Here is a 144,179-nt window from a genome sequence, read left to right as displayed (position 1 = left end):
CCACATGCTTGCCACATATGTAAGTAATAAACATATTCTGGCCCTCTGTCCCCAATTACAGCCGTCACACAACACAAGCGTAGATAATAGCAATGATGACTGCCCAAAACACATTTATTGCATGTAATTATTCAGCAGGGCTTTGTAGCCCAAGGTTATAAGAGTGAGAAGAGTCAGGTGGGTTCAAACGCATTGAAGACTTCATTCAAATCATATGCAAACCTTCAATGTAATACTAGTCATATTTAATAATAGATTTTTATATGACCCAACTGTCAAAAGTTGCAATGAGATTGTTACATTGCCATATAATAACAATAAAGTAGAATTAGATATGCCCTAGCAAGTCTGATATCCCAGAAGTAGCCTATCATATCAGGGAAACACCAGCATTGACATTGACACTACTGGTCTCCTTATTCAATGTAGTCAACTGCATGATCCCTATTAGAAGTTGGGTTGCTCTTCAAACGGGTTGGTTGTCACTCCTATCTGAAAATGTGGACTGTGCTAATGACTTCATTTGGACACTAAAATGTGTGAGAGTGAATTAGATTAGATCAGATTAGAAAATACAATAACTGACAACAGTTCAGTCTGTCATCAGCATCTCATTCCCACTGGGCACAGACATCAATTCAACGTCTAGTTAGATTTACATTTGGTTGAGTTGTCAACTAATGTGAATTCAAGGTGAAATCAACAAAAAATGTCACCATATCATTGGATTTAGGTTAAAAGTTGGGTGAAAAAAATATGAAATTCCTTTACGTTGATTACTTTTTTCAAATCCAATAATTTTTTGCCACGTTGATTCAACGTCATCACATTGAATTGATTCAACCAGTTTTTGTCCAGGGACTTCACATGTTAATCCACAGGCCATGGATCTTCAGCTAAATAAAAAGGTTAATGATAAATGTTGATAGAGATGAAGAACAACCGTCAACATAAACGCTAACGCTAACAATGCTAATTTAGCGCAATAGGTTTGTGAAAGGCACGCTATATAAACGGGTGTGTTAAACAACATTTACATGTGTTTGCGCTCCACTACATCTCAAGCTAAATCCACGTGAACAACAGCTATCCATGCTTCAGACAGTGTCCTTAGGCCTTAGACAGGCTCCTTAGATGGTGGTTTTCACAGTCGGCTGTATTATTGCACAGTACTTCAACAATTAAAGTGTTAGAACAAAAACAAAGATGGAAATGTTTCAGTAGACTTTGAGTTGCACTTGATTGCCATTGTGATGTTCTTCTAATGGAAACCAAAGATTGCTGGAAAATTCATTGGCAGTGCCTGATCCTGGCAACTCTCAACTTCCCAACTAGAGAAAAGCACTGGTTCAGAGAGATGGAAACAAGGTTAGCTGACCACAGTGTCAGTCATGTCTTTCCCTAGACTGGACTGGGCCCGAAAACCGCTCAAAGTCTGTATTATACAAAGGCAAGGACGACAATAGCGGTTAAGGCAGATATTTTTGGTTCTTCACAACACACATTCCAAGCCGAATCTGACACCACTTGTTGTCACCCACGACTTCTCCAGTGTAGAGTACTTGGGTCTACACAAAGACCTACCAGTATCATCTGGAGTTTTCAACAGCAATTCACCTCTACTGAAGTAGAAACAAAATCCTAATTGAATCGTTTGAATCTCTGTCATCAGCAGAGGTCAACAGACAGTCACTCCACTCTATCAAACATTATTTATAAAAACAAATCAGTTTCAAATTAGTGTCCTATAGAGCTATCCTAATTGACAGTACATTTATTTCTATTTTTTATTCACTTGTATTTATTCAGGGGAGCGGGGTTTCATTTTCAATGGTGCCATAAGACCACAAAGCAAAAGATAAAAAATATAACAAGATACAATAACATGTACATTACACCAGAACAACACCAACATCATAGCCATCATAAGCAAGTTATTAAATCAATTAATCCAAACAATTGCACACCTCGGTGAACTCATTTATCATCAGCATTTTAAAATACCCTAGTGGCACCATGGGGATGACCTTAGCAGTCCAACCACAACCTTCGAGCCATTTGTCAGGTTACTCTAAATTCTTCTTCATGTGCTCTTTCATACAAGGGAGTTTTCCCTTGCCATATGCAGCCATGGTGTGTATGTCAATGTCTGGTGATTTAAATAGCATCCCGTGACAATTGTTTTTATGTGAAGCATACAGGTAGAGTTTAGAATTGCCTGTTGTTGGCACAGATCATAATCCAACATGTTTTAAGCAGACAGTGCCGTGTGGCGACAAACACTGACACGGAAACAAACACCCACAAACCAAAAGTGAAATCCAGGCTACCTAAGTATGATTCTCAATCAGGGACAACAATTGACAGCTGCCTCTGATTGAGAACCATACGAGGCCAAACTCAAAAACCAACATAGAAAAACAAACATAGACTGCCCACCCCAACTCATGCCCTGACCATACTAAAACAAAGACAAAAACAAAGGAACTAAGGTCAGAACGTGACAATCATCCCAGAAACCCCAGATTCACTCCAATTTGCATACCGCCCCAACAGATCCACAGATGATGCAATCTCTATTGCACTTCACATTGCCCTGTCCCACCTGGACAAAAGGAACACCTATGTGAGAATGCCATTCATTGACTACAGCTCAGCGTTCAACACCATAGTGCCCTCAAAGCTCATCAATAAGCTAAGGACCCTGGGATTAAACAGCTCTCTCTGCAACTGGATCCTGTTCTGTGCATGTTGGTCTGTCCTCCTCTCTAACAGTTGATGTTTTATGGATCTGCAGGTTCGTCCGTCCTCCTCTCTAACAGTTGATGTTTTGTGGATGTGCACGTTGGTCTGTCCTCCTCTCTAACAGTTGATGTTTTTGTGGATGTGCACGTTGTTCTGTCCTCCTCTCTAACAGTTGATGTTTGTGTGGATGTGCACATTGGTCTGTCCTCCTCTCTAACAGTTGATGTTTTGTGGATCTGCAGGTTCGTCCGTCCTCCTCTCTAACAGTTGCTGTTTTTGTGGATCTGCAGTTTCGTCCATCCTCTTCTCTAACAGTTGATGTTTTTGTGGATCTGCAGTTTGGTCTGTCCTCCTCTCTAACAGTTGATATTTCTGTGGATCTGCAGGTTGGTCTGTCCTCCTCTCTAACAGTTGATGTTTTTGTGGATCTGCAGTTTGGTCTGTCCTCCTCTCTAACAGTTGATGTTTCTGTGGATCTGCAGGTTGGTCTGTCCTCCTCTCTAACAGTTGATGTTTTTGTGGATGTGCACGTTGGTCTGTCCTCCTCTCTAACAGTTGATGTTTTGTGGATCTGCAGGTTCGTCCATCCTCTTCTCTAACAGTTGATGTTTTTGTGGATCTGCAGTTTGGTCTGTCCTCCTCTCTAACAGTTGATATTTCTGTGGATCTGCAGGTTGGTCTGTCCTCCTCTCTAACAGTTGATGTTTTTGTGGATCTGCAGTTTGGTCTGTCCTCCTCTCTAACAGTTGATGTTTCTGTGGATCTGCAGGTTGGTCTGTCCTCCTCTCTAACAGTTGATGTTTTTGTGGATGTGCACGTTGGTCTGTCCTCCTCTCTAACAGTTGATGTTTTGTGGATCTGCAGGTTCGTCCGTCCTCCTCTCTAATAGTTGATGTTTATGTGGATGTGCACGTTGGTCTGTCCTCCTCTCTAACAGTTGATGTTTTTGTGGATGTGGATGTTGGTCTGTCCTCCTCTCTAACAGTTGATGTTTTTGTGGATCTGCAGGTTGGTCTGTCCTCCTCTCTTACAGTTGATGATTTTGTGGTTTGATAAGATCTCTCAAGCTGGGACGACAATGCTTCATCATGCTGTCTCAGCGCTCCAGGTCCGTCTCCTGTACCAAAAGCACTCTCAGCCAGATGTAAACAACACAAATGAAGTTTATCTTACTTTCGCCAGTCTGGCTTTAAAGGACTTATCCTCGACCAAGATTTTTAAAAAGAGTAAATGACTCACGGTGGAGTGTCTAACATCAAAAGCAAAAGACGTCTGAATAGAGTCAAAACGGAGAGAGACAGAGGTTGAGGCCAAGGCCTTTGACATACACAATCATTTGCTTTTGAAATCACAGGTAAAGGTTTTCATTCCAGGGTAGAATGTTTGTAATTCTACCCAGAGCAAATCCTATCAAAATGTATATTATGTATCCTGGCACAGACATTCTAGATGTATTAAGCTTGGCATATGCTTAATCGAGTTTGTTTATCTGTGGTCCCCTGTGCCCTGGCAGTAACCTGGTGTGAGTATGCACAAGTTTGTCATATGGGTTTGCATAGGCAGGGGATTGCTGATTGGGCGAGCACATGAGTAGACCTAAGCCTCATTCATTACTGTCTAAACACTCTGATTCCAGGAGTTGATTGAATTACCCCATAGTTGTCAAATACATTTAACAAGATGGTACAGCAGTAACCAGCGCTAAAGGTTTTTATAAATACACATTGATAGGCCTAGGCCATTATCAGTTCATTTAACAGGAAATTAACAGTTGTTTTCTCAATAGGCCAATATGAGCCTCAACACATTCAACGAGGTTTCACATTTACTGTATTAAGTAATTGTGGTTTTACACCAAAGCACTAAAGAGGGCCAAAAGACTCATTTGAGATCCAGCAGTCAAGATCAACGTCTCCTCTAATACTTTATGGCAGCATATGGCAAAACACTGTATCATAAGTAGAACAGAAAGATATTGCCTGGCAGCATATCAGAATGTAATTTAGATATATAGATGCATAAGAGGGCTTGGCTAACGTCATGGTTAATGATAAATTGTATGTATCAGTGAGCCAAACACTAGTCATGATTTAAGCCCAAAGTTTTCTTCAGTAATATCAAGTAATACAGTACAGAGAAAAATTATTTTAAATAAAAGGTTTGGAAAATGCTGTAGCAATATGTAATGTACAGTATATTCAAATAATATTCCCAGCGAGATACCATGGGGCAAGCATGGTATTCAGTCTATTTCACGTACACTCAGTCTATTTCAAACACACAATACTCAGTAATTGCTATCTCTGCAGCATTATGCAACCTTTTTCATTTCAAATTGTCCACTGCATCCCATGAGCATTCTTCGAAATGTCACTCAAGGCCATATTCTAATGGCATTTTTATAACTAGTGGTTTATTGTTACCCTTTTAAGTGATGGACATGCAAAATGTGCAAAATTTGTTTCTAATAGTTCATTTCATTGCACATTTCCAGGTTGGTGGTGAATGCCAGCAGCTATTCAACACATATACTGTACCACACTAGTCTAGCTCAGGGTGAGGAATTCATACAAACATTCGGCACATTCCTCTGTTTTAAAAACACATAAAATTGTGTGGTTTAGTAAAGTTCTCAATTATTTCCAACCATTATCTGGGTCCAAGCCAAGATGAAATTCCTATTGTGCTCATGAAAAGAGAGAGAGAAACCTCTGTCAGTGGATGATGCTAAATCCATTGTCCCTTAAAAAAGGTTCCGGCTACGCTTTCCACATTTGCAGTCTTACATGTCTGCATGCAAATATTGCTCGATGACTGCCAATTTCTGCATACCGTCGATGTCATTTTGTGTGGTTGAAATGTGATCTTATAAACATGTTTGGTGGTAAAGACGTGTGTTAAAATACCATTTTAAACAGAAGGAATCAGGAATCTTACAGGTAGGCAGCGATTACAGATGCTGACAGTGTAGCTTTGTGCTGACAGACTAGTGGAAAACAACAACACCTATAAAACACCTACTCTTAATGACTCACATGTGGAAATCACTTGCTTAGTGACCAAGTCAGTACATGAGAGGGAAGAAGAGGGGACACATGCCTTTTCTGTCTGGGCAGACAGGACATGGCATAGTACAACTGGGGAGAACCTGTTAGCAGTTACATGACTTTGTTGTGCTTTGTGTTTTGTAGGTCATCATGTCCTCCTCCTCCTCCCAATTATTTGGTGTCTTGGTCTGTCACGCAAGGAGAGGACGAGGAGCAGCCTAGCACAGCTGGTTCTGATTAGAGCTGGGCCAGGGGGACTCAGACAGAGAGGAGAGGGAGTGGGTAAGGGCAAGGGTATTTCCTGTTGGAACAGGTTATTTGGGCCAGGGTACAGTTGACCAGGGGCACCGTTCTGTTATCTTACTACAAATTATATTAGGATGGTAGTCTACTGTACATTTTTTAATATTTCACAATCAACCATCAAACAGCTCAAAAGGCTTTGGTTGTCCAACCTGGGAGGTAACGTCTCATCGGATAAAGTCAATTGTACCACGGTGTTATTGAATAATTGTTTCTGATTGGCTAGAAGGGCATTCTAGAATGGACAGTAAACCCCTAAGGTTGATGTCTGTGCCCCCACGGAAATCGAATTAGTATAGTAACCAAATACCCATAAAAATCCATCAGTTTAACCTAGAGATACAATATCTCTCAGATATAGTGCAGACACTTTAGAACAAACTTCCTTTTGATATTTTTTTTGGGGGGGGACTAACTATCTGTTCTTCCATGTAGTGAATGTGTTATTCAATTAGTTAGTATGGGCTAACAGCAGTATGGCCAAAAATACTTTTCATCAAATACTTTTTAAAATAGATTTTCTTTTTACTTCAACAGGTCTTAAAATTCTAAATCAAATAGCGAAATGACCTTGGAATGACCCCCTTTTTCTCCACAATTTCGTGATATCCAATTAGGATCTTCGTTGCAACTCCCCAACGGGCTCGGGAGAGGTGAAGGTAAAGTCAGGTAAAGTCATGCATCCTCTGAAACATGCGCCAAACAGCGCTTCTTAACACCTTAACCTGGAAGCTAGCCGCACCAATGTTTTGGAGGAAACACTGTTTAACTGATGACTGAATTCAGCCTGCAGGCGCCCAGCCCGCCACAAGGAGTCGCTAGAGCACGATGAGCCAAGTAAAAAAAACGGTCAAACCCTCCCCTAACCGGACAATGCTAGGCCAATTGTGCGCCGTCCCTATGGAACTTCCGGTCACGGATGGTTGTGACATAGCCTGGGATCGAACCCGGGTCCATAGTGATGCCTCAAGCACTGTGATGCAGTGCCTTAGACCGCTGCCCGACTCGGGAGGCCCGGTATGACCATCTTAAAACAATTCCACAGTGCCTTTCGGAAAGTATTCAGACCCCTTGACATTTTCCACATCTTGTTAGGTTACAGTCTTATTATAAAATTCATTAAATTGTTATTTTTCCTTCATCAATCTACACACAATACCCCATAATGACACAGCAAAAACTAATTCATGTAGAGTATAAAACCTGAAATATCACATTTACATAAGTATTCAGACCTTTTACTCAGTACTTTGTTGAAGCACCTTTGGCAGTGATTACAGCATCACATATTCTTGGGTATGATGCTACAAGCTTGGCACATCTGTATTTGGGGAGTTTCTCCCATTCTTCTCTGCAGATCCTCTCAAGCTTTGTCAGGTTGGATGGGGGGGGCATTGCTGCACAGCTATTTTCAGGTCTCTCCAGAGATGTTTGATCAGGTTCAAGTCCGGGCTCTGGCTGGGCCACTCAAGGACATTCAGAGACCTGCTCCGAAGCCACTCCTGCGTTGTCTTGGCTGTGTGCTTAGGGTTGTTGTCCTGTTGGAAGGTGAACCTTCACCCCAATTTGAGCTCAGGACCTCAGATTGGGACGAAGGTTCACCTTCCAACAGGACAACGACCCTGCAGGTTTTCATTAAAGATCTATCTGTACTTTGCTCTGTTCATCTTTCCCTCGATTCTGACTAGTCTCCAAGTCCCTGCCACTGAAAAACATCCCCACGGCATGATGCTGCCACCACCATGCTTCACCGTAGTGATGGTGCCATGTTTCCTGCAGACGTGATGCTTGGCATTCATGCCAAAGAGTTCAATCTTGGTTTTCTTAGACCAGAGAATCTTGTTTCTCATGGTCTGGGAGTCTTTAGGTGCCTTTTGGCAAACTCCAAGCGGGCTGTCATATGCCTTTTACTGAAGAGTGGCTTCCGTCTGGTCACTCTAAGATAAAGGCCTGATTGGTGGAGTGCTATAGAAATGGTTGTCCTTCTGGAAGTTCTCCCATCTCCATAGAGGAACTCCAGAGCTCTGTCAGAGTGACCATCAGGTTCATGGTCACGTCTCTAACCAAGGCCCATATACGTTGATTGCTCAGTTTGGCCGGGCGTCCAACTCTAGGAAGCGTCTTGGTGGTTCCAAACTTCTTCCATTTAAGAATGATGGAGGCAACTGTATTCTTGGAGACCTTCAATGCTGGAGACATTTTCTTTCACATTTATCACAGGTGGACTTCAATGAAGTTGTAGAAACAGCTGAAGGATCAATGGAAACAGGATGCACCTGAGCTCAATTTCGAGTCTCATAACAAAGTCTGAATACTTATGTAAATAAGGTATTTCTGGTTTTAATTTTGAATAAATGTTTAAAAATGTCTTAAATTCGTATTTTGTTTTTTAAATTATTTAATCCATTTTAGAATAAGGCTGTAACGTAACAAAACGTGTAACAATTCAATTCTGAATACTTTCCAAAGGCACTGTAGCTTAGTAGTACGATGACATTGCTAAAGTAGACAAATAATTCATTGGAAACAACGTTGGCATTATTATGAATGTCGTCAAATTGACTTTAGAGTGATGCCATTACCTAGAAAAGTTTGTTAAAAAAATGCTAGCTAGCTAAAGTTAAACTGCATCTAAAGTCAATCTGGCGACATCCCAACGATGACAAAAGATTTTCCTACTAATTATTTGCCTCCTTTTGAAAATGTCTCTGTGTTTCTAAGCCACTGTAGTGTACTTTAGACAAAATATTCATCAGTGCCAATTGAGAATGCATTAAGCAGAACATTCAGTCAGTCGGGTGCATTGCCTAAAGAGAATCTTCATTACAATATTATGACGCAACGTGCAATTTAGGAATACAGATAAATAATTAAAATGTTCAATGTGTAAGTGCGCAAATGCAAGTGTATCACATTATGACACCGACCCTATATGTAACTACTTAAAGTACACAGTTTTGGTACCACCTGATATAAAGGGGCATACAGCAGGGTAAACAGATTGCTGTTGATGTTGAAATCATTTCTTATTTGTTTTAGATTCATTTTATTGAATTGTGTTGTAACAGATAGCAGATTAGTGTATATAGGCCTATATGTAACTTAACAGTACACATTGTCTTCATTTGTTGTGGTCTTGTGTCTTCTCTATGTTGTTATTATCTGGTTGCTGCAGTAAAGAGGTGAAAACATGTGTGATTAACATTTGGCAGTGCAGAACTGGACCCGCGGGTTATGGAAATCCTGGGATAGCTGGCACCAACACCCAAGCGTGTAAAGCACCTGCTAGTTTATGTTTCACAAAACCCAGACTGTGTAAAACAGGGGGAGGGGAGGCTGCAGTGGAGCAGGTCAAGAGCTTCAAGTTCCTCTGTGTCCAAATCACTAGACTTAAAATGGTCCAAACACAGTCGTGAAAAAGGCGCGACAGCACCTCTTCCCGGTTGGCTGCACCACTGCCTGGTATGGCAAAAGCACCGCCCTCGACCACATGGCGCTACAGAGGGTGGTGCGGACAGACCAGTACATCACTAGAGCTGAGCTGCCAACCATCCACGACATCTATATCAGTGGGTGTGGTAGAAAGGCCCGGAAAATCGTCAAAGACTACAACCACCCAAGCCATAGACTATTCTCTCTGCTTCCGTAAGGCAAGCAGTACCGGTACATCAGGTGTGGCACCAACAGGCTCTTGAACAGCTTCTATCCCCAAGCAATAAGAGTGATAAATAGCTCACAAAATAGATACACAGACTATCTGAGTTTACCTTGTATCTTTATTGACCTTTTATTTGTACTTTTGCACTCTATGCACACTCAAAGCCCCCCCCCACACACACACACACACTCCATCATCTGCTCACTAACACATAATATGCACTTACTGACTCTACACACACAATCACCGACTCACATACAAGCTGCTGCTACTCTGTTTATCTTATATCCTTATGCCTAGTCACCTTACCCCTATACATATCTACCTCCATCACCCCAGTATCCCTGCACATTGTAAATATGGTATTGGAACTCACCTTGTATATAGTATGCTTACTTTCTTACTTTATTGTGTTTTTCATATTTCTTTCTCTTAAATCTTGTGTGTTTTTTCTAGTAATACATTGTTATTGATTATTGCATTGTTGGGTTTTAAGTTTGTAAGAAAGGCATTTCACTGTCGTTGTGCATGTGACATTAAAACTTGAAACTTGGCTAAAGAGTAAAAACAAACAAAAAAACAAGACAGGGTTGGGCTGTATGTAACACAGAACTCACGTTCTGTCAAGCTGTAAACAGATTGTTAAAATAGTTATAGAAATGTATCAATAATTAACAATAATAATAATCATTGTCATGATCATTACTGTAATAATCATCATCATAATCATAATAATAATAATTGATGGCTCATCTCTGGAATAAATCAAGTTGATCTTTATTTCTGTAAAACTACATTTTAGAAGAGTAATTGTGACCTGAGTAGAGAATAGGTTCATGCAGAGAGAGCACCCCAACCTCAAAGCTCCACCCATGGGTAGACTGGCCAGCTGGTCCATTTTTAGCTTAGTGGGCCTCTCCAAATTTGTTGTTTTTGGCTAACATTTATGTTTTAAAAGGGGCCTGAGTGGGGGCTTTTAGGGAAAAAAATGCATGTTTTGGAGGCCTCAAGAAAAGAAATTGCCCGGTGTGTTAGAAATGCCAGAACCGATTTCTGGTCCCAGTCCGTCCCTGGCTTCACCCACCTGTCTCTTCATTTAGCCAGCCTACAAAAGAAAGTAGGACCGAATATCTCAACAGAAGACTTCTGGCTAAGTAGCTTCCATCTGTTTCTTGAGGAGCTAATCATTTTATGTTACTAGATTAAAGACCACATTGACTGCCATTAAGAGCATTAATCATGTCAGATTAATACTTTTATAGGAAATATCCCAAAATAAAAAAAATTATAAAAAATTAAAAAATCTCATAAAAGCTGACTTAAACTGATACCTTATTTTGTGTAAAATCTTAAATGATTGGCTGTCTAGTAGGCTTTCCATCCAATTGTAAACAGATTGTCATGCAAATATTCAAAAATTTGCACATTTTCCCACCAGTGGTGTTTCCACCAAATGGACATGTTGCAGATAAGAATCTGCGCGTGATGACGTAGTGCACACAAAATGTACTTTTTCGCTTAAGTTCCATGTACCGAATAAAAATGTAAAGTTCCATGCATCAACTCTACTGACTCTGCTGCATTCAACTCTACTGACTCTGTTGCATTAAATACTCTGGTCTTCGCACGTGTGCTCTAGCCAACAGCTTGGGGGTAGGCTGTGCGGCTAGGCTAGTCTACATTATGAGATTATTGTGGATAAGAGCGAGAATATTTATATTTGTCAAACAGCAGTCAGGCATCGACCATCATGTCACCAGAATAGGACCCTCTGTATGTATTGGAAAGGAGCATCATGTTCACCGTGCACTTTCACCACCCTATGAAGTTCGTCATGAGTTATTTCATCTGAGGCCTCATAAACAGCATGGTTTCCTGAGTTGTAGTGGGAGGACCACACACCATATCATCGCTTGGCTCCAGGTTTACTTCGATATGATGGTTAATATATCAATATTTGCGCATAAAGGTGTTTCCACCCGCTATTTCTTGCATAATTAATTATACAGACACAAAAAGATCCCACCATGTCAAACAAACAAATGATCTGTCGGCATTTATAAAATTGTACTGAAACTTCCTGTTGGCACCACAGCTGTCGGGATTTTTTTATATACGGTACGACTTTACTCACATAAAAAACTGTGGATGTAAACATGGTTAGTGACAACAACCTGCATCTACTCTGTTTGGCAAAGTGTGAGGCATCATCGTGTCATACTTAACAAGTTTATGCAAGAAGTCACACCAGTGATGAACCATGAGTGGCCAAAAACTGCTATAACATTTTATGTCAAGCTCTAAGTCATCTTTATGATAACTGTGTTGACTCAGGACAAAACATTGATATCAAATGTTACAGATATGGTCTTGGTGGAAATTACCAAAAGATAACAGTCAAACATGCAACCATCATGTTGAAGTGTTCAGCTTAAAATTTGATAAACTCACATCTCCTGTTTGAGTTGGATTGGATTTTTTTGTTGAAATTTAAAAAGTTCCCTCCCACATGGCTGGATCACTTTTCACCACAAATTGGTGGCATGCTATGAAGAGGAAAATCACAAAGGTGTTCAACATCTCCTCAGAGAGAAAGCTGAAATAAGCTGAAATAATGTTCACACAGAGAGAAAAAAACACAATCGACTTCCAAAGAATGAGCAGCAAAAACATGCTAGCTTTATAATAAGTGAACTGGAAAGTATTATTCACACAAAGGGCTTTTACAAAAGGCCAGGCAATGAAAGGCAATGGCAATGGAATGGCAATGGAAGATGTTTTAAACACGTAGCTACGTTTCCATCTCAACAACCACACGATAATACCAATTGTAGATTTTTTGAGGCAAGAAAAAACATAATGCATTTAATACTGAGTAGTAAAATTTGAATGTGTCTAGAAATACCCTTGGCCCTTTCCTAATCCCAGAAAATAGCCAACGGTAATACCTCTTACACCTCAAGCCACCGTAAACCATGTTATTTCATATGGGTATTTATTGAGGGGAGGGAAAGGGTATTACATCAAGTTCGAGTCACAACAGAAACAAAGCAAGCCAAGAAAAACCACACACAATGGAATCTCGAGTATGTTTGTTTTGTTTCATTCCAGGCCCTCAGGAACAGAACTGATGGAACATTGTGGAACAGGAGCTAAGCGCAGCCTAGAAAAAAGACATGACTGCGGTCTCTGGAGGTAGATCAGAAATAAGATGTGGCTCCCCGCATCAAAATAGACAGTGTGGTAATTTTAGACTTTGGGCAAAAAATGGGCTCTTTATCCCACTCTTCTCTATTCAGCAGAAAGAGGGAGGTACTGGTGGGCCCTGGTCTCTTTCGTTAGGATGTTTAATTATCGTGACTTGAGCTGTAGGAGTAAGAGCAAACTCCCAAATAGCAATTGACTAGTTATTAGAATATTATTACCAACCTCAGGAGCAGGCGAAGGAGCTGATTATTGGCTCATGTGGGAGATACAATTTACCAGGAATGTAGAGAGCCGGAATTGGAATGAACTTCTTGGTAATGGAAGTAGCGTGGCACGTTGGGTAATTACCTGGTCCAAAAGGAACTGAATGGAGCGTTCTCAGAACATATCCACATTTTCTTGTTTAGATTTCTGTCCCCATTAAGGTCGGGAGAAATTAGCCAAATCTTTGCCATTATTTATTCCAAGATTTGCTTTGGTCCTTTGAAATTATCACTGGCTTCCACCTGGTGTGGTCCTGCACCCCCCACAGTGACAGGAGAGGGAGGACATTGAGACCAAGCAGACCACAAGGATTGTCTAATATGGAGTCATTTAAAGAGCAAAGTAAACATTTACAAATAAAATATTGCTTCTTTCCTTTATGCTGTATAATTCTACTGGGAAATGGATTCAACTTGAGTCAGTATGTCTCGCTCTCTTTCAAACGCCCCCCACCCGACACACACACACACACACACACACCAAGCCTTGAGTCAAGGCTGCTGGGCTCTGTTAATTTGCTATTGTTTGTACGTCTGCGAGACGTGTAAATGATGAAGGAAGCAGGTGGCCCTGATCATCTGGTCTGCAGCTGTGGCTTTATGACACACATATACCTTGACCAAGCTCTAGCTACATCACACACACACACACACACACACTATATTCACGCACACACAACACACATATATAACGTTCTCCCCCTTTTGTTATCTCAAACACCCACACAATCTTGCACACTCATACATTCTCTCATACACACATGTTAAATTGACAGCTGCCTGCTCAGCTCTGTCTGTAATAACCTCTCAGGGAGAGAGAGAGAGAGTGAGAGATGAAGAGAGAGAGACCTTGCTCACACCCCATATAGGCCCCCTCAGATCAGACCTATGCCCCTCCTGCCCACCCCATGCCCCCCACTCCCGCAAATAATTGTTTAACTTGAGGCAAACATTTCGGGTAGCCTTCCACAAGCTTCCCACAATAAGTTGGGTGAATTTAGTCCCATTCCTCCTGACAGAGCTGGTGTAACTGAGTCAGGTTTGTAGGCCTCCTTGCTCGCACACGCTTTTTCAGTTCTGCCCACACATTTTCTACAAGACTGAGGCAGGGCTTTGTGATGGCCACTCCAATACCTTGACTTTGTTGTCCTTAAGCCATTTTTCCACAACTTTGGAAGTATGCTTGGGGTCATTGTTCATTTGGAAGACCCATTTGCAACCAAGCTTTAACTTCCTGACTGATGTCTTGAGATGTTTCTTCAATATATCCTCATAATTTTCCTCCTCATGATGCCATCCATTTTGTGAAGTGCACCAGTCCCTCTTGCAGCAAAGCACCACCACAACATGATGCTGCCACCCCCGTGCTTCACGGGTTGGGATGTTGTTCTTCGGCTTGCAAGTCTCCCCCTTCTTCCGCCAAACATAACGATGGTCATTATGGCCAAACAGTTCTATTTTTGTTTCATCAGACCAGAGGACATTTCTCCATAAAGTACGATCTTTGTCCCCCATGTGCAGTTGCAAACTGTAGTCTGGCTTTTTTATGGCGGTTTTGGAGCAGTGGCTTCTTCCTTGCTGAGTGGCCTTTCAGGTTATGTCAATATAGGGCTCGTTTTACTGTGGATATAGATACTTTTGTACTGGTTTCCTCCAGCATCTTCACAAGCTCCTTTGCTGTTGTTCTGGGATAGATTTGCACTTTTTCGCAACAAAGTACATTCATCTCTAGGAGACAGAACGTGTCTCTTTCCTGAGCGGTATGACGGCTGCATTGTCCCATGGTGTTTATACTTGCGTACTATTATTTGTACAGATGAATGTGGTACCTTCAGGCATTTGGAAATTGCTCCCAAGGATGAACCACCTTGTGGAGGTCTACAATTAATTTTTCTGAGGTCTTGGCTTATTTATTTTGATTTTCCCATGATGTCAAGCAAAGAGGCACTGAGTTTGAAGGTAGGCCTTGAAATACATCCACGGGTACACCTCCAATTGACTCAAATGATGTCAATTACCCTATCAGAAGCTTCTAAAGCCATGACATAATTTTGGGGAATTTTCCAAGCTGTTTAAAGGCACAGTCAACTTAGTGTATGTAAACTTCTGACCCACTGGAATTGTGATACAATGAATTATAAGTGAAATAATCTGTCTTTAAACAATTGTTGGAAAAAATGATTGTGTCATGCACAAGGTAGATGTCCTGACCGACTTGCCAAAACTATAGTTTTGTGGAGTGGTTGAATACCGCGTTTTAATGACTCCAACCTAAGTGTATGTAAGCTTCTGACTTCAACTGTACGCCTAGGCTGTGAGCAGGCAAACACACCCAACCCCCACTCTTACACTAGCTCAAGCCAATGGCATGTACCAGATACTCAGCAGGCTCTGCTCACACTTACTGGTCTGAGGCCAAACCACACGACTAACAACGTTGGACAATTTATGGAACACAAAGTCTTCACTATCTCATCCTGGAATATCCAAGGCCTGAGGTCATCTGCCTTTGGCCTAAAGAGCTGGAACCTGGAATTCACCAAATAAATCAGAAATACATACATTTTGTCATGCTACAAGAAACATAGTACAGAGGAAAAGAACCCACTGGTTGCAGAGAGATTGTAAACTCCATCCACAAAACTACCAGGTGTGAAACAGGGAAGGGGCTCAGGGGGTATGCTAATTTGGTAAAGAGCAGACCTAACTTACTCTATCTATTAAATTAATCAAAACAGGAACATTTTACATTTGGCTAGAAATGCAAAGGAAATTATTTTAACAGAGACAAATGTCCTCCTATGTGCTACCTATATCCGCCCACTAGAATCCCCATACTTTAATGAAGACAGCTTCTCCATCCTGGAGGGGGAAATCAATCATTTCCAGGCCCAGGGATATGTACTAGTCTGTGGCGACCTAAATGCCAGAATTGAACAAGAACCTGACACCCTCAGCACACAGGGGGGCTAACACCTACCTGGAGGTGACAGCATTCTCTCCCCCATATGCCCCCTTAGGCAGAACTACGACCACATAAACAACAAAAACAGGTCACAACTCCTGCAGCTCTGTCGGGTTGGGTATGTACATAGTCAATGGTAGGCTTTGAGGGGATTCGTACAGTAGGTACACCTATAGCACATCTCTTGGGGATCCGAGTGGCGCAGCGGTCTAAGGCATTGCATCTCAGTTCAAGAGGCGTCACTACAGTCTCTGGTCCAAATTCAGACTGTATCACAACTGGCTGCGATTGGGAGTCCCATAGGGCTGCGCACAATTGGCTCAACGTCGTCCGGGTTTGGCCGGAGTAGGCCATCATTGTAAAAAATTATTTGTTCTTAACTGACTTGCCTAGTTAAATAAAGGATACATTTAAAAATGTTATAATAACAATTGGAGGGTAGTACTGTAGACTACTTTATCACTGACCTAAACCCAGTCTCTCAGAGCGTTCACAGTCAGCCCACTGACACCCCTATCAGATCACAGCCTATTGAACAGAGCAATACTCAATCATGAGGTATCAAAGCCAAATTAACTGAATAACATTAAGAAATTCTATAAATTGAAGGAAAGTAGTGTGGAAACCTACCAAAAAACAATTAGCCAACATCAAATTCAATTCCGTTTAGACAACTTCTTAGACAAAATGTTTCACTGTAATAGGGATGGTGCAAGATTGACAGTAGAAAACCTAACAGTATATTTGACATCTCAGCTTCCCTATCAAAAAAAACCAAAGAAATTAAAAAACCTATCCAACCAAAAACATAGAGATCCAGAAAACCTGAGCCTACACCTTCACTATGGTGAATCACTAAAACAATACAGAAATACACTACAGAAAAAGAAGAAACAGCACGTCGGAAATCAGCCCAATGTAAATTAATCATCCGTAGAATCTAACCACTTCTGGGAAAATTGGAAAACACAAACAACACAAAGAGTTATCTGTCCAAAACAGAGATTTTTGGATAAACCACTTACCCAATCTTTTTGGCCCGGTAACAAAGAACAAACAGCAAAAACATATACAGTACCAGTCCAAAAATGTGGACACACCTGCTCATTCAAGGGTTTGTCTTAAGTTTGACTATTTTCTACATTGAAGAATAATAGTGAAGACATCTAAACTATGAAATAACACATATAGAATCATGTAGTAACCAAAAAGAGTTAAACAAATCAAAATATATATTATATTTGAGATTCTTCAAAGTAGCCACACTTTGCCTTGATGGCAACTTTGCACACTCTTGGCATTCTCTCAACCAGCTCATGAAGTAGTCACCTGGAAATGATTTCAATTAACAGGTTCATTTGTGGAATGTATTTTCTTCTTAATGCGACTGAGCCAATCAGTTGTGTTGTGACAAGGTATTTATATTAAAAAATATATATTTAAACCTTTATTTAACTAGGCAAGTCAGTTAAGAACAAATTTGTATTTATAATGACGGCCTACCAAAAGGCAACAGGCCTCCTGTGGGGACGGGGGCTGGGATAAAAAAAAAATGTATTAAATAAAAATATAGGTCAAACAATTACAGACTTACAAAGGCAAACACAGCCGAGAGCTGCCCAGTGACGTGAGCCTACCGGACGAGCTAAACTACTTATTTTTTTAACGAGCTAAACTACTTCAATGCTCGCTTCGAGGCAAATAACACTGAAACATGCATGAGAGCATCAGCTGTTCCGGACGACTGTGTGATCCTGCTCTCCGCAGCCAATGTGAGTAAGACCTTTAAACAGGTCAAAATTCACAATGCTGCAGGGCCAGACAGATTACCAGGACGTGGACTGTGGCAGGGTAGCCTAGTGGTTAGAGTGTTGAACTAGTAACCGGAAGGTTGCAAGTTCAAACCCCCGAGCTGACAAGGTACAAATCTGTCATTCTGCCCCTGAACCCACTGTTCCTAGGCTGTCATTGAAAGTAAGAATTTGTTCTTAACCAACTTGCCTAGTTAAATAAAGGTAAAATAAATCAAAATAAATGCGCTGACCAACTGGCAAGTGTCTTCACTGATATTTTCAACCTCTCCCTGTTTGAGTCTGTAATACCAACATGTTTTAAGCAGACCACCATAGTCCCTGTGCCGAAGAACACTAAGGTAACTTGCCTAAAAGACCACTGACCCGTAGCACTCACGTCTGTAGCCATGAAGTGCTTTGAAAGGCAGGTCATGGCTCACATCAACACTATTATCCCAGAAACCCTAGACCCACTTCAATTTGCATACTGCCCCAACAGATCCACACATGGTGCAATTTCTATTGCACTCCACATTGCCACTTCCCACCTGGACAAAAGGAAAACCTATGTGAAAATGCTATTCATTGACTACAGCTCAGCGTTCAACACCATAGTGCCCTCAAAGCTCATCAATAACTTAAGGACCCTGGGACTAAACACCTCCCTCTGCAACTGGATCCTCTTCTTCCTGACAGGCCACCCCTAGGTGGTAAGGGTAGGTAACAACACATCCGCCACACTAATCCTCAACCCAGGGGCCCCTCAGGGGTACGTGCTCAGTCCCCTCTTGTACTCCCTCTTGTACTCCCTCCCCTCTTGTACTCCCTGTTCGCTCATGGCCAGGCATGACTCCAACACCATCATTAAATTTGCCGATGACACTACAGTGGTAGGCCTGATCACAATGACGAGACACCTTATAGGGAGGAGGTCAGAGACCTGGCTATGCGGTGCCAGGACAACAACCACTCCCTCAACGTGATCAAGACAAATTATTGTGGACTAGAGGAAAAGGAGGACTGAGCACGTCCGCATTCTCAACGACGAGACTGTGGCGTAGCATGGCAACTGCTCGGCCTCCGACCGCAAGGCACTACAGAGGATAGTGCGAACGGCCAGTACATCACTGGGGCCAAGCCCCCTGCAATCCAGGATTTCCATACCAGGCGTTGTCAGAGGAAGGACCTAAACATTGTCAATGACTCCAGCCACCCTAGTCATAGACTGTTCTCTCTGCAAGCGGTACCGGACTGCCAAGTCTAGGTCAAGAGGCTTCTAAACAGCTTCTACCCCCAAGCCATAAGAATCCTGAACATCTAATCAAATGGCCACCCACACTATTTTCATTGCTCCCCCTCCCTTTTACCCCGCTGCTACTCTCTGTTATTATCTATGCATAGTCACTTTAATAACTCTACATACGTGTACATATTACCTCAATTACCTCAACCTACCGGTGCCCCCGCACATTGACTCTGTACCTGTACCCCCTGTATATAGTCTCTCAATTGTTATTTTAATGCTGCTCTTTAACTACTTGTTACTTTTATTTCTTATTTGTATTTTTTCAACTACATTGTTGGTTAGGGGCTTGTAAGTAAGCATTTTACTGTAACGTCTACACATGTTGTATTCGGCACATGTGACTAATACAATTTTATTTTTATTTGATTCCATATTTGTTATTTCGTAGTTTTGATGTCTTCACTATTATTCTACAATGTGGAAAAAATTAAGAAAACCCCTGGAATGAGTAGGTGTGTCCAAACATTTGGTTGGTACTGTACATGATCAAATATTCATCTTAGAACCCACTGGATTCTTCAATTACATTGAATGAACTACAGGACAAAATACAAACCCTCCAACCCAAAAAGGCCTATGGTGTTAATGGTATCCTAAATTAATGATCAAATATGCAGGCCACTAAATTTCGGATGTCTATACTTAAACTCTTTAACATCATCCTTGGCTTTGGCATCTTCCACTATATTTGGAACCAATGAAGGATCCCCCCCAATCCACAAAAGTGGAGACAAATTTGACCCCAATAATTCCCGGGGGATTTGCGTCAACAGTAACCTTAGGAAAATCCTCTGCATTATCATTAACAACAGAGTCGTACATTTCCTCTGGGAAAACAATGTACTGAGAAAATTGGCTTTTTTCCAAATGACCATTCGACAGACCACGTATTCACCCTGCACACCCCAATTGACAAACAAACAAACCAAAACAAAGACAAAGTCTTCTCATGCTTTGTTGATTGCAAAAAAAGCTTTAGACTCAATTTGGCTTGAGGTTCTGCTATACAAATGGATGGGAAGTGGTATGGAGGAAAAGCATACGACATTATAAAATCCATGTACACAAACACAAATGGTTAAAATAAATACAAATTCCATCGAGACACAGTTGCCCTTGAGCACACAAAAAACTATACAGACCTTTGCCTAAACATCAGCGCCACAGGTAACTTCAACAAAGCTGTGAACGATCTGAGAGACAAGGCAAGAAGGGCCTTCTATGCAATCAAAAGGAACATAGAATTCGACATACCAATTAGGATCTGGCTAAAAGTATTTGAATAAGTTATAGAACCCATTGACGTCTATGGTTGTGAGGTCTAGGGTCCGCTCACCAACTAAGAATTCAGAAAATTGAAAAAAACACCAAATTGAGACTCTGATAGGCTGACACTCGCTAATTATTCAAATCCAGAAAAGAGACGTTAAATTCGAGAACCACCTAAAAGGAAGTGATTCTTTAACCTTCCATAACGAAGCAATCACCCACAGAGAGAAGAACCAGGAGAAGGGTCCCCTAAGCAAGCTGGTCCTGGGGCTCTGTTCACAAACACGAAAAGACCCCACAGAGCGCCAGGATACCAAATCATGAGATAACAAGAAGATAATTACTTGACATAATGGAAAGAATACAAAAAAAGCTTTGTAAAGCTTTGACTATGTACAGACTCAGTAAGCATTGCCTTGCTATTGAGAAAATGCCGCTGTAGGCAGACCTGGCTCTCAAGGAAAGACAGGCTATATGTCACGACTTCCGCCAAAGTCGGTCCCTCTCCTTGTTCGGGCGGCGTTCGACGTCACCGGCCTTCTAGCCATCGCCGATCCACTTTTCATTTTCCATTTGTTTTGTCTTTGTCTTACACACCTGGTTTCAATTCCCCAATTACTTGTTCATTATTTAACCCTCTGCTCCCCCATGTTTGTTTGTGAGTCTGTATTTGTGGCCTTGAATTTATACAACATGTATTGTTATATTATTGAGTAAAATTGCTTTCATTACTCATATCTGCTGTCCTGCGCCTGACTCATCTCACCAGCTACACACAGACGCATTACACTATGTGCAAATTGCCCACAAAATGAGGTGGAAACTGAGCTGCACTTCCTAACCTCCTGCCAAATGTCTGACCAAATAAGATACATATATTTCCTTCAGATTACACAGACCCACAAAGAATTTGAAAACAAATCCAATTTTGATAAAATCCCATATCCAATGGGTGAAATACCACACTGTGCATTCACAGCAGCAAGAATTGTGACCTGTTGCCAAAAGAAAAGGGCACCCAGTGAATACAACCGATATTTATGTTTATTTATTTTCCCTTTTGTACTTAAACTATTTACGCATTGTTACAAAACTGTATATAGACATAATATGACATTTGAAATGTCTTTATTTTTTTGAAACTTTGGTGAGTGTAACGTTTACTGTAAATTTTTTATTGTTTATTTCACTTTTGTTTATTATCTATTTCACTTGCTTTGGCAATGTAAACATATGTTTCCTATGCCAATTGAAATTGAATTGAGAGATCGATAGAGAGAGAGAGAGAGAGAGAGAGAGAGAGAGAGAGAGAGAGAGAGAGAGAGAGAGAGAGAGAGAGAGAGAGAGAGAGAGAGAGAGAGAGAGAGAGAGAGAGAGAGAGAGAAAGAGTGTGTGAGAGACAGATGGAAGGGTACTTCTCTGGGGCAAGGTCTCTGGAGCTAAAGCACTATTTTCTTTCATTTCACTTTGATTTCTGGAACCCTGGAGATCTTTGCATTCCTGGATTTGAGTCAGATTTTGATAAGATAAAATCAAAGATTGTTCTGGAGATCAAAAATGTTTATCAATACCTATGCCATATGCCAAAGTAAGTAAAGTAATGGAAGCATGCGGAACTTTGCAATGGCCGAACACATGCCAAATGATTGTGTTAATATAACAAATCTATTACATTTACAGCTGGTTACAGCAACCTAAGTGACAGGACAGTTGACCAATCACAGGACTTCCTGGGTCTCTCTTAACACTTCAAACATAATTTGTAGCACCAGACCAAAGCCAGTTTGCCGTGTCAGATGTTTTATGGGAAATAAGGCCTGAGTGCTTCATTAAAACAGGCCTCTTACCCTCCTGTGAAGGTTTTTATTTATTTTTCCTTTCTTCATGGCTTATTGGAATTCCTTCGTTGGCATTTGTGTTTTGGCTGTACCGTTATGGCAATTTGTTCTTAACTGCTCATGAATTAACTTGATACTGTATATTCTATTATATACCTACTTCTCATTTTAGTTGTATTTATTTTAAAATTTGTATTACTTCTTGTTATTTTGGGACTTTTGTATTTGGCATTTTATTCTCGATCTGTTATTGTTATTGTACTGCATAGTTGTTACCAAATGTATTTTTCCAGAGTGAGCTAACTGGGTGAATAAAAGTTGTTATGTTTGCCATCATAGCCGCGGGAAAATATTTGGGGGTATGGGTGAGATGAGCTATAAACGGCTATATCGGTCCACTAATACAGGATTAGTAAAAGCCCGGTGAAGTACTTTTGTAAGATTCATATATATACACACTACATGACCAAAAGTAGGTGGAAACATGCTTGTCGAACATCTCATTCCTAAATCATGGGCATTAATATTGAGTTGGTACCCCCTTTGCTGCTATAACAGCTTGCACTCTTCTGGGAAGTCTTTCCACTAGATGTTGGAGCATTTCTGCGGGAACTTGCTTCCATTCAGCCACAAGAACATTAGTGAGATTGGGCACTGATGTTGGGTGATTAGGCCTGGCTCACAGTTGGTGTTGCAATTAATACCAAAGGTATTCGATGGGGTTGAGGTGAGGGCTCTGTGGACTGCTGTGCTGGAACAGGAAAGGGCCTTCCCCAAACTGTTGCCACAAAGTTGGAAGCACAGAATCATCTAGAATGGCATTGTATGCTGTAGCATTAAGATTTCCCTTCTCTGGACCATGTAAAACAGCCCCAGAACATTATTCCTCCTCCACCAAACTTTACAGTTGGCACTATGCATTCGGGCAGATAGCGTTCTCCTGGCATCCGCCAAACACAGATTCGTCCGTCGGACTGCCAGATGGTGAAGTGTGATTCATCACTCCAGAGTTCAATAGTGGTGAGCTTTAAACCACAGAAATTGAAATATCACATTTACATAAGTATTCAGACCCTTACTCTTACTTTGTTGAAGCACGTTTGTAAGCGATTACAGCATTTACAGTCTTTTTGGTATGACGCTACTAGCTTCGCACACCTGTATTTGGAGAGTTTTTCCCCAATCTTCTCTGCAGATCCTCTCAAGCTCCGTCAGGTTGGATGGGGAGCATCGTTGCACAGCTATTTTCAGGTCTCTCCAGAGATGTTCAATCGGGTTCAAGTCCGGGCTCTGGCTGGGCCACTCAAGGACATTCAGAGACTTGTCTCGAAGCCATTCCTGCATTCTCTTGGCTGTGTGCTTAGGGTCGTTGTCCTGTTGGAAGGTCAACCTTTGCCCCAGTCTGAGGTCCTGAGTGCTCTGGACAGAGATGGGACCAAGTCAATGTTTTACAAGTCACAAGTTAGTCTCAAGTCTTGGCACTCAAGTCCCAAGTCAAGTCCCAATTCAAGACAGGCAAGTCCGAGTCAAGTCTCAAGTCAAGTCTCAACTCCTAGACTTTGAGTTTCGAGTCCTAAACATGTCATAATATGCTCTTCACCAAATGTAAAACCATTTCATATTTTTAACAAGAGTAATAGTTAGTGTATTACATTTACGCAAATCATGAATGCTTTTAAAAACATCTATATATTTATTACTTTCCAAATAAACGTTATATTTCCATGAAAATACATGGGAAGCCATGAGAAAGACCCCCCCCCCCAATAGTGATAGATTATCGAGGATCGCAATGGGGCACAATCAGGCGATGTAGGCTTGTACACAATCACCCAACCTTAACACACACACTCTGTGTGGTTACAGTAGGCTAACATATGCCAATAGTTTTAGGAACAGCAGTAACATCAGGCAGGATTTAGGCTACCAACTGCCTAGCCAGTTGCAGCTCAGTCTTGGGTGCAATGATCACATTCCCGCACTGACTGACTGTGTGGAGGCTCATTTATTTAACGTTACGTTAGCATACATGCTACACTAGTAAAGTTATAAATTGTATAGCTGTCAGCTACTGTATAGAAAGGTGTGAGCCTTTCCAAATCATGTCCAATCAACTGAATTTACCACAGGTGGAATCAAGTTGTAGAAACATCTCAAGGACGATCAATGGAAACAGGATGCACCTGAGCTCAATTTCGGGTCTCATATCAAAGGGTCTGAGTACTTAAGGTATTTCTGTTTTTTATTTTAAATAGATTAGAAAAAAATTATAAAAAACTGTTTATTATTTTTCTTTATGGGAAATATCCATTGTAGAATAAGGCTTTAACGTAACAAAATGTGGAAAAAGTAAAGTGGTTTGCATACTTTCCGAATGCACTGTATGGAGACATTAGCATACAACTGGCCTAATATGAAATCATTTCTAACACCCACTGACCAGTGCACTGCCAAATGACCTTAAATGACCCTAACAATGAGCTCACAGTATGTTTCCCATTTTCCATCATGGGGATGACATGGAGGACTCAACGCACTGTAACCTTTGGCCAGTTCCACTCTGGGTGACAGATACAGTTCAGCTGCTATTGGAGGTTTGGAGAGAAAATCAAATCAAACCTTACAGTGAAATGCTTACTTACTAGCCCTTAACCAACTACGTCGTTTTAACCATCCTGTTGTGTTCATTTTCATGTTAATTAATTCTGTGTTCCCGGTCCAAAATGACCACCCCATTATAACTGATTATAAAACCATATAATACATATATTATCACCTAATGTTGTGTTGGATATTTTTTATCAACTTAAGTTCTTGTGAACATTACAAGTTTTGAACTTCTATTTGCTATTTGTGGCCTGTAGGCCTCATTGACCTGAGCTCATACAACTTGTTTTTAAGTTTAAAAAAATCCTAATGTATGGATTATTTTGACAACAACAAATACTCAGATGAAACATATTGTTCTATTTATCACAGACTACTTTTGTGTCAACGTTTAACAAGGACTCTCTGCTCCTCACCAGTGTCATGATCAAAGATATGATTAAGAGCCTCACATACAGTATATCGTTTGGTCATTGTGGTGCCACAGAATGAATTGTGAGCAAAGGCCTCAAAACACTTCATATACAGTTGAAGCCTGACGTTTACATACACTTAGGTTGGAGTCACCTACTTCGTGCATGACATACAGTGCCTTGCGAAAGTATTCCGCCCCCTTGAACTTTCGACCTTTTGCCACATTTCAGGCTTCAAACATAAAGATATAAAACTGTATTTTTTGTGAAGAATCAACAACAAGTGGGACACAATCATGAAGTGGAACGACATTTATTGGATATTTCAAACTTTTTTAACAAACCAAAACGGAAAAATTGGGCGTGCAAAATTATTCAGCCCCTTTACTTTCAGTGCAGCAAACTCTCTCCAGAAGTTCAGTGAGGATCTCTGAATGATCCAATGTTGACCTAAATGACTAATGATGATAAATACAATCCACCTGTGTGTAATCAAGTCTCCGTATAAATGCACCTGCACTGTGATAGTCTCAGAGGTCAGTTAAAAGCGCAGAGAGCATCATGAAGAACAAGGAACACACCAGGCAGGTCCGAGATACTGTTGTGAAGAAGTTTAAAGCCGGATTTGGATACAAAAAGATTTCCCAAGCTTTAAACATCCCAAGGAGCACTGTGCAAGCGATAATATTGAAATGGAAGGAGTATCAGACCACTGCAAATCTACCAAGACCTGGCCGTCCCTCTAAACTTTCAGCTCATACAAGGAGAAGACTGATCAGAGATGCAGCCAAGAGGCCCATGATCACTCTGGATGAACTGCAGAGATCTACAGCTGAGGTGGGAGACTCTGTCCATAGGACAACAATCAGTCGTATATTGCACAAATCTGGCCTTTATGGAAGAGTGGCAAGAAGAAAGCCATTTCTTAAAGATATCCATAAAAAGTGTTGTTTACTGTTTGCCACAAGCCACCTGGGAGACACACCAAACATGTGGAAGAAGGTGCTCTGGTCAGATGAAACCAAAATTGAACTTTTTGGCAACAATGCAAAACGTTATGTTTGGTGTAAAAGCAACACAGCTCATCACCCTGAACACACCATCCCCACTGTCAAACATGGTGGTGGCAGCATCATGGTTTGGGCCTGCTTTTCTTCAGCAGGGACAGGGAAGATGGTTAAAATTGATGGGAAGATGGATGGAGCCAAATACAGGACCATTCTGGAAGAAAACCTGATGTTGTCTGCAAAAGACCTGAGACTGGGACGGAGATTTGTCTTCCAACAAGACAATGATCCAAAACATAAAGCAAAATCTACAATGGAATGGTTCAAAAATAAACATATCCAGGTGTTAGAATTGCCATGTCAAAGTCCAGACCTGAATCCAATCGAGAATCTGTGGAAAGAACTGAAAACTGCTGTTCACAAATGCTCTCCATCCAACCTCACTGAGCTCGAGCTGTTTTGCAAGGAGGAATGGGAAAAAATGTCAGTCTCTCGATGTGCAAAACTGATAGAGACATACCCCAAGCGACTTACAGCTGTAATCGCAGCAAAAGGTGGCGCTACAAAGTATTAACTTAAGGGGTCTGAATAATTTTGCACGTCCAATTTTTCAGTTTTTGATTTGTTAAAAAAGTTTGAAATATCCAATAAATGTCGTTCCACTTCATGATTGTGTCCCACTTGTTGTTGATTCTTCACAAAAAAATACAGTTTTATATCTTTATGTTTGAAGCCTGAAATGTGGCAAAAGGTCGCAAAGTTCAAGGGGGCCGAATACTTTCGCAAGGCACTGTAAGTAATTTTTCCAACAATTGTTTGCAGACAGATTATTTCACTTATAATTCATCGTATCAAAATTCCAGTGGGTCAGAAGTTTACATACACAAAGTTCTGTGCCTTTAAACAGCTTGGAAATTCCCAAAAATTCTGTCATGGCTTTAGAAACTTCTGATAGGTTAATTGACATCATTTGAGTCAATTGGAGGTGTACCTGTGGATGTATTTCAAGGCCTACCTTCAAACTCAGTGCCTCTTTGCTTGACATCATGGGAAAATCAAAAGAAATCAGCCAAGACCTCAGAAAAAAAATGGTGGACCTCCACAAGTCAGCAATTTCCAAACGCCTGAAGGTACCAAGTGAATCTGTACAAACAATAGTCTGCAAGTATAAACACCATGGGACCACACAGCCGTCATTCCGCTCATGAAGGAGACCCGTTCTGTCTCCTATAGATGAACGAACTTTGGTGTGAAAAGTGCAAATCAATCCCAGAACAACAACAAAGGAGCTTGTGAAGATGCTGGAGGAAACAGGTACAAAATAATCTATATCCACAGTAAAAACGAGTCCTATATCGATATAACCTGAAAGGCCACTCATCAAGGAAGAAGCCACTGCTCCAAAACCACCATAAAAAAGCTAGACTACGGTTTGCAACTGCACATGGGGACAAAGATTGTACTTTATGGAGAAATGTTGTCTGGTCTGATGAAACAAAAATAGAACTGTTTGGCCATAATGACCATCGTTATGTTTGGAGGAAGAAGGGGGAGACTTGCAAGCCGAAGAACACCATCCCAACCGTTAAGCACAGAGGTGGCAACATCATGTTGTGGGGGGACTTTGCTGCAGGAGGGACTGGTGCACTTCACAAAATAGATGGCTTCATGAGGAGGAAAATGATGAGGATATTTTGAAGCAACCTCTCAAGACATCAGTCAGGAAGTTAAAGCTTGGTCGCAAATGGGTCTTCCAAATGGGCAATGACTCCAAGCATTCTTCGAAAGTTGTGGCAAAACGGCTTAAGGACAACATAGTCAAGGTATTGGAGGACAATCACAAAGCCCTGACCTCAATCCTACAGGGAATTTTTGCTTGTCATGACTTCCGCCGATGTCGGTTCCTCTCCTGTTTCGGGCGGCGTTCGGCGGTCTTCCGGTCTTCTAGCCATCGCTGATCCACCTTTCATTTCCATTTGTTTTGTCTTGTTTTCCCACACACCTGGTTTACATTCCCTCATTACTTGTCGTGTATTTAACCCTCTGTTCCCCCCATGTCTGTGTATGAAATTGTTTGTTGTAAAGTGTTTGTGCACTCTGACTGGTTCACGCCGGGTTATTTTTGAACCCATATTTTGTTGTTCTGGGTGCCGTTGGTTTTGCTTATTAAACTGCTCTGGTTATTACCCAGTTCTGCTCTCCTGAGCCTGACTTCCCTGCAACCAGTCACGCACCTCTTACATTACTAGGATTAAATGCCAGGAATTGTGAAAAACTGAGTTTAAATGTATTTGGCTAAAGTCTATGTAAACTTCCGACTTCAACTGTATATATTATTGAAACAATGTTGCTATTGTTTGTGAGAATGCCACCAGGTGTGGTTCCCCTGGGGGAAAGATTCTATTGGGGAAAGCTTGCCATGGATTCCAAGAAGGGGAGTGAGGTGTGTGTGTGCTCAAACACACATGCATGTGGGGGCCTGGGAGAGGAAGTGTGTCCATCTGATGAATGATGAATGTAGTCACTCATTAATTTCTAATGACTGGTCATTTTTCACTGGGAACACTACAGGTGTACAAATGTTAAATAATACACCCGAAATGTAATGAAAATCATCCAAATGTAATTTGTGTGTTCAGATGACCTGTGTGGAGAAAGTCATGGAACCTTATGACAATCAGATTAAATTAACTACATTTTTCAGAGCGAAAACTTGTAAATCGGTCCAATTTGACTGGAACACAGCAGGAGGGTTAAGAAAAATACAAAAAATAAATAAATAAAAGTAACAAATAATTAGAGAGCAGCAGTAAAATAACAGTAGTGATGCTATATACATGGATTACCTGTACAGAGTCAATGTGTGGGGGCACTGGTTAGTCAAGGTAACTGAGGTAATATGTACATGTAGGTAGAGTTATTAAAATGACCATGCATATATAATAACAGAGAGTAGCAGCGTAAAGGAGGGGGGGGGGGCAGTGGAAATAGTCTGGGTAGCCATTTGAGGTGTAGAAGCTGTTTAGAAGCCTCTTGGACATAGACTTGGGGCTCCGGTACCGCATGCCGTGCGGTAGCAGAGAGGACAGTCTATGACTAGGATGACTGGAGCCTTGCCAATTTGTAGGGCCTTCCTCTGACACCACCTGGTATAGATGTCCTGGATGGCATGAAGCTTGGCCCCAGTGAAGTACTGGGCCGTACCCGCTACCCTCTGTAGTGCATTGCAGTCAGAGGCCGAGCAGTTGCCATACCAGGTAGTGATGCAACCCATCAGGATGCTCTTCATGGTGCAGCTGTGGAACCTTTTTAGGATCGGAGGATCCATGCCAAATCTTTTCAGTCTGCTGAGGGGGAATAGGTTTTGTCGTGCCCTCTTCACGACTGTCTTGGTGTGCTTGGACCATGTTAGTTTGTTGGTGATGTGGACGCCAAGGAACTTGATGCTCTCAACCTGCTCCACTACTGCCTTGTCGATGAGAGTGGGGGCGTGCTCGGTCCTCCTTTTCCTGTAGTCCACAATAATTTCCTATGTCTTGATCACATTGAGGGAGAGGTTGTTGTCCTTGCATCACACAGTCAGGTCTCTGACCTCCTCCCTATAGGCTGTCTCGTCGTTGTCGGTGATCAGGCCTACCACTGTTGTGTCATCGGCAAGCTCACAGAACGCTGTAATCTTGCATCTTTGGCTTTCCCCAATTGATCTGCATTCCCTGCATAGACTGATGGACATGTGACTGATGAGAGTACAAACAAAGACTCACCGACTCAGAGAATAAAAGAATGCAGCCTGTTTGGATTCCTGATATCAAATCAAACAATGGTTACTGTATAAAAAGAAACACAGCTGCTTAATTATTCAAATATTATTGCATTGAAATAGGATTCTGTTCATGGCACATGCCTGGAACTCAGTTTCCACTATTTATTGAATGAATAGAGCTTTATATTGGGACTCAAAACCACAACTAATGACACTCCAACCGGACAATGATGACCTTTGTAATTATCGAAATACTTGCTGAAATGTGACGTCAGTGGGTGGTAGAAATACTTTAAAGGCTCTGGAAATTGTACAAATATTGCAAAATAGCTCAAATATGACATTGATCACATTTATAATTAACACAATTCAAGTTATCTGTTAAAGTTGGGACTAGAGGGAGATTTGATATCACCCCATACCAAGCACCTCAGGATGGGACAAGACTGAACATGTTCCTGCTGCTGAGACCTGTGGTGCGGTTCAGGCCCTCACACCCTCACGCCCCCGCACATAAGCACTAATCTATGACCAAAATGTTAACTCAATTTGTCAGTGTTATCTTCATGTCAACAGTTCCCCTCAAATATTTATAATAGGCTCTGCGCTCAGACGACCAGTGAGAGCAGGATGAATCTGAGAATGTTAACATGTAGGGCCCAGTGTTTCCACAGGCTGCTAGACTGTTACTGGGAAATGGTACTCACGCCCAAACAACATGTTTTGTAAGACACATGTCTTCAGGAGAGAATGAGTCATGAGTCATTTTCTAAAGTACCATATCATAAATCTATTACTACAACCCTATGTAGTTATAATAATTAATAAAAATCAGAACCATGCACAGCTGCACTGAATTTGGGAGATAAGACAAATGCATGAATGAGATGAGCAGTGAGTTGGAGCTAGCTCTCACACAGAATGTCCCACTCTTCCACTGACGTACAGTATCCATAGGGTTGGTGACCCTGTAATCTATGGAGCACAGCAGCTATGGTCCTAATGCAGTCCTAATGCATCACAAATGTATCCTTAATCATCCAGAGACCTGCAGCAGTAGCAAACCCAGGGAAACCACAAATCTAAACAGAGCAGCACTTCCTGCTTTACACAGCACAGCCACACAGTGGTTAACTGCCTGTTCAGGGGCAGAACGACAGATTTGTACCTTGTCAGCTCTGGGGTTTGAACTCGCAACCTTCTGGTTACTAGTCCAACGCTCTAACCACTAGGCTACCCTGCCGCCCCTACAACCATACAGTTGAAGTCAGAAGTTTACATACACCTAAGCCAACTACATTTAAACTCAGTTTTTCACAATTCCTGTCATTTAATCCTAGTAAAAATTTGCTGTCTTAGATCACCACTTTATTTTAAGAATGTGAAATGCCAGAATAATAGTAGAGAGAATTGTTTCTTTCAGCTTTTATTTCTTTCATCACATTCCCAGTGCGTCAGACATTTACATACACTCAATTAGTATTTGGTAGCATTGCATTCAAATTGTTTAACTTGGGTCAAACGTTTCAGGTAGCCTTCCACAAGCTTTGGCCCATTCCTCCTGACAGAGCTGGTGTAACGGAGTCAGGTTTGTAGGCCTCCTTGCTCGCACACACTTTTTCAGTTCTGCACACAAATTTTCTATAGACCCCTTGTGAGACCATATGCTGGTGCGGTTGGCCCTGGGTTCCTCCTAATGCAAGACAATGCTAGACCTCATGGGGCTGGAGTGTGTCAGCAGTTCCTGCAAGAGGAAGGCATTGATGCTATGGACTGGCCCGCCCGTTCCCCAGACCTGAATCCAATTGAGCACATCTGGGACATCATGTCTCGCCAACACCACGTTGCACCACAGACTGCCCAGGAGTTGGCGGATGCTTTAGTCCAGGTCTGGGAGGAGATCCCTCAGGAGACCATCCGCCACCTCATCAGGAGCATGCCCAGGCGTTGTAGGGAGGTCATACAGGCACGTGGAGGCCACACACACTACTGAGCCTCATTTTGACTTGTTTTAAGGACATTACATCAAAGTTGGATCAGCCTGTAGTGTGGTTTTCCACTTTAATTTTGAGTGTGACTCCAAATCCAGACCTCCATGGGTTGATAAATTTGATTTCCATTGATCATTTTTGTGTGATTTTGTTGTCAGCACATTCAACTATGTAAAGAAAAAAGTATTTAATAAGAATATTTCATTCAGATCTAGGATGTGTTATTTTAGTGTTCCCTTTATTTTTTTGAGCAGTGTACATTCACAGGTACACCTCCAATTGATTCAAATTATGTCAATTAGCCTTTCAGAAGCATCTAAAGCCATGACATAATTTTCTGGAATTTTCCAAGCTCTTTAAAGGCACAGTCAACTTAGTGTATGTAAACTTCTGACCCACTGGAAATGTAATACCAAAACACTCAAAGATCTTGTCTGACATTTTCCAACAGTCTGACTGTGAACATCTGTATGAAAACCAAATGAAGGGAGACATAGATATGATTAAAAAACAACTGTTGATGCAATATGAAAAAAATGGGTGGAGGAGATCCATCATAAACCCAAATTGAGAACCTTTTGTTCGGTTAAGGGTGAATTTGTGTGTGAGGGATACAGTTGAAGTCGGAAGTTAACATACACTTAGGTTGGAGTCATTAAAACTTGTGTTTTAACCACTATTTTGTAAATGACATTGCTGAAGTCAAGGATCGGTAGGATAGTCAGTTTAACGAGGGTATGTATGGCAGCATGAGTGAAGGAGGCTTGGTTGCGAAATAGGAAGCCGATTCTATAATTAATTTTGGATTGGAGATGCTAAATGTGAGTCTGGAAGGAGAGTTTACAGTCTAACCAGACACCTAGGTATTTGTAGTTGTCCACATATTCTAAGTCAGATCTGTCCAGAGTAGTGATGCTAGACGGGCGGGCGTTATTTATCCAATAGAACACAGAGAGTGTTTTCTTCAATGGAAGCTTCTCTATGTACAGTGCAGTGTCCCTCAGGGCAGTTACGTCGGGCCCTTACTCTACTCTATTTTTACAAATGATTTTCCATGGCCTTGGACGAAGCTAGAATGACTATGTATGGACATTACATCAAAGGTTCTCAAACCCAAATTGAGAACCTTTTGTTCGATTAAGGGTGAATTTGTGTGTGAGAGATACAGTTGAAGTCGGAAGTTAACATACACTTAGGTTGGAGTCATTAAAACTTGTGTTTTAACCACTATTTTGTAAATGACATTGCTGAAGTCAAGGATCGGTAGGATAGTCAGTTTAACGAGGGTATGTATGGCAGCATGAGTGAAGGAGGCTTGGTTGCGAAATAGGAAGCCGATTCTATAATTAATTTTGGATTGGAGATGCTAAATGTGAGTCTGGAAGGAGAGTTTACAGTCTAACCAGACACCTAGGTATTTGTAGTTGTCCACATATTCTAAGTCAGATCTGTCCAGAGTAGTGATGCTAGACGGGCGGGCGTTATTTATCCAATAGAACACAGAGAGTGTTTTCTTCAATGGAAGCTTCTCTATGTACAGTGCAGTGTCCCTCAGGGCAGTTACGTCGGGCCCTTACTCTACTCTATTTTTACAAATGATTTTCCATGGCCTTGGACGAAGCTAGAATGACTATGTATGGACATTACATCAAAGGTTCTCAAACCCAAATTGAGAACCTTTTGTTCGATTAAGGGTGAATTTGTGTGTGAGAGATACAGTTGAAGTCGGAAGTTAACATACACTTAGGTTGGAGTCATTAAAACTTGTGTTTTAACCACTATTTTGTAAATGACATTGCTGAAGTCAAGGATCGGTAGGATAGTCAGTTTAACGAGGGTATGTATGGCAGCATGAGTGAAGGAGGCTTGGTTGCGAAATAGGAAGCCGATTCTATAATTAATTTTGGATTGGAGATGCTAAATGTGAGTCTGGAAGGAGAGTTTACAGTCTAACCAGACACCTAGGTATTTGTAGTTGTCCACATATTCTAAGTCAGATCTGTCCAGAGTAGTGATGCTAGACGGGCGGGCGTTATTTATCCAATAGAACACAGAGAGTGTTTTCTTCAATGGAAGCTTCTCTATGTACAGTGCAGTGTCCCTCAGGGCAGTTACGTCGGGCCCTTACTCTACTCTATTTTTACAAATGATTTTCCATGGCCTTGGACGAAGCTAGAATGACTATGTATGGACATTACATCAAAGGTTCTCAAACCCAAATTGAGAACCTTTTGTTCGATTAAGGGTGAATTTGTGTGTGAGAGATACAGTTGAAGTCGGAAGTTAACATACACTTAGGTTGGAGTCATTAAAACTTGTGTTTTAACCACTATTTTGTAAATGACATTGCTGAAGTCAAGGATCGGTAGGATAGTCAGTTTAACGAGGGTATGTATGGCAGCATGAGTGAAGGAGGCTTGGTTGCGAAATAGGAAGCCGATTCTATAATTAATTAAAGCTAGAATGACTATGTATGACGATGATTCAATTATGTTCCATTATTCCACCTATGTATGAGGATGATTCCACACTCTCCATGTCAGCACCCAAAGTCAGTGAGCTGACTGAAATTATAAATAAGGAGTTACAGTCCGTATCAGAATGGGTGATTAATAATAAACTGGTGTTAAATACATCTGACACGAAAAGCATTGTATTTGGTTCAAAACATTCTCTAAGACCTTAACCTTAACTGGAGTTGTGCATAAAGGTTGTGACCACTGAACAAATTGAGGAAGCTAATCTCGTAGGTATAACATTGAATAGTCTATTAACATGGTCAAGTCACATTGACAAAGTTGCTGTGAAGATGGGAGGGGTATATTTGTTATAAATATATCTTCTGCATATTTTACACAAAAATGAACTGTACTAGTTGTTTAGAGTATGGTCTTGTCCCATCTTGATTATTGTCCGGTAATATGGTCAAGTGCAGCAAAGAAACACCTAACAAAGCTGCAGATGGTTCAAAACAGAGCAGCACACCTTGCTCTTAAATGCACATACAGAACTAACATCAACAACATGCATGCCAGTCTTTCCTGGTTGAGGGTTGATGAGAGACTTACTGCTTCTCCTAGTTTTTATGAGAAATATTATTATCATGAAAATTGCAGATTGTCTGCCTAATCAAATAACATTCAGCTCAGACACCCATACATACCCCACAATACATGCCACCGGGGGTCTCTTCACAGTTCCCAAGTCTAAAACAAAATTCAAATCAAATCAAATTGGTCACATGCGCCAAATACAACAGGTTCAACATTCAAGAAAATGAGTTAATAAAATATTTACTAATAAACTAAAGTAAAACAATCAAATCAATGAAAATGCAACACAATAGATTTACATAACAATAATGAGTCTATATACAGTGGTTACCAGTACCGAGTCAATGTGCAGGGGTACAGGTTAATCAAAGTAATTTGTAAAGTGACTATGCATATGCATAGATAATAAACAGTGATTATCGTGAAATGCTTAATTACAAGCCCTTAAACAACAGTGCAGTTCAAGAAAGAGTTAAGAAAATTGTATCAAATAAAATAAAGTAAAAAATAATAAAAAGAAACACAATAAAATAACGAGGCTATATACAGGGGGTACCGGTACCGAGTCAATGTGGAGGCTATATACAGGGGGTACCGGTACCGAGTCAATGTGGAGGCTATATACAGGGGGTACCGGTACCGAGTCAATGTGCGGGGGTACAGGTTAGTCGAGGTCACTTGTACATGTAGGTAGGGGTGAAGTGACTATGCATAGATAATAAACAGCGAGTAGCAGCAGTGTAAAAAACAAATGGAGGGGTGGTCAATGTAAATAATCCGGTGGCCATTTGATGAATTGTTCAGCAGTCTTATGTCTTGGGGGTAGAAACTGTTGACACATCACTGGTGGAAAAATATGCATATTATTTCATGCCTATTTTTGAGTATTTGCATGAAAATCTGTCACAAAATGGATGCAAACCTATCTACTGTATCAGTATTTTGTTACTTGTCATGTTTTGTGTTTTTTTGTGGACCCCAGAAAGAGTAACCACTGCTTCTGCAAAAGCTAATGGGGATCCAAATAAACAAACAGACACTGGTGGGAGATGTCTTATATAGATATAGAGAATGCCTAACATAGAGCAAAACATAAAAAGCAAGAACCTATGTTTCAAGTCCAAACTCATGGTTTAATCTGTCTTTGCCCCCTGAGAGAGATCTTTACCAATAAAATTGTATTGGATTTTAAACTTTGGATAAACAAACATGAACTTTACTTACTGCTATATTAGAGAGCGGTTTGAATCACAGCCAGCGAGGCCTGGAGAGAGATAGCAACATTGGTAACTTAATACCCTGAAGCATAATTACAACAACCTGGAACTAGAGTTACTCTTAGGTTAATTTACCTTTCCTTGACTGCCCATGATCTGGTCACAGAGCTCTAGGAGGGGTGCAAATGGATTACATTTCAAAACAGACACAGCTGAGGTCAGAGCCAGGGGATAAGGTAGCCTTATATGGGCCACACGCTACAGGCTAGACAGGAGGGGAAAACACACATCTTTAGTCACCTGACAAAGGATAGAATCAACATAAGAGGAAAATGGTAATTTGGCATTAGACTGTAATGAGTCTTGTCCATAAAGGGGAGGAATCCCATTCTGCTAAGATTGAGATTAATGCATGTATGATTGCCAATGTATGACTTAGATATCCACTTACTATTTTTGTTTGCTAAAATAAGCATTTAATAATGAGGTTCACACGGTATATAGCCCCGCTATTGTTATTTACTGATGCTCCTGAATTATTTGTTTCTCTTATCTCTTACTTTTGTGTGTGTGTGGGGGGGGGGGGATTCTTAAAATTGCATTGTTGGTTAATAACCTGTTTGGGATAGGGGGCAGAATTTTCACATTTGCTCAGAGTAAACTGCCTGCTACCCAGTTCCAGCTACTAATATATGCATATAATGATTATGTTAGGTCACCACCAAGCCACAGAAAAACACAGCCATTTTTTCCAGCCAAAGAGAGGAGTCACAAAAAGCAGAAAGAGAAAAAATGAATCACTAACCTTTGATGATCTTCATCAGATGACACTCATAGGACTTCATGTTACCAAATACATGTATGATTTGCTTGATAAAGTTCATATTTATATAAAAAAATCTGAGTTTACATTGGCGCTTTATGTTCAGTAGTTCTAAAACATGCGGTGATATTGCAGAGAGCCACATCTATTTACAGAAATACTCATAATAAACATTGATAAAGATACGACTATTATACATGGAACTTTAGATACACTTCACCTTAATGCAACCGCTGTGGCAGATTTTTTTTAAAATGTTACAGAGAAAGCAAACCATGCAATAATCTGAGTATAGCCTTTAGACAACAAAGCAGCCAAAAAGATACCCACCCCGCCATATTGGGTAGTCAACATTACTCAAAAATAGCATTTTAAATTTTCACTTACCTTAGATGATCTTCATCAGAATGCACACCCAGGAATCCCAGTTCCACCATAAATGTTTTGATTTGTTCCATAATGTCCATCAGTTATGTCCAAATATCTTCTTTTGTTAGGGCGTTTGGTAAACAAATACAAAAGCACATTCAGGTCGCGCCTAACGTCGGACGAAAAGTTCAAAAAGTTACGTTACAGCCCGTAGAAACATGCCAACCTAAGTATGGAATCAATCTTTAGGATGTTTTTAACATAAAACTTCATTAATGTTCAAACGGGACAATTCCTTTGTCTGTACAAATTAAGTGGAACGTAGCTACCTTTCACGTGAGCGCGCCAGACAGAGGCTGTGGCACTCTGCCAGACCACTCACTCAAAGAGCCCTTATGAGCCCCTCCTTTAGAGTAGAATCCTCAAAACAGGTTCTAAATACTGTTGACATCTAGTGGAAGCCTTGGGAAGTGAAACATAACTTATATCCTGTATAACCCTGTACCTTCAATGGGAGCCGAGTTGAAAAACTACAAAAACCACTTCCTGGTTAGATTTTTCTCAGGTTTTCGCCTGCCATATGAGTTCTCTTATACTCACAGACATCATTCAAACTGTTTTAAAAACTTCAGAGTGTTTTCTATCCAATACTAATAATAATATGCATATATTAGCATCTGGGACAGAGTAGGAGGCAGTTCACTCTGGGCACGCTATTCATCCAAAAGTGAAAATGCTGCCCCCCTATCCCAAAAAGGTTAACAAGAAGTTTATCTTTCATTCAATGTATTGCACTTCTTAATGTATGAACGTTACATATTTCAAAAAAATATGCTTGAATTTCGCGCGCTGCCTTTTCAGTGGAACCCCTAGCCATAAGAAGTTTAAGGGCTTGTAGTAAGTAAGCATTTCACTGTAAGGTCTACACCGGTTGTATTCAGTGCATGTGACAAATACAATTTGGTTTGATATGATTTTGACTTCATGTCAAATGGGCTCAATGGCCCATCCAATAACTCTAGATTAGACCTATCATACTCCCTGATGAGAGCTGGAGTCTATCACAAAGTAATTTAATCATTTTACATCCATATTACATAAATAGTCAGTGCAATGCTTTATATCTTATAACTTTATATCAAGCTAAGGCTATGGAGGATTTATAAAGAGTTTAAAACTGTTATTTGGTTCATAAATACCTCAAAATGGCTACTAAGGCCTACAAATGCTTTGTAATACCACGATTCTCACAAGCAAAAAAATGAGATATAACAAAGATAATTGTACAGAAAACAGATTGTTCTACACTTACATTTCTATGTCAGGACAGTTTTCATTCATAAAATATCCAGATATAATAAATATTGTGGTAATGAAGGATATGGTCATTGTGGTATATCTTGTGAGTGCATACTCTGCTTGTAACTTCTCTAGAGGGGTAATATACCACACTCAAACTATTGCTATGTAATATATTCCAAATCTTTACACATTATATTGGCATCAGAAAGGCCCCAGAGTTGGTTGGTTTTTGGAGATTGCTGTGTTGATCCAATTTTATGTGACTGTTCCATCTTGGCTAGTTTCTGAGCCAACTGTTTATTTTTTGCTCTTGTTTCTTGTTGCTGTTATGGCTACCTTTGTGAGGTTGTGTGCCATTTTTATAATTGAACATACTAGAATATGCATACTTTGATTAAATATATGTACCAATTAGTGTTTGACATAAAAATCCTAATACATCATGACACATTTTCTTCCCGACAGTGAACTATGTATTGAATGATTGACAGAGCGATTTAAGGCTGATTTGTGTTCTCTCTGCAAGTTTCTATTTCTCTGCAAGTTTCCATCCTCCTACTCAACTATATTTTGGAAATTGTGACCTCTACAACAACAACCAAGACAAAATGTGGCTCTGGCTGTAATCCCTTGTAAAGTTCTCCATTGCAAATAAACACAGTTCCCATACTCCAGTAACTCCACCAAACAGCTGAGTTGCATCTAGGCCTGGCTGGGAATGACAGGAACGAATCAGGTCATGACCTGTAATTAATTAGATTTTCAATCTGGATTGGGCTCTTGGCATTGCCTTCTCTAGTGTATGAGCTGGACATATGCTATGTTTTTCTCAAACCACTAAATTGGGTTTACACTGCAGTTCCAGCAGGGGTAAGCCATTAGTTAATCACACTAATGAGGATTTCCCTTTTCTTGAGCTGTCTTTTCCTGTAGATAGACAGATTGTGTTTTTAGGGCTGGTCTGTTATACTAAGATGGAGAAGGATCTCTCTCATTTGTCCAATATGATGTTAGGTTTTTATAATACTTTGGCGGCTTTGGGTATGCAGTCAATAAAAATGGTCTCATGCAACTCAATGTTTACAGTTGAAATGTACAGTATTTTTGTTGGAGTGCTCAACCTATCCTAAGGTCCCGGAAATGGAAATGCCTTTTGAATCCAGTGCAAGACAGAGACAGATGGACAGAATTTATTTCATTAACACTATGGTCACTAGGCCTACAGAAAAGAACATCCATTCTAAGGGATTCATTTTTAAGAAATTCCAGAGATAAACTCAATTTCCAAATCAAACAAAATGTATTTCAAAAGCCTTTTTTACACCAGCAGATGTCACAAAGTGCTATACAGAAACTCAGCCTAAAACCCCAAATAGCAAGCAATACATATTTAGAAGAACAGTGGCTAGGGAAAACTCCTTAGAAAGGCAGGAACCTAGGATAAAACCTAGAGAAGAACCAGGCTCTGAGGGGTGGCCAGTCCTCTTCTGGCTGTGCCTTCTCTAACCGTAAAGTGGGAAGATAAGTCATCAAGTGGGGAATGAGATTAGACTGGGCTGTATTTGTATCATAGGCCTTCATCACCTTGGTTGCATCAGACCATCGTCCCTTTCCCTGATAGCTCAGTAGTTAGATGCTATATTCAACACAACCATGTTAAGATGCTCAGATAAAGGTAAAACATTTCAACTTTTTTTATGAGAGAACTGATAAAGCAGCCACAGAAATCAAACAACAGAGTGTGCCTCTTCTGCAGTGTAAAAAGCTGATTGGCATTTGTGTTTTGGTTGTGGTTTGGGTCCAGGGACGGCGGAGGGTATTTTCTTCCCCTGGTAACATGGGAAAACACATAATAAACAAACACAGTCTGTATGAGTCTCTGTCTGACTGTGAGTGTTAATCCTGTTTGCAGGAGTTGGAGAATCTGTCTCTTTGTCCCGTGTTCCTGAACCCATCGTCGCACGCTCAGGGAGTACTGTAGAACCCTACACCCTCTCCCCATGGCACGAAAAGGTATTGTCTGTCCCCCACCTTTGAAACGCCCCGACAGATAACCTCATTGGGCACAAAGACGATGAGGGCAACACAAGACCGGCATGATTTCAAGCAGGCCTTGAGGATTCCTCCACTGTACACGAATCACAAAGGGAATACCACCACGATAAGAGCAGGACAGGTGTTTTTATTTGAATTTTTACTAATCTCTCTTCATTTACTCAGCTTTGACCCCCGTGCTTCATCGAATCCCCACTTCTATGATCAAAAGCTGCTTCGCAAGAGCATCTAATCACTGAATGAGCCATTCTAGGAGGAGAAAAGTGTTCAAAGAAATGTACAGCAAAGGTATGCTGCTCCTGTGAATCTTCAGAAGTTAAAATTCCTTCAGCGGTGACACAATTGTTGCCCACATGAGTGGCTGAGTTGTTTTTGCAACTTTCAAACACAAAGGAGAAAGAAAGTGAGTGAAATAATATGTTTTCCTTTTCATGCCCAGGCTCTGAAACCGCATCCCTCTTTCATGGTGTCAGTCGCTCTTTTGTGTATGGCAGTGGCGGGACCCTTTGACACTGTGGTGGTTATCCTCTTGATACCCGACTCCCATTGAAGCTGTGCTCTCTCACTCCTTTGTTCGCTCATCACCAATGTGCTACCTACCCTGACGGAGACAGAGAGAGGAGAGAGCAAACTGGTAACACCATGCAAAGTCCCAGGCCCCCTCCACAGCAAAACAAGCTCTCAGGTAGAATTTTCTTAAAGGCCATACGGCATTCTGGACAGGTACAACTGTGGATAGTCTGATCATAGTGTGTGTTCTTAACACTTACTCTCAGATTTTTTTATGAATAGTCTCCCTGTGTGTCTCTGTCTCTCTCAAACACACAGACACACACGCACATACCCACACTCTAGACAGACAGACACACACACACACATACCTCAGTGGGCAACACAAAGGCCTCTTCAGATACAGGATACCACTGTCAAATCATTCCTGTGGGATTTCAACTCCATTCCAAAGCTTCCTTTGAGAAAGTTCTTAGCGGATTATCACGAAAATCGTCAGAACTCCCAGATAAGAGGCACCTCTTCTGACAACTCAAAGTGGCTGCAATGTCATGGGGGAGATAACGGCCGGGGGGAGGGGGGGATAGTTAAGCAACATTATGGTAAGACCTAAACAGATCACAGATGTTTTACACCACTACAACTTCTCACTTTTTTAATGGAGTCTAATAAATGTCACTAAAATGGAATTTGCAGTGTTATATATTGACCTGGAGTAACATTCTCTCCCTTATTTAAAAGGTCAAAGATTCAAAGTAGTGTAAGACTTTGTAATATTATTTAATGTTTTACGGTAATGGTTGCAGGTATTTTCCATCATTATTTTATGAGTCGAGTCTCACAAGAGATTAGACTATTAAATATAACTGCGAGCAGCAATGAACGGGGTTCACAGGATGACAGAAAGGACCCAAGATCGGTTGGATAACAAAACAAGCACACTATCATGTAGGAACTATCTTCCTGTGTGTAATCAGTGAAAGCATTACCATGTTTAACTCTCAATAACACGATGACGCAAGTTAAGTTTTGTCTAGTCCTGTAGTTTTGTTGTCTTTGAATGCAGCAGGTAATCATTCTTAAATTCATTACTTAACGTATTGAGTTTAGATACTAATTCTGAGGTGAATTTGACTACTGATTTGTTAAGATTTGTGAAATATTTTCAGCATTCATATTTTTTATCCCTTTGAGCATGACCATTATGTAGTTAGTAATCTGTGTTATAGTGTGAATTTGGTAAGGTTTAGAGCATTACATGCTGACCAGACCAGACACATGCGCAAGCATTGCAAAATAAATGTACACATACATGTTATTCAACCATTGCACGCGTCAAAGAGTGTCTGCCTGGCCAGGCACTAAAATAGAAATTGGTTATATTTGTGACACTCAACACGCTACCCATCCAGCCTCTCCCATCTCCTCATTGGTTTTTAGGAGCATATACACAGGTGGGTGATTGAAAGATGAACTTAGGTCCACACTCCAGTGAGTTGGGTTAATGCACCTAAAGTTGGTTGCCAATGGCCATATAAAGTCCAAAATAATAATAAGAAGGCTGAAGGAAGGCGTACAGATGACTAGAAATGAATTTGGTTTACTGTTTTATCTGTCGATTAATTGTTGGAGTAGAGGACCTTGTGCATTTCAGGTAAAATAACAACCCAATGTTTATATCCGAGGACAAATGAACTGGCAACAGCAAGCTAGCTAGCTAAATTGCCATAAATGTTTAATGCTGTTCGACCTGTCCCCAAATTAATAGAATTGGTTCAGAGTTTGTTTTGATATTTCAACATGTGTGTCCTGATCGCGTCTAGTGTGGGTGGACAAAATCAATGTGCACGCGATGGCGCATGTGGATGCAACTGTGCGTGCGGTCTGATCAGCATGTTAGCATTATATACGCAAATAATTTGTTATTAATAGTTTCCTGATTTTTTGAGATATCAATACAAAATTCAATGCTGTTCATCTCAGGGATGTCAGTGATAGCAATGCCAAGTTTCAAGTTGATAAGCCACTGTGGAGTGGATTTACATGGGTTTAAATGGACATGTAAAATCCCTTACCAAACCCTTAGTTTGAGAAAATTTTAATAAAAACAATTTATAAAGTATTTTTTGCATCTTTTGGCATATTAGCATGTATAAACACCACCATATGTGTTAATATGCATCTACTGGTAGAGGGTACTATCTTTGAATGCATCATTGTTACTTTCTCAAACTCTTTAGGGACTATTGTGATGAGTGCACAGACCAAATTTAGAGTGAAATTGACTTTGAGTAATTTATGTTATGATTATTTTAAGCATTAATATTAGTAAAAAAAGTGAATTGTTCATAGTTTCCTTATTTGTATATCAATGGGAATGTGTTTGATGACCCCAAAAAGTTAAGTTGATAGGCCAATATGAAGTGAATTTACAAAGGATTTAAAGGGACACGTAAAATCTGATTTCCTAATTTATCAATACTTCAGCCAATCCCTTAACTTTTCTCAAACGAAGTTAAGAGATGTACCATGGGCCTACATACTGAATGGTGTTATTTGGACATGTTGTTCATGAGAATATGTTTTTCCAAAATGTCCAAGATGGAGGAAAATCTATCCTGATGATCCTTAAGTCAAATGTGTTCAGCATTAGGAAAGACACCTACATCCAAATGTGAGGGTTTAAGTAAGACTGCTTATAACAGTGCCCCCTATAGGCCAATTGGGGCCATTCTTTTTTGATCAAGTTACTCATGGCCTCTAGTTTCTGTGTGCCGAATTAGAAAAATAGTTGCCGATCTATGCTTGAGTTATTTGACCATGTCAGGGGGGAGAAAATGTACACAAGTTCAGAGAATGAAAATAGGTGGTGTTCAAATAATGTATTATCTTAATCTAAATATTAATGTTTAAAGAATATGCAGCAGAAGCTGTCATGCCCCTCACATATCATCCCAGCATTAATTGATAAAAGTTTGCACTGTCAGTAAATTCTGTCATCTGCAATGTAAATACAGTTGTGAAGACACAGAGTAAGTGTAAAAATACAGTCGGGCAAAAAAGTATTTCGTCAGCCACCAATTGAGTCTTCAAAAGTTATCCGACTTAAAAAGATGAGAGAGGCCTGTAATTTTCATCATAGGTACACTTCAACTATGACAGACAAAATGGAGAAAAGAAAATCCAGAAAATCACATTGTAGGATTTTTTATGAATTTATTTGCAAATTATGGTGGAAAATAAGTATTTGGTCACCTACAAACAAGCAAAATTTCTGGCTCTCATAGACCTGTAACAACTTCTTTAAGAGGCTCCTCTGTCCTCCACTCGTTACCTGTATTAATGGCACCTGTTTGAACTTGTTATTAGTATAAAAGACACCTGTCCACAACCTCAAACAATCACACTCCAAACTCCACTATGGCCAAGACCAAAGAGCTGTCAAAGGACACCAGAAACAAAATTGTAGACCTGCACCAGGCTGGGAAGACTGCATCTGCAATAGGTGCGCAGCTTCGTTTGAAGAAATCAACTGTGGGAGCAATTATTAGGAAATGGAAGACATACAAGACCACTGATAATCTCCCTCGATCTGGGGCTCCACGCAAGATCTCACCCCATGGGGTCAAAATGATCACAAAATCCCAGAACCACACGGGGGGACCTAGTGAATGACCTGCAGAGAGCTGGGACCAAAGTAACAAAGCCTACCATCAGCAAGGGCATTGAAGATGAAAGATGAAACAGCATGACAATGATCCCAAACACACCGCCCGGGCAACAAAGGAGTGGCTTCGTAAGAAGCATTTCAAGGTCCTGGAGTGGCCTAGCCAGTCTCCAGATCTCAACCCCATAGAAAATCTTTGGAGGGAGTTGAAAGTCTGTGTTGCCCAGCAACAGCCCCAAAACACCATTGCTCTAGAGGAGATCTGCATGGAGGAATGGGCCAAAATACCAGCAGTGTGTGAATACCTTGTGAAGACTTACAGAAAACGTTTGACCTCTGTCATTGCCAACAAAGGGTATATAACAAAGTATTGAGATAAACTTTTGTTATTGACTAAATACTTATTTTCCACCATAATTTGCAAATAAATTCATAAAAAATTCTACAGTGATTTTCTCATTTTGTCTGTCATAGTTGAAGTGTACCTATGATGAAAATTACAGGCCTCTCTCATCTTTTTAAGTGGGAGAACTTGCACAATTGGTGGCTGACTAAATACTTTTTTGCCCCACTGTACTTGTCATACAGTAGTTTCAATATTTCTCACAGGAGATCAACCACAATAATATATATGGATTTTCTTTTAATGAAGTCAACAATCCTGACATGTGTAAACGTTCTCAACTGTGACTAGCTGTGTAGGCAATTCATCTGATTATACTTTATTCTTACCTACTGAATAGATAACTAAGGATGACCTCAATATGGACAATAGGCCTAGAGCATGCAAAAAATCTGCAAACGATCCACATTCAGAACAACCAGGCTTCTTGCCATGGTCCAGCAATGCAATAATACCACAGGCAGCTAAGAATGTTATCGTTTCCACTATGGAGGAACAGAGCGACGTCAGACTATTCAGCATCATTAATTCTCTAAACGTGTTTTGAGATTAGGCATTTTACTCCTCCTGGAGCTCGCTCAGAATGCTGGGGGCTTGGTTCTGAGATCGATGCTAAACCCTTGACCTCTGTGGCCGTGCAATGCTAGTCAACAGTCAGGCATGAACTCTGCCTCAGTACTGTCCAGTACAGGTCTAAATCCCTCTGTCTGAGGAGAATCCTCATGTCATCAGTTCCATCCACACCCAGAAGAGACACACATAGGCAGTCCAAGGGAGGGGAGAGATCTGGACATGAGCCTAGCTATCCTATAGTTAATGACTCATCATATCTACCACCTCACAGAGAGCTGAGCACTGTTGAACACTTACAATTCATCAAGCCTGAGGTTTCTCTACCATTGAGTCATGTGTTAGTTTGCAGGGAGCAAGTAAATTGTGTCGAAAAATGACCACTCTGGCCATTCACACTGAGATGTGGAATCTAATTAGTAATTTTAGGATATTATTAGGATAAAAACGCTGTAACGCTAGCTAATATTCCAACACCAATTAACAACATATTACAAACAACCACAATCAAGACTTCACAAACATTCAACAAGTAGACAATACAGATAATGAAAATACCTGACAGGAAGCACATTTAACATTCGGTTGATGCTTTCTATTTGCTGTCCAGTCACATATTTGAAGGGCTTATCATATTTGACGTTGGTCAAATATGAGGGGTTGATGGGAAAGCTTAGGCCTTAATATAGGGTCCGGGTTAACACTGGGTTGAGGACACCAGTTTTTAGTTGACGACAGCAGCCTTTAGTTGAGTACACCAGCCTTCTCACTTCCTAGAAAGCAAGTCCTCCTCCATGTTCAGACTATGAATCAGACTCAATGTACTGAACTGAGTCATTCATTTGGTTGCTGCAGGGGTCCACATCTTCAGCTGTATATCTGATGCATGACCCATAAACTGTGGCTTAGGGTTATGCACCTGTGTTCCTGCCTGGGTCAACCTCAAAGAATGCAACAGCTAAGAGTGGTTGGGAATGCTTAACATGAAAAGCCAGGCCACCACTCATGGCATTACCCCTTTAATCCTAAATTATAAATGCCAATAAATGATCCAGATGCTTATTTTGTTGTCTTTATTAGTTTAAATATACCCGTAAAGCACTGCCATTTCTTCTTTGGTATTAAAGAAACCATTAAAGCTATACCACCTACAGTGCATTCGGAAAGGAATATTTTCCGAATGCACTGTATACTGAGCCATTCGGGCATGGTAAGGATTGTGTTTGTCAGACCATTCCTTAGCCACATCACCGTTCACCCGTCTCTCTTAGCTGGAGACATTCTGCCACAAGCCAATAATCTGCCAGTCTTTTGAAACTCATAAAAGGTGGTATCTGTTCTCTCACAGGGGAAGGAGACAGATCAATTATGGTGTGTTTTATGTATCTCATTCACTCAGCTCTGTGATCCCACTGCCTTGATTCTAACATGACTAAAGGCAGCCTCTTTCCTGAGGCATCTATGCAGCAACTACAGCCATTAAGACTCAAGAGATGTAGGATCTTCATTTGAGCCAGTTTTCTGCAGCAACATGAAATGTGAATTATTGGATTATAATTAAATGGACAGTTTTGTAGTGCTTAATACATTTATGAGGAAAAATCAAGTGGAAATTAAACTTCAGAAGCACACTCAAATACACTTCAAGTTTTGCATTGCAGGAAAGTTTGTCTGCAACAGCGTGATCAAATTAAGATCCTACATCTGTATGCAGCCACTACATCCTGCAATACTTTAGAGAGAACCGCCTCTTATCTCATACATTAACCACCCTTAATTCCCCCAGCACAACATTTACATTCAGAGCAGCTGGTCAATAAAAGTATCTTAAAAAGGACACTCAAACATTTTTGTTACTAAACTTCAAGCTTAAGGAATTTGAACAGTAAAAGCAGGGGTCTACAGACGTAGAATCTTAATTTGAGCACTTTTGTTGCTCAGAATTTGAAATGGAAACTTGTAGTGTTCAAAATTAGAAAGGCTTCTAAAGTTTGTAATTTCCACTTTAAAATGTCAGACTTGATTTGCCCTAACAAAAAATACATCAACCCCTACAAAAAAATGCCCATTGATTATAATCTGCATAATTCACAGTTCCTGTTGCTGCAGCATTATTTTCCTGCTAGTAAACTGGCTCAAATTAAAATCCTACATCTGTAGCGTGCCTTCATTTATCTTCACAGTGAAACCGCTTTGGCTGGGGCTTTTTAGAGAGTCCTGAATACACAGATTCTTTAAACAAGCCGTTTTCAGATCAGATACTGTCCAAGATCATTATAGCTGGGCATCAAGAGGAGGAGGAAAATAAGAACAATTATGAAAGGAATATCTCCAGCGGTAGAGTATTACATGCTTACGTTGGCTCAATAATATCATTTTAAAGTACGTCCAGGAGAGGAGGTATAGTGCGACCAATACACAGATTAAATACTTTAGTACAATTTACCTTGGTAGAAGTAGCATTTTAGGTCAAATGTATACAAGTAGGCCAATTTATTTAAATTCATCCTTTGGCCTGAAGGGATGATTTTATGATATGCTGAAGTAAAACTAGCTTTGAGGCAGTAGCATTTAAGGCCAAATGAATACAAATACCTATTCTATGTATCCTTTGGACTAATGGCAGATTGTATGATATGAAAAGAGCTGTTCTAAGGATGATGATGCACCCACAGTTTGATGGTTGGTTGCAAGGGCATTTCTAGCAAATGCCAGATGGGCTGTTCCATTTTTTGCCTATTGGGCCTAACTACTATTGTTTTAGCTAAATTATATTTTTCTGACAAAAATTGGGGGCTACAAGGAATAAAATGGGCTGGTGTGTGGGGGCCTCAATGAAAAACATGGTCCAGTATGTTAGAAATGTCAGAGACCATTTCTGGTCCCAGTCCGCCCCTGGTTGGTCGAGGAACATGGTCCAACAGAGAGAAGTCACATCCTTTGTGTCCACGGAGACAAACCACAGTGCAATCTAGTCCCATTTGTGGTGAGGGAACCATGTACGCTTCACTCCAATCGCACATAGTTTCATCTGGTGTTGTCTCATTCTTTTACAAGGAACTATGCAAGGCTGGGGGCTGTTACAGATGCAGGATCTTAATTTGAGCCAATTTATAAGAGCAGCAACAGGAAATTTGAATTATGTGGATTATAATGAAAATTTTTGTAGGGGCTGATACAACAAAATGTAAGGGAAAATCCAGTCTGAAATGTCAAAGTGGAAATAACTAACTTCAGAAACTTTTTTAACCCTCAAATACACTGCATTGCAGGACAGTTCTTCGCAACAGGCTGATCAAATTAAGATCCTACATCTTTCAGTGGAATCAAATGCATATGAGAGAAGTAATTTAGGTAGACTGCTGGCAATAGTCATTGCAGAATGAACCAGAGAGCTACTTTGTGCTGATAAAGGAATCCTTGGCTTTGGGGAGAAGGAGAGAAATCATGCCATAACTGAGTGTGACTTATAGTGTGTGCGCATGTTGGGGAGAAAGGGGTATCATTGAACTGGACTTGAAATTGAAGGTCCCAAATAGCAATTCACATATGCAGATAAAAAAAAAAATATATATTATATAAATAAACATTTGCTTATCATACAGTGAAAACATACTAACGCAGCAATACCCTCTGGAGAAATTGCATGCAAGGCCAAGGAAAACAAATCAATTGGCTTTCAATGAAACAGAAACGAAAGGCAATCCCAAGTGGATTTTGAGGATAAGGGTTGATTGTCACTACAGAAAATGTTAATGTTGGCTATCCTCCTATCCTTAGGCCCTGGAAAATGCTGCTGGCCGAACAAAAGACTGCTTTAAGTAGAAGGTACAGTACGCCCGCCACCTAACCCTTATTTCAGTTACGTCACCTCTCCCCAAACAAGAGGCGGTTTCCCTCGAACGCCCTCACATGCCTGTCAAGAGGATCAGCAGAGAGAGCAGGGTGTCTGAGTGCTACTTGTTACATGATGAAGTAACCCTCATGGCAAACGCATGCAATCCTAGTCATGTGAAATGTTCACTTACATGCCAGAAACTACACCCCATGTATTGGTCACACACTCTCAGCACAACACATATACTCTCAGCCACACCACTGCCACCATCCATTTCTCTAAGTGTCTATTACAGCTTTAAGAACTTGTTACTCCATACATTAGAAACTAGCTATACAATTTGTAAAAATCAACAAAAATGTAGACTTGACTTTCCAAGTGCCATTAAATCAAGGTTTATTTAGGGATGATAAACCAGAGAGAAAAACATTCACAGTATTTCATTCATCTCCCCAACATTAGAAAATTAGAAAAAGGTTGTGCAGCAAAGCCTGCGTAAGCCTTAACAATTATACAAATAGGTTCTTCTCTATACAAAAATACTTGTGAGAATTTTTTTTGCCATTTCTTCACAACTATTATTTTCTAAAATAATTGTTTCCCTCGAGTTGTTCTTTACCTCATAACTGAAAACTGGACAGAAATAGGGAAAATTACAATTTAACACCAACTAGCTCTGCTATGGCACCACGTGTAAGTGAATAACAACCCTTCATATGTTAACCTTTCTACGCAAAGCTAAATATAGCAAGACAGATACAAGTCTGGAAAGACGGTATTAGTGGAAGAAGAGAATGGTTTACGAAGAAGAGAATGGAAGGTGAATTTGGTCACTTTAGGAAGCTATGCAGAGGTAGGGATGTTGTCATGGTCAGTTTCTCTATAGAGTTGCATTGTATAAGGTCCCGGTAAGGAAACATCAGACAGTGATTCTGTTTAGATGAAGGCATAAGGAAAGAGCTTGACATGGCAGGACTCTAACTAACCATTTGACAAATCAGCAATTCATGAATGTATCCATGCTAAATTAAGCCATAATCTCACAATTTATGATAAATTCTAACAGTCATATTATGATAGTCATCTTTTATTAAACTTAAATCTACATGGTTCCTTCAACATCTCTGTAGTGTTAAAAGGGGAAACTTAGCTGCGTGGCAGAGGGCCAACTGAAGCTACATTCACTAAATCCTTCTTCTTGAAGCTTCTAATCACATGTAACACATTACCACTACATCACAAAGCTGGTCATTACACTAAGCACAGTCCACCAAACGCATTCAAGAAGAAAAAAAAAAACATACAGTTAGTGATTAGAGTAACTATTACTGACAATGGCTTTACATTGAAGTTAACAGTTGCTGCTAGGCCAAGGTGCTAAATGCAAATCAATTTGACACTTGTGGTACGATTCGGTCAGGTCAAATACAAAAAACCTAACTACAGTATAAAACTGGAAAATGAACGAACATTGAAAAATCTAAAAATAAAATGTACAAAAAGGTGACACTTTTGCTTTTTTCCTTGCTTTGAAAAAGAGGGTGAGAAGAAAATGCTCCTGGTGAGAAAGAAGAGAACACCTACTCATCACCATTGCAAAAAACTGTTCAGAAAAAAAGGGAGGAAAACTTGTTGCCAGGAGAGGAAACGACAACATTAATACTACGTCTAACTATTAGCTTGTTTGTGCCCACTCCTCTCCCCCTCTGGACGTGTGATGCCCTGGACCTCGGTCTGACGGGCTCGGGTCCTACTGCACCGGCCACGGCTCACTGGCTGGCCTCGCGGACTTTAGCCTGCAGTGCGTCACAGGTCTTCTTGGCATCTCCAAGCAACATGGCTGTGTTGGGCTTGTAGAAGATGGGGTTGTCCACGGCAGCATAGCCCACTCCCAGAGAACGCTTCATTACAACCACCTAAGAGACAGGGACACACACACACGGCCTCAGCTAAGACATTTACACAACTGAGAAAAAAAACACCTGATACGTTGTTCTATCCTACATTTACAAATAATCAAAAGCAATGCAATCACCCAGTTGTTTTCCCTCTTCAAACTCAAAATCATATGATGTGGCAAATTAGCTAGAGCTCCAAATGTCATTACTGCTATACCACCTCTTGTCTAGTTTGGTAAAGACTTCAGATGTTAAACACTTATCTAAGAACAAACCCTCAACAGGGGTACAAATGTTGCACCTGCATGTCCTGTAAGTTGGAGGTGGATGGGGAAGGGTTCCATTTGGAGGAGAACGGGGAGAAGAGTGTTTGTCTCACAACTAAGGGGTACTTAAGTTGAGGCCATTTACAAAATGAAGCATCATTAGTGTCTGAAGTTGCAGTCTAGGCAGAGAGAGAGAGCAGGTCTTGGGAAATGGATTGGAGCATCCCGTGATTGTGAGCATGTGTTTTGGTGCCTGGAGGCACATAAACGCAGCATTATAATTGAATAAGTAAAACCAGAGCAACACTCTCAGCCTTTTACTCCCTGCTATCTGACACGCTGAATGATACTTGGAACAGAAGCGCTGCATATCAAGACACAAAAATCAACAGGAGGAACATCGGAAACCCCTCAGAGGCAGGGGAGGATCAGTAGTGGCCAGGTGACTCAAGACACAGTGAAGTGTTCCCATGCCACAGTCCCACCCACAAAACCTACTCTAAAACAAACACTTACACATTCTAAGTTACACACACATTCATACAAAAACACAAGTAAGCATGTACTGAATCACAAACACCCACTCTAACACCCTCCTGTGAGAGAGGACTGTAAAAATGGATCCCACTATGGTAGTGGTTCAGGCCAGGATTACAGTAAGGATCTGGGACACCCAGGCAGGCCTACCCTAGCCAGCCTCTAGGCAGGGCCTCCCAGTCCTAACTCCCAGGCCAGCGAGGGTACAGTACCAAAGGAATGCCCTCTGCCTGCTCTGCCAAGCTTGGCTATGGTGGCATAGAGGAGCCCCGCCCAGTTTGTTTACATCTACAGCCAGACTGCACATAGAGCCCAGACCAGCACACCCACCCACTCGACAGTCTGACCGACCCCACACAGTATCACATAAACATGAGCCACAAGTGGAAGGTTATTAATTCAAGTGTCTGAGTCACTGAAGAACAATGAAAATAACATTTTCAACAGTAGTGCAGTGAGTCCAGGGGATGTAAACACACAGGTCACTCCAGCTCAGAGTAGAGGGGTGGGATGCTGGTAGTCTTAAAGCTCTATGATTTCCCAAGGGAACCTTTGGAAATGAAGGGGTTTTAAAGTAGGGTGGTGAGGCATCACTTTTAGGGAAGGTTTCACTCGGACGCCCTAAAAATGTCATAATTCCAGAGGGAGCGAGTCACCACTAATGGAAGCCGTGTGAGATCTGCGCCTGCTTGAGCTACACCTAGGTAGGGGCCTATTGCCTCTGTGACAAAGAGTATGAGATGCATGTGTGTGTTTGCATGTGAAAAGAGGCCTGTCTTTCTCTCTAAGGGTGCATCCAAGTCTGGGACAGACTGGAACAGAAAATAAGAACAGCCTCTTTCTGAACCAATGTTAGTCGCTCCAGGAGAAGTTAGTGAACCTCCAAAACTAAACTTTCACCATGGAGAGAGCCAGATTAAATCCACTCAAGCCATTCTGTAACAGTCAGAATATGACGGGGCTGCAGTACCAATCTCTACCCCTTTTTCATTTTGAAGCGTGTACACTTTGAAGTGTGAAACCAATGGACTAGTGTAGGAAATATGGTAGATCTTCTTTCTAGACCATGCAGGCCCCTCCCTCTCACCTGTTTGGACTTCCACACTTCCAGGACAGGCATGCCAGCAATGATGGAGTTGGGATCCTCCAGGGCTGCAGAGTTCACTGTGTCGTTGGCGCCGATCACCAGAACCAGGTCCGTTTCTGAGACACAGGGAAAGAGAATCATATTAGTTCACAGCAAACCACAGAGACAATGGGGTCATTTCAAACATGAACACGTGAAGAGAGAGATGAGGGTGAAAGCAAATATACCAGCAAAGTCCTCGTTGATCTCCTCCATCTCCAGCACGATGTCATAGGGTACACCCGCCTCAGCCAATAGCACGTTGAGCTGCCCAGGCATACGACCAGCCACGGGGTGGATACCAAACCTGCGAGAGAAGGATCACCATCTTATTCACCTCCACGGCTTGTGGCAATGCAAGGACAAGGGTTAGGAAACCCTTGTAGCTGAAAGTATTATAATAGTTTGGCTATTGACCAAAGTTTGAGATACTTCGGGATTTTGGCAATGAAGCCAGATTAATTTTTATGTCTCTGCATCCAGTATGAAAGATGTTAGAGGCAGTTCCGCGAGCCATTGCTACGTAGCGTTAGCACACTGGCTGGAAGTCTATGGTAACATCTAGCATGCTTCCAGTCACTGTGCTAACAGTAGTTAGCAACTTCCTTCAAACTGCACCCAGACACATAAAAATGGAATCCACGATGTCATCTGACTTTGGAGAAGTAGATAAAGGGCTTCAGTGCCAAAATCCCAAAGTACAGGATGGAGGGGCCATGATGTTAGTGGAGGGGTGGTTTGAGTTTGAGGGCCTGTTTTAATGTCAGAGGTCATTAAGGGCCTGAGAAGCAGGAGAAATGGGTTGAGGATGGAGGATAAGAGGGCCCTACGGATAGACACTGGAGCAGCAGGTTTATGACCAGAGATTAAAAGCAGAGATCAGAGCAGCTGCACTCCACTCACTCAAATCAAATCAAATTTTAGTAGTCACATGCACCGAATACAACAGAACTTACAGTGAAACGCTTACTTACGACCCCCTAACTAACAATGCAGTTTTAAAAAATAAATATGAATAAGAACTAAAAAGTCACAAGTAATTAAAGAGCAGCAGTAAAATAACAATAGCGAGACTATATACAGGGGGGTACTGGTACAGAGTCAATGTAGCGGGTAGCGGTTAGTCGAGGTAATATGTACATGTAGGTAGAGTTATTCAAGAGACTATGCATAGAAGATGACAACAGAGTAGCAGCGGTGTAAAAGAGGGGGGAGGGATGGTCTGGGTAGCCATTTCATTAGATGTTCAGGAGTCTTATGGCTTGGAGGTAGAAGCTGTTTAGGAGCCTCTTGAACCTATATTTGGTGCCCCGGTACCGCTTGCCATGCGGTAGGAAAGAACAGTCAACGACTAGGGTGGCTGGAGTCTGACAATTTTAGGGCCTATTGCCTGAGTCGTCTCGTTCCCCCTCTCCTGCTCTATCCAGACACTCATCTCCAGCCATTATCAATGGGTCCCCGATTTACACACACACACACACACACACGGAACTTTGCTACACACAAGGGTATTCAGTGTGCGGTGTTAAGTAACCGGTTAGCTACATCATGTAATGCAATGCACATGTTACAGTGTTGAAATGGGAAGGGGCTTGGCTTTCACAAGAAATGCTAATCAGAGCAACATCAGACTGTGTGAATTACATTATATTACTGATACATTAGGAACAATATCCATCTCTGGAGCTCCAAACAGTGGCAGCCCCATGTCCCGCCCTCATAGCAGCCCAACATCCCCACCCAATTATCCAGCCGAGAGGGAAGGGGAGGAGGAACGGGACTACAAAATCTGGCCACTCTGGCCACCCACTTCCTCCTCTAATCAACTGCAAATGCTCTAAGTAGCAGCAGCTGCTGGAACCTCAGATCAAACGAATGAAAGAAAATTACAAAAGCTTCCGGTGTGCCTTTCCCCTTCCCTCCTCTCCTCTCTCCGGTGTACACATTCCTCCTTTTGCGCTGCTCTCCTTCTCTCTCCTCCCTTTCACCTTCCTCTCCTCTCTACAGTAAGCCTCAACCCTGTCCTTTCCTCTCCTGAGGAATTGTTTTTATTTAATCAATTTTAGAATAAGTCTAACGTAACAAAATGTGGAAAAAGTCAAGGGGTCTGAATACTTTCCGAAGGCACTGTACACACAAAATATCTAATGAAGGGGTTAAGGCGATAGCTTTGGTTACAGTGCATTCTGAAATTATTCAGACACCTAACATTTTGCGCATTTTCTAAAATGAATAATATTATTTGTTTTCCTCATCAATCTACACACAATTTCCCATAATGACAAAGTGAACAGGTTTAGACATTTTTGCAGATGTATTAAAAATAAACAAAACCCCATTATTTACATAAGTATTCAGACCCTTTGCTATGAGACTCGATATAAAGCTCAGGAGAATCCTGTTGATTGATCATCCATGAGATGTTTCTACAACCTGTGGTAAATCCAATTGATTGGACATGATTTGGAAATGCACACACCTGTCTATATAAAGGTCCCACAGATGACAGTGCACGTCAGAGCAAAAACCAAGCCAGTAGGTCAAATTAATTGTCTGTAGAGCTACGAGACAGGATTGAGTCGAGGCAGAGGTCTGGGGTAGGGTACCAAAACATTTCTGAAGCAATGAAGGTTCACAAGAACACAGTGGCTTTCATCATTATTAAAATGGAAGAAGTTTGGAACCACCAAGAGCTTTCACCTGGCCAGAATGAGCAAACAGGGGAGAAGAGCCTAGGTCAGGGAGGTGACCAAGAACCAGATGGTCACTCTGACAGAGCTCCAGAATTCTTCTGTGGGGATGGGAGAACCTTCCAGAAGGACAACCATCTCTGCAGCACTCCACCAATCAGGCCTTTATAGTAGAGTGGCCAGACGGAAGACACTCCTCAGTAAAAGGCACATGAAGGCCCGCTTAGAGGTTGCCAAAATGCACCTACAAGAAACAATATTCTCTGGTCTGATGAACCCAAGATTGAACTCTTTGGCCTGAATGCCAAGAGTCAGGTCTGGAGGAAACCTGGCACCATCCCTACGGTGAACCACGGTGGTGGCAGCATCAAGCTGTGGGGATGCTTTTCAGCAGCAGGAACTGTGAGACTAGTCAGTATCGAGGAAAGATGAACGGAGAAAAGTACAGAGAGATCCTTGATAAAAACCTGTTCCAGAGAACTCAGGACCTCAGACTGAGGTGAAGGTTCACCTTCCAACAGGACAACGACCCTAAGCACACAGCCAAGAGAACACAGAAGTGGCTCTGGGGCAAGTCTCTGAACGTACATGAGTGGCCCAGCCAGAGCCCGGACTTGAACCCGATGGAAGAGACCTAAAAATAGCTGTGCAGCGACACTTCCCATCCAACCTGACAGAGCTAGAGAGGATCTGCAGAGAATAGGAGAAACTCCCCAAATACAGGTGTGCCAAGCTTGTAGCGTCATACGAAAGACTCATGGCTGTAATCTATGCTAAAGGTGCTTCAACAAAGTACTGAGTAAAGGGTCTGAATACATATGTATAAATGTGATATTTCCAAAACTGTTTTTGCTTCATCATGGGGTATTGTGTGTAGATTGATGAGAAAAAAACAAATCCATTTTAGAATACGGTTGTAACATAAAATGTAGAAAAAGTCAAAGGGTCTCAATACTTTCACCAGGGTAATGAAGGTGTTTAGGGCCAATTTCCCTCTATTTTTTTCCACCACTGAGCACTTTTCAGGTCTGCTGAGCGTAAACTTGAATGTTGTGAAAATTCTTTGCATTTACTGTGTACACTGAGGCTGTACCCGCTTTAAGTTTACAGTTTTAACAGTGGCTCATAATGTATGCCTACCAGAGTGGCCTATCATCCAAAACAATGGAGAAAGTTGTTACATCATTCAGCCTACAGTAGCAGCCAATGTGTGGTGTTCAATGCTTACATTCCATGAGACTTAAAAAGAAGAAGAATAATACATGCAGGGCTTGACATTAACCTGCTAATCTACTTGTCTTTCAGACAAGGTGACTGAAAATGTTTGATGCAAGTAACCACTTTACAAAATAAAAGTAGTTATTATTCCCATACCATTATTACAGAGAATCAGACAAATTATGCTATGCTCTGCCTATTGGCTACTTAGCTTATTCAAGACAGTCTCAAAATACAACACTTTACCTGACTCGCTTTTCAAAGATGCACACATTTTGTGCTCTTGTTGGAAGCAGTCACTCCCCCACTGTTGACTAGAAATTAGTTATAACTGTGCTAATAATGCACTAACTAGCAAAGGATATGAACAAATGTGCACAGGTGGCTAAATGCAGCTCTCACTTAGATCTCAAAACAAGCGTAGGGTTGGTTATCTGTTTACCAGGGTACTGAAGGGGTTAGGGCCATAGCTTTGATTATCCTTTTACCTGGACCCTCACCTGACTTTCTTGCCCTGCTCCTGCAGCATCTTGACCAGTTCAGCGATGGGGTACTGGGCCTTGGCAGCACACAGACCATAACCTGAAGGACAGGAACACAGACAGTGAGGGAACCCATTCTTCCGTAAAAACTAGCAGCTTTCAAAATAACATTTTCACATTTGCTTTGAAAACCTGTGAACTGCTGTTAGAAAAACAGAAGGAACACAATAAAAACCTTTGGGAAAAACTGTCTACATTGACTGACTGGCACGTCTTAATCCAAATGAAAAACTGACTTCCACCTCTGAATTGTGATTTAAAAAATGCTTGTAGAAATATCAAACATATTCAGGCAATCCCAGAGACTCTGACCCGGACATTGATATCGTAGATGATTAAAACACACTGGCATAAATCCTTATCGAACTTGCTTCAAAAGAATCCTAATATAAACAGTTTGAACATTTCGGAAATAAATGTTATTTCTCCGTTTTTGGTTTTGACAACAGGTATTTGGGCACCGTGAAACTGATCAAACCAGAACAGTGATAACAACAAAGTTATTCAAACCAACATATCCCAGCAATAGGGAATTAGGGAGTTTTTCTGTTGAGTATAATTTTAGAGGACCAGCGGATACCCAGAGGAACAGAGGATGTCTGAGGGCTCAGGCATAAACAAGTCTACTAACCTACTTTATCTGCATGGTTGGGTTTAAATTGCAGAATATGGTTTTGATAATAATCCTGCATACAAGGGGAGCTCTTTCCTCTCATTTCAACAAGACCGGAGGTAAAATAACAGAGCCTTTTATTTTATAAAACAATAAACAAACGCTGTAAAATAAACAGAATGGACATCAAGGCTGAAAATAAAAATGAGTTGTGAAATGATTTCAAATCCCTTTATCTGAAGAAGTTCAGTGGGAGCATCTGAAGGATTCTGGAGGAGTGCAAACAGAAATCAATTATGTTACTTTTAAAGGAGCAATCTGTGATTGCTATGTCCATTTTGGACTTTAAAATTGATGATACATGGCCATTGATTCTTCAAGAATATAATTTATAAAATGCCACATGAGTCTCCAACTGCAGATTGCCCATGTAAGGATGATGGTATCAAAGTACTGATGGAAAATTACTTATTTTGCAAAACAAAGATAGTGGGATTTTCATAGAGGTACAGTGCGTTCACAAAGTATTAATACCCCTGCACTTATTCCACATTTTGTTGTGCTACAGCCTGCAGTCAAAATAGATTTAATAAAAACAAATGATCACCTATCTACACACAATACCCCATTATGAAAAAGTGAAAATGTATTTTCTGGGCAAATTTATCGAAAATTAAATACCGAAATATTTCATTTACATACAGTGTTCACCTCCCTTGGCATTTTTCCTATTTTGTTGCCTTACAACCTGGAATTAAAATGGACAATTTGGTGGTTTGTATCATTTGATTTACACAACATGCCTACCACTTTGAAGATGCAAAATATTTATTTATTTATTGTGAAACAAACAAGAAATAAGACAAAAAAACTGAAAACTTGAGTGCATTACTGTTCACCCCCTTCAAGAATTTCCCTGTATTTAGCATCCTCCATCAATGAAAAACATCCCCACAGCATGATGCTGCCACCACCATGCTTCCCCTGTGGGGATGGTGTTCTCGGGGTGATGAGAGGTGTTGGATTTGCGCCAGACATAGCATTTTCCTTGTTTTTTGTCTCACCTGACCTGAGTACCTTCTTCAATATGTTTGGGGTGTCTCCCACATGCCTTTAGGCGAAGAACAAATGTGTTTGCTTATTTTTTTCTTTGAGCAATGCTTTTTTCTGGCCACTCTTCCATAAAGCCCAGTTCTGTGGAGTGTACGGCTTAAAGTGGTCCTATGGGCAGATATTCCAATCTCCGCTGTGGAGCTTTGCAGCTCCTTCAGGGTTATCTTTGGTCTCTTTGTTGGATCTCTGATTAATTCCCTCCTTGCCTGGTCCATGAGTTTTGGTGGATGGCCCTCTCGTGGCAGGTTTGTTGTGGTGCCATATTCTTTCCATTTTTTAATAATGGATTTAAGTGGTGCTCAGTGGGATGTTCAAAGTTTCTGATATTTTTTATAACCCAACCCTGATCTGTAAATCTCCACAACTTTGTCCCTGACCTGTTTGAAGAGCTCCTTGGTCTTCATGGTACCGCTTGCTTGGTGGTGCCCCTTGCTTTGTGGTGTTGCAGACTCTGGGGCCTTTCGGAACAGGTGTATATATACACTGAGATCATATGACACTTAAATCAAGCCCACCTTTGTGCAATCTAACTAATTATGTGACTTCTGACGGTAATTGGTTGCACCAGATCTTATTTATGGGCTTCATAGCAAAGGGAGTGAATACATATGCACGCACCACTTTCCCATTACATTTGTTTGTTTTTTTTAGTTTAGTTTTTTTTCCATTTCCCTTCACCAATTTGGACTATTTTATGTATGTCCATTACATGAAATCCAAATAAAAATCAATTTAAATTACAGGTTGTAATGCAACAAAATAGGAAAAACGGCAAGGGGAATGAATACTTTTGCAAGGCACTAAGTATTCACACACCGGAGTCAATACATGTTAGAATCATCTTTGGCAGCGATTACAGCTGTGAGTGTTTCCCTTAAGTCTAGAAGACCTGGATTGTACAATATTTGTCCATTATAGTTTTTAAAATTCTTCAAGCTTTGTCAAGTTGGTTGCTGATCATTGCTTGACAGCCATTTTCAAGTCTTGCAATATATTTTCTAGACGATTTAAGTTAAAACTAACTAGGCCACTCAGGAACATTCAATGTCGTCTTGGTAACCAACTCCTAGTGTTTTAGGTTATTGTCCTGCTGAAAGGTGTATTTGCTCCCAATGTCTGGTCCAAAGCAGACTGACCCAGGTTTTCCTCTAGGATTTTGCCTGTACTTAGCTCTATTTTAGTTTTTATCCCACAAAAACTTATTTGCGGATGACAAGCATACATATACCATGATGCAGCCACCACATACTTGAAAATATGAAAAGTGGTGGTCAGTGATGTGGTGTGTTGGATTCTTCCCAAACACTGTATTCTGGACAAGTTAATTATGGTGAAACCCCTGAGCGGTATCCTTCATCTCCGGCAACTGAGTTAAAAAGGACACCTGTATCTTTGTAGTGACTGGGTGTATCGATACATCATTCACAGAGTAATTAATAACTTCACCATTCTCAAATGGATATTTCATGTTTGCATTTTTCTATTTTTACACATCTACCAATAGGTGGCGGTCTTTGCAAGGCATTGGAAACACTGAATCAGTGTTTGAGATGAGGTAGTCAAGACATATTAAGAGTCTCATTTTTAATGAATTTGTAAAAATGTCAATAAAAATTATTCCACTTTGACATTGAGGTGTGTGTAAGCCAGTGACACAAAATCTCAATTTAATCCATTTTAAATTCAGGCTGTAACAACAAAATGTGGAAAAAGTAAAGGGGTGTGAATACCTTCGGAAGGCACTGTATATTGTCAGAATGTGTACATTATAAGCTGTAAGAGCACATGCATTGCTCCAGTAAGTGTGGTTGGCTGAACATTTCTAACTTACCAAGTAAGTCTTTACTCACTGTTCTTCACCATTCCAAAGCCAACCTAGGCCTGTCAAACATGATACGGACCATCAACACTCATCTGTCATATGGCCCGTGCAGAGTTCAGAAACCTCTCACTGAAATTAGCACCATCCAAGAGAGAAACAATAATTCAAAGCAAATGGACAATTTAAAGCCTCAATTGCTGTTAACAATGTTTGATTGGCCTGTCACAACAGCTGTCAAATACTCGGCTTTAAACACAGCATGTTGCACTGAACATGTCTGTCTACGGTCTATTCTGGCTTCTTAATGATATATATATATTTTTTTTATAATAATACGGACTCAAACACAAGGCTTTCTCCTAACGAAAACAAGCCCGTCCAGACAAGACCCATGTTTATAAAAAAAATGTAAAAGTCTTAAACGTTTCCACAGATGTCAATCAAGAAAAGTAACTGCGACTGGTCCAATTATAGGAAATGTGAACAGGAAAACAAGACTGCCCCAGTTCCAGCTCGGGCCTGGTGTAGTTTTGAGCACTGGAGTCAGATGGAGAACCTGGGACCCACTGACAGACCACAACACAGCGAGCAACAGTGGAACAGTGCACCATAACACCAGGCCTCAGAAGCTGAGGATCACCTTTCAGTCTGGCAGGACTAGCTGGCACATAAACACCAGGTAAATTGATGAAATTAGGAGAAGATGCTTGAAAATATTGTTCAGGTACAAAAAAAGTCTGGGTTTGCAGTAGTCAGTTAGACCACTGTGTACTTTGAGGATTCAGACTATCCTCCACAATAGATACATAGATCCTAAGTCTCCACCACTGTCTACAGATGCCCGTGGTTTAGATCAATGTTAGCTAGACAGGGTCTAACGTCTGGGTCAGGACACCCTACGGTTGAGCCTTGCTGGACGGCTGGAAGACCAGGGGTATTGTGTTGTGCTTGGCCCCACATGCTTGTTTACTCTGGAGTGGCCACATGTTTATATTTACTTTCTCTACATTTATCCTCCCACATCAACTGTCCTGGAGGTGATGAATAAAACGAGTGAAAATCTGTCACTCATTGAAAGTAAGTCTGGTAGATATGTTCTATGTGCACTAGTTCTATGCTTCCCATTCTTAAGTTTAGTTTTTGCGTCTTTAAATTTCAGTTTCCCACTTCAAACAGCTGAAAATACAATATTCTTGGATATGACTCTCTACACTATACATTGTATTGTTACATACACTGATTCTCTACACTACAATAACTTTGTTACACACAGTGGAATTAGGCTAACTATTACACATTTTGCAACCTGGAAATGGCAAGGCGATTTCTGCATATTAAGTGAGAAGTAGGCATTGGTCTGAAGCTTAAAAATAAAGGAAATTCACAAGTACCACAATGCAAGTACCACAGATTCCTGGCAATTTCTCACATGGAATAGCCTTCATTTATCAGAACAAGAATAGACTGACGAGTTACAGAAGAAAGGTATTTGTTTCTGGACATTTTGAGCCTGTAATCGAACCAGCAAATGCAGATATTCAACTAGTCTAAAGGAGGACATTTATTGCTTTAAATAATTTCTGATGTCTTCATTCTACAATGTAGAAAATAGTGAAAAACCCTTGAATGCGTAGGTCTGTCAACTTTTGACTGGAACTGTGTGTGTGTGTGGAAGTAGGAAGTTAACAAACACTTAGGTTGGAGTCATTAAAACTCGTTGTTCAACCACTCCACAAATTTCTTCTTAACAAACTATAGTTTTGGCAAGTCGGTTAGGACATCTACTGTGTGCATGACAAGTAATTTTTCCAACAATTGTTTACAGACATATTATTTCACTTATAATTCACTGTATCACAATTCCAGTTGGTCTGAAGTTTACATAAAACAAGTTGGCTCTGCCTTTAAACAGCTTGGAAAATTCCAGAAAATTATGTCATGGCTTTAGAAGCTTCCGATTGGCTAATTGACATAATTCGAGTCAATTGGAGGTGTCCCTGTGGATGCATATCAAGGCCCATCTTCAAACTCAGTGCCTCTTTGCTAGACATGGGAAAATAAATCAGCATAGACCATTTTTGGTAGACCACCACAAGTCTGGTTCATCCTTGGGAGCAATTTCCAAACGCCTGAAGGTACCACGTTCTGTACAAACAATAGTATGCAAGTATAAACACCACGGGACTACGCAGCCGTCATACCGCTCAGGAAGGAGACGTGTTCTGTCTCCTAGAGATGAGCGTACTTTGGTACGAAAAGTGCAAATCAATCCCAGAACAACAGCAAAGGAACTTAAGATGCTAGAGGAAACAGGTACAAAAGTATCTACATCCACAGTAAAACGAGTCCTATGTCGACATAACCTGAAAGGCCACTCAGCAAGGAAGAAGCCACTGCTCCAAAACCATCATTAAAAAGCCAGACTACGGTTTGCAACTGCACATGGGAACAAAGATCGTATATTTTTTGGTCTGATGAAACAAAAATAGAACTGTTTGGCCATAATGACCATCATTATGTTTGGAGGAAAAAGGGGGAGGCTTGCAAACCGAAGAACACCATCCCAACCGCGAAGCACGCGGGTGGCAGCATCATGTTGTGGGGGTGCTTTGCTGCAGGAGGGACTGGTGCACTTCACAAAATATTTTTGTGGATATTTTGAAGCAACATCTCAAGACATCAGTCAGAAAGTTAAAGCTTGGTCGCAAACAGGTCTTCTAAATAGACAATGATCCCAAGCATACTTCCAAAGTTGTGGCAAAATGTCAAGGTATTGGAGAGGCCATCACAAAGCCCTGACCTCAGTCCCATAGAAAATGTGTGGGCAGAACTGAAAAGGCGCGTGCGAGCAAGGAGGCCTACAAACCTGACTCCGTTACACCAGCTCTGTCAGAAGGAATGGGCCAAAATTCACTCAACTTATTGTGGGAACGTTTGACCCAAGTTAAACAATTTAAAGGCAATGCTACCAAATACCAACTGAGTGCATGTAAACTTCTGACCCAATGGGAATGTGATGAAAGAAATAAAAGCTGAAATAATTCTCTACTATTATTCTGACATTTCACATTCTTAAAAATAAAGTGGTGATCCTAACTGACGTAAAACAGGCCATTTCTACACAGATTAAATGTCAGAAATAGTGAAAAATGTATGTATAAAAAAATAAATGTATTTGGCTAAGGTGTATGTAAACTTCCGACTTCCAACCGTGTGCGTGCGTGCGTGCGTACGCGCACACACACACACACAAAAGGAACTGGTAGTACCTTTCAACATGAGTCTTCAATATTCCCAGGTAAGAGGTTTTAGGTTGTAGTTATTATAGGAATTATAGGATTATTTCTCTCTATACCATTTGTATTTCATTAACCTTTGACTATTGGATGTTCTTATAGGCACTTTAGTATTGCCAGTGTAACAGTATAGCTTCCGTCCCTGACCTCGCTCCTACCTGGGCTCGAACCAGGAACACGAAGACAACAGCCACCCTCGAAGCAGCGTTACCCATGCAGAGCAAGGGAAACAACCACTCCACGTCTCAGAGTGAGTGACGTTTGAAATGCTATTAGCGCGCACCCTGCTAACTAGCTAGCCATTTCACTTTGGTTACACCAGCCTCGTCTCGGGAGTTGAAAGGCTTGAAGTCATAAACAGCTGTTTGCAAACGCAAGAGAGTGATGTTTGAATGAATGCTTATGAGCCTGCTGCTGCCTACCATCGCTCAGACTGCTCTATCAAATCATAGACATAGTTATAACATGATAACACAAAGAAATACGAGCCTTAGGTCATTAATATGGCCGAATCCGAAAACTATCATCTCGAAAACAAGACGTTTATTCTTTCAGTGAAATACGGAACCGTTCAGTATTTTATCTAACAGGGGTGGCATCTATAAGTCTAAATATTCCTGTCACATTGCACAACATTGTGTCATAATTACGTAAAATTCAGGCAAATTAGGCGGCCCAAACTGTTGCATATACACTGACTCTACGTGCAATGAACGCAAGAGAAGTGACAATTTCAGCTGGTTAATATTGCCTGCTAACCAGGATTTCTATTGGCTAAAGGTTTAAAAATATATACTTATGTTTATTGATTTTAAGAAAGGCATTGATGTTTATGGTTAGGTACACATTGGAGCAATGATACGCACCGCATCGATTAAATGCAACGCAGGACACGCTAGATAAACTAGTAATATCATCAACCATGTGTAGTTAACTAGTGATTATGATTGATTGTTTTTTTATAAGATAAGTTTAATGCTAGCTAGAAACTTACCTTGGCTTACTGCATTCTCGTAACAGGCAGTCTCCTCGTGGAGTGCAACGTAATCAGGTGGTTAGAGCGTTGGACTAGTTAACTGTAAGGTTGCAAGATTGAATCCCCCGAGCTGACAAGGTAAAAATCTGTCGTGCTGCCCCTGAACTAGGCAGTTAACCCACCATTCCTAGGCCGTCATTGAAAATAAGAATGTGTTCTTAACTGACTTGCCAAGGTAAATAAAGATTAAATAAAGGTGTAAAAAAATAAAATTGTATTTTTTTCAAATTGGCCAAATCGTGGTACAAAAATACCGATTTCAAGTTTTCATAACATCGGCCCTAATTAAATCGGCCATTCCGATTGATCGGTCGACCTCTACTTTGAGCGTTTCTTGAATTGCACTCGCAAAAACCATCAAGCGCTATGATGAAACTGGCTCTCATGAGGACCGCCACAGGAAATGAAGACCCAGAGTTGCCTCTGCTGCAGAGCATAAGTTAATTAGAGAGTTACCAGCCTCAGAAATTGCAGCCCAATAAATGCTTCACAGAGATTAAGTAACAGACACAACTGAACAGCAACTGTTCAGAGGACACAGTGAATCAGGCCTTCAATTGCTGCAAAGGACACCAATAATTAGAAAATAATTGCTTGGGCCAAGGAACACGAGAAATGGACATTACAACGGTGGAAATCTGTCCTTTGGTTCAATGAGTCCAAATTTGAGATTTTTGTTATCATCCGCCAAGTCTTTGAGAAACGCAGAGTAGGTGAACGGATGATCTCCACATGTGTGGTTCCCACCGTGAAGCATGAAGGTGGTGGTGTGATGGTGCTTTGCTGGTGATACTGTCAGTGATTTATTTAACCAGCATGGCCTCCACAGCATTCTGCAGCGATATGCCAATCCATCTGGTTTTACGCTTAGCGGGACTATCATTTGATTTTTCAACAGGATAATGACCCAACACACACATCCAGGGTGTGTAAGGGCTATTTGACCAAGAAGGAGAGTGATAGAGTGCTGCATCAGATGACCTGGCCTCCACAATCACCCGACCTCAACCCAATTGAGATGGTTTGGGATCAGTAGGACTGCAGAGTGAAGGAAAAATAGCCAACAAGTGCTCAGCATATGTGGGAACTCCTTCGAGACTGTTGGAAAATAATTCTAGGTGAAGCTGGTTGAGAGAATGACAAGAATGTGCAAAGCTGTCAAGGCAAATGGTGGCTACTTTGAGGAATCTAAAATATTTATATTTGTTTAACACTTTTTTGAAGAATCTCAAATATAATTTTGTTTGTTTAATACTTTTTTGGTTACTACATGATTCCATATGTGTTATTTCATAGTTTTGATGCCTTCACGATTTTTATACAATGTAGAAAATATATGTATATTTTTTAAAACTTGAATGAGTAGGTGTCCAAACTTTTGACTGGTACTAATATATATATAAAAAACTTTTTTTCTTTACATAGTTGAATGTGCTAACATCAATGGAAATCAAATTTATCAACCCGTGGAGGTCTGGATTTGGAGTCACTCAAAATTAAAGTGGAAAACCACACTACAGGCTGATCAACTTTGATGCAATGTCCTTAAAACAAGTCAAAATTAGGCTCAGTAGTGTGTGTGGCCTCCATGTGCCTGTATGACCTCCCTACAACGCCTGGGCATGCTCCTGATGAGTCTGTGGTGCAACGTGGCGTTGGTGGATGGAGCGAGACATGATGTCTGACCGTGCTTCTACACCTGCATTGCTTGCTGTTTGGGGTTTTAGGCTGGGTTTCTGTACAGCACTTTGAGATATCAGCTGATGTACGAAGGGCTATATAAATAAATTTGATTTGATGTCGCAGATGTGCTCAATTGGATTCAGGTCTGGGGAACGGGCGGGCCAGTCCATAGCATCAATGCCTTCCTCTTGCAGGAACTGCTGACACACTCCAGCCAAATGAGGTCTAGCATAGTCTTGCATTAGGAGGAACCCAGGGCCAACCGCATCAGCATATGATCTCACAAGGGGTCTGAGGATCTCATCTCGGTACCTAATGGCAGTCAGGCTACCTCTGGCGAGCACATGGAGGGCTGTGCGGCCCCCCAAAGAAATGCCACCCCACACCATGACTGACCCACCGCCAAACCGGTCATGCTGGAGGATGTTGCAGGCAGCAGAACGTTCTCCACGGCGTCTCCAGACTCTGTCACATGTGCTCAGTGTGAACCTGCTTTCATCTGTGAAGAGCACAGGGCGCCAGTGGCGAATTTGCCAATCTTGGTGTTCTCTGGCAAATGCCAAACGTCCTGCACGGTGTTGGGCTGTAAGCACAACCCCCACCTGTGGATGTCGGGCCCTCATACCACCCTCATGGAGTCGGTTTCTGACTGTTTGAGCAGACGCATGCACATTTGTGGCCTGCTGGAGGTAATTTTGCAGGGCTCTGGCAGTGCTCCTCCTGCTCCTCCTTGCACAAAGGCGGAGGTAGCGGTCCTGCTGCTGGGTTGTTGCCCTCCTACGGCCTCCTCCACGTCTCCTGATGTACTGGCCTGTCTCCTGGTAGCGCCTCCATGCTCTGGACACTACGCTGACAGACACAGCAAACCTTCTTGCCACAGCTCGCATTGATGTCCCATCCTGGATGATCTGCACTACCTGAGCCACTTGTTTGGGTTGTAGACTCCGTCTCATGCTACCACTAGAGTGAAAGCACCGCCAGCATTCAAAAGTGACCAAAACATCAGCCAGGAAGCATAGGAACTGAGAAGTGGTCTGTGGTCACCACCTGCAGAACCACTCCTTTATTGGGGGTGTCTTGCTAATTGCCTATAATTTCCACCTGTTGTCTATTCCATTTGCACAACAGCATGTGAAATGTATTGTCAATCAGTGTTGCTTCCTAAGTGGACAGTTTGATTTCACAGAAGTGTGATTGACTTGGAGTTATATTGTGTTGTTTAAGTGTTCCCTTTATTTTTTTTGAGCAGTGTATATGTATATATACAAATAAATAAATAAAAGGATCCTAAGCAACCTGCCGACACATTGTTTATAGTACAATAGACCAACACAGCCATTGTAGAAGGTCAAAGCTGTGTGCTGGAAAAACTTTGTTGAAGTAGGTATTGTGGTGCTCATGTGAATTTCCGTTATTTTTCAGCTTCAGACCATTGCCTACTTCTCACTTTTAAAAAAAGTTTACAGGTGATTTTTGTTAAAGGTCCATTATACATTTCCACATTATTTGACTAACCAAATGACTGTCATTTGCAGTGCTATTGTAACCTACAATCCAGCCTCTGAGAAAAGGTCTGGGCCTTAATGGCACAGGTGGTGTGCTTGCATAACTGCAAGGGTTGCTGGTTTAAACCCTGGTAAGCTCCCTCTAAATAAACTAGACTGCAACAGAGTCTTACATTGTAAAGTAGGACTTCCATTCATATTAAAGTTTTAACTCAAAGCAAAACTGTTTTTTAACTGATTGACTTCTGAAAGTCTTAGCTCAGACTCTGATGGTCAGACTTTTACAGTTTGTTTCTAGCCTAAAGTGTTGCAGAGTAATGCATCTTTAAACACTGGTTATCAGGGTTTGGGAGAGGTTGCCAACCACTGCACCTCCCCTTCCCCCCCTCCAACAAGGGGAAACAAGAAGTGTGCAAAAACTGCAAGAAGTGTGTGCGTGCCACTGACGATGTACTTCGCTGGACATGCTAGCTGTTCTCGGCGCCGCATCATCACTTCATATGCATTCTGTCGTGGTGTTACCAGTTGGCCCACTACTACCTGGTAGTACTGGTAAAATGTCAGTTATGAATCGCAAATCACCATACAGCTGACACACTTCGATTTCAATCATTTTGACTTCAATTTGGTTTTGCAAAAATACTATCAGCTTGCACAGCGTCTTTGCTGATGAATGCCCTGATCTCTGGCCAGTAAATTTTTTAAATTACATTGTTTTTCCGTCTATTAAATCGCTTTTAATACATCAGAAAATCACTTCTAATACATCAGAAAATGATGCAATAACCATGGATTTAACTGACTTTGTTTATAATGAGGGACATCCCACGTTTAACATGGACACATAAATAGTAGGAATTTACGGTGGTTTCAGCCATGACCGTATGAGCGAGAAATTAATTATCTACACGTCGCCTGCAGGTGCTAGCGTGTTTCACTGTCCAATCCGAAGCTCGAAAATGATCTGAGCGCGTGGCCTGAGGCTGTTTGGTCTCTTGGGGATCAACTTGGGAAAGCCTCAAGGGAGAGCGGACAGCACTTTATAAACAAAGAGCCGCATATATTGGCAAAAAAATATCTGATCTTTAAAATATTTTTGGGATGTCTGGAGAAAAGTGAGTCGGGCATCAGTTAAACAGTAATTCAACTTTGTCTGGCCTCATCTTGAATTATTTCATATATTTTACATGTGATAAGGCCAGAGATAATTAAAGACAGCAAAATTCTGGTAGTTTACTGGTAAACTTTGAAAGTTTCCAGTAATATACCCTCCATTTGCAACCCTAATTGGGACCAGGGTTGGGTAGGTTAATTTATTAATATAATCCGTTAGTTACCTGTCCAAAATGTAATCAGTAACTTAACCCTTGAATAACACAAATGTAATCGGATTATCTCCTTAAGAGGTGCAGGTTAGTAGTTGGCACTGCCACGAAGTCATGAAATGAGATTTTAAGCCTAACGATCACCTTAACCACACTGCTAACCCTAAGGCCTAACCTTAAATTAAGAACAAAAAGCTCATTTTTACAATAGACTTTAGCCAATTTTGACTTTGTAGCTAGCCCATCTAGCGGAAATCACTAATTGGGATGAACATTGAGAGTGAGTCACCCACTACATTCAGGGTGATTCAAGTCCCATTCCAAAACATGACCCAGGCTCTTGGACCACCTTGGGATGGGGTGGGCCTGCATGGATGATGGGCCCTACAGGAGAGGTGCCCCAGTGAAGGTTAGCAAATTAGCTGGTGATGTAACAAGGTCAACAGAGGTAAGATAAATAAAGAAAAAAGTTCTGTAATATCTGAAAAATGTGGATGGCAAAGGACATGTTTTATACTTTCTGCACAAGACCTTTGGCCACAACCCACTTACTCTCTAGGTCTTAAAAATGTTTGCAAGTTGAACCCTGTGTACGCGAGTGGTTTAGTTTACATTAACCTACTGTCAGTGTCCCAGAGTGTGTAAGTACACTACATGGCCAAAAGTGCTCGCAAGTATCTCATTCCAAAATCATGGTCATTAAAAATGGAGCTTCCCCCCCTTTTACTGCTATAACAGCCTCCACTATTCTGGGAAGGCTTTCCCACTAGATGTAAAATTGCTGCAGTGACTTGCTTCCATTTCATGAAGCTCCCGACGAACAGTTCTTGTGCTGACGTTGCTTCCAAGAGGCAGCTTGGAACTCGATAGTGAGTGTTGCAACTGAGGACAGACTATCTCTACACGCTACGCGCTTCAGCCCTTACTGTGAGCTTGTGTGGCCTACCACTTCACGGCTGAGCCATTGTTGCTCCTAGACATTTCCTCTTCACAACAACAGTTGACCGGGCAGCTCTACCAGGGCAGAAATGTGACAAATTGACTTGTTGTAAAGGTGGCATCCTATAACGGTGCCACATTGAAAGTCATGGAGCTCTTCAGTACGTGCAATTCTACTGCAAATGTTTGTCAATGGAGATTATATGGCTGTGTGCTCAATTGTGTACACCTGTCAGCAACGGGTGTGGCTGAAATAGCCGAATCCACTAATTTGTCCACATATTTTTGTGTATCACCGTGTTCATGCTGTGTGTACGTGTACATGTGTGTGGTGCTTAGGTTTTGACTACCTGGAGTAGAGGTCGACCGAATAATCGGAATGGCCGATTAATTAGGGCCGATTTCAAGTTTTCATAACAATCGGAAATCTGTATTTTTGGGCGCCGATTTGCCTTTTTTTCACCTTTATTTAACTAGGCAAGTCAGTTAAGAACACATTCTTATTTTCAATGACGGCCTAGGAACGGTGGGTTAACTGCCTTGTTCAGGGGCAAAATGACAGATTTTCACCTTGTCAGCTCGCGGGATCCAGTCTTGCAACCTTACAGTTAACTAGTCCAATGCAATACCGACCTGCCTCTCTCTCGTTGCACTCCACAAGGAGTGAATGCAGTAAGCGCCAAGGTAAGTTGCTAGCTAGCATTAAACTTACCTTATAAAAAACAATCAATCATAATCACTAGTTAACTACACATGGTTGATGATATTACTAGATATTATCTAGCATGTCCTGCGTTGCATATAATCTGACTGAGCATACAAGTATCTGACTGAGCGGTGGTAGGCAGAAGCAGGCGTGTTCATTCAAACAGCACTTTCGTGCATTTTTCCAGCAGCTCTTCGTTGTGTGTCAAGCATTGCGCTGTTTATGACTTCAAGCCTATCAACTCCCGAGATGAGGCTGGTGTAACCGAAGTGAAATGGCTAGCTAGTTAGCGTGCTCCAACACTTTGTTTTTGAATTATTTAAACCAAATTGAACATGTTTCATTATTTACTTGAGGCCAAATTGATTTTATTGATGTATTATATTAAGTTAAAATAAGTGTTCATTCAGTATTGTTGTAATTGTCATTATTACAAATATATATATATATATTTTTTTTAAACATTTTTTTTATTGGCCGATTAAATCGTTATTGGCTTTTTTGGTCCTCCAATAATCAGGATCAGCGTTTAAAAATTATAAATTGGTCGCCCTCTAACCTGGAGTGATGATGATGTTTTGGGCGTCTTTGATCATTTCAACAGTTTGGTCCACGTTGACCTCTGTGTGTGTTCCTACGATCTCCATGGGCTTTCCTGACCCAGTGGATGACGTACCGTACCCACCCAGGATCACATTGGCCAGGGAACGGTTCATGGCCTAGCCAGTGGGAGAGAGGAGAAGAGGGGGTGGAAAGAATAAAAAACTGCTAATTTCTTTTGAGTCAACTGCAGTTTCAATGAACCCAGTTTCCTTCAGGCAGTCAATGCAGCCAGGAAGGCATTTAAGTACAGTTAGAGTTCCTCCTAGTGGAAAACGGTGGAAGCACAGAAATTGCCACTTGTATATTTCAGCATTTTCAAGGTTTACCTGTATAGTCATGGCCTGATGCTCCCTATTCACCTCATACTATCTGATGTGTGACACATCCTACATACAGACAGAAGGCTGATATCCTATAGAATGATGAAAGTATAGAGTCTGTGTGATACTTCTAAAATACAGAAGAACTTACAGAGGATGCTTACTTACCACACACATTATGTATGAGAGAATGGCCCCTGAGGAGCCGATGAGGGCGCCTACGATGGTGAGCAGGTTGTTGTTGAGCAGGAAGCCCTCGGCACATAGAGCCCAGCCGGAGTAGCTGTTAAGCACTGTGATGACCACCGGCATGTCTGCACCCCCGATGGCTGCTGTCAGAGTCAGGCCCTATGAGAACAAGACCACCGTTAGACTAAAGGTTCATATGGCATTGGGGTTAATAAAGCAAGACATCAATTCGTACGTTCCTTCATATGTTGCTAAATTGAATATATTGCCCATTCAAAAGAAGGTATACAAAGATAATGTTCCACATGTGAGTAGTAGGCCTGGCCATATATAAACGCACATGTAAGCATTTTCCTGAATCATTTTGGCATAAACAGACAACACCCTGTATTATTGAACGGAAAATAGCGAAATCTGATCAGGTAGTAGAAATGTTGTGTTTAACCCCTATCAGATTGCAGTGGGCCTCAGTCTACTCATAAGGCATTTGTCAAAACATGGAGTTTTCATTTCAAGGGCTCTCTATGATATCATCCTAGTGTTACTCTCCAAGATACAGACCTCAGGGAACAGTTATAACCAGAGCCAGCTACCTAACATTATGTAATGATCCACTCCATCAAAAAAAGAGACTTGAACAGTATCAGATTTCCTTTTAAAGACATTCATGGTCAGGCACAGGTGATTGTTTAGCCACACCTTATTATCAGTCAGAGTGATGCGATATTGTATACGTAAAAATGAATATCCACTGATTTACTCAACATCAAAATGTCCTTGTTACTGACAAACCACATGGAGGACTGAGCAGCCAACATTCACAACAGTTTTAACCAGAACCACCTTCTCGCAGCGCTGCTTCAAAACCTAATCATCTTAGTTAGCCTTCCATCTATCATCATATTATGGATTGATCCTATGTGTAATGCTTCCAATGAACTCTCTTTCAGGGCCAACAGTTGAGCAGGATCGAGAGGAGAGCACGTTTTATTGAAGGATAGCTGAATTAACCTAAGCCTACCTTAAAATGGGCTAAAGCACAGGATCCCAATAGCACAAATAGGTAAGACTTCCATCCTATTTCTAAAGGTTCAGTTCAAAGGCCTTTGTTTAGCACTGGTCAATCCAGGTTGGTGGATATTAGCTGGGCCATAGATATAGAATTAGTAGAACAGGAAATGCCCTCACACCACAACAATTTCACTGTACCATCATGACTTCAAACATTGATTTGAATGGGGGATGTCCATTCCAGTCGTTCTATTTCTATGTTTAGAGCAGAGAAGGCGTGTAGATCATACCATGATGGCAGAGAGTGCGGACACAGAGCCCAGACAGGTGATGCCTGTGGTGTAGCTGGGGTCCAGCATGTAGGGGATCATCAGACCCACACTGGAGGCCATAAGCCCAGCATTCATAGCATGGCGCCCGGGAAGATGGAGGGGGGCGGAGCTCAGCACACCTGGAGAGAGGAACACAGTAGGCATGGAGATAGAGCTAAATGCATGTCAGGATTTCACTATGTGCTGTCCATTTAATTTATGATGTACTTTGTTTACAAGTATTCAGCCCCCAACCACAAGACACATACTGTATGGACTAAAAAGGGAGTTGCTTTTTTTTTATCCCTGATATGATTCAGCCCTGGGCAGGCAGGTACAAATATAGCAGAGAAATAAAGTTACCGTTTTTAAATAGATTTTCAGAGACTAAAATGTGTGCAGCTGAGGCTGTTTCATGCTAATTCAAAACAATGCATGTTGACAATCAAATTAACAAAGCTTGCACCTGGATTCCGCCATCTGTGATACAGGCCACATTTTAATGTTTCATTTACTTCTTGTTTTGAATGCCTTTCAAAAGTACCCCCCAGAAAAAAAGGAAAAAAAGTATAGCATGAAATGGCCACTTTTAATCTTATCAGAGCAGGTTTTCCAGGTTCCAGTGAGACTGGAGTGGGAACGCTCCCTGGGATAATGCGTTCCAGCTTTCGGGAACAAGTGGAAAATGACTGTGGGTGGAGGGGCTAATTAGTGCCAAACAGAGAGGTTCCACCTGGCCTAGCTTTGAGCAAGAGGGCCTGGGTGGCACAACTGGGCCAGGGGACTGATGCAGAGTGGGTTACAGGCCCTCAGGTATCAACCAGAAGGACCCAGACCACTATTGGTCTAATACTAGTAGTACTGGATCAAACCCCAGCTGCCTGGGATAAGATGTGGTGCCCAAGAGCAGCAAATTCCTAAAACTTCAGGAAAATGTCTGTGTGTGATATATATGAATATTAACATTATGGACAAATGAATCAAACCAATGAACCATGATGTTGAATATGTATGAGAAATATAAGTATGATTTTAAGTGCCTCATTTGCTGACAGGAAACTTAGGTAAAATTGGAACCTTAACTCAGGGCGTGCTTGGCCTAGGACTGCCTAAATTCCTACCCTTTTTCACTAGCAGCTCCCAACAAAAACACCATCCCGCTTCCACCACCCCAGTAGCATAGAATTTTAAATGTAATGCATCTTCCCAAATCGCCCTTACTCACCTTGCAGTTTCCCATAAGCTACCAGGGATCCACTAAATGTGACCCCTCCGATGAAGGTGCCCAGGTAGGCGATGATCTTGGTGAGGTTGGCAGACGGGTCGGTAGCAAAGTGAGGGTACTCGATCATGTACTCTGCCACGCAGGTGAGCACTGCAGCCAGACCCACCAGGCTGTGGAAGGCAGCTACCAGTTGGGGGAGGTCGGTGATCTGGATCTTCCTAGCAATACCCAACCCTGGGGGGCAGAGAGGATGACAACCAGTCAACACACGCACGCAGCAGGGTTTCCACTAGGAACATTTGGCAGTGGACAATGTGAATTTACCAGATATTCATAATCATTGGGTGCGTAACACATTAGGGCGGTCCAACCACAGTGCTCAAAATCACATATAGATTATTGTAATTCATTCATAGAAATTAGCCTGTAAAGTTGTAATAAAATAAAGTAGAACGATGTTCTTATACCAACATGACAGGATTTATTGAAAAGCACAACATTGCCCGTTGCGTCTTCATCCCTGAAATAAAAGTTATATAGAAGGGAAGAACAGAAGGAATCCAACTTTTGTCAGATTTAACTTTTCGTAGCAGGTTAGGAGAATTAGGTTAAGGTTAGGAAAAGGGTTAACTAAAATGCAAAATGTTTTTACTTTTGACATAAATTTGACAAAAGCTGGATCCCTTCTAGTCATGACTGGGCCCGGCTCGCTTCACTCCCCATTCCTGCTGTGATCGAAATCACAGCAGTGGAAGGGGACACTTGGCAACCACAAAATTAAGAAATTATAAAACTGATGTTGGACAATCAAATTCGATATGTAAATAAACAAAATTAGTTAAGGCTGGTTCATTGAGCGAAAGCTTATTTTACAATGCTCCTGTGAAACGAGGCCCGCCACCATGCATTTATGAAAGCACGTTTCCAAAGCTCAAATTATAGCTCATTCTTTTTACAGTTCTACTGGATGATATTAATAAATGTGATGTTTATTTTGATAGCAATTTGAACTATCGTGGGGTCGTGGCTCATGTCATGTCTGATTTAGGTGGCTTATTGAGAACTTTCCTACTAATAGGCAGTTGGCTGCCGAGTGATTACAACATTGTAACTTTCCGATTTGAATAGTTAACAACAATGTTTCATTTCCAAGAACAACTGAATAAGCTCAACTGATATGAACCAATTGCACATGATACCAGTGGCGACCCGTCATTCAAGGCTGGTGGGTCAGAGCCCCATCTGTTTTGAGCCCCACCTGTTTAGCTAAAATAAATAAATATAAATAGCTTTTTTGCCTGTTATTTTGGCATTAATACCTGTCACATATCAGTTTGCAAACAATGTAAAAAAAATAAAAATAATAATTGTTGAGTTAATAAATCCACACACAAACATGGTCTCTTTGTTACTTTCTAAGGCAGGTCCATGCAGATTTATTTTGTGATTCACAAAAAAAAAAATTTGCATCTTCAAAAGTGGTAGGCATGTTGTGTAAATCAAATGATACAAACCCCCCCAAAAAATCCATTTTAATTCCAGGTTGTAAGGCAACATAATAGGAAAAATGCCAAAGGGGGTGAATACTTCGCAGCCACTGTATATGCCACCTTTATTTATCCTATAGTTCTGACTTGGTGTGCATGGAGAATACTGTAGTAGTTCATTTCAAAAGTGCTGACTAAATAGTTATATTGACTACGTCCGTCTTAACTCACTCATTGTCTTCATCGAAAGTACGGATTGCCTCTTATCCGCTCATTGTTCCCTTATGCCAAAAGGTTTGTACAGGTATATCTCAATTGTCAGTAGAAACCACATTTGTTTAAGCAAGTCAGCCATATCAGCTATGTTTTTTTTTAAGGCAGTAAATTAGGCTGAATGAAGTGTTTCGCTGCCAGACAAGGCTCTGCTGATAGCCAGGACTACTAGTGGTAAGGATTCACTCCAAGGTGCTGAAAAGAAAGCTCTGCTGTTGGGACAGATTTATGTAGGCCCTAACAGTTTGTGGGCACAATTTGTCACAGTTCAAATGCAATTAATGTATTGTTGAGTTTGCCCAACCAAGATTTACATGCTAAAATCACCACTGCAAGATACACATCATTACTCTACTCTATCAATCCATTACAAATCTTTATACTATATTTGACACGGGGGCAGCTTATGTTGATCTTGCCTCAGGCAGCAGCAAATCATTAGGACCGGGCCTGATGAACACAATAATTTGCCTCTAATTTACTTGCATTTGCGGCAGACCTTGCTAGGCCTGCTCAAATTTAAGTCAAAACTGTCCAACTCCCTGGATCAACATGTGATGCACATCAGCCTCATTACGTTGTCCCTCAATAAGGCGCAATCTGGAGGTCATCTTTACTCTGTTTTAGAGAAAGAATCCCCTCTCAGCAGGCACATTAGAAATGTGGATAATCAACTCAATCTTTGCTGTCCTTTATGGGTAGTAAAAATAGAAACACCCAAACCTAAGCATCTTGAGGATTTATTATCCTATGAAGCATATTTGCCTTTGAAGTTGGAGAAAATCGACTGGTATTTCCATCAATGAATAAAAAGCATTATTTTGCAATGCATTTTTCTTCTCCCGGACAATTTGGCCGGCAACAATTTTATTTATCGGCTAAAGGAAACCCTGAACACATGCAATCACACGAGCCAACACACACTAAAGGATTGCTGGGAAATGGGTCATCCTGTGGCACAGGTGTTGCTGATGAGGGTTGTTTGGGGGAAATTCCTTGTTTGTGAGTGCACCTCAGTGTGTGTGTGTGTGTGTTCTTCTTAAAGCCCTGTAGACATGGGAGAGGTTAACAAGAGCATCTGGAACAGGGCTAGGGTCTGAATCGATGGTTTAGTCTAGGTTCCAGCTTGATTCCAGGAAAAATGTACCATGAAGATGGACGCAGAGCTCCAGAGGTCTGCTGGGTAATACTGGTGATTCAGACATAATGGTGACCATTATCTTGGCACCACTGTAGTACAGCAGTTGGAAGCAGACCACCACATGAGGACTACAGACCGCCACCTGCTGTTAGACAATATGTTCAGACAGAACATACAAATGGCAGACAAATTTAATTTACTGCCACACACTTACCAGCGGTGCCACCCACAGCCATGGCGGCACTCATCTGTGCCAGGAGTTCCGGGGTGGGCTTCAGGAAGCCCAGGGTGGCAGCGATGCCCCCCGCCACCCCCATCATACCCAGGGCATTACCCAGACGGGCAGTGGACTGGTTAGACAGACCAGCCAGGGCTCCCACACAGCACATACCAGAGCCCAGGTACATCATCTACAGAGAAAGGGATAAACACACAGCTGCATGTTCAGGAGGGCACACTATACTATAGCAAAAAGTATTTTGCAATTCTAAATTGGACAAGTCTAGGTAATGCATGCCTGTTTAACTCTAGTTTTCTGCCTACTTAAAGGTGTACTATGCAGAAATGTTAGAACCGGAAGCTTAGAAATAGCGCACAAAGAACAGATATACTGCTTCTTAGACTTGCTTTCAATAAAAATGACAGATCTATAACACACATTTCTATGTTTATTTGGTCAGGTCACCCAGAAAGTTACATATTGCAGCTTTAACAACCTACTGAACACAACTACTAAACCCGCCACTGGTTTGGGGGTTAGGTGATGCTCACCTGTTCAATGTTGTAGCCAGCATGCATGGCAACTCCATAACCCCCAACGAACACCCCGGTGGGCAGTAAGTAGAGATAGTTGTATTCTGGAGGGTCAGTGGGACGCTTGAACATGTCCAACATCTTCTTGGTGACCAGGAAACCACCTGAGAGAGAAAGAGAACAAACCCCGTCAAACTCAACCTGGTAGACAACGGTCTGCACATGCGCTCTTTGCAACCGCTTGGCATCTGACCACAAGGCATTACAGCGGGTAGTGGGTACGAACTCCCTGCCATCCAGGACCTCTATACCACGCAATGTTCAAAGACTCCAGCTACCAAAGTCATAGACTGTAATCTGCTGCCGCACGGCACCGATGCACCAAGTCTAGAACAGGACCCTTAACAGCACTACCCCAAGCCATAAGACTTCTAAATGGTTAGTTAACCAAATAGCTACCTGGACTATCTGCATTGACTCTTTTCTATTGACTTATCACATATGCTGCTGCTCCAGTTTATTATCGGTTATTATATTCCTAACTATACACAGTGTACAAAATATTAAGAACACCCTTCCTAATATTAAGTTGCGCACCCTCCTTTTGCCCTCAGAACAGCCTCAATTAATCGGGGCATGGACTCTACAAGGTGTCGAAAGTGTTCCACAGGGATGCTGGCCCATGTTGACTCCCAATGCTTCCCACAGTCGTGTCAAGTTAGCTGGATGTCGATTGGATGGTGGACCGTTCTTGATTCACACAGAAAACTTGTGTGAAAAACCCAGCAGCGTTGCAGTACTTGACAAATTCAAACCGGTGCACCTGGAACCCACTACCATACCCCGTTCAAAAGGTAGTTAAATATTTTGTCTTGCCCATTCACCCTCTGGCACACACACAATCCATGCGTCAATTGTCTCAAGGCTTGAAAATACTTAATTAACTTGTCTCCTCCCCTTCATCTACATTGATTGAAGTGGATTTAACAATAGACATCAATAAGGGATCATATCTTTAATCTGGTCAGTCTCATGGAAAGAGCAGGTGTTCATGTTTTGTCCACTCAGTGAACATACATATCTACCTCAAATACCTGGTACCCCTGCACAATAACCTGTGTATATAACCAAGTTATGGGTACTCATTGTGTATTTACTACTACGTGTTCTACTTTTTTATTATTTCTCTATTTTTTTCTCTCTATTTTTGGGAAGGGCTCGTTAATAAGCATTTCACTGTTAGTCGACACCTGCTGTTTACGAAGAACGTGACAAATACAATTTGACTTGAATGCTTTAGGCATAACAGGGTGAAGACCGTAATATTTCAAATATTATTTATTGCACTCTTATTTGAGTAAGTCATTAAAACTGCACACACAAGGTTAATATAGTGGTCAGGGGTTTTCTTGGTGGGGTCTCTCCCGATATAAACGACCAGACGGAACACTTCATTCTGTTGGGGCGGATCACGTTACGTTCCTCTGAGTTCTCTTCAACCCCACTACACCCAGACAGGTTATACACTGGCTAACATCTGTCCACTTCAGCTGTATGGGCTAATTTTAGCCCAGCCCAGACCTCAATCACTTAAACACACAAATAATAAAATAAAATAAATTCAGACTAAGGCTTAGAGTCAATACATTCAGATTCAAGAATGAAAAGGGCAGGTATTTAAGAAAAGCAAGCGCAGGATTTTTCCATGCTCCCACTATAAAAACACATGGAAATACAAAAGACTCTGGCTAGAGCCAGAGGAAGAAAAAACTATTCCTCGACCCCTGTCGTATAAGGAGCAGGTAGTCTATAAATTTCAGAGCTAGTTTATGGAAACTAATATTGGAGGGTCATTTTTTGTGTATTCACTTGACAATATAAAACTTGTAGAAGAAGGGGTAGGAAAACAGACGGTGGAATGTCAGTTTTGATGTTTGTTAGGGTTTATGGGTGGCGCGGTAGACCACTAAGAAATGTTGCGTGTGGAATGGAAACCGACTGGACCATTAAACTGAAATTAAACATCTGCTCTTTAAATAAAATAAAATACATACATACATACATACATACATACATACATACAGAGGTGGACTTCAAGCACGGTGGAACACATGCACAAAAGAGATCTGAGAGTTATTAACTGGTTATTACAGCAAATGGCAAAAATCTGCCATAATGCCCCAGTAACAGGGCTTTAAATCCCTGCCATGACCTTTGACCCTGCTAAGTAATCTGACCTATCAGAGGGCCCTCGCACACACAGACCTTTGGACCTCTGCAGCTTTTGTCTTAGTGGCTGTCTAGAATCATGCGACTTTTCTGAAACTACCGTTAGTGACATTCCCTCATTTCTTCTCAGCAGAGCCAGACTAAGCCTGGTTTATAGCATGTACGGTGCTCTTTTGAAGATAACTCCGTAATTTCCAGTTCAGGTGTGTGGAATTCCTTATTTCCCACCTGAAGTGAGTCAGGGAACGTGTGCTCTCACCTAAACCATGGACTAATTAACTTCTTGGTGACAGGGGGGCAGTATTGAGCAGCTTGGATGAATAAGGTGCCCAGAGTAAACTGCCTGCTACTCTATCCCATATGTATTAGATAGAAAACACTCTGAAGTTTCTAAAACAGTTTGAATGATGTCTGTGAGTATAACAGAACTCATATGGCAGGTGAAAACCTGAGACAAATCCAACCAGGAAGTTGGAAATCTGCGGTTTGTACTTTCATTTAAGTGATTGCCTATCCAATATGCTGTGTCTATGGGGGCAGATTGCACTTCCCAAGGCTTCTAGCAAATGTCAACAGTCTTTAGAAAGTTGTTCGAGGCTTCTATTGTGGAAGGTTGTCGAATAAGAGCGGGCGTCCTGTTCCTTCTTTTTCCTCTGTAATGAATACGCTTATTGAAGATTTACTACAAAAATACCCTAAGGATTGATTGTTAACATCGTTTGACATGTTTCTACAAACTGTAATGGAACTCTTGAATTTTCGTCTGGATTTTGCGCTCGCGCATTGTGTCTTTGGAAAACTAAACTAAACGCACAAACAAAACAGAGGTATTTGGACATAATCGAACAAAAACATTTCTTGTGGGAGTCCTGGGAGTGCATTCCGACGAAGATCAGCAAAGGTAAGTGAAGATTTATAATGCTATTTATGACTTTTGTTGACTCCACATTTGGCGGGTAACTGTATGGCTTGCTTTTGTGGCTGAACCGGTTCTCAGATTATTGAATATTGTGCTTTTGCCATAAAGCTTTTTTGAAATCTGACACAGCGGTTGCATTAAGAACAAGTTCATCTTTAATTCTATGTTAAAACATGTATCTTTCATCAAAGTTTATGATGATTATTTCTGTTATTTGATGTGGCTCTGCAATTTCTCCGGATGTTTTGTAGGCATTTCTGAACATGGCGGTTTTTGGATATAAATATGAACTTGATCGAACAAAACATACATGTATTGTGTAACATTGAGTCCTGGGAGTGTCATCTGATGAAGATCGTCAAAGGTTAGTGATTCATTTTATCTATAGATCTGCTTTTTGTGACCTCTCTTTGGTTGGAAAATGGCTGAATGCTTTCTGTGAATAGTTGCTGACCTAACATAATGATATGTTCTGCTTTCGCCAAAAAGCCTTTTTGAAATCGGACACTGTGGTTGGATTAACGAGAAGTGTATCTTTACTTGTAAAATACTTGTATGGTTGAGGAATTTTAATTATGAATTAAAAAAATTGAATTTGGCGTCCTGCAATTTCACTGGCTGTTGGCGAGGTGGGACGCTAGCGTCCCGAACGATCCCAGAGAGGTTAACTGTCACAAGTTAGGAAGAGGGCACAGTGGAGAAATAGCCTTACTTCACCTGCCACGATGCTCTACCAGTTTTTTTAATAGCTAGTCAAATGAAATAAAATGTCCCTAAAGGGTCTGATATCCTTGGCTCTAACATATTCGAAGATCTTATATATGGGGGGCGAAGGGGATACAATGTTGAGGTAATTGAAGCTCAGTTTGTCTGCTCCATTCACTGTCTTTTTTCACAGTTACTGTCTGGTTTAGTCCAAAGAGTCACTCACCAGCGATGTTGACTGAGGAGATGAAGGCAGCCGCGACAGCCAGGGTCTCGGCAGAGGAGGAGGGGGCGTAGCCACCCCCCATGAGAGACAGACCGCCCACAGCCGTCAGACCTGGGGAAAAAAAATAAGAAAAAAAGCTTAGATCACATGGCAACCCTTTCCATTCTGATCTTTTGCACAATTGGCAAAAAAAAGGAGGATCAGAATTGGGCTATCTGTGTAAACAGCCTTAGACCCACATGTGTTGAACTGATGACAAAATAACAGTACAAAACAAACAATTATTGATTACAGTTTACATAGACAAATACATTTAAACAATTAGAGTTTCACAATTCCTGACATTTAATTCGAGTAAAAATTCCCTGTCTTAGGCCAGTTAGGATCACCACTTTATTTTATGAATGTGAAAATGTCAGAATAATAGTAAACGATTCATTTAAGCTTTTATTTATTTCATCACATTCCCAGTGGGTCAGACATTTACATGCTACCAAATACTAATTGAGTGTATTGCCTTCAAATTGTTTAACTTGGGTCAAACTTTTCAGGTAACCTTCCACATGCTTCCCACAATAAGTTGGATGAATTATGGCCCATTCCTCCTGACAGAGCTGGTGTAACCGAGTCAGGTTTGTAGGCCTCCTTGCTCGCACACGCGTTTTCAGTTATACCCACAAATTGTCTATAGGATTGAGATCAGGGCTTTGTGATGGCCACACTAATACCTCGACTTTGTTGTCCTTAAGCCATTTTGCCATAACTTTGGAAGTATGCTTGGGGACATTGTCCATTTGGAAGACCCATTTACAACCAAGCTTTAACTTCCTGACTGATGTCTTGAGATGTTGCTTCAATATATCCACATAATTTTCCTCCTCATGATGCCATTTATTTTGTGAAGTGCACCATTCCCTACTGCAGCAAAGCACCCCCACAACATCATGCTGCCACCCCCGTGCTTCACGGTTGGGATGGTGTTCTTTGGCTTGCAAGCCTCCCCCTTTTCCTCCAAATATAACGATGGCCATTATGACCAAACAGTTCTATTTTTGTTTCATCAGACCAGAGGACATTTCTCCAAAAAGTACAATATTTGTCCCCATGTGCAGTTGCAAATTGTAGTCTGGCTTTTTTATGGCGGTTTTGGAGCAGTGACTTCTTCCTTGCTGAGCGGCCTCAGGTTTTCAAATCAAATCCAATTTTATTTGTCACATACACATGGTTAGCAGATGTTAATGCGAGTGTAGCGAAATGCTTGTGCTTCTAGTTCCGACAATGCAGTAATAACCAACAAGTAATCTAGCTAACAATTCCAAAACTACTACCTTATAGACACAAGTGTAAGGGGATAAAGAATATGTACATAAAGATATATGAATGAGTGATGGTACAGAGCGGCATAGGCAAGATACAGTAGATGGTATTGAGTGCAGTATATACATATGAGATGAGTATGTAAACAAAGTGGCATAGTTAAAGTGGCTAGTGATACATGTATTATATAAGGATGCAGTAGATGATATAGAGTACAGTATATACGTATACATATGAGATTAATAATGTAGGGTATGTAAACATATTAGGTAGCATTGTTTAAAGTGGCTAGTGATATATTTTACATCAATTCCCATTATTAAAGTGGCTGGAGTTGAGTCAGTGTGTTGGCAGCAGCCACTCAATGTTAGTGGTGGCTGTTTAACAGTCTGATGGCCTTGAGATATAAGCTGTTTTTCAGTCTCTCGGTCCCAGCTTTGATGCACCTGTACTGACCTCGCCTTCTGGATGATAGCGGGGTGAACAGGCAGTGGCTCGGGTGGTTGCTGTCCTTGATCATCTTTATGGCCTTCCTGTGACATCGGGTGGTGTAGGTGTCCTGGAGGGCAGGTAGTTTGCCCCCGGTGATGCGTTGTGCAGACCTCACTACCCTCTGGAGAGCCTTACGGTTGTGGGCGGAGCAGTTGCCGTACCAGGCGGTGATACAGCCCGACAGGATGCTCTCGATTGTGCATCTGTAGACGTTTGTGAGTGCTTTTGGTGACAAGCTGAATTTCTTCAGCCTCCTGAGGTTGAAGAGGCGCTGCTGCGCCTTCTTCACGATGCTGTCTGTGTGGGTGGACCAATTCAGTTTGTCTGCGATGTGTACGCCGAGGAACTTAAAACTTACTACCCTCTCCACTACTGTTCCATCGATGTGGATAGGGGGGTGTTCCCTCTGCTGTTTCCTGAAGTCCACAATCATCTCCTTAGTTTTTTTGTAGTTAAGTGTGAGGTTATTTTCCTGACACCACACTCCGAGGGCCCTCACCTCCTCCCTGTAGGCCGTCTCGTCGTTGTTGGTAATCAAGCCTACAATTGTTGTGTCGTCCACAAACTTGATGATTGAGTTGGAGGCGTGCGTGGCCACGCAGTCGTGGGTGAACAGGGAGTACAGGAGAGGGCTCAGAACGCACCCTTGTGGGGCCCCAGTGTTGAGGATCAGCGGGGTGGAGATGTTGTTGCCTACCCTCACCACCTGGGGGCGGCCCGTCAGGAAGTCCAGTACCCAGTTGCACAGGGCGGGGTCGAGACCCAGGGTCTCGAGCTTGATGACGAGCTTGGAGGGCACTATGGTGTTAAATGCCGAGCTGTAGTCGATGAACAGCATTCTCACATAGGTATTCCTCTTGTCCAGATGGGTTAGGGCAGTGTGCAGTGTGGTTGAGATTGCATCGTCTGTGGACCTATTTGGGCGGTAAGCAAATTGGAGTGGGTCTAGGGTGTCAGGTAGGGTGGAGGTGATATGGTCCTTGACTAGTCTCTCAAAGCACTTCATGACGGAGGTAGTCGTTTAGCTCAGTTACCTTAGCTTTCTTGGGAACAGGAACAATGGTGGCCCTCTTGAAGCATGTGGGAGCAACAGACTGGGATAGGGATTGATTGAATATGTCCGTAAACACACCAGCCAGCTGGTCTGCGCATGCTCTGAGGGCGCGGCTGGGGATGCCGTCTGGGCCTGCAGCCTTGCGAGGGTTGACACGTTTAAATGTTTTCCTCACGTCGGCTGCAGTGAAGGAGAGTCCGCATGTTTTAGTTGCGGGCAGTGTCAGTGGCACTGTATTGTCCTCAAAGCGGGCAATAAAGTTATTTAGTCTGCCTGGGAGCAAGACATCCTGGTCTGTGACAGTGCTGGTTTTCTTTTTGTAATCCGTGATTGACTGTAGACCCTGCCACATACCTTGTGTCTGAGCCGTTGAATTGAGATTCTACTTTGTCTCTATACTGACGCTTAGCTTGTTTGATTGCCTTGCGGAGGGAATAGTTACACTGTTTGTATTCGGTCATGTTTCCAGTCACCTTGCCCTGATTAAAAGCAGTGGTTCGCGCTTTCAGTTTCACGCGAATGCTGCCATCAATCCACGGTTTCTGGTTTGGGAATGTTTTAATCGTTGCTATGGAAACGACATCTTCAACACACGTTCTAATGAACTCGCACACCGAATCAGCGTATTCGTCAATGTTGTCGTCTGACGCAATACAGAACATATCCCAGAACATATTCCACGTGATGGAAGCAGTCTTGGAGTGTGGAAACAGATTGGTCGGACCAGCGTTGAACAGACCTCAGCGCGGGAGCTTCTTGTTTTAGTTTCTGTCTGTAGGCAGGGATCAACAAAATGGAGTCGTGGTCAGCTTTTCCGAAAGGAGGGCGGGGCAGGGCCTTATATGCATCACGGAAGTTGGAATAGCAATGATCCAAGGTTTTTCCCGCCCTGGTTGCGCAATCGATATGCTGATAGAATGTAGGGAGTCTTGTTTTCAGATTAGCCTTGTTAAAATCCCCAGCTACAATGAATGCAGCCTCTGGATATATGGATTCCAGTTTGCAAAGAGTCAAATAAAGTTCGTTCAGAGCCATCGATGTGTCTGCTTGGGGGGGAATATATACGGCTGTGATTATAATCGAAGAGAATTCCCTTGGTAGATAATGCGGTCTACATTTGATTGTGAGGAATTCTAAATCAGGTGAACAGAAGGACTTGAGTACCTGTATGTTGTTATGATCACACCACATCACGTTAACCATGAAGCATACGCCCCCGCCCCTCTTCTTACCAGAAAGATGTTTGTTTCTGTCTGCGCGATGCGTGGAGAAACCAGCTGGCTGCACCAATTCCGATAGCGTCTCTCCAGTGAGCCATGTTTCCGTGAAGCAAAGAACGTTACAGTCTCTGATGTCCCTCTGGAATGCTACCCTTGCTCGGATTTCATCAACCTTGTTGTCAAGAGACTGGACATTGGCGAGAAGAATGCTAGGGAGTGGTGCACGATGTGCCCGTCTCCGGAGTCTGACCAGAAGACCGCTCCGTTTCCCCCATTTACGAAGTCGTTTTTTGGGGTCGCCGGCTGGGATCCATTCCGTTGTCCTGGGTGAAAGGCAGAACACAGGATCCGCTTCGCGAAAGTCATATTCTTGGTCGTACTGATGGTGAGTTGACGCTGCTCAGTAGTAGTTCAGTAGTTCTTCTCGACTGTATGTAATGAAACCTAAGATGACCTGGGGTACTAATGTAAGAAATAACACATAAAAAAAACAAAAAACTGCATAGTTTCCTAGGAACGCGAAGCGAGGTGGCCATCTCTGTCGGCGCCGGAAGTCAAGATATAGTCGATATAGGACTTGTTTTACTGTGGATATAGATACTTTTGTACCCGTTTCCTCTAGCATCTTCACAAGGTCCTTCGTTGTTCTGGGACTGATTTGCACTTTTCGTACCAAAGTATGCTCATCTCTAGGAGACAGAAAGCGTCTCCTTCCTGAGCAGTATGACGGCTGCGTGGTCCCATGGTGTTTATACTTGCATACTATTATTTGTACAGATGAACGTGGTACCTTCAGGCATTTGGAAATGGCTCCCAAGGATGAACAAGACTTGTGGACGTCTACAAAAAAATGTCTGGGGTCTTGGCTGAAATTTTTTATTTTCCCATGATGTCAAGCAAAGAGGCACTGAGTTTGAAGGTAGGCCTTGAAATACATCCACAGGTACACCTCCAATTGACTCAAATTATGTCAATTAGCCTATCAGAAGCTTCTAAAGCCATGACATAATTTGATGGATTTTTCAAAGCTGTTTAAAGGCACAGTCAACTTAGTGTATGTAAACTTCTGACCCACTGGAATTGTGATAGATTATTTCACTTATAATTCACTGTCTGTAAACAATTGTTGGAAAATGTACTTGTGTCATGCACAAAGTAGATGTCCTAACTGACTTGCCAAAACTATAGATTGTTGAACAAGAAATTTGTGGCATGGTTGAAAAACGAGTTAATGATTCCAACCTAAGTGTATGTAAACTTCCGACTTCAACTGTATGTACCAAATTGCCTTGTCAGACAAAAACAGCTTAATTACATTTGAAGTGCTGTGAAGACAGGTATGTTTTACACATTAGAGCACAGCTGTACAGCTTAATGTGGAAATTGTCAGAGCACAGAGGGAATCCTGATCACTATCAGCCCTATATTGACTTACAAATGCTGCCTGCTATACTGTAGTGAACACCACAGCAGGCTCGTCAGAGACCGAGCCAGCAGGCTCGTCAGAGACCGAGCCAGCAGGCTCGTCAGAGACCGAGCCAGCAGGCTCGTCAGAGACCGAGCCAGCAGGCTCGTCAGAGACCGAGCCAGCAGGCTCGTCAGAGACCGAGCCAGCAGGCTCGTCAGAGACCGAGCCAGCAGGCTCGTCAGAGACCGAGCCAGCAGGCTCGTCAGAGACCGAGCCAGCAGGCTCACAGTCATGCGTTTGTTTCTGAATGACTGGGTGAGATTTTCCTGGCTGTCCCTTTCTGGAACTACACAGTAACAATTAGTCACAGACAGACAGACCAGGGGTTGAATTAAAAGGTGCATTGCACACTACCTCAGTGTCACAGGAAATGCATACAGCAGGCAATTAGGTTAGAAAATTCTATTTACACACTCAAAAAGCAAGACATGCTGTTCACTCACACTATCCTAGACACGTCGCCTACAAGGTGAACTTTGAAACCTTTATGCCATCAGATACCCACCTAAAGTTTCCCTCCCTTGAAAAAGAGGGTGATTTACTCCACCCTCAATGTGAGGTTACATTTGGAAGGGGCGTCATAATCAGGCCATTGAGATCACAGACATAGGCTACCTAACCAAATAGACACCAATACTACCTACCTCCTGCTGACTTATCAAGACAGCTCTTAGATAGTCAGCCAGTGATATCTATGTTGATCACATAAACCCACACACAATAGAGATGAGGTCCCATGAGAGGTGCATAACATCTCACCTAGAGCAGACTTCAGAAAGGACAGACTTTTTCCAATTGTGAGTCAATAGTTTCAGGTAGATTAAAGAGACTGTCAAGAGACTGGAGGATGGCGCCATAACTGCCATTGGGCAAAACCAAAGGTTCCCTATCAAAAGTAACCCAATGCTCTAGACGGAGTGACACCCACTTCTCTTTCCCTCATGAGAATACGAAATTCTAAATTCCATTATGCTTCACTAACGTCTCGGGCTCTTTTAACTTTTTTACATTTGGCACAACAGTAAGAATTCCAATGGCTTCAAAGTTTCCACTTCTTTGAATGACCAAAATAAAAGGCATTGTTTAGGTAATGCCAAATATGCGGGGAACACACCCAAGAGTGTGTTAGGATAGAGACTGACTAGGGTGGGGAGGGTGTGTGTGTAGTAGTGATGGGAGGAAGAAAAAAATCATAGCTACATATTGCAATATTCTTTTTCGACAATATAGCGTATTTGACTCCTTTTAGTCATCCCTAATGTAGGTAGCTTACCTAGCGGTAGTTGGTTGTGCCAAAACGCTGATATTTTTCATCGTATAGCTTGTTCTCCTTTTTAAAATAGTTAGCCAACATGTTTTCGGCACTTTTATTTCCCTGACTTATCAAAACTAGTTCTCATGCTCTCTCGTCTCTCTGCAGCAGACATCAGTGTTGTGTTCGAGACCACCTAAAGCAAAACCGATTCAAGACCAAGACCGAATCGAGTCAGAGTCAAGACCGAGAGGGGGACGAGGAGTCTGAGACAGAGTCAAGACCAGAAAATTGCGAGTCCAATTCAAGACCATTATTGTAATTTTGTCAAGTCACCACTATAAGAGTTCAAAATGTCCAGTATTTCTGTGTTCATATTTCAGGAGAACATATGGATTCTTTAGACATTCAGAATGGTGAAAAAAATGCATGCTGAGGGCAAATAGAGCCACTTTACAAGTTGTTACTAACCCAAACACAGTGGGGAACAACAAGGGCCTTCTAGCCCATCAGGGAAGAGCTAAGGATTTATAAAATAATACAATAATAATTTCAATGATGTTCTGCTTTATTAATCCCTTCAGTTTTTGTTGGAAAGGGTTAACTAACACTGGAGAAAAAAAGATCCAAATCAGGATTTGTTTTGGTGGTCTCTGGGGAGATAAATCAAGCTAGCTAAATCAGCCATTGACTAGGCCATCTGCCATTGAACTGTATTTGGGCCAAATTTTGGAGTGACAGCAGAATCAACCAATCCCATTTTGACTTGTAATGGGTGGCACCGTTTTTACAAAAACCTTCTGCCTTCTCCAAGGCCAACAGGTCACTGCACAATAGTGAGCAGTAGTTCTCACGGTCTAGCTAGCTTTTGTTTTAGCTTAGTTTGCAGTTTCAAATTATCATCATCTGATGAGGAAAACTGTGTTTATTGCAGCTTGGTTGCTATTGTTAGCCATCTCTTTGAAAATAACTTGTGTGTGAAACATTGTTGCATTTAAATTAAACTTTAGATCACCGGTTACTTTGCGTGCTGAACATTAATATGTTTTTTGCAAGGGGAAGTAATAGTTGTCCATTTTGATTGGGAAATGCTTAGCCTAATGGTTGTGTTTTTGTATTCTTAGGACTGGGACCTACTGGCCTTTTATGTGAGTGAATGACTGCTTATCCTTAAACCTCATGCTGTGTGTGACTGATTTCTTTCTAGCAGCCCTATGTGTCTCACTAAAAGTGCACTCTCCTACATTGAGAACACTGGTATTAAGGTCACTGTTGGTGATAGTGAGGGCGTTAGGCTACCATAAGTTGCGTAAGCAGTACAATTGTAGTTGTTGGCAGCATTATCTGTGTGGGTGTTCTCTCTGTGTGAGTGGCAGCCTGATGCTCGAATCCGCCTCAGGGCTGTTTGATTCAGTTGGGGGCATTAAGTGATGCTATGTTTCTGTTTGCTACAACGTGTTGGACAAATTGTTTTCCCCACTGAAGGCCTAAGTCCAATAGCCACAGTTCGCCACTGCACAAAACATGTCTATAATAAATATAAAGACTGTTACAATTCCTCCCCGTCTCCCCTTACTAATAGTGAGCATGCAACTTTCAAACAATTCCCCCCACTCTTCCCTACCAGGGAATCAAGGAAATGCTATAGTAATGTTACGAGTAAAGTAGGAGGCCCAAGATTCAATAGGCGATAAGATGTTTCATGAAAGGAGTGTATATATTTGGCCTGGCGCAGCAGTTTTATGCACTGACTGAATGGAAGCTGATAATTACTGTATGATTTTTTTACTCCGCTGGTATCGGGAAGAAATTACGAGTTCTCACTGACCAGTTTAGAGCAATACAACACTGGCAGACACCGTGAGCAATATCTTTGGAACATCAAATCGCAATACAATTGCAGTAATACATATAGCATTGTGAGAATCACAATACTACCATACCAGCATCTAATTACCGTGAACACCTCTACAACACCATTCTGTATACATCTGGCCCTTCCTTGGACACTGTGCTAACAAACCTCCAAATGAGCTTCAATGCCATACAACACTTCTTCTGTGGCCTCCAACTGCTAGTAAAACTAAGTGCATGCTCTTCAACCGATTGCTGCCCGCACCCTCCCGCCCGACCAGCATCACTACTCTGGATGGTTCTGACTTAGAATATGTGGACAACTACAAATACCTAGGTGTCTGGTTAGACTGTAATCTCCCCTTCCAGACTCACATTAAGCATCTCCAATCCAAAATTAAATCTAGAATCGGCTTCCTATTTCGAAACAAAGCCTCATTCACTCATGCCAAACATAGTCAGATTTACGAGGGTATCCTACAGATCCTTAACTTCGACAATGTCATTTACAAAGTAGCCTCCAACACTCTACTCAGCAAACTGGATGTAGTCTATCACAGTGCCATCCATTTTGTCACCAAAGCCCCATATACTACCCACCACTGCGACCTGTAGGCTCTCGTTGGCTGGCCCTCGCTTCATATTCATCACCAAGCCCATTGGCTCCAGCTCATCTATAAGTCTTTGCTAGGTAAAGCCCCTCCTTATCTCAGCTCACTAGTGACCATAGCAACACGCACCCATAGCACGCGCTCCAGCAGGTATATTTCACTGGTCATCCCCAAAGCCAAAACTTCCTTTGGCCGCATTTCCTTCCAGTTCTCTACTGCCATTGACTGGAACGAATTGCATAAATCACTGAAGCCTTATCTCCCTCTAACTTTAAGCATCAGCTGTCAGAGCAGCTTACCGATCACTGTACCTGTACACAGCCCATCTGTAAATAGCACACCCAACTACCTCACCCCCATATTGTTACTTAACCTCTTGCTCTTTTGCACCCCAGTATCTCTATTTACACATCATCTCCACATCACTCCAGTGTTAAAGCTAAATTGTAATTATTTTGCCTCTATGGACTATTTATTGCCTACCTCCCTACATTTGCACACACTGTACATAGATTTTTCTATTGTGTTATTGACTGTACATTTGTTTGTGTAATTCTGTTGTTGTTTTTGGTCGCACTGCTTTGCATCATCTTGGCCAGGTCGCAGTTGTAAATGAGAACTTGTTCTCAACTGGACTACCTGGTTAAATAAAGGTGAAATAAAATTTAAACAATACTATCTTATCGTGAGATCCCTGGTAATTCCCAGCAATAACATGCAGAGTGTGGCGTAATAAAGCAGTCGACAGGAACTGTGCAGTAGGTCCAGGGAGATAATTGCTACATTGGATGCCGCCATCACGCCTTCTCTGAAGTTGGCATCTGTGGCGACATGAAGGGGGCTTTAATGTTGGGCCACCATGGGCTCATTAACAACCAAGTCTTTCCTGGTTCCTGGACCCAGACCCTGGTCGTGACCGACTGTCCTACCGCCGAAGGGAAGAACGAGGAAATGCTTAACAGAGTACCAGATACCACAGCCAGCTTGTCACTTCCGCCCTTGTCAAGAATAATCAACATGCTGCAAACGGACACACACCCTCTCATGTTAATGAAGTAGTTGTGGAGGGTGAGAAAGAGGTTAAGGGGCAACTCATAACCAGGGATGCAAACTGGGGAAGGCCCAAAAAGGTGACACTTATTTTTTGGTTTGCACTGAAATTCCTGCTAGGGGGATTAAACTAATTAAACAAAGAATAGGATCTACAGGATCAGTCTCTGTGTAAAATAAGTGCTTCATGTGAACCTAACTCACAGCTAAAAATTATAAAGAAAGCAATCCAATGTTATTTGTAGCCTAGACTTTACTGCAAAATGACACTCAAGTCTTGAGTAAAAACAATACACTAATATTGCAGTTAGCCATGATAGCCTTTATAATAGAAAGCTTGTGACCACACACATAAATATTGCACTTGGGGGAAAAACATCTTAAAGTAGAAATAGAATGAAACAAACAGGCATTCTATTTTTGCACTATTATATAGTGGCCACTACAGACATCGAACAAGTGCACAAAAATAACTTTCACTGAGTAAAAAAAACATGTGTTACTGTCAAGTTCAAGTTCAACAATTTGCTATAGTATTAACTGGTATACGACTCCTTACTGTTCCTCAAGTTATAACGCATTAGTTTCTTACTGGACCCTGGCAATGTGTGTGAAATGTTAACTAGCTTACAAACTAATGTTTTTCCGCTACCGTATGTGGTTCATTTTCAGAATGAGAGAATTAGGTGAAAATGAGGCGTTGCTTGTTAAAAAAGTGGATTCAGGGATCAAGTGTGGCTGGAGCTGGGCCTGGCTGAACTGAATGCCACTATAGAGGTGTAAGGAACACAACACACTTCCCTCTTTCTCACTTTTGCTGGCACATTGTAGAACCGATGTTCACAGGCAGAAAGTGTACAATGTAATAATGTGCAGTGTAGCCCAAAGATTTTGTTTTTGTTGTGGTTAGGTTACTAATGTTAGCTCATCTGATGTTGTAACGTTAGCTGTCTAACATTAGCTAGCTAACATTAGCTGTCTGACTAATTTTCACATCATTAACTCAATTATTTGATCAGATTTGGCTAATGTTGCTCAACATTTCTCTGGCTAGCTACGGAGAATTCGATCCAGCTAGCAAGATAACGTTACTTCTTAAGGATCGGCGTACTCAAGATCGCAAATTTTAGAGAAACAACAAATGTCGGTAGATATAAGTGTCTTATATCAGCTGAAAGCTTAAATTCTTGTTAATATAACTGCACTGTCTAATTTACAGTAGTTATTACTTTGAAAATGCCATGCTATGGTTTGAAAGCTACTAACAACAAAACACTTTCTTTGTGATAGGTTTCATAAATCCACCTCTGAAGGTCAAATGTGTACTTACATTCTGAAATCTTGCTCTGATTTATCATCCAAAGGGTTCCAGAGATAACATGAAGTGTTAGATGCATGTTTTGTTAGATAAAATCATTTTTTCCATATCCTAAAAAGATCCAGAGAGCATGCATGACTGATTTTGTACTCAATTTGCAAAGAAAGGAATCTGAAAATCTCACCCTAAACGTGGTTTCAACGAGTCAAATCATGTTCATATATATTCCTCAGAGAACCTAGAAGGTAACAAGACTTATTTGGTCAGAGAGCTACGCCTCCATGGCACGCCAATGACGCGGGCGGTCATCACCCAAACGACTGTATCTTTGTCAAATAAGCACCAAATCGGGGTCAAACAACAATAGCTAGATGAGCTGGGCCTTACGGGAGTAGTCATATGTAGCTACTAACCTTGTACAACAGCATGCCTTTTCATTTTGGAAAAAATAAGGATATTCAGAGTTATGAAGTTATGATGACTGGTTGTTTTGCAAATGTTGAACTTATACGGTAACTAATACTTGGAAAGCTAAATCAACGTCCAAGTATACAGATTTGACGATATTCTTGCAGAAAAACAGAATATGAATGTCTCCTTCTTGATTTGCACAAATACACCTGGGGACTTCATACTAAAAATCTTGTTGTTCACTCATTTTTCAACTTATCCATCTGAAACTTTGCACATACACTCCTGCCATCTTGTGTACACTATCATAATTACTTCCATAGTGATGGCTAGAACTGGGACCTTTCTCTTACATTTCAAAGATGGTGGTAGAAAAAGACAGGTTGGTATTTTCTTCTATCAAATCTATTGTGTTATATTCTCCTACATTCAATTCACATTTCCACAAACCTCAGTGTTTCCTTTCAAATGGTACCAAGAATATGCATATCCATGCTTCAGAGCCTAAGCTACAGGCAGTTAGATTTTGGGAATGTCATTCAGGCGAAATTTAAAAGTGTTAAAAAATTAAAAAGGAGACTATCCTTAAGAAGTTTAACAATGCTAATATTTGTTCCACCACACTTTCTCCATCACCTCAAACTTTACAAATGCCAGGAGTTTTTCCGTTACAGCTCATGAAGTATTCTTCATCACCTTCTCACCCCCGTCTCCGTGGTCAGGCTTCTCACCTAACGCTAGCTCTTCGTTAACTGGCAAGCTGCCTTTCCAGAGTGTGCGCTGATGCTGTAACTAGTAAGTTGGTTGTCTCTTCTTCAATCGTGTGCTGCGCTGCATTCTGTTATGTAAACAATTGGCTGAGCCTTGGATACAGCAGTTAGTATTGCGCCAAACGCACATCACTCATTTGCTCACAAAAAATGTTCTCATCCGATCTACAGGAATCACGTAGGTCACCCATTTTGGATTCAAAACGGCGAATATCGCCGAAAGGTGACTAGTTTGCGTCCCTGAATAACGCCACAGACATCAGTGCACAAATGAATGTCTTCTTCATCTAGGACAGAGTAATGATCAAATGTCTTGTCAGCATTATCAAAGCATTGAGTTACCATTTTATCAGCCTAATAATCAGTTTCTATTTTATTTACAGACAAAGAAATATTCAATTACAGATTAATCTACTATAATCTATTAGCCTATATTCAGAGTGGAACCTGAGACCTATGCTTTTAGTTGCTTGAAGCGGATCTCAACTCTGGAGTAGAAGCGTTTTAAATCATCCAGACTACAAGGATCATGAATCATTTCCTGTTCCCTCCAGGTCTACCTCATCACCGAGAAGAGAGGACCTGCAGGTGTGGAGGTAGAGGGAGATTTAACCTCCACGTCTGCAAGAGAATCTCCTCTGGACAGCATGCTTTTTATGTACTAGTAAATCAAATTAAAAACATCAGAGTTTAAAAACTGGATTTATTCTCATTTGAAGCCAAATCCCAAGTGATGTAATGTAGGCATATATGCATTTTTATCAGTTGGTTTACCTCCCTTCATGTCTATAAATACATCACTAAATATACTAAAATAATGACTTGCCTATGTTTAGTCTTGCCTTTCGTGAACTAACACTCACACCCAACTTTCATATTTATTTATACTTTTTTTCTACTAGCACTGACTTTGCTGATAGCTACTTGGAGGAAAAATGTGTTCTATGACAGATGTGTTGTTGTCCCACCTAGCCATCTTAAGATGAATGCCCTAACTGTAAGTCGCTCTGGCTAAATGACTAAAATTTAAATATAAAATGTAGTCTTCTTTGCACTGTGTCCATTTCATTAATAGAAGTCTTCATAAACACTCACCAGAGATGGCGTTGGTGACGGACATGAGTGGGGAGTGAAGGGCTGGGCTCACCCCCCACACCGTGTGGTAGCCCACAATGGTAGCCAGGCCGAAGATGGTCACCATCTGAGTGAAGGCTGCATTGGGCGCAGCTAGGCCCAGGCCTAACATGGTGCCAAGACCTGAGAGGGGCAAAGGGTTCATAAATAACTTTACACTAGCTCATGCTACATATCTAATGTCCATATGTAATATAGATAAGGGCTTTTTAACAACTCAAATGCAAGCAAAACAAATAAAATTATAATCATTGATCGTCATAAGGTGTTGAATTGAATTAGGCCATGTCCTATGAGGCACACTAGACATTATAGAGTAGAAATGCTGACTCTTTTTTTTTCTTAAGTGAGGACAAGAGACAGACGTTGCCGTTAGCAATTTATCTAGGCTCAATTAGACAGCAACCCAAGTATGGTGGTGGTACATGACGCGCCGACCACAGCCTGCTGTCTCCAGTCGCCACTACCAGAGCAAGTGTCTGTGGGAAACAGCTACAGCACTACTTCAGACAGACACAGCAGGCGGAGGGAGGGCTCGACATCCCACATTTTATTAGTCCCAGTTTCCTGGCACTAAGGGGCTGCTGGTGGTGGTTTGGACTGAGAGACAGGGAGGGAGGGGGCATGTTAGGTTAGGTTGAGCTCTAATTAGGTGACCAATCCTAATTTCAAAGGGGATCTCCTCCTCTCTGGATTCTCGCATGTCTGATCCGGTGGTCAGGACATCACGATGGTCCAGCAGCACCTTCCTTGGCTTCAGCAGGGAGATACGGAGCAAACTCACTCAAGAAAGAACAGGAAGATGAATGTGCCCGTTTGTTAATCTCAGGGTGTTTATTTACGTGTAAACCCAGTTTGTGGCTCATTTATCTGACTGTTGGGGAAGGAGGACGTGTTCTCTGGATCTCTTTGATGTGATTCCAGAACAGAACAGAGACGACAGTTCCTGCCTGCCTCGTCTGTAACCAATAGAAATAATCTGCAGGGATTTCTGTTCAGAGTAGCTTTTATGTCTGATCACGACTGTTGCTGCTCTCAGAATGGGGTCACAGCTCACCTTTCTCACATAAGTCAGATATGCAGAAAGACTTGTGCGTGTGTTAGTAGAGAACGTAACAAAGTAATGAATGTGGTAATAAAACATTAATGGGCTGCTTTTAACCCCCCCGCCATAGTCCTGTTAACCCAGGTCGTTGTGAGGAGAGCGAGACCACCATAGGAGCTCAGAGAGACTCGTGACACCGCTCAGTTTAGGGGCCATTATCCTGACAGCCAGGGTTGTTCTGCATCCTCTGCTTTCTGCGATGTCAGCCATTTTAATCCCCTTACATTATAATTAAGTAAACAACTGACTTAATTTATGTAAGTATTCACATCCCTGAGTCAATACATCGTTGGCAGCTGTGAGTCTTTCTGGGTAAGTCTGTAAGAGCTTTGCACCCTTGGATTGTACAATATTTTCCCATTATTATTTTCAAAATTCTTCAAGCTCTGTCAAATTGGTTGTTGATCAATGCTAGACAACCATTTTCAAGTTTTGCCATAGATGTTCAAGCAGATTTAAGTCAAATCTGTAATGTGGCCACTAAGGAACATTCACTGTCATCTTGGTAAGCAATTCCAGTGTAGAATTGGCCTTGTGCTACGGTTATTGTCCTGCTTTAAAGGTGAATTAATCTCCCGGTGTCTGGTGGAAAGCAGACAACCAGGTTTTCCTCTAGCATCTTGCCTGTTCTTTGCTCCATTACATTTATTTTTATCCTGAAAAACTCCCCAGTCCTTAATGATTACAAGCGGTCCTTATCCATAACATGATGCAGCCACCACTATGCTTAAATATGGAGTGTGGAACTCAGTAAATGTGTTGTATTGGATTTGCCCCAAACCTAAAACGTTGTATTCAGGATAAAAAGTTAAATTGCTTTGACAAATTTTTTGCAGTATTACTTTAGTGGCTTTAGTGCCAAACAGGATGCATGTTTTAGAATATAGTTGTATTCTGTACAGGCTTCCTTCTTTTCACTCTGTCAGTTAGTAAACTGTAGTTACTCCACAATACTAAGCTATCACAGCCATTAAACTAACGGCTTTAAAGTCACCATTGCATTGGCCTAATGGTTAAATCCCTAAACTGTTTCCTTCCTCTCCAGTAACCGAGTTAGTAAGGATGCTTGCATCTTTGTAGTGACTGGGTGTATTGATACACCATCCATAATTTAATTAATAACTTCAAGATGCTCAAACAGATATTCAATGTCTGCTTTTTATTAGTATCCATCTACCAATAGGTGCCCTTTGCGAGGCATTAGTAAACCTCCCTGATGTTCGTGGTTGAATCTGTGTTTGAAATTCACTGCACGACAGAGACCTTACAGATAATTGTATGTGTGGGGTACAGAGGATAGGTAGTCATTCTAAAATGTGTTCAACACTATTATTGCGTCCATGTAACTTATTGTGTGACTTGTTAAGCAAATGTTAACTCCTGAACTTATTTAGGCTTGCCCTAACAAAGGTATTGAATCCTTACTGACTCAGCCTTTCATTTGTAAACATCTTGAAAAACATAATCCCACTTTGACATTATTGGGTAGTGTGTGTAGGCCAGTGACCAAAACATCTAAATGTAATCCATTTTAAATGCAGGCTGTAACACAACAAAATGTGGAACAATTCAAGGGGTGTGAATACTTTCTAAAGGCACCGTAAGTATAAATGAATGAAGCGTCTAGGCAGTCAGTAATGGTGTGTCTCACCTCCAGTGTACATGCCAGTGGTGGTTAGGGTAGCCTTGAAGGGGGACACGGCAGCAGCCTTCTCCTTAGCCAGCTCCTGCTTGCTCTTGGGTTTGGGAGGGGCTGCCACTGGGATGTTATCGGGCAGAGGAGCTGGGAAGAGGTTGGTTCCATTCTGCACCAGATAGAAAGGTGGAAATCATAGAGAACACCAACCAAACAAAAGTCAACCATGGATGGATGTCAAAGTTTCATTTTCACCAAACACTATCAAAACACTTCATTATCACCAAACAAACCAATCAACAAAGACTATTTTAATTTGTCATCTGTAGAACTAGAGAGTATAGCGTCACCATTATCTAATTAACCAGTCTTATCTAAAAACAGATAACCAAGGAAACCAAACCCATTTAACCCAGATGATTCACCTGCATGACAACAGATCCTCTGATGACATGGTCCATGGTTCCGTAGTTAAACTTCTCCTTGACCTCATAGTTGAAGTTCTCAGTAGATGGGCTGATGGCACGGATGAGTTTGGTCAGGTTGTTTGAGTACAGGGTGCTGGACTGGGTGGGCAGGCGGCTGGGAAGGTCGGTGAAGCCAATGTGGGTCACACCCTAAGAACAAATCACATAAGCCATTATTTTATTGAAGACCAAAATTGTGCACTCTCACTTTGACCGGTTAAAATGGGACTGAATTACAATACTGCAACAAGGTGACCTGGTGCTATGATTTCAGTGCTAGGGAAACCAAACACAGAAGCTAACAAAATGACTAACAATAAGGAGCCGGTTCACCACAACATCACAAGGGAAAACAGTGATAATGAAATTGAAGGTAATAATGATAAGCGACTGTGGACAGGCCCATCTGACCTTGTGTACAGACAGTTCTCCAGGCACCGTGGTCTCAATGTTTCCTCCAGCCTCAGCAGCCAGGTCCACCACCACAGAGCCATCCTTCATGCTCTCCACCATATCCTTGGTGATCAGGATGGGAGCCTTGCGACCTGGCGACAGGACACATCACCATGGTGACAAAGGGGTCTTGTCTGCAGTACCAACAGGGTGCTCTATCAGCAGCTGACCTCTATTCAGCCTTCTGTACAATAAAGTCTTCAAATATGGATTTAAATGATAATGAATCTAACCCTGGAAAATAAACAAATTGCAGTTTGTTGTTCTCGGTTTACGCTAGGCAATGTTTTCAGGTCTCTTCTGATGTTTACACTAGCTTTCAAGTCAACAGATCTCATGAGAACAGAGAGAAACTCTTTCAAAATCATGTCGAACTGGTCAGAACAGAAGACATCAGTACTGATCAGGCTAGGGTAGGCTGGTGTCAACCAGACAAAAGGAGTCGGTCTCTCCAACCAACAGGACAGTAGCATTAGTATAGGGGACAGGACAACATGCCCTAGGGCACATGAAGTCAGTGGAGAGGAGAATGTCATTCATAACTATAGTATTCACCCCTCTTGGCATTTTTCCTATTTTGTTGCCTTACAACCTGGAATTAAAATGGATTTGGGGGGGGGGTTGTATCATTTGATTTACACAATATGCCTACCACTTTGAAGATGCAAAAATATTTTTTCTTATGAAACAAAGAAAATAAACTGAAAACTTGAGCATGCATAACTATTCACTTCCCCCAAAGCCAACACTTTGTAGAGCCACATTTTGCAACTACAGCTGCAAGTCTCTTGGGGTATGTCTCTATAAGCTTGGCACATCTAGCCACTGGGATTTTTGCCCATTCTTCAAGGCAAAACTGCTCCAGCTCCTTCAAGTTGGATGGCTTCCGCTGGTATACATCAATATTTAAGTCATACCACAGATTCTCAATTGGATTGAGGTCCGGGCTCTGACTAGACCATTCCGTGTCATTTAAATGTTTCCCCTTAAACCACTCGAGTGATGATTTAGCAGTATGCTTAGGGTCATTGTCCTGCTGGAAGGTGAACCTCCGTCCCAGTCTCAAATCTCTAGAATACTTTTTTTCTGGCCACAGCTCTGTGGCCAAAGCCCAGCTGTGGAGTGTACGGCTTAAAGTGGTCCTATGGACAGATACTCCAATCTCCACTGTGGAGCTTTGCAGCTCCTTCATGGTTATCGTTGGTCTCTTTGTTGCCTCTGATTAATGTCCTCCTTGCCTGGTCTGTGAGTTTTGGTGGGCGGCCATCTCTTGGCAGGTTTGTTGTGATGCCATATTCTTTCCATTTTTTAAATAATGGATTTAAGTGGTGCTCAGTGGGATGTTAAAAGTTTCAGATATTTTTTATAACCCAACCCTGATCTATACTTCTCCACAACTTTGTCTCTGACCTGTTTGGAGAGCTCCTTGGTCTTCATGGTGCCACTTGCTTGGTGGCGCCCCTTGCTTAGTGGTGTTGCAGACTCTGGGGCCTTTTGTAACAGGTGTATATATACTGAGATCATGTGACAAATAAAGTCCACCTGTGAGCAATCTAACTAATGTGACTTCTGAAGGTAATTGGTTGCACCAGATCTTATTTAGAGCTTCATAGCAAAGGGTTGAATAGATATACACACACCACTTTTTTAGATTTTTTTTGAAAAGTCATTTTTTTTAGTTTCACTTCAACAATTAGGACTATTTTGTATATGTCCATCACATGAAATCCAAATAATAATCCATTTAAATTACAGGTTGTAATGCAACAAAAATAGGAAAAACGCCAAGGGGGTTGAATACTTTTGCAAGTCACTGTACGGCTGCATATCTTATCACAGCCGTCAACCAATGTAAACAAGGGATGAGAATGTAGAGTTTTGCTTTTTCTTGTGTGCTTTTTAGTCGTTCAGTTTTTATTGCTATTCTTTTGTATCATGTTTTTTTTATCACATTGAGTTGCATTCCATGTCTGAAATGAGCTGTTTACAAAGCTTGATTTGATCATAGCAATATCTCTATGGTGTCTCTGTGGTCTGTTATAGGCTGCTACAGGAACGGAATAATATCAACTCAGCCTTGAGGGGCAGAGTTAACCAGATGAATAGGACCTAAACACTACCTTAACTACACTAGGTAACTGAGCTGATGGAGCCTTAAAGCAGCTTAGTGTCTGAGAGGATTGGACAGATGAGAGCTGACCATAGCAATACATGCATTTCATACATGATTGAGCTAGAACAAAACAAATGGGTGAAATCAGGGGTGACAATAGCCTGGTTGCCAGATCTCCTGCTCTGAAGCCAAACTGTTTGATGACAATGGTGTGAGAAGGCCAGAACACAAACAGATCAGACCAGGAGGACTGCAGTGCAGCTTAAGATATAAAGGGAAAGTAAAGCCAGTAGATTAAGAGGACAAAGAGATAGGGGTAGTGAGGGGCGTCTCCCTGCGGGAGAACAGATGTAGCCCTTGGTTCACTTCAGACCTGACTGCCCTCGACTAGCACAAAAACATCCTGTGGCGGACTGCAATAGCATCGAATAGTCCCCGCGATATGCAACTGTTCAGGGAAGTCAGGAACCAATACACGCAGTCAGTCAGGAAAGCAAAGGCTAACTTTTTCAAACAGAAATTTGCATCCTGTAGCTCAAACTCCAAAAAGTTTTGGGACTCTAAAGTCCATGGAAAACAAGAGCACCTCCTAGCAGCTCCCACTGCACTGAGGCTAGGTAACACTGTCACCACCGATAAATCCACAATAAGCATTTCTCTACGGCTGGCCATGCTTTCCTCCTGGCTACCCCAACTGGGGCGGCAGGGTAGCCTAGTGGTTAGAGTGTTGGACTAGTAACCGGAAGGTTGCAAGTTCAAATCTGTCGTTCTGCCCCTGATCAGGCAGTTAACCCACTGTTCCTAGGCAGTCATTGAAAATAAGAATTTGTTCTTAACTGACTTGCCTGGTTAAATAAAGGTTCAAAAAAATAATAAATCCAGCCAAAAGCTCCGCACCCCCCACAGCTACTTGCCCAAGCCTCCCCAGCTTCTCCTTCACCCTAATCCAGATGTTCTGAAAGAGCTGCAAAACCTAGACCCGTACAAATAAGCTGGGCTAGACAACCTGGCTTTCTAAAATTATCCGCCACCATTGTTAAAACCCCTATTACCAGTCTGTTCAACCTCTCCTTCGTATCGTCCGAGAGCCCTAAAGATTGGAAAGCTGACGCGGTCATCCCCCTCTTCAAAGGGGGTGACATTCTAGACCCAAACTGTTATAGACCTATATCTATCCTGCCTTTCTAAAGTCTTCGAAAGCCAAGTTAATAAACAGATCACTGACAATTTTGAATCCCACCGTACCTTCTCCGCTGTGCAATCAGGTTTCCGAGCTGGTCAATGGTGCACCTCAGCCACGCTCAAGGTACTAAACGATATCATAACCGCCATCGATAAAAGATTGTACTATGTAGCCGTCTTCATCAACCTGGCCAAGGCTTTCGACTGTCAATCACCGTATTCTTATCGGCAGACTCAACAGCCTTGGTTTCTCAAATGACTGCCTCGACTGGTTCACCAACTACTTCTCAGACAGAGTTCAGTGAGTCAAATCGGCAGCGGGCCTGTTGTCCGGACCTCTGGCAGCCTCTATGGGGGTATCACAGGGTTAAATTCTCAGGCCGACTCTTTTCTCTGTATATATCAACGATGTCGCTCTTGCTGATTGTGATTCCCTGATCCACCTCTACACAGATGACACCATTCTGTATACATCTGGCCCTTCTTTGGAGACGGTGTTAAACCTCCAAACGAGATTCAATGCCATACAACACTCCTTCCGTGGCTTCCAACTGCTCTTAAATGCTAGTAAAACTAAATGCATGCTTTTCAACCGTTCGCTGCCCGCACCCGCCCGCCCGACCAGCATCACTACTCTGGACGGTTCTGACTTAGAATATGTGGACAAAAACAAACACCTAGGTGTCTGGCTAGGCTGTAAACTCTCCTTCCAGGCTCACAGAAAGCATCTCCAATCCAAAATTAAATCTAGAGTTGGATTACTATTTCGCAACAAAGCCTCATTCACTCACGCCGCCAAACATACCCTCGTAAAACTGACTATCCTACAGATCCTCGATTTCGGCGATGTCATTTACAAATTTGCCTCTAAAACTCTACTCTGCACATTGAATGCAGTCTATCACAGTGCCATCCGTTTTGTCACCAAAGCCCCATATACCACCCACCACTGCGACCTGTATGCTCTAGTTGGCAGGCCCTCGCTACATATTCGTTGCCAGACCCACTGGCTCCAGGTAATCTATAAGTCTTTGCTAGGTAAAGCTCACTATCTCAACTCACAATAACAACACCCACCCGTAGCACGCGTTCCAGCAGGTATATCTCACTGGACATCCCCAAAGCCAACACCTCCTTTGGTCGCCTTTCCTTCCAGTTCTCTGCTCCCAACGACTGGAACGAATTGCAAAAATCGCTGAAGCTGGAGACTTATATTTCCCTCACTAACTTTAAACATCAGCTATCTGAGCAGCTAACAGATCACTGCAGCTGTACATAGCCCATCTGTAAATAGCCCATCGACCTACCTCATGCCCATATTGTTTGTATTTACATTTCTGCTCTTTTGCACACCAGTATTTCTACTTGATCATCATCATCTGCACATCTATCACTCCAGTGTTAATTTGCTAAACTGTAGTTACTTTGCTACTATGGCCTATTTATTGCCTTACATCCTCACGCCATTTGCACACACTGTATATAGACTTTCCTTATTCTATTGTGTTATTGACTGTACGCTTGTTTATTCCATGTGTAACTACACTGTTGTTGTTTGTGTCGCACTGCTTTGCTTTATCTTGGCCAGGTCGCAGTTGTAAATGAGAACTTGTTCTCAACTAGCTTACCTGGTTAAATAAAGGTAAAATAAAATAATACATAAAAATGGGGGTAGTGAGGGGCATCTCCCTGTGGGAGGGGATAGATGGGGGTAGTGAGGGGCATCTCCCTGTGGGAGGGGATAGATGGGGGTAGTGAGGGGTATCTCCCTGTGGGAGGGGATAGATGGGGGTAGTGAGGGGCATCTCCCTGTGGGAGGGGATAGATGGGGGTAGTGAGGGGCATCTCCCTGTGGGAGGGGATAGATGGGGGTAGTGAGGGGCATCTCCCTGTGGGAGGGGATAGATGGGGGTAGTGAGGGGCATCTCCCTGTGGGAGGGGATAGATGGGGGTAGTGAGGGGCATCTCCCTGTGGGAGGGGATAGATGGGGGTAGTGAGGGGCATCTCCCTGTGGGAGGGGATAGATGGGGGTAGTGAGGGGCATCTCCCTGTGGGAGGGGATAGATGGGGGTAGTGAGGGGCATCTCCCTGTGGGAGGGGATAGATGGGGGTAGTGAGGGGCATCTCCCTGTGGGAGGGGATAGATGGGGGTAGTGAGGGGCATCTCCCTGTGGGAGGGGATAGATGGGGGTAGTGAGGTGTGGTTGCTTAGATCACTGTACAAACCGGGGATGAGTGCCGTGCTGATGAGGATGTCTACTTCCAGACACTGCTTAGCAAACAGCTTCATCTCAGCCTCGATAAACTCCTTGGACATCTCCTTGGCGTAGCCGCCCTGACCGTCGCCGGCCTCCTTAATGTCCACCTCCAGAGTCTCAGCTCCCAGAGACTTGAACTGCTCTAAAGCTGCCGCTCTGGGGAGGGAACACAGGGAATGTCATGGAAGGCACTGGCAAGAGGGACGGGGTGCTTAATGAAAGCCCCGGATACATTCAAAAGCATCACTGCAGGAGCTTAGGTTATGTCTATGATTGTTGTAAAATCTCCAAGTAGTAAACAATGTTACACAATGGTCAGGGTGGGGAGATTCAAATCTTGAATCTGGAGAGTAAAAACAGTAAAGAACAGCGTTTTATCCCATTATTCCACCCTTTAAAGTAAGTGGAAGCAATCTGCAGTTTTCTAGAGACAATGAGCTGCAAGTTGTCATATGTAATGCAGCTACTACCACCAACTGGAGAATTAGCAACATCACACTTTCAAATCCACTAAAGAGACTTAGACAGCAGCCAATCTGGGGTGAGTTAGTTGAAATAAAAGCAAAGGTGAAGGAATCTGGTCACAAATCATTTGTAACATTTTATCCGTTTTTTTTTTTTTTTTTTTTAAACAGCTTGTACCCCCAAACCATAAATAGTTAACCAAATAGCTACCCGGACTGTTACTGTTTATCATCGATCCTGTTGCCTAGTCACTTTATCCCTACATGTACCCCTGCACTCGGTCCTGGTACCACGTGTATATAACCAAGTTATCGTGACTCATTGTGGATTTATTTTTCCTGTTATTGTTTTCCTATGATTTCTTTCTTTTTCTCTGTGCTTTATTGGGATGGACCCGTCAGTAAGCATTTCACTGTTAGTCCACACCTGTTGTTTACGAAGCATGTGACAAATAAAATTGGATTAGATTTTTTTTTAAATCTCAAAACAAATATGGGGGCAGCTCTATAATGTGATAATGAACCAACCAATGAGTCCCAGTGATTTCATTGGTAAAGTAATAACTGAATATCCAGGGTTGGGTGGTCCCACTCACCGAGTGTCAAAGCCCCTGACGATAGCACCCATGGATCTGGCAGTACCAGCAGCAGCCAGGCCTGCTACTCCTCCTCCAATGATCAGCACCTTAGCAGGTGGGACCTTCCCAGCAGCAGTGATCTGTCCAGTGAAGAAGCGCCCGAAGCTGTTGGCTGCCAGCACCACAGCTTTGTATCTGGAAGCACAGGGACAGAAAAATGGCCAATTACAAATACTGTCAGAGCACGTCTACCCAGCCTCAAAATACATCACAAGCAATTTACTCTGCCAAGTGGACCACACACAGCGAGACACACACACAAGATGATGCAGCTGGACAGACACAGTAGTGAGCTGACCAAGAGAAGTGCATTCAACACAAATGTTTTCCATTTATTGACATGACAACCTCCCTCATTAAAACAAACTGCCTCAGACACAGGCTCGTTCATTCTAGTTGCATTTCAAAATACTTGTCTTGGACATAAATTAGTCTTCCAGCATCGTCTCACCATTTAGCCATTTGTAATTGTAAGCTACACAAATAAAGCACATTGGCAAGAAAAAGGACAGTGGCACAGCTTTGGGAGTCCACCCTCCCCTCCCTCACACCACCCATGCCGTCTTCACCCTGCAATGTTAGCCATGGAGCTGAGAGCGTCGTAGCCCTGTGCGATGGTGACGCGGGGCACCTGGTCCATGGCCAGCACAGTGGACTTCCTCTGGGACAGCATGTCCATCAGCTCAGGGTTCTGGGCCGGGTAGATGAAGCTGAACAGAGTGGCTGCCTCCTTCATCAGCTCCACCTCATGGGCTCCCAGCTCAGGGTTGAAGACGGGAGCACGCACCTGAGAGAGACAGACAAACACAGACAGAGACAAGCAATAGAGACGTTTGATGTAAAATCCCTTGCGCGATACAATAGTTACCATGGCAGCAAATTAGGGTTGAATGACTATCCACCCTATTTTCATCACTTACACAGCCTCTTCCCTTACCTTGACCAGCACATCAGAGGCCAGGACATCTTTGACATCTTTGATGGTGGCTCCAGCCTGGATGTAGTGTTGATCAGGGAACTTGGAGGGCTCTCCTGCCCCAGACTCCACCACCACGTTGAAGCCCTGTTTGATAAGGGCCTGCACTCCGGCCGGGGACAGAGCCACACGACGCTCATTCTGGAAGATCTCCTTCGGTACACCCACTGTCAGCTGCTTATAGGGAATACCTGGAAGAACAGTAACACAATTCTAAGGTAAGTTTTATTCATTCAGCAAAGAGTAATCTGCAAAGATATGTTGAAGAAAACTAGGTAAATCTTAAAAACATCCACATTCAGAAAACTAGAAATACCATATTAAGAAGCTGTGTTGCCATTTTCATATGTTGACATGTATTGTAATACATTTACCAATTTGCTGAAGATGATATCAAGTTGGAGCCTTGGGTTTCAAAACGTATTATGTACAGCATTCAACATTCATAAAACAGTTGACCAATTTAAAACGAAACATCTACTACTAGTGATGGGGGGGAATACATAGTTACATATTGGGATATTATTTAATGACATATCGAATCGTATAGTTTTCTTCACAAGGTTGCACCAAAACTCAGCTTGTTGTCCATTTTTCTTTTTAATTAGGGAGCCAATATGTTTTGAGCACTTTTATTTCCACGATTGATAAAAAAACTCGTTCTCATGGCTCCATCTTGTCCCTCTGCAGCAGACATACAGTGAGAAATGTTTGGTATATCGAATATCAATACATATAGATTCGTGATACATATCGTATCGGCACCTAAGCATTGAGATAATATTGAATAGTGAGGTCCCTGGCAATTCTCTGCCCTATCAGTTACTCTGCACTCATGAATGAGGTGGAATTGGGAGGGGTAGGATATATGATGCACAGTAGTTTACAACAATCGCTGCTAATCAGAGGGACATTTTACACTACTTTGGAGAACTTTGAGACTTCTGTGTACAATAAACCACTCAACTTTCTGTGACAAATCCTCCTTATAAGACATAAGCTTCCTCCTCTACCATCTGAACTGTGTGGCCATGTTTGGATACTGGTAGATGCATTCTGCTATCAGTGGAAAACATAAATAGATGACTCAAGAAGAAAGACCCATTGCTTACGACAAAAAAAAGACATATAATACTCTTCATTGGGCATTGGTCAAAATCACATTTTCACCTTTTTATAGGCTACAATTTGTCAATTCTACCAAGAGTGAGTTTACTGTGACGGTGTCTACTGCCTTCATTGTAAGAAAGATCACATGCCCACTTCGGAAATTTCCACTCTTGGTCTATAGATAAACAGCATTGGAATGTCTGGCTGTCACCACCCTATACTGACTCAGAGCAGAGTGAACCACAAGACTGACCCCAAGAACAGCAGTTTTAGCTCTAATTGTTCTTCTGAAAGCAAATGACAATTTGCTGGCAGTAATGTGCATTCCAGTATATATATCAATCAGACATTGAAGTATCAGATAAGCAGTGCTGCTACTGGTTAATGAGGCAGAGATATAAGGCTGATGTGGTTCACCAATAGGTGAAAGCGACAGTTATGGATACAACAATGTAAAGATGTGTTTAGCAGGCGTGTCTTCAGATAGCTGCTACGCCCTGGCCCCTTCAGTTGATACTCTGCCAGGAAAAGCATCTGCCAGCAGTCAGAGTGCCAAGAACGTCAATCATGACAGGCCTGTCTCAAAAAGACTTGCAGAGTCCAGCTACAACCACACCAAACGAACTCATCAGCGCATAATTACACATACAGGATCACTAAGGCATGCAATGGAGGCTCCTCCAAAGAGGAAGAGGACCATCCTAGGTTAATTTGATAAAAATTGAAACATTTTAAAAAGTTCTCATTTTTAGATAAAACTATATACATTCACGTCACCAAATAATTGATTAAAACACACCGTTTTGCAATGAAGGTCTACAGTAGCCTCAACAGCACTCTGTTGGGTAGCACCATGGTGTAACCGGAGGACAGCTAACATCTGTCCTCCTCTGGGTACATTCCACAGACTTACACAGTAATTATGACAACTTTCAGAGGATGTCCTCCAACCTATCAGAGCTCTTGCAGCATGAATTTACATGTCAATCCAATCAAAGGATCAGAAAATGTATCCTGTACTGAAAGCGAGAGGGCAAGAGCTGGCTAGCTATATTTGGTTGTATTCACTCTGCTAGCTGAATGCAACTAGCTAGTTTAGCCTACTCAAACACCCGGCTCAAACAAAGAGGGATGCTATGTTAGCTAGGTGGCTATGGCTTTCCAACACTGGAACTATTTCAAGGCAAGGTAAGCTTTTGGTTTTATTAATTTATTGCCACCGGGGCCTGCCGGTATAACTGCTAAACTGCTTTCTGACTACACTGTACCATGTGATTGTAGCGAGTTACTAACACGTTAGTTCTAGTAGCTACAGTGCTTTCGGAAAGTATTCAGACCCCTTTACTTTTTCCACATTTTGTTACGTTACAACCTTATCCTAAAAATGGATTAAATTGTTCCCCCCCTCATCAATACCCCATAATGACAAAGCAAAAACAGGATTTTAGAAATGTTAGCAAATTTATTTATTTTAAAATCAAAACTGAAATATCACATTTACATAAGTATTCAGACCCTTTACTCAGTACTTTGTTGAAGCACCTTTGGCAGCGGTTAGAGCCTCAAGTCTTCTTGGGTATGATGCTACAATCTTGGCACACCTGTATTTGGGGAGTTTCTCCCATTCTTCTCTACAGATCGTTTCAAGCTCTGTTAGGTTGGATGGGGAGCGTCTCTGCGCAGCTATTTTCAGGTCTCTCTAGAGATGTTCGATCGGGTTAAAGTCCGGGCTCTGGCTGGGAAACTCAAGAACATTGAGACTTGTCCTGAAGCCACTCCTGCGTTGTCTTGGCTGTGTGCTTAGGGTCGTTGTACTGTTGGGAGGTGAACCTTTGCCCCAGTCTGACGTCCTGAGTGCTCTGAAGCAGGTTTTCATCAAGGACCTCTCCAATCATCTATCAGGATTAGCCTCCCAGTCCCTGAAAAACATCCCCACAGCATGATGCTGCCGCCACGCTTCACCGTAGGGATGGTGCCAGGTCTCCTCCAGACATGATGCTTGGCATTCAGGTCAAAGAGTTGAATTTTGATATCATCAGACCAGAGAATCTTGTATCTCATGGTCTGAGTCCTTTAGGTGCCTTTATGCAAACTCCAAGTGGGCTGTCATGTGCCTTTTACTGAGGAGTGGCTTCCGTCTGGCAACTCTACCATAAAGGCCTGATTGGTGTGGTGCTGCAGAGATAGTTGTCCTTCTGGTTCACCCATTTCAACAAAGTAACTATGGAGCTCTGTCAGAGTGAGGCCCTTCTCCCCTGATTGCTCAGTTTAGCAGAGCAGCCCGCTCTAGGAAGAATCTTGGTGGTTCTTCCGTTTAAGAATGGAGGCCACTGTGTTCTTTGGGACCTTCAATGCTGCAGACATTTGTTGGTACCCTTCCCCAGATCTGTGCCGACACAATCCTGTCTCGTAGCTCTACGGACAATTCCTTCAACCTCATGGCTGGTTTATTGCTCTGACATGCACCGTAGACTGTGGGACCTTATTTCAACAGGTGTTTGCCCTTCCAAATTTCAATGTTAACAGGATGCACCTTAACTCAATATCAAATATCATAGCAAAGGGTCTGAATACTTAAGTAAATAAGGTAGATTAGCTAAGGCGAATCGCTAGTTAGCTAGCGAGCTAATAAATGTACTGAGTCAGGGCAAACGTAGCTAGCTAATACCAGTGTTGGTGTAGGCCTAAATCAGCATGTTGTTTGAGCAACAGTATCTTCTAAATCAAAGAGGAATAGGCTAAGCATGAATATGTTGGCTACATGAAGAAACATTTAATGTAGCCAAAGATTATTATAGGAAACACTGACCATCACTTTGGTTCCAACCCTGTCACAATAACTCCTCCCTGGTATTTTCACTAGTTGTCATGTCAAATAACACAGTATTCAAAGTGCCCACTATTATTTATAGTCTAACAATAGAATTACAATAAACATATTTCCATGATTCAGACAGTTCACCCAAGTAGCCCTACATGACATTTTCGAAATTATCTCAAATGAGTGCAGGAAATGCAGAAATTGCTGAAATGCAGGAAATTATTTTAGGCTGAAGTTGAATTGAACAGTATAAACCAATCAGAATGGAGAAAGACCCATTGAACAGTTGAAGTCGGAAGTTTACATACACCTTAGCCAAATTCATTTAAACACAGTTTCACAATTCCTGACATAATCCTAGTAAAAATCCCCCATCTTAGGCCAGTTAAGATCACCACTTTATTTTAAGAATGTGAAATGTCAGAATAATAGTAGGGAATGATTTATTTCAGCTTTTATTTCTTTCATCGCATTCCCAGTGGGTCAGAAGTTTACATACACTCAATTAGTATTTGGTAGCATTGCCTTTAAATTGTTTAACTTGGGTCAAACGCTTCGAGTAGCCTTTGTTGTCCTTAAGCCATTTATCCACAACTTTGGAAGTATGCTTGGGGTCATTGACCATTTGGAGGACCCATTTGCTACCAAGCTTTAACTTCCTGACTGATGTCTTGAGATGTTGCTTCAATATACGCAAGTAATTTTCTTCATGATGCCATCTATTTTGTGAAGTGCACCAGTCCCTCCTGCTGCAAAGCACCCCCACAACATGATGCTGCCACTAGAGGTTGACCGGTTAATTGGAATGGACGATTAATTAGGGCCGATTTGAAGTTTTCATAACAATTGGAAATCTGTATTTTTGGCCTTTATTTAACTAGGAAAGTCAGTTAAGAAAACATTCTTATTTTCAATGACGGCCTAGGAACAGTGGTTTAACTGCCTGTTCAGGGGTAGAACGACAGATTTTTACCTTGTCAGCTCCGGGATTCAATCTTGCAAACTTACAGTTAACTAGTCCAACGCTCTAACCACCTGCCTCTCATTGCAGTCCACGAGGAGCCTGTTACACGAATGCAGTAAGAAGCCACGGTAAGTTGCTAGCTAGCATTAAACTTATCTTATAAAAAACAAATCAATCATAATCACTAGTTAACTACACATGGTTGCCGATATTAATAGTTTATCTAGTGTGTCCTGCGTTGCATATAATCGATGCCATGCACATTCGCGAAAGAGGACTGTTGTTGCTCCAACGTGTACCCAACCATTAACATCAATGCCTTTCTTAAAATCAATACACAGAAGTCCATATTTTTAAACCTGCATATTTAGCTAAAATAAATCCAGGTTAGCAGGCAATATTAACCAGGTGAAATTGTGTCACTTCTCTTGCGTTCAGTGCACGCAGAGCCAGGGTATATGCAACAGTTTGGGCAGCCTGGCTCATTGCAAACTAATTTGCCAGGATTTTATGTAATTATGACATAACATTGAAGGTTGTACAATGTAACAGGAATATTTAGACTAAGATAAAATACTGAACAGTTCCGTATTTCGCTGAAATAATAAACGTTTTCGAAATGATAGTTTCCGGATTCGACCATATTAATGACCCATGGCTCGTATTTTTGTGTGTTATTATGTTATAATTAAGTCTATGATTTGATACAGTCTGACTGAGCAATGGTAGGCACCAGCTCGTACGCATTCATTCAAACAGCACTTTCGTGTGTTTTGCCAACAGCTCGTCGCTGTGCTTCAAGCATTGCGCTGTTTATGACTTCAAGCCTATCAACTCCCGAGATGAGGCTGATGTAACCGATGTGAAATGGCTAGCTAGTTAGCGGGGTGTGCGCTAATAGTGTTTCAAACGTCACTCGCTCTGATACTTGGAGTAGTTGTTCCCCTTGCTCTGCATGGGTAACGCTGCTTCGAGGGTGGCTGTTGTCGATGTGTTCCTGGTTCGAGCCCAGGTAGGAGCGAGGAGAGGAACGGAAGCTATGCTGTTACACTGGCAATACTAAAGTGCCAATAAGAACATCCAATAGTCAAAGGTATATGAAATACAAATCGTATAGAGAGAAATAGTCCTATAATAACTACAACCTCTTCCCTGGGAATATTGAAGATGTTAAAAGGAACCACCAGATTTCCTATGTTCTCATGTTCTGAGCAAGGAACTGAAACGTTAGCTTTCTTACATGGCACATATTGCACTTTTACTTTCTTCTCCAACACTTTGTTTTTGCATTATTTAAACTTAATTGAACATGTTTCATTATTTATTTGAGGCTAAATTTATTTTATTGATATATTATATTAAGGTAAAATAAGTGTTCATTCAGTATTGTTGTAATTGTCATTATTACAAATACATTTAAAAGACATTTTTATTTAATTTTTTTATCTGCCGATTAATCGGAAATGGGCTTTTTTTTGGTCCTCCAATAATCGGTATCGGCGTTGAAAAATCATAAAATCTGTCAACTTTTAGCTGCCACCCCCATGCTTCACGGTTGGGATGTGGTTCATCAGCTTGCAAACATCCCCCTTTTTCCTTCAAACGGTCATTATGGCCAAACAGTTATATTTTTGTTTCATCAGACCAGAGGACATTTCTCAAAAAATTATGATCTTTGTCTCCATGTGCAGTCTGGCTTTTTAATGGCAGTTTTGGAGCAGTGGCTTATTCCTTGCTAAGCGGCCTTTCAGGTTATATCTATATAGGACTCGTTTTACTGTGGATATAGATACTTTTGTACCGGTTTCCTCCAGCATCTTCACAAGGTCCTTTGCTGTTGTTCTGGGATTGATTTTCACTTTTCGCACCAATGTACGTTCATCTCTAGGAGACAGAACACGTCTCCTTTCTGAGAGATATGACGGCTGCATGGTCCCATGGTGTATATACTTGCGTACTATTGTTTGTAGAGATGAACGTGGTGCCTTTGGAAATTACTTCCAAAGATGAATCAGACTTGTGGAGGTCCACCAATTTTTTCTGACGTTTTGGCTGATTTCTTTTGATTTTCACATGATGTCTAGCAAAGAGGCACAGAGTTTGAAGGTATGCCTTGCAATACGTCCACAGGTACACCTCCAATTGACTCAAATTATGTCAATTAGCCTATCAGAAGCTTCTAAAGCCATGACATAATTTTCTGGAATTTTCCAAGCTGTCTAAAGGCACAGTCAACTTAGTGTATGTAAACTTCTGACCCACTGGAATTGTGATAGTGAATTTTTTGTGAAATAATATGTCTATAAAAAAATTGTTGGAAAAGTTACTTGTGTCATGCACAAAGTAGATGTCCTAACCGACTTGCCAAAACTAGTTCACAGAGTTCAGACGTTTCTTGTAGTTGGCCACCAGGTTCGCACACATCTCAGGAGGGATTTTGTCCCACTCCTCTTTGCAGATCTTCTCCAAGTCATTAAGGTTGAGGCTGACCTTCAGCTCCCTCCACAGATTTTCTATGGGATTAAGGTCTGGAGACTGGCTAGGCCACTCCAGGACCTTAATGTGCTTCTTCTTGAGACACTCCTTTGTTGCCTTGGCCATGTGTTTTGTGTCATTGTCATGCTGGAATACCCATCCACGACCCATTTTCAATGCCCTGGCTGAGGGAAGGAGGTTCTCACCCAAGATTTGACAGTACATGGCCCCGTCCATCGTCCCTTTGATGCAGTGAAGTTGTCCTGTCCCCTTAGCAGAAAAACACCCCAAAGCATAATGTTTCCACCTCCATGTTTGACGGTGAGGATGGTGTTCTTGGAGTCATTGGCAGCATTCCTCCTCCTCCAAACACAGCGAGTTGAGGCCAAAGAGCTACATTTGGGTCTCATCTGACCATAACACTTTCACCCAGTTGTCCTCTGAATCATTCAGATGTTCATTGGCAAACTTCAGACGGGCATGTATATGTGCTTTCTTGAGCAGGGGGACCTTGCAGGCGCTGCAGGATTTCAGTCCTTCACAGCATAGTGTGTTACCAATTGTTTTCTTGGTGACTATGGTCCCAGCTGCCTTGAGATCATTGACAAGATCCTCCCGTGTAGTTCTGGGCTGATTCCTCACCGTTTTCATGATCATTGCAACTCCACAAGGTGAGATCTTGCATGGAGCCCCAGGCCGAGGGAGATTGACAGTTCTTTTGTGTTTCTTCCATTTGCGAATAATCACATCAACTGTTGTCACCTTCTCACCAAGCTGCTTGGCGATGGTCTTGTAGCCCATTCCAGCCTTGTGTAGGTCTACAATCTTGCAGGACTACAACCCTGACATCCTTGGATAGCTCTTCGGTCTTGGCCATGTTGGAGGGTTTGTCATTTGGATTGATTGCTTCTGTGGACAGGTAACTTTTATGCAGGTAACAAACTGAGATTAGGAGTACTCCCTTTAAGAGTGTGCTCCTAATCTCAGCTCGTTACCTGTATAAAAACACCTGGGAGCCAGAAATCTTTCTGATTGAGAGGGGGTCAAATACTTATTTCCCTCATTAAAATGCTAATCAATTTGTAACATTTTTGACGTGTTTTTCTGGATATCTTTGTTGTTATTCTGTCTCTCACTGTTCAAATAAACCTACCATTACAGCCAGCAAATTCTGGCTATACAGACACACACCCCATCACATTTCTGACTCTAATTGCAGGTTTTGCTGGCCGCACAGTCAAGAGAGAAGGGGGTGGGAAGAGGAAGACCTGTGAGTGTACGCTGTAGTATCTATAATATGACCTTGGTCGGTTGCAACAAAAGCAAAAAAAAGAGGTGGCAAAAGAAATGGCCCCTGCCATGCTTCCTCTCCGGACAACTACCAAGACAGCCATTGTCTGAGTAAGCAGGCGACTGTGGATGATAGGCTACATGTTTGTCCAAAATCTATGGATAACATTTTGATCAACGATCAACTAAGCATAAGAGAAGGCAATCCTGTGTTTTACATTGGTGTGTATGTGCATTGCAATTGCTATTGTGCTCAAGCTGTTACCTGGGTTACTGTAGCATAGTGCTGGGTGCTGTCGGAGGGAGAGTAGTTATGCTAGTTACCTGGACTGGCGCAGCGGTTGAGAGCTTGCTGAGTCCTGAAGAAGCGCAGGCATGGCACCTTCACTGACCGGGCACTAGCCTGCAGTGGAACACAGGCCACCCCACTGAACAGTGGAGCAGAGCAGCTGGTAGCCACCACACGCAGAAGGCTCGACGCCATCGCAGACACACAAGGAGGAGCAGTGCAGCCGGATCGACCTCCTCCTATAAACACACACACACACAACAAGGGAAAGAGAAGAGGGGGGCAAGACGGTGAGAGAGTGAACTGTGAACAGTAGAGAAACCGACTGACCTATCGTGGCATGCCCAACTCTGTTCCTAAACAAAAGCCCCTATACCACTGCCTCAGCTGGTCTATCTTTACACACAACTCTGTAGTTAATACAATAAGAATGTGCCCCAGTGTGCTATACACAGACATGCCCATTTAACCTAAAATCATGCAGCAACAGGAAAATATCTGTCCTTATACTGCAAGCAAATAATTGCTAGCGTCACAAATATACCCGTTTAACTGTTTTCAGCATATCAGTTCAACTAGTAATAGGCTTTCATATTGACAGGGATCCAGCTGTAAAGTAAGGCAGTCAAGGACACTCCAAATATGTCCACAAACGTCCGGTGACCCTGTGTAGCTGTGTGTAATATGTTTGGCTTAGTCACTTCAGAGGCATGATGTGTCGAGATAAGAGCTGTTACCAGAGTGAACCTCTTGACTGGAAGGCTCTGGTGTGGTTCAGGCCCTAGGGGGTTCCAGGCAGTATCGATTAGATAGTACACCATTACAGAAAACAGGGTCAGTTCAGCAGAGTTGTATGAGCATTCAAAATAATGATCCCAGATATTTAGTGCCTTTCTATCCTATATAATATACAGTGCTTTCAGAAAGTATTCAGTCCCCTTGACTTTTTCCACATTGTTACATTACAGCCTTATTCTAAAATTAATAAAACTTGATTTTTTCCTCAATCTATACACAATGCCCCATAATGACAAAGCAAAAACAGCTTTAGAATGTGTTATTTTTGACATTTATTTTTAATAAATTATGGAGTATTCAGACACTTTACTTGGTACTTTGTTGAAGCACCCGTGGCAGCATCAAGTCTTCTTGGGTATGACGCTACAAACTTGGCACACCTGTATTTGGAAAGTTTCTCTTTCTCTGTTCATCTTTAACTCGATCCTGACTAGTCTCCCAGTCCCTGCCGCTGAAAAACATCCCCACAGCAGGATGCTGCCACCACCATGCTTCACCGTAGGGATGGCGCTAGGTTTCCTCCAGACTTGACGCTTGGCATTCAGGCCAGAGTTTTCAATCTTGGTTACATCAGACCAGAGAATTTTGTTTCTCATGGTCTGAGTCTTTAGGTGCATTTTGGCAAACTGCAAGCGGACGGTCATGTGCCTTTTACTGAGGAGTGGCTTCCATCAGGCCACGACCATAAAGGCCTGATGGTTGTCCTTCTCCACCTATCTCCACAAAGGAACTCTAGAGCTCTGTCAGAGTGACCATCGGGTTCTTGATAACCTTTTGACCAAGGCCCTTCTCCCCGACTGCTCAGTTTGGCCGGGCGGCCAGCTCTAGGAAGTCTTGGTGGTTCAAAACTTCTTCCATTTAAGAATGATTGAGGCCACTGTGTTCTTAGAGACCTTCAATGCTGCAGAACTGTTTGGGTACCCTACCCCAGATCTGTGCCTCGACATAACCCTGTCTCGGAGGTCTACAGACAATTCCTTCAACTTCATGGCTTGGTTTTTGCTCTGACATGCACTGTCAACTGTGGGACCTTATATAGACAGGTGTGTGCCTTTCCAAATTATGTCCAATCAATTTAATTTACCACAGGTGGACTAATCAAGTTGTAGAAACATCTCAAGGATGATCAATGGAAACAGGATGCAGTTGAGCTCAATTTCGAGTCGCATAGCAAAGGGTCTGAATACTATAAGGTAGATAGATACACACTTTTTTAAATTCTAAAAAAACTTTTTTCACTTTGTCATTATGGGGTATTGTGTGCAGATTGAGGAAAATGTTTTACTTAATCAATTTTAGAATAAGGCTGTAATAATGTTACAAAATGTAAGGGGTCTGAATACTTTCCGAATGCACTGTAAATGTCAGATATTGTGAAACCATGAACTTGAGAGATAGTGCGTTTACTGTATAGGCTTACAATTCATTAGGCCTAGTTTACCAACCAGTTTCAGTGCTAGAAGGAGGAATGCATTTGCTAATGCTACAAATTATGTCCTGACATAGCTAGTTAGCTACTGAATGAAGGCAGACATGCTACCTGCAGATTAAACTATAATGTATTGCACTATATGCTGATCAAGCAGATTTCATAGAAACAGTGTGTGACCTCATTTCTTCAGAATACCAAAATTACCGGCCTTAATTGAAAAACTCTAACGTTAGCTAGCTACCGAAATACACACCACGTCAGCAATATGATTCGCCTGGCAGGCTTAATAAACCAAAACCGTCTACTGACCATTGTTGTTCAGCTATCTAGCTAGCTAGTCCAGCCAGATATCTTTGGTCTAACGTTAACTACCTATGTTGCTTTTGATGTGAATTTAAGTTTTATGACATATACGTTAAATCGGCATTTATTTGTTTATATTGCCAATATAATTATGCAAACATACGTGTATAGCCATCTCACGAGCCAACAAAAGCGAATGACAAAGAATCAAATTCATTCGTTCATTCATTGCAACAGCACCAATTTGCCATTTGGGTTATGATAGTTATCATATACTGATTATTTGCTGTGTAAAAATGCCTGACATTATGTAGTTTTCGCCTCAAAATACTGTGCATTAGCTGGACAGATAGCGAGCCATCTGTTCAGAACGGATTTAGAGCAGTTGCCGACCATCACTTCCCTTTTTTTATTGAATGAAAGGACTCGGCAGCAAAACTAGCTAACGCGAATGCTAACAAACAAAAACGAATATTTTTTTGCATCAAACTGGAGGCCATCGAGGCTTTCACTTTCCACAACACAGCTGTTTGTGTGTAAAAAATAAAACAGGTCTAAAAAATAAATACGCTTTCTTTAAATAACACAACTGACCTTTGCAGACTGTCTTGATTTTGTGAACCACAGCACAGCCGAAAATTCTTTCCAACCGGAAGAAATTACATGAATTGGACAGAACCGCCCACTTCATACAGTCAACAACAGTACAGCATATTACCTACCAGGGTATTGAAATAGATCATTTTGAATAGACATTTAGGCATTTAGCGTTTTTTAAGTTGTCACCATAATGATCAATAGAAGGATTTATTCCATACTTATTTGTCAAAGTGATGCTCAAGAATAAAACGTTGAATTGTGGGTTTATCTTTTTTGATCATATTGGGAACATAATGTAGCAATTAAATCATGGTTGCATAAACATATAACATGAAATAAGAAGTGGTTTTTCTTATCTTGAGAGTGAGTAATTAAAAAATAATACAAAATATAGACGTTGGTATTTCTGACGTCTGGATGTTTGGCGTAAGATGTTAATGTCTACAGCAGATGGTACTGTTGGACACTTTTAAGTAGGCCAAGCCCTCCAAACTGGGCCAGTCATTTGTACAGATTGTACAGTCAATCAGTCACTCACATAAACTCAACAGAGTTGGTTATTTAAAAAACAGCATTGATCTGATACACACGAACAGAAAATGTCAGTATAACATCTGAAACACAGTATAACAGCTGAAACAGTGTATTTTGTTACCTTCGCCTGCAAGTGTGTCCAGTGCTGCGAACCTGTGTTAGTCAGTCTCACTGTTGTTCATAGGCTCGGTCATAACTGGGGAGGGGAGGAGAGAGATGAGGGTCATAGGAGTTCATAGGATATAACAGAAGAAACGCTGTGTGTGTGTGTGTGTGTGTGTGTGTGTGTGTGTGTGTGTGTGTGTGTGTGTGTGTGTGTGTGTGTGTGTGTGTGTGTGTGTCATAAGGGATAGTGAAAAAGGAAATAACAAGTAACAGTTAGGTCATACTTACCAGAAAAGTACTTACTGTAATAAATCTACATCAATGAAAGGGGTCATCTTGGAACAGCAACAAACTTGATTGTTGTTAAACATCGTCATCAATCAATCAATCAATCAAAACCATTTATAAAGGCCGTCTTACATCACCTGATGTCACAAAGTGCTGTACAGAAACCCAGCCTAAAACCCCAAACAGCAAGCAATGCAGGTGTAGAAGCACGGTGGCTAGGAATTAAGGCCATTAAGTTGTATTACTAATAGGCTGTCAACTCAGTCACATGGGTAATGATTGACCTATGTAATTATATGCAATTAAACATGATACAAAAGAACACCGAAGACAACTTATTTTTTACTTTTATTAAATATTGATATTATCTTTCTCTCTATGCTGAAATTGAAAAAAAGCACAACACAATGGTCCAAACCATGCAAATAGCCTCATTGTGACAGCAATACAAAGCTCAGGTGTTGTGGCATGCCCGATCACTGCACATAATGTGGTTGACTCCCTGGGGATATGCCATCTCTTGTGAAGAGTGGATCAGTTTTCATGAACTTGTCAGTCAAAAATCAACTAGAGGAAAAGTTATCATCATCAAATTCTGTAAAGCATTAGAATATAAGTATTCTTATACAAAGTAAGCCTTTGTAGAGGAGATTTTCAGGGACCTGCACGGGCAGGGTGTAGTGGTGTATATTGATGACATTCTGATATACTCCACTACACGCACCGATCATGTGTCCCTGGTGCGCAAGGTGCTTGGTCGACTGTTGGAGCATGACCTGTACACCAAGGCTGAGAAAAGTCTGTCTCCTTCCTATGGTACCGCATTTCCACCTCAGGGAGATGTGGAGATGGAGAGTGACCGCATCTCAGCCGTGCGTATTTGGCTGACTCCCACCACGGTAAAAGGAGGTGCCATGGTTTGTTTGCGGTGGTTGGCTGAGGCGGACAGGACTTTTGGTCACCTGAGGGCTCTGTTTACCTCGGCTCCTGTGCTGGCCCATCCGGATCCCTCTTTTGCAGTCATAGTGGAGGTGGACGAGTCCGAGGCTGGGATAGGAGCCATACGCCACCGAAGCTCCGCCCCTGGGCCTTCTTCTCGAGGAAGCTCAGCCCGGCGGAGCGAAACTATGACGTGGGGGAACGGGAGCTGTTGGCTGTTGTCAAGGCTTTGAAGGCATGGAGACATTGGTTTGAGTGGGCTAAACACCCTTTTCTCATCTGGACTGACCACCGCAATCTGGAGTACATCCAGGAGACTGAACCCTCGCCAGGCAAGGTGGACCATGTTTTTCACCCATTTTGTTTTCACCCTTTCTTACAGACCAGGTTCCCAGAACGCGAAGGCAGACGCACTGTCCCGGCTGTATGACACAGAGAAGCGGCCCATGGATCCCACTCTCATACTCCCGGCCTCCTGCCTGGTGGTGCCGGTAGTGTTGGAGCTGGACGCGGAGATTGAGCAGGCGTTGCGTGCAGATCCCGCTCCCCTCCAGTGTCCTGCTGGGCGTCTGTACGTTCCGCCTGCTGTCTGTGACTGGCTGATCTATTGGGCCCACACGTCACCCTCCTCTGGTCATCCAGGCATCAGTCAGAGGGTGCGCTGTCTGAGTGGGAAGTACTGGTGGCCCACTTTGGCTAAGGGCGTGAGGGTTTATGTTTTCTCCTGCTTGGTGTGCGCCCATTGTAAGGCTCCTAGGCACCTGCCCAGAGGTAAGCTACACCCCTTACCCATTCCACAGCGGCCACACCTGTCGATCGATTTCCTGACCGATTTTCCCCCATCACAGGGAAACACCACGATCCTGGTCGTTGTGGATCGTTTCTCTAAGTCCTGCCGTCTCCTCCCGCTGCCCGGTCTCCCTACAGACTGCGGAGGCCTTGTTTACACACGTCTTCCGGCACTACGGGGTGCCTGAGGACATAGTGTCTGATCGGGGTCCCCAGTTCACTTCGAGGGTCTGGAGGGCGTCTCGATCAGCCTTACCTCGGGTTTTCACCCCGAGAGTAACGGGCAGGTGGAGAGAGTAAACCAGGATGTGGGTAGGTTTCTGAGGTAGGTTTCTGAGGTCTTATTGCCAAGACCAGCCGAGGGGAGTGGGCAACGTTCGTGCCCTGAGCAGAGATGGCCCAGAACTCGCTCCGCCACTCCTCCACTAACCTCTGCCCCTTCCAGTGCATACTGGGGTATCAGCCGGTTCTGGCTCCTTGGCATCAGAGTCAGACCGAGGCTCCTGCCGTGGACGACTGTTTTCGGCGCGTGAAGGAAACATGGGATGCCGCCCATGTTCACCTTCAGCGCGCTGTGCTGAGCCAGAAAGCCGGCGCAGACTGTCACCGCAGTGAGGCCCCGGTGTTCGCACCGGGGGACCGGGTCTGGCTCTTGACCCGAAACCTGCCCCTCCGCCTGCCCTGCCAGAAGCTGGGTCCGTGATTTTACAGGTTACAACTTCCCCCCGATTACCGAATTAACCCCTCGTTCCATGTGTCTCTCCTCAGGCCGGTGCTGGCCGGCCCGCTCCAGGAGTCTAAGGTGCGGGAGGTTCCTCCGCTCCCTCTGGACGTCAAGGGGGCCCCGGCGTACTCTGTTCGATCCATACTGGATTCGAGACGTCGGGCGAGGGTCCTTCAGTACCTTGTGGACTGGGAGGGGTACGGTCCGGAGGAGAGATGCTGGGTTCCGGTGGAGGACGTGTTGGACCCTTCAATGCTGCAGGAGTTCCACCGTCTCCGTCCAGATCGCCCTGCACCTCGCCCTCCGGGTCGTCCCCAAGGCCAGTGTCGGCATTCTGCTGGAGCCGCGCATCAAGGGGGGGAGGGGGTACTTTCGGAGGGGGTGTTTTTCGGCGGTCGGCGTCACCGGTCTTCTAGCCATTGTCTACCCACTTTTCATTTTCCATTTGTTTTGTCTTGTTTTCCTACACACCAGGTTTCCATTTTCCTCATTAAGTGTTGTGTATTCAACCCTTTGTCCCCCCCCCCCCCATGTCCTTGTGTGGAATTGTTTGTTTGTAAGTGCTTGTGCAGTATGTTACTGGGGCGCATCGGGTTTTGTACCCATTCAAGTAATTTTTTTATTGCCGTTGGTTTTGAAATTAAACTGCTCCGGCTATTACCTATTTCTGCTCTCCTGCATCTGACTTCACTGCCACCAGTTCCTTACGTAGACCTTTGTGATGTGGGCTGCTTTGTTCTTGTGTAACCTTGAGGACGGGACTGAGAAAAGTGTGACTTTTGTGAGCCTTTTCCACCACGTGCATCACTGACTTTGTGAACACCTTTCTGACGTTCTGCATGTCCCAATAGCTCAATAGTATCCCTGTGGGCAAGCTCGAGTCCAAATGCGATATCACAGGCTTTCTTAAAGGTCCTTCTCTGACAGAAGCCTTCTGTGATATGCTTAACCTGTGAGACCACATACAAACTTGTCTCGGAGAGCGTCATCAAGAAATCATGCAAACTCACATGTACTTGCCAGCCTTTTTAAAGCAAGGATGTAGTCAGCCACGGTTTCCCTTTGACTCTGGTGAAGTTGGTAAAATCTGAAATGTTCTGCAATGAGAATTGGCTTATGCTTGAAATCCCTAGAAAGCTTTTCAGTCAACTCCACTACTTTTATTGGTTCAATGAGGCCTTTCAGCTATCCATACTCAGTTGGACCCAAAACACTGAGAAATACATCTGCTTTCCTTTCATCTTTGATTTCATTTGCAGCCAGCCAACACTCAACATGCTCTAAATAGGAATCAAAATCTTCTTTTGTAGCCTCAAACTCTGGTACTCGGCCAATGGTTGCCATTTTCACAATTCATTGTTCAGTATCCTCATTCCTTGTATTCCTTAATTTTCTTAATTTTCATGTCAATTTTCACTTTCTTCATTTCAGAAGTTTCTGCAATTACTTAATTCACTGCACTCATTTGTAATAATGTACACACTGTGTTAAGTTTCTTCTTCCTTTTTTAACAATATTTCTCCACTGAGATTGCCTCATTTCAATGGGTTCAATGACAGTTTTTAATTGAATCACCAGAGGGCAGTGACACTAGTCTGGACTCCAATAGGCTTGCTACTTGGCAGCTCCGAAACGCTCTACCTACTAGCAGTGCTTAGCCTTTTCTACTGCGAAAAAAATGCATAAATAACTGACGATTTACAAAATCATTTTGAGTTCCATTATTCACGCAACATTCTTCCCTTCAAGCAATGTCTGTTTAAGAAGCTTAATGATCTCGTCGCCGCTGTAATACTTGTGTTGTGGAGAAATGACCAGGCAGGAGCCGGGAGTACAGTTAGTTTCATTTAGTCAAAACCTCTCATGCTCTACAGCCCCTGGGCCCAATAGTGTGCATGTGCATTTCCTATTAGGTGTAGTAACGTAACACTGTCGTAATGGATTACTGCTTAGTAACAACATAGTAACTCATATAAACAGATATAGATTACATATACTACAAGCATCTGCTTCATCTGACCACTTTTTTATTGATTGAGTCACTGGTGCTTCCTGCTTTAATTTTTTCTTGTTAGCAGGAATCAGGAGGATAGAATTATGGTCAGATTTGCCAGATGGAGGGCGAGGGAGAGCTTTGTATGCGTCTCTGTGTGTGGAGTAAAGGTGGTCCAGAGTTTTTTTCCTTCTGGTTGCACATTTAACATGCTGATAGAAATTTGGTAAGACCGATTTAAGTTTCCCTGTATTAAAGTCCCCGGCCACTAGGAGTGCAGCCTCTGGGTGAGTGTTTTCCTGTTTACTTATGGCGGAATACAGCTCATTGAGTGTGGTCTTAGTGCCAGCCTCAGTCTGTGGTGGTATGTAGACAGCTCTGAAAAATACAAATGAAAACTCTCTAGGTAGATAGTGTGGTCTACAGCTTATCATGAGATACCTCAGGCAAGCAAAACCTCGAGACTTCCTTAGATATCGTGCACCAGCTATTATTTCCCAAAATACATAGTCCACCACCCATATCTTACCAGACGCCGCTGTTCTATCCTGCCAATAGAGTGTATAACCAGCCAGCTGTATGTTGATAATGTCGTCGTTCAGCCACAACTCCGTGAAGCATAAGATGTTACAGTTTTTAATGTCCAGTTGGTAGTTGAATCTTCCGCATAGCTCGTTGATTTTATTCTCCAAAAATTGCATATTTGCTTCCAGAATGGAAGGCAGAGGGGTTTATTTGATAGCCTACGAATTCTCAGAAGGCAGCTCACCCTCAGGCACCTTTCTCTCCACCTTCTCTTCACACAAATGACAGGGATCTGGGTCTGTTCCCGGGAAAGCAGAATGTAATTTACGTCGTGCTTGTCAGACTCGTTAAAGGAAAAAAGGATTCTGCCAGTTCGTGGTGATTAATCGCAGTTCTGATGTCCAGAAGTTATTTTCAGTCATAAGAGATGGTAGGAGCAACATTTTGTACAAAATAAGTTAAAAAAACAAGTTACAAACAAGGCAAAGAAATGAACAAAAAACACAATTGGATTGGAACACATAAAACGTCAGCCTTCTTCTCCAGCACCATCTTAATGATAATGGCTAGAATGGCGTCAGTGGAATGGTATCAAACACATCAAAGACGTGATGGTGTCCATGTGGTTGATTGCACTCCATTGACTCCATTCCAGCCATTGCTAAATGTTCACTCTCTACGAACACTGTCATGGAAAATTGATTATGGTATAATGTTTTTATTGCATTGTAATTGTTTTTTTATTCGACAGAATAGAGTATTGTGTGTGCGTTCCACTGAGGATGGGCCTCTATGATATAGCACTGACAGAGGAGATTTACGATGTCTTTGGGTGATAAAACCTAAAGAGCATTCCAGATTGGATGAGGTAATGGTTTTGTACTATGAAGTACCAGGAACGAGATTAGAACCTCGTCCGAGGGACCAAACTCAACGATAAATAATAGTGAATGTTATCAGGTTAAGGGATACTCCTTTCTCAAAAAAAAGTATTCCATTGTGAACAGTTTCTAAGATCTGTGGTTCGTCATGTAAGTTGAGAGGGGTGTATCTTGGCTATAAAAGATCTTTGTATTTTTCTGTAGTCACTTTCAATGGTTCATTAGAGATAGCGCATCATTGAAAGTCAAAAAGGCTATTGCAAAGCTTATTATTATAAACAATGTTGTTTACGTATAACTCTGACTGGTGTGTAGTTTGTAACTCTCCTCATTTGGTAAAACAGAAAAATGCCACCACATTTGGCGATGAGGATGGGATGTGAATCTTCACTCGGTGACCGCTCCTGAAGATCTGGGCAAATCGTGCATGAGGGATCCCTCAAACTTGGGATCTCAAGGAAACCACACTTCGGGAACGAAGCAGATGGACCCACCTTTGATCTGAGAGGCAGCGAGCCGAGTGGATACCACATCTCGAACTTAGTGGATACCACATCTCAAACTTAGTTTTTTTAAGAAAGAGGTGAGCGAACCACACTTGAAGTCGAGTTTTTAGATAAGCCTCTGTTACGTAGGCTCTGAGTGTGTATTCCTTTGTGAGGAGGGCACCTTGGAGGCGTAAGCAGGGCCGAATCAGTGGGGGATGATCTGAGAGTCAATCGACTCAAAGACACCTATCGTTGGTCGGTTGTGGGCGACCTAGAGCCGTCCTGACACTGAATTGATCACAGTGGGGAATGGTGCGGTCTGTGGGGGTGAGGGGCCAGAGTGACTGTGTGTTCTGTGTGAAACACAGTACTTGTGAAGCCCTATTGGAAGAAGGACCTCGTTCTGAAAGTGTTTGTGTGACTGTCTAGGAGACCCTCAGAGGTGGTGAATTCCAGTTATTTTAAATGTGCTAGCCAGGTATGTCCTGGGTTACTATGTGTGAGTATTTTGTTTTGGGACCACTAGGTAATATTTTGATTACATTATGGGTTTCCCTGTACATATAGACAGGGTGTGAAATCCTGTGTGGGTAATCTTTGTAGGAGCATTCTGTGTGAGCGCGGTAGGTTGACTCTGTGTGGGTAACCTTTTAATTATGTTCTGATGTTCTGTGTGAACATCTGACCAATCCTGTGTGGGTCATCCTTAAAGTTCTGTGTGATTACCTAAGAATTTCTTACGTTTTATATGGATTCTGTGAATATATGAAAACATGATCAATTGTATGTGTGTATAATCGAGTACTAGTGATATCGATGAAAGTAATGCTGAGAATATAATTAGATACAATTTAAACCACCCATTCGTAGATGTATGTAGGTTTTGAGTTGGTATCTTTAATGGATAATTTGATAAAGATTAGGTTTTAAGCACTATTAAACTGTCTACAAAATCTGGGCAATTGTGCTCTAGAAACTGATCGGAGTGTGTACACTTTTGGTTAATTTACTGTAACGATGTAACTATAAATGCTTATTGGATTATCTCCGTCTGGGAACAACATTTGAAATAAAACTGCCCTTAAGGTCTGAAAATGTTTTATTTTTTCTTCCCAGTATGAGAGGAGTTGCGGAATTTATTGAATAAACCGTTTTCCATAAAGTTAGCGCGAAGATGGAATCTCGACGTAATTTATAATGTCATACAAAGCCTAGGGTATCCATCAAACTAATTACCATTGCGTGATTAATGTTATGTAGTAAAGTCATTGAAATAAGTTGCATGCCACAACCGTAAGGCTCTCCAGAGGGTAGTGAGGTCTGCACAACGCATCACCGGGGGCAAACTACCTGTCCTCCGGGACACCTACACCACCCGATGTCACAGGAAGGCCATAAAGATCATCAAGGACAACAACCACCCGAGCCACTGCCTGTTCACCCCGCTATCATCCAGAAGGCGAGGTCAGTACAGGTGCATCAAAGCTGGGACCGAGAGACTGAAAAACAGCTTCTATCTCAAGGCCATCAGACAATTGAACAGCCACCACTAACACTAAGCGGCTGCTGCCAACACACTGACTCAACTCCAGCCACTTTAATAATGGGAATTGATGGGAAATTGTGTAAAATATATCACTAGCCACCATAAACAATGCTACCTAATATAATGTTTACATACCCTACATTATTCATCTCAAATGTATATACTGTACTCTATATCATCTACTGCATCTTTATGTAATACTTGTATCACTAGCCACTTTAACTATGCCACTTTGTTTACATACTCATCTCATATGTATATACTGCACTCAATACCATCTACTGTATCTTGCCTATGCCGCTCTGTACCATCACTCATTCATATATCTTTATGTACATATTCTTTATCCCCTTACACTTGTGTGTATAAGACAGTAGTTTTGGAATTGTTAGCTAGATTACTTGTTGGTTATTACTGCATTGTCGGAACTAGAAGCACAAGCATTTCGCTACACTCGCATTAACATCTGCTAACCGTGTGTATGTGACAAATAAAATTGGATTTGATTTTTATTCAAATGCGCAAGATCTATTTCCTCGTCAATGAATGTCGATTTTACTCTTTGACTGCTAATCTATTCATTTGGCATGTGAGAATCATCACCGGAGTAACGCTTGGACCTTTAAATTAGGGCTATTTTCTGGGAATTGTCTCGGTTGTACGTGCCTGATTATACGACTACAGACAATTGAAAAGTTGGTTTATTTGCGGAGAGTCTTAGTCATTCATATAGCATCGCTGGTGTAGTGGTAGAATTCTTGCCTGCCAAACAGGAAGCCTGAGTTCGGTTCACAGCCAATGCACTGACTAAAATTTGAGTTTGAGATTGTAATTCAACTATTGGTATGTTTTGCCTGGAAAGATACGGTCGCTAGTGTTTGTTTAAGATATAAACTGAAAGTTTTAATAGCTTGTTTGGTTCAAATTGAAAGACGAATTAATTCAACTTAAATAGCGAGGCGAGTTTGATGTGATACGTCTGTTGCCTAAATGGTCTGCTGAAATAACATATTAAAAATAGGAGTCATATTTAAATAACTGAATCAAGGAAGAGACAGTTACCTAAATCTAATGAATACATTTGGCGCTTTACATGTTATTTTTAAAGTCTTGAACATTTCATAAGTGTGAAGCCGAAAGAGAAGAGGAAGTTGTAAAGTTTGGTTTTAATCTTACGATAGAGGTAAGGCAGAACATTGTTTGAGTAGGGATTATATTTTTACCCACTGGTAAAAAAAAATAAGAGGGTTGTGTGCGTTGGGTTATGTTGGGCTGAAAGTGATTCAGGTCTGAATAGTTGAATCGTAAAAGTTTTGTGATGGTTTCTGGTTATTGATTATTGGTTTGATTGTTGAGGTAACACCAGTGAATTTGAACAGGAAGTTAATGTATTCTAACATTATAATCTGTTTCCATTATGTGGAACAATGTCATGTAATTAAAGTGGATTGCAGTTTGAGTTTATTTGTATTTTTACAGGGACAGTGCATATTAATCACAGTTGTGTGTGTCCAATGGCAGGGTGTTCCAGACATGGGAAGCTCTCACACTGAAAGCAGATTGACTAAAGGTGCTTTTCCTTAAGGGAACTATACAGTCATCTCTCATGGTGGATCTTGTGGATTTGTTGCCATAAGGTTTGGGTTATCTGTTTAACAAAGGTACTGAGTGGAGGGGGAGCCTGGACATTTAGAATCTTCAATACAAAATAGTCAGTATATTGCATAAGACTTTTTCCAACTCAGGAGCTTATGCTTTCTATAGCTATTGGGTTTCCTTTCAAGTACTTTGAGAGCCTGTTTGCAGACAGACTGAATGGGTTTTAATGTTGAACAGCAAGCTTGGGCCAAACTAGTTAAGTAGTATGTTAAGTGGGGGTATCATACATTTGAAATATAGTTCTGTTACATCTGTAGTTAAAACAATTTCATATGTTTTGGAAATTAGCTAGGTTGAATTTGGTTATTTGAGGGGCTTTTTTTTCATTTGCTTTTTAAAAGAGAGGTTGGAATCAAGTATGATGCCGTGGTACTTAAAATCAGATACTAGAGATACAGATATTTTCCCCTGATACATAGACATCTGTCTCGGGGGCATCAGTTGTTTTCTTTGTGAGGAACATGCAGACTGTTTTTTTTATTGAGATGCAAACATGAGTCTCTGTGCAACTTTGTCATCTAAACCATTACAGTAGTGAGTTCTTGTGTAGCTTGTTGTTTGTTATTTGCATGCATTTATCACCACATCATCGGCATACATTGGAACTTCAGACTCTGTACAGACAGAAGGAAGATCATTAATGGATGAGCTGAACAGTATTGACCTTTGGGGAATGCAAACATTGTAGATATGAGTGGAAAAAAAGTTAGTTTTGATTTTTACGCTGATGAGACAGCGCCCACTTTTGAAAGATTTTAGATTTGTTAAGAATCAGCATAGTTTTTACTAAATTTATGCAACAAGTTGAAATGATTAGATTGGTGGAAAGGGGTTATGGGTTTGTTTATTTGTTTACTGTTTATTGTTTATTTTAGGTGTTGATTTAACTTAATTAAACATTGTATTATCTGATGTGTTTGAGTAGGTTTCTTTCTTCCGGGACGGATGGAAGTAACCTAAAGTATGTATGTTAAAGGAGCCATGGGAGAACACGTCTCAAACAACATTTTATTAAATGCCTGGGATTAAATATCACTTATTCCTTACGCTGAGAAAGGTACTATATTTGCGACAGAGGAAAAAAAAACATTTAGATAGTAATGATACCAGTATAATTATATCTAAGGGTAGCGTATGTTCAATTAAGCATACATATAAATTGATGTAGATTAAAACTAATGATTAATGATTTGAGGTACAGTGGAATTATCATTATTATTAGGTTTTGTTTATAGTTAACTTTTGTGTTTCTGAATCGATGTAGTATAATGAATGCTAACAAAGTGCTTTGTGTTTATTCTGGGAAAATGGGGGTGTCATTGTCTCTTTTTGAAATATTTCCTGGGACTATAATCTTGGAGAGAGTGAGTGAGATTGAGGCCGTAAACTATCCAATTTGAAAAGGGCCTGGAAGTTTTTGTGTTTTTACCTTAAGGTTTGCAAATACACACACACAACACATTTTTTATGACAATTTGTTGGTGTTTTTAAAATACTATGTTTCTTAAAGGGGCATGCATGCACATGGAATTTGTATGAGTTTTTATTTTCTGAGTTTTAAATAAACATGTGAATTCTTTTGATAAAGGAATGTTCTGGGAACCTGGGATACAACATGTAGGAAATGTTTGACTATTTTTTAAAGTTGTCTAATATAGTAAGAAACACTTCTTTGAAGGGTTTATATGACCTATGTGTCACGACTCCTACCAAAGGAGTTCGGGTGGCGCTCGGCGGTCGTCGTCACCGGCCTACTAGCTGCCACTGATCCTTTCTCCTCTTTCTGTTTATTGGTTTCACCTGTTTGTGTTTTAGGCTGATTAGTCGGGCTTTATTTGCCCGCCTGCTCTGTGTGCGGGATTGTTTGTTGTAACTTGCGTGCACGTCTGTGGGTTACCTGTTTCCCATTTCGTGGGTTTTGCTGGACAGGTTAAGTCCCTGTTTGGGGCATTTGTTTTGTTGTGCGCTCTGTGTTTTCGTGGGGTTGGCTTATGTTTGCCGTTTTGTGCATTAAATTAGCACTACCCTGAACTCTCTGCTTCCTGCGCCTAACTTCTCACCCACTACACCCAGAACGTTACACTATGACCTCTATCATGACTTTCCGTTGTGGCTTCATCACCCTCATTGGAAAGCCATTTGGATAATGAATTTAAGGTAATTTGTGTAATTGATAAATATGATGGAGTTTATAGTTCTTTGCCATATTAACTAAGGGTAGGCTGCTTAACTAAGTCTATTTTCCTATGACCATATGGGTAAAATTATTTTTGTATTCTTTTTTTATTTGAATTTGATTAGCTTATTTGAAATTTTGTTTTATCTTCTGTACCAGTAGTAGATTTGTTTTATATATTACTCTCATGGAGAGTTATGTGTTAAAAATGGGGGAGGATTCAGTTCTTTGAGGTTTTGGATTGAAGTTTACACACCTTGAGTAATATGTGAAGGGGTGTATTGTTGTGTTGTTTGTTCTGTCCTATTCACGATGGGTTATAGGTCTAACTTCCTGATCCTTTGACTCGACGATGGAGTTGACAGTGTGATGGGGAGTATAAGCCAATTTGAAAGAATAGTTTCAATAGAATGTGTTGTTATGTTTAGACATTTGTATTAAGAATAATTGGTAAAAGTAATAATTTATCATGTAGTTAATGAACTGAACTAAACTGTTGTTCTGATCAGTTCTTTTGAGGTTATCATGAAAAGTGACATCAGACGGTATCTTAATGCATGGAAGAGATAATTGGACCGAACAGTGTGTGTACCTCAAAACCCCCTCTAACTGGGTGAAGAAGAGTGACTAAGGCGTTGAATAAGGCCCTGTCCGAATCACTTCTACCGAGAGAAGGGAACCAAGCCAGAAATCGGTGAACAGTATCCGATCTAAGCTATCAACTGCTTTTCTTTCATGTTTTTCTCAGGAGTGTGAGAGGAGTCCAAGTGGATTGAGCATGGAGAGAAATCTGTTCTAAACTTCTCTTATGTTGCTGGTATACTGGTTGACAAATGGACAAGACATAATGGTAAATGTGAGACATTGAAATTGGGACATTATCATGGGACATCCACTTTGAACTGTAAAGCTATCTGAAGAAGAACGAAGAGGACGCCAGAAGAATCAGTGCCTGAAGGAGGGGGTTGAACAACTGTGCCCAAAAATGGCTTTAGAATTTTGGGGTATCAGGTTGATTGTAGAGGTCTACACCACATAAGTGGTATAGTAATTTAGATTAAGAATGCATTGAGAAACTGATCTGTATTTTAATTGTGATTTTAAAAAGTTAATCGTAGAATTATGGGATAATTATACTGGATGCTAATATAAATGTACATTCTGCCAATGTTGATGTGTGTTAAATTGAGTTTTTTTACTTTGAGTGATAAGACCAATTTGAATCACTGAGCAATGTCATTCTAAATTTAGGTTGGATAATTACCTGGGTTCTAATTATGATTTTATTTGGAAAAGTAATGATTTTTAAAACTGAAGGATTGTTGTTATGAACTAAAGATGTTGAAGCTATTATAAGCATGCCATGGTGAGTGGAGAGGGTGAACTCTGATTTAGAGAGTGAAATTGATGCTTCTCTTGGGTCATGTTCATTAGCTACCAAGGAGATACATTTTATTTAAACTAGGAGTCATTACCTGGATTTGTACAACAGGATATGCTAATTTTAGTTTCTGGAATGGAAATAGTCATTTCCAACATACTATGCTTGGAGTGTGATAGATAACTAAAGATTATTATATTAAACTCCATTGTTGCATGCACTGCATTATGCATTAAACATGTGCTTTTCACTGTCTATGGAAAATATAGCTTTGAATCTCATAAAATGTATGAATTTTTTTGTTTTTCTTCATGGGTTCATGCAGGTGACTGTGGATCCTAACCTTCCCAGACAAATTGCTAGAGTACTTAGGAAATGTGTTGGGGATTGAAATAAGAGTCAGTGCATGAAGCTGGTCATGTGCAGGAACCCCATGCAATGAGTTATTGTTTGTGATTTTTGGTTTATGTAGAATATATGTATTTCCTATGTAAATGAATGTACTCTTAAATCTTGTAATTTTCTTTTAAGTTGAGAATATTCTCAAAATGGGGGAGATGTCGTGGAAAATTGCAAGACTTTGTTATAATGTTTGTATTGCATTGTAATGGTTGTTTTATTCAACAGAATAGAGTACTGTGTGTGTGTTCCACTGAGGATGGGCCTCTATGATATAGCACTGACAGAGGAGATTTACGATGTCTTTGGGTGATAAAACCTAAAGAGCATTCCAGATTGGATGAGGTAATGGTTTTGTACTATGAAGTAACAGGAACGAGATTAGAACCTCGTCTGAGGGACCAAACTCAACGATAATTAACAGAGAATGTTTTCTGGCTAAGGGATACCCCTTTCTCAAGAAAAAGTCTTCCTTTGTGAACAGTTCCTAAGATCTGTGGTTCATCATGTTATTTGAGAGGATTGTATCTTGGCTATAAAAGATCTTTGTATTTTTCTGTAGTCACTTTCAATGGTTCATTAGAGATAGCGCATCAATGAAAGTCAAAAGGCTATTGCAAAGCTTATTATTATTAAATATGTTGTTTAAGTATAACTCTGACTACACCTTATGGAACAGCGGCGACTGTGAATGGACACACACAGAGGTACAAACACAGGCATACACCCATAAACACTAGCACACTCACTCTACACACACATACATTGTAATATTGTTGTATGGTGGTATTATACATTTTGTATTGTGGATATGTAATAATGTATTTTGTTATGTGTAATGTAAGTGCCTTAATGTGTTTGGACCCCAAGAAGAATAACTGCTGCCTTGGAAGCAGCTAAGGGAGATCCCTAATAAATTCAAATTAGTACATTGACTGAACTGTGGGCCTACTGAACTATTATCAATTGTTTTGGTATCTATCAAATAAAAGTAGGATACACTATATTTATTACATGTAGACATTATCCAGTATCTATGCTGCAATATTTCATGTGCTGGGGGGCTAGGGTCAGTCTGTTATATCTGGTGTAATTCTCCTGTCTTATCTGGTGTCCTATGTGAATTTAAGTATGCTCCCTCTAATTCTCTCTCTCTTCCTCCCCTCCCGGAGGATCTGAGCCCTAGGACCATGCCTCAGGCCTACCTGACCTGATGACTCCTGGCTATCCCCAGTTCACCTGGTCATACTGCTGCTCCAGTTTCAACTGTTCTGCCTGCGGCTATGGAACCCTGACCTGTTCACCGGACGTGCTACCTTGTTCTGGACCTGCTGTTTTTGACTCTCTCTCTTGCTGTATCGCACCTGCTGTCTTGACCTCTGAATGACCTTACTGGTCATCTATGAACGTTTGAACATCTTGAGGAGCCATCTGGCCTTATTAATGGCCATGTACTGTTATAATCTCCACCCGGCACAACCAGAAGAGGACTGGCTTCTCCTCAGAGCCTGATTCCTCGCTACGTTTTTTCCTAGGTTCCTGCCTTTCTAGGGAGTTTTTCCTAGCCACCGTGCTTCTACATCTGCATGGCTTGCTGTTTGGGGTTTTAGGCTGGGTTTCTGTATAGCACTTTGTGACATCTGATGTAAAAAGTTCTTTATAAATAAACTTGATTGGTTGAAATTTGATTGATTGTCATTTCTTACATTTCTTACACATCCACTGAGTTGAAATGTATGATATTGCACTCTATTTCAAAATTCTCTTTTCTCAGTATGTCAAATCCTGTAGTTAAATTGAAATGGCTATATCCTGCAGGAATTTCAGCATCCTGCACGTTTTGATCTTGCTGGATTCCTGCAGGTATGTTCTTTGTCCTGCAGGAATGGTCATATCTTGCACGAATATCAAAATCCTGAAGGTTTCGGTCCTGCATGATTCCTGCAGGAATGTACTTGGTCCTAAAGGAATTGCCATAATCTGCAGGTTTTGGTCCTGCAGGATGGCTGCAGGAATGTACTTGGTTGTGCAGGATTTTCAAAATGTCTGTAGGACAAGTCATACTCCTGCAAGAGACAACTGCACAATTCCTTCACAAAGGGTCAAATTCCTGCAGGATTACTCTAGGAGTTTTTTGTAAGTTACTGTCACATGGGATGACACTGGGGAGACGAAGCAGGTACGGGGAGTCAAACATTTAATATGGAACGAACATGGAACAAGACAGGAACAGCGTCAGCAAACGAGTTATACAGACAAAAAACTATTAATGCAGCAGCAGGGAACAGAGCTGGGGAACTGACAAATATAGGGGAGGAAATAAACATGTGATGAGTGAGTCCAATGTCGCTGATGTGCATGACAAGGGAAGGCAGGTGTGCGTAATAGATGGTAGGGGTGCGTGATGCAGGGCAGCCTGGCGCCCACAAGCGCCAGACGTGACAGTTACTTTTTGTAAATTGCTTCATGATAAATTATCATATCTAAATATGAAACGTCATAGACTACAAATTCAAGGATCAGATCACTCTGACTCAGATGTTAACAGAATGTGTAATCTAGCATATTAAACACAAAAACTAAGTTTTAAGTGAGAATTCGGCCGGTCTAATCCCAAAAAACAAAAGGGAGTTCATGCCTACTTCACCCATATTTTTTTTCTTTTTTTAACAGAAAAAGTAGTGTGTAGCTCCAGTAGTTTGCTACACTGCTAAATGGCAGAAACTTTTTTGAATTAACTACTGAAAACACTCTCAAGATTTTAATTTAGTTCAACTTTCCACCAAGCTACTGCAAAATGTACTTAAATTACTATTACGTACTTCACTGCTACCCAACACTGGTTGTTGGTCAGACATGAGTCTGGTGCAACAATTTCGAATTCCCCAATAAGGTAATGACTGGAAAAATTGGTGTGTATAAATAAGTGTGTAAACAGATAATAACACATTACCTGATAGTTACTGCTTCTTTGAAGTTAAAATAGCCTATAGTCAAACTCAGCATGACTGGGGTTGACACAAAGCTAGGAGCCTCACATCAAAGATCATATTAATACTACTGTATGCGTCTTTGGTTTTTATTTATCATCTCTTATAGTGGAGAGATGTTTCATCATGTGTTTCTAACTATCTGGCTCTTTATTACTGTAGGAATGTGCGGTTTTTAGCAATTACAACTTTATAAGGATTCTGCCTTTCATTTTCTTGGCTCTTATCATTGATTCAAATCAGGAAAAAAATATGCGAAACATATTCTTATATTTTTCTATTCTCCATCAGTACCAGGGGCACAAGTGTTTTCATGCAAACTTAGTATTCTTTACCTCCTATATTATTATCTGTCTGTCTCTATATCAATTCAATTCAATTCAAATGGCTTTATTGGAATGGGAGACATATGTTGACATTGCCAAAGCAAGTGAAATAGATAATTAACAAAAGTGAAATAAACAATAAAAATTAACCGTAAACATTGCACTCACAAAAGTTCCAAAGGAATAGAGACATTTCAAATGTCATGTTATGGCTATATACAGTACAGTGTTGTTACATTGTGCAAACCTGTTCTGTCCTACACCAAGTGTCCCAAAGGAGTATACAATGCAAAGGGAAGGGATCATTGCCGCTACCTCAATTTCCAACCAAGGTGCATGAATTGAGGAGCAAACGAAGGTAGAGATGGGTGTTGCTGAATCTCATCTCTACCAAGGGAGTATCAATTGGTAGAGCATGATGCTTGTAATGCCAGAGTTGTGGGTTCAATCTCCATGGATAGATCAGTATGAAACACATGTACACACTCATTACTGAAGGTGAATTATTATGCAGCAGGAAATGGGAATTATTATGCAGATTATAATTAATGTAGAGGGTAATACATTTTACATAAGGGAAAATCATGACTGAAATTTCAAAGTGGAAATTGCAAAGAGGCCTCCACATGGAACTCAAAATGGTTCTACCTGGAACCAAAAAAGGTTTTCCTGGACAGATGGACAGTCGAAGAACCGTTTTGGAACCCTTTTGTCTAAGAATGTGAGGTCATGAATGTCATTGAACAGATGATCTTACTCTGTCTCTCTTTCTTTCAGGAGGAAAAAGCAGAACTTAAAACTGACATACAACATCTGAAAGTCCCGCCAATTCAACATCAGTGAAGTAGAAGTGATAGCACCCCTGTAAAGATTGAGCATGGAAAGGATTTTGCCAGCTATAATCTGGAAAACAACTGCTTTAGTGTGTGGTGTGAGTGTCAAACCTCAAACCTCATGTGGGATGGTGAGTGGGATGGTGAATTAGTAAAAACAATACATTAAATAGCAAGTTTACCTTTAAAAACATAGATCAAGACGAAAACATGGGATTAAGCTACCTGTTGCTATTTATCACCTATAAAGTCCGCACTTGAATATCTGATAGACGCTGGGATCAAAACTGTCAAATAAAGCCATTCTCTAAATCTCAGCAATAATGAGAATCATATTCTATTCATAGCGTTCTCTCTCCCCCAGCTTGGGTCTGCTGTGCTGGGATCTTGTCCACTCATGGAGTCCAGGCACTGTGGGGTGTATTGTGTAATAATGGGCCCCAGATGTGGCAGCCTTTAAGGCATGAAGCACCAAACAAGCCTCGTGTCTGTCTCTCAAACGTCTCTGGATCGCAATACGATCCCAAGTATGTTTGTTCACGACAATGGAAGAAAGTATGTGTTACTGTGCACTGCATGTTTACATTTAATGTTCTAATTTCAATAAATATATCCTGTGTTTAATTTAGATGTACAATACAGATAAATGCTTGTTTATGTTCCTGCACTGTTTTTATGTTGGAATTTGTAAAAGCTCAGGTTTCAGTACCCCCTCCGCTCTCACCCTTTCTTCTCCTCCACTCTGTTATTCTATAGCTCAGCATCGAACACATTGAAGGCAGTCTCAGTCTGAAGAGGAGCTCCCACCAAGCATGCTGCTTAAGAGAGTAATGCTTTGAAGTTGAAAAAATTCCAGGAGTTTCCTGTAACAACGTTGGAGTATAATGTGAACCAGGAGCCGTGGAGTATTCCTCCTTATCCCCAGTCAAGCCAATCTGCTTGGGAGAGACATCATCACTTCAGCTGTGTGCTGCGTCTGCTTCAAGGCAGTTTCCCTGTGGATTATAAAGTAACCACCACCCCACCAAGGATGTCTAGGTTGCTCTGTGCTCTGCTTGTCCTTATGTCTCTGTGTAGTCACAGTCTAGGGGTTTCTGCCTCACAGCCAGGGAAGAGAAGACATAAGACCAGACCTCAGTATAAAGAACCTGCTGGTCTCCTGGCTCCGGAGGATGATCATGGCGGAGAGGGAGACCATGAGACCAGGACAGTCCTTGACCCAGAACAGGAATTCCTGGCTGATTTTGCAGGTAAGAAGCGTTTGTGGGTAATCACGGCCCCGTCACACAGTGACAACTACCTCCGCATGATGGAGAAACAGATTCAGGACATGGAGCAGGAGGGGCTGAACTGTCGCCTGGCTGAGAGGGACACCTTCATCGTCACCATCATCCAGAATGCCATGATGGAAGGCAGGATCCAGAAGACCACCTTCCAAGGAGAGGCCACCATGGAGAGCATTGACTCAGACATGGTCACCAAGCTGCTGCATTACCTTGAGCTGGGGGATCAAGGCTTCTCCATGCTAGTCATGAAGAAGAACCTTAGGGTGAGTGAGCGGTTCCCCTACCCTGTCCGTGTGGAGGCCATCCTAGAGGTCATTGATCAGTTCCCCTTGCGCAAGCTGGAAAAACTCACCAGGAAGGGCTCCCCTCTGAAATGTAAAATCACCAAGAAGAGGCTGATGAAGAAAAAGATTCCTGTGAAAAAGAAGGTGTTCAGTCCCCATATGCAGGGAAACATTACCTCTGTCACCCACAGAAATACTGTGGCCAAGAAGGCTGCACTGAAGAGCAAAATTCAGGACATTCTCAGCGGTCGCTCCAGGTTCATCATTCGAAAGACGACCACTGATTCAAAAGGAACACAAGTATTCATCGCAGGGAAGGCAAACTCCAAAGCTGTGGGAAAGGACAACCAAAAGAAAAATGGAAATGTTTTTACAGAAATAAGCACATATCCTTCTACTGTAGAGAAAAGAGAAAGAAAGACTGTAGCCAACTCTAGAGATACTAAACCAGAGAACGTTGGCGGGGGAGAAGAATCCTTGGAGAAAAACAACTCCCCCAAAAAAGGCAAGGGAAAGAAAGATGGGAAGAAAGGGAGAGGGAGAGTGAAGAAAAACCACAGAGAAGTGAATGAGAACAATAAGAAAGCACTGATGGACTTTGTAGAGCATTTGAAGGGGAAGAGAAGACTTATGGTATGTGCTTTTATAGGTCTCTTTTAAGTATATCAAATAATCTGTTTGTTTGTGATAGATGTGTTCATCCATTTGTGATACAGGTGATAGCCACGCCCAGTGCCAGCACACCTCAGTATGTCCAGCAGAGGGAGGAGAACGAGCTTCATTTCTGTGACCTTGCCCTGAGAAAAGTTACTACTGCAACCATCCTGAGCTCAGGGCCTGACACTACCCTCACCCTGCACCACTACCAACTTGGTACTACTATGTGTGTGTCTGTGTCTACTGACTCCATCTCCCTTAGATAGATCCTACATTGATCCTATATCATATTCTCTTCAGAACTATAGTGTCATTGTAGTCTTAAAGAGATTATCTTGTACTTTTAAAAATACGTTTTTATCCAGTAGTTCTGAAAGTAGCCCTCACAAGCCAAAAGTGGAACCCGAAAATTGCATAATGCATCACATATGTGCAGATATCTATATGTGCACCATTTCATTGCTCTCTCTTTCTCGCTCTGCTGTGTGAGCATATTTCTAGCTGTCACTCAAATGGCGAGGGGCTGAAGCTCATTGACTAGAACTTGAATTTCTAGGGGGTTGGCCCATATGGGGGAAAATGTAGGGAAAAAGGTGTAGCACAGCTTCCAGAAAACATTCACTTTCAAACTAGGGATTTCGTAGATAGTTGAGGTAAGACAGTAATAGTGCTCATAGATTATGTATATATGAACTACACATTGACACATTCAGCCCAAAGTGGGAGGTTTCAAAAATACTTGGCAGCCGCCAAAGTTGCAGATCATGTCTTCAACAAAAAATCGGGTTCCTCTTTGGGCTTTCATACAGTAAAACTGCATTTCTATATTCCAGATTCTGAGGCGCCATTCACCTCACTACCAGAGAAGTTCACTGACCCAGATCTCATCTCTCAACTGATGAAGCAGTATGGGATGTCCTCTAAGGTTTTCTCTATGACTATGACTGACTATGACCTGAAACCCAATGTAAGCATAATCTTGCCAGTGATTATTTGATAACACAGATCACTTTCCTCAGAAAAGTGTATACATTTTTCTGGTACTTAACGTGCCAATTATAAATGCAGTATGTGGTATTTGTATCCTAATTATTTATATCACTTTTAGAAAGTATTTGATGTACCTCCACCCTCATCTGCATTGATGGAATATGTTGACACCTTTCCATCGCGACGATCTGAAATGGAGAGAGAGAGAAAAACTCCACTGGCCTGCTCCAAATCCCAAGAACAGGGCGGGGCATTGTTGAGGTATGTGATTAAGACTACACAGTATCTGTAATGACACCATAGTACTTAAAAACTTTAAAGCTGAAAAAAAGCATTGTAGTACTTGGCAGCATGTAGCCTAGTTGTTAAGAGTGTTGGGCCAATAAACAAAAGGTTGTTGGTTCAAATACCCTTACCGACTAGGTGAAAAATCTGTCGATGTTCCCTTGAGCAAGGCACTTAACTCTAAGTGTTCTGCATTAAATGATTAACTAAAATGTAAAGGAAGTGGTTATAGTGCTTTATAATGCAGTGCACAGATAATAATGTTTCAAGTGTAGCGTACAGATAATAATAGAGCCATTTATCTCCATCAGGTTCATGTCTAAAAGGAGACTGCTGATCATCTCTACTCCATCTGAGGACGACTACTCTTTCCAACAGCAGCTCCAGGGGCTGAGAGGACAGGCCTGTCCCATGGGTTAGTATTAGGCTCCCTGTTAAACATCTCCAACCAGACTAGTCTAAAAGTTATTGTGGGTTAACCTCAGCAACATTATGCTATTATCACAATAGTTCTCAGTCACAAGTAATGGAAGAATAATTACAAAATTCTTACATTTCATTGTTGGTCTTTCCAACAGGCGTCCGTCATTTTGCCTTGTTGAAGTTGATCGGAACAGGACCAACCGCCTCAGGCACTGTGGAACTGTTTCCACTCAATGGTGAGTTGTTTTCTCTAAAGATGATACTGTGTACTGACACAATGTCAACAGTTAATGTCAACATGTCATGCATTCTGTGTTGTTGGGCAAGAAATGGAATCCAACTCCCTTTGAATGATCTAACCATTCCTATACACAGACCTTTTCCAAGAGATATGCTACAGAAAAACAATCGGTCTATGCTGCCCTACCAAGCTAAAAGGCAGTAACTGCTCATTTGGTCGAAAATTAGTTAATGTCATTTTTGCGACATTAAATACATGCTTAATCATGTGGACAAGTATCCCGCCTCTATTGTATTGTGTTCTGGAGAAATGTTGGTTTATGCTAGCAGTAATTGCATAAAGTTACTGTGAAACCAGGGTAAATAAAAGCCTTTTTTTTCAGTTCAACGCTATGAGCAGTTACTGTCTTTTTGCTTGGTAGG

General features: G+C 41.7%; 2 protein-coding genes across 4 annotated transcripts in view; one reads left to right on the top strand and one right to left on the bottom strand.

Annotated features, from left to right (window-relative positions):
- Window positions 1-50,361: 50,361 nt before the first annotated feature.
- Window positions 50,362-121,690, bottom strand: nnt (nicotinamide nucleotide transhydrogenase). 3 transcript variants are annotated; one of them, XM_020485024.2, is made up of 22 exons: window positions 121,010-121,026; window positions 118,620-118,663; window positions 117,918-118,121; window positions 108,895-109,124; window positions 108,527-108,744; window positions 107,916-108,092; window positions 106,824-107,011; window positions 101,260-101,393; window positions 100,807-100,998; window positions 100,397-100,550; window positions 97,602-97,763; window positions 83,690-83,800; window positions 79,629-79,774; window positions 79,072-79,267; window positions 75,957-76,190; window positions 74,711-74,871; window positions 73,389-73,568; window positions 72,857-73,016; window positions 58,218-58,299; window positions 53,998-54,116; window positions 53,771-53,886; window positions 50,362-51,898 (listed from the first exon to the last, which is right to left on the bottom strand). In XM_020485024.2, exons 3-22 carry the CDS (start codon window positions 118,075-118,077, stop codon window positions 51,752-51,754), a joined length of 3,267 nt encoding a protein of 1,088 aa, XP_020340613.1. In that variant the 5' UTR covers window positions 118,078-118,121; window positions 118,620-118,663; window positions 121,010-121,026; the 3' UTR covers window positions 50,362-51,751. The 3 variants fall into 3 exon arrangements, with proteins under 3 accessions (XP_020340613.1, XP_020340614.1, XP_020340611.1); XM_020485025.2 differs by lacking the exons at window positions 118,620-118,663; window positions 121,010-121,026 and adding an exon at window positions 121,671-121,690; XM_020485022.2 differs by lacking the exon at window positions 118,620-118,663 and having other exon boundaries at window positions 121,010-121,093.
- An 18,657-nt stretch (window positions 121,691-140,347) lies between these two features.
- ccdc80l2 (coiled-coil domain containing 80 like 2) overlaps window positions 140,348-144,179 on the top strand; it is a 5,494-nt gene continuing 1,662 nt past the window's right edge. Inside the window, exons 1-6 of the mRNA XM_020484476.2 lie at window positions 140,348-141,794; window positions 141,878-142,034; window positions 142,652-142,785; window positions 142,927-143,069; window positions 143,405-143,508; window positions 143,672-143,752. Coding sequence (XP_020340065.1) covers window positions 140,622-141,794; window positions 141,878-142,034; window positions 142,652-142,785; window positions 142,927-143,069; window positions 143,405-143,508; window positions 143,672-143,752 — 1,792 coding nt within the window. The 5' untranslated portion in view covers window positions 140,348-140,621. The remainder of the gene's footprint in view (window positions 141,795-141,877; window positions 142,035-142,651; window positions 142,786-142,926; window positions 143,070-143,404; window positions 143,509-143,671; window positions 143,753-144,179) is intronic.

Source organism: Oncorhynchus kisutch, linkage group LG6 (genome assembly GCF_002021735.2).
Source record: "Oncorhynchus kisutch isolate 150728-3 linkage group LG6, Okis_V2, whole genome shotgun sequence".
NCBI lineage: Eukaryota > Metazoa > Chordata > Actinopteri > Salmoniformes > Salmonidae > Oncorhynchus > Oncorhynchus kisutch.
This window is presented reverse-complemented; position numbering and strand designations above follow the sequence as displayed.

Excerpts from the sequence above, each read along its gene's own strand:
- nnt (XM_020485025.2), bottom strand. The coding sequence starts at position 118,077 with ATGGCGTCGAGCCTTCTGCGTGTGGTGGCTACCAGCTGCTCTGCTCCA. Across the intron at positions 101,394-106,823 it reads CAGCACGGCACTCATCCCCG|GTCGCAAGGCTCCCATCCTG; the intron begins GTTTGTACAGTG and ends TCCTGTCGCCAG. Across the intron at positions 100,551-100,806 it reads GAGGATCTGTTGTCATGCAG|AATGGAACCAACCTCTTCCC; the intron begins GTGAATCATCTG and ends TATCTGGTGCAG.